We start from the raw sequence: 124,486 nt of genomic DNA on the forward strand, positions 1-124,486 counted from the left end.
GAATTAAAAACCTCCTGTGCACACTATGTGAATATACTTAAGGCTAGTGAACTGTATAATTAAAAATAGTTAAAATGGTAAATTTTATGTTAAATATATTTTAACACACACCTAATATAATGAAGTGGGCAAGTAAAGAATCCTGAAGATACATATTACATGTGAAGTGTTGCAAATGTGATAGAATTTCGAATATGGTGTTAGGTGAATAAATGGTAAATTGACATACAGCCATCACAGCTGAGCTATAATGAGTAGAAACATTTATGGTGTTTTATAAGATTTTGTGCTGGGCGCTTTACATAAAATTATTTACTTCCCAGTGAAGAAACATTCACACGTCTTACCTCCTGTCCTAGTTCCAGAGCCTGTAAAGCTAAACCCACTGGGGCTGGCTGGGAGAAAAGAGGAAAGCTTGTTCCAGAAGGAACTGTCCGAGGGATCATAAGAATTTCTAAACATAGGAAAGGGAAGAATAAATCACTTATTTTAAAAATCATTTGTATAACTTTTTTCAGGACTGAAGAAAGAAAGATCAAAGCGCATAAAATGGAATCCAGCTCTTGGAGGACATTGGAAAGGGAATTTTCAAGTTGTTTCTTGTAGAACCTAGCTATTCAAATTGGTATATAAAACATTTCAGCGTTTCTAAATAAAAAGTTTTTTTAACAAAAATAATAATAATAAAATTATTTACTATCAGGGCAATCCTAAGACGTTGGAATTATTATCCAGATTCTAAGATGTGAAACAGGCCCAGAGCAATGGTTGTCAAAGTGTAGTTGGCATATCCCAGGATCCCTGAGGCTCTTTTGGGGGGTCCATGAGGTCAAAACTTTTTCATAATAATATGTATTAGACTTAGATTTTGCCTTTTTCACTGTGTTGACTCTGTAATGATCTTGTAAAATGAAATTGTGGGTAAAACTGCTGGTGCCTTAGTATATTTCAAGGCCCTGTCACCAAACTGTACTGGCAATCATTGTGTTCTTCATCATCACAAATTTACAGTTCAAAAAAAGTCAGTTTCACCTAAGAATGTCCTTGATGAAGAAGCAAAAATCATTACCTTTTTTTTTTTTTTTTTTGCTTGAGGAATATTAGCCCGAGCTAACATCTGTGCCAGCCTTCCTCTATTTTGTATGTGGGTCCCTGCCTCAGCATGGCTGATGAGGGGTGTAGGTCTGTGCCCAGGATCCAAACCTGCGAACCCTAAGTGCCGAAGTGGGGTGCCCTGAACTTAACCACTATGCCACAGGGCCAGCCCCCCAAATCATTAATTTTATTAATTCCAAACTTTTGAGTATTCATCTTTTTAACATTCTGTGTGATAAAGTGAGAAGTACACATAAAACACTTGCTGCATACAAAAGTACAGTGGTTGTCTCCAGAAAAAGTACTTACGGCCATAGTTGGAGCTGAAACAAGCAAATTTTTTCATGGAACATCATTTTACTTCAAAGAATGGCTCACATCTTTACCAACTTTATACCTGTGTGACACTGGACTTTCTTCATTTACTTAAACTAAAACAGCATATAGTAAGACTAAATGCAGAAGCAGATATGAGAATTGAACTGTCTTCTGTATTAAACCAGACATTAAAGAGATTTACAAAAAAATGTAAAAAATACCACTCGTCTAATTATTTTTGGAAAATAGTTATTCTTCATAAAGCTGTGTTATTGTTAACGTGTACTAATTGGTTATTTGCAATGTATTATAAATAGTTTTTAAATTTCTGTTTTTAGTACAATAAATATCACCAGATATCACCCACAGATACAAAAGTCCTTTGGGAGTCTGAGTAATTTTAAAAATTGTAAAAAGGTCACAAAACCAAAATGTTTGCGAACCAGTAGTTTAGTGGAAGACAAATAATTCTGCTGCTTCTCTGGCGATATTACCAATATTCAGGTACCTTTCAATCGCTCATTCAACATTTACTTAGGGGATATGACTTACTTGCTAGGCATTGTGCTAGATACTGGGGATTCTGAGATGAAAGACTTTTTCTGTCCTTGAGAGCTCACAGTGGGGGAAAGAGACACGTCAGCAAATTATACTACTGCATGATGAGTGCTGTATGGCATGGATAAAGTATTTTGAGAACACAGAGGACAGAGCAATTAAACAATCTGCTAAAGGCTCAGAAGGTTTTCCTGGGGAGTTAAAATTTGAGCTAAAACTTGAAGGAATAGCAAAGGAGTGGGGTGGGGATGATGATAGCATTCCAGACTGAGGAACTAGCAGTCCTATAGTCTCCCAGGAAGGGTAGGAAGTCAGTTTAATGAGGAATATTAAAGGGAGAACTGCCTGGACTTATGAGACTGGAAAGTAGGAAGGAGCTGAATTACAAACTATCTTGTAGCACAGGCCGAGTTTAAATTTTATCTTGCAGGTAACTAGGCGCCAATAAGTTTTTAAAGGATTGCTGTGATTATGTTTGCATTTTAGAAAGGTAACTCTAGTGGCAATATTGGAGGATAGACTGGAGAGACCAGGGCTTATAAAATGCCATTAAATTATGTTGACTTTGAACTGGGATGGTAGACAAAGTGAGAGGAGATAAAGGAATCAAGAGACATTTCTGAGGTAGAGAATGCACGGAATTTATACTCCACTGGACCTACAAATTAAGAGAGGAGCTTGCAGATAATACCAAAATTTCAGGCTTGGGAGCCTGAACATACGTGGTCTCTAACTCTGATAACTGAGAAAGTAGGCTGTGGGAGTAGAGAGTAAGGGCCACACTGGAAGTTCATATAAATTACCTCGGGAACATTTGGATGTGTATGTGTCCAAAGGGCAACTGGATTTAGGATTGGACTCCAGCAAGAAATGTGAGTTGTAGATAAAGATTTAGAAGTTGTCAGATAAGAGTGGTGGCTGAAGTCACCTTGGGAGAACAGAGAGAGTGATGAGAGGACATGAAAACCCAAAATTTAAATGGTGATCAGGGAAGAAGCCAGCAGACAGAGAAAGCATGATCAGAGAACCAGGAGACAGTGGTGTCTGAAAAGCCAAGGAAGTTTTGAGGACATGGCCCAAAGCATCAAATGCTGCAGAGCAGTCAAATACGGTAAGAGCTGAGGACAGGCTTTGGATGTAGCAGTTAACTGAGAAGGCACTAGTAACCTCAGGGCACGCCATCTTATTGTGGATTTAGTTCAGATTTTAGTGACTTGAGTGAACTTGGCTTTAGAAATGGAAAACTGTGTACAGACCAGAGGTCGTAAACCCACGTCAAGAAGCCTGTTCAGTTTACATTTCCATCGCTTCCTTTTCCTCTACCTGTCACTCATTTAGCTCAACTGCTTGGACTGTACAGGAATTTAAGTTGTTTAAGTATTAGATTATGTGAAGGGAGTGTAGGAAAGACAGGAGATAGGGCAATAGGTATAGGAGAAAATAGGGTCAAGGGAAGATTTCTTTTTGGAGGAGAGTAGGAAGGAGATAAACATTAAACAAATAAATGAGTGAATGAATAGTGCCTCCTCCGTACCAGAAGGAGGGAAATTGAGGGTGTTTTTCCCGTCAGATGACTTTTATGCTTTGTGAAGGAGGCAGACATTCTTGGGGGAAGAAATTAATGGTATCCACAGAAGAGACAGAGGGAGCAAGTGGCCCAGGTTGCTGGTGGTTCCTGCTTTTCCTCTCATGCTTCCTAACGCTGGAACTGAAACAGTGGTTTAGGCTGTGTTTTGGTTTTAGGGCTTGGCTTTTCCTTGTTACAGATTCTCGTATTTTTAAGTATACTTCCCATCCCATCCCCTCCCATTCAGTATCCACTGGACTTGCCCTTTCTGATAATGGTTTTCCAAACTTCTCACTCTCCAACTAGTCTTTCCTCTCCTGGGGTACAGTAATCTAAACCCACAAGCACTCTAAATTCATTGTTTCAGCAAACACTTGGCAATGTGCACCTTCAAAACATCCTCCTGGAGACAATGCTCAATCTCAAAAGGGCAATGACAATTTGAGGCCTCTTTGGAAGACTAGCAGAAGGAAAATCTGGGAGCAGGTGGAACCCAATGACATGAACAATTCTGACTCATGGTTTCTTTTAATCTTTGGTAAAGGGTGGTATGCTAATCAAGGCGAGTCTCTGAAGCGACAAGCAGAAAGTGAGTCACTGGTGAGGCCACCTGGATTGAAACTGGGCTGCTCGCCAGAGGGGAGTACATGAGGTATGAACTGCTCTATTGCGACGTCAGACTGAGGCCCAATTATATGTGGTCCATTCACACAAAATCCTTGTAGACACAACTGATTGGGATGCAACTGCTTGTCCCCGAATACATGCAAAGAGTGACTACATAATTTGCTTTGATCTTGGGGAAGCAACTTCACCTCTCAGGTTCTTCACTGGTAAAATGAGTATATTTCCATTTACCTCCCAGAATAGGGGTAGGTGAATAGCAGAAAGGGGCTAGTGCCGAACCCAATGCATAGTATGGAGATCACAGTTGCTTTCCTCTCTGCAGCCTATTCTTTTTCCATGTGTGTACAGACAGACACAAATGTGACTGACTCTCATCTCTGGCTACATTTAAAGTTCTTACTATTATCTCCCCCCCCACCCCATCTGTTTCTTATTTAGGGTGTCTAGCAATATTTTAGGTATCATTTTTAAGCTGGCTTGAATCTTTTGGAATAAGGTGGAACATAAAAAAATAAACACTTCACACCAGGATAGTATAGTTTGTTTTTTTTTTAAATTCTAAAATACTTTAATAATTAATATTGATAGGAAGACTGATATACAATGCAATTATTTATTTTACAAGGAGATTCTGTACATCAGGGTGAAGTACAATACACTGGGCTTTTATTTCTTTACATTATGATTGTGAATTGTTACTTACATGGGAAGGGAACACAAAATCATTTATATATATATATATATATATATATAAACACCTGAAAAGACTTGACCCCCAAAGTATCCTGTTTCAAAAGAACACGAATGAGATGAAAGATGAACTAGATTCCTTGGTGGCACATCGAAAGCAGACAGGTCACTCAGGAAATCAAATCCTGTTTCAAGCTTGGCACATGAAGGCAAAGAAAGGCAGTCTAGGAAGGGATGGAAATGTCATCTCAAGCCACAGAGAATACTGACATAAGCCGAGCAGTCTCCAAACCAACAAGACAGAACGGTCAGAAGAAGTCAAGTTAGCAGGCAATGTGGGGCCACCTTATATATAGACCTCTGAAATTTGGTAGAACTGTCACTTATTTTCCCTTAGTTGTACCAAATGTTAATGAGCTCTAAGGAGACATGGACTCAGTCTATCTTCCCAACCGTAAAGCATCTGACAGTCACTGAGAAATCCAAATACCTGCCTATTCCCCATACAGAGAAGACACTGCCTTTTAAGGTCACTTTAGCTTTTTTGCTTTGACCTGATATTCTGATTTTTCAGTAAATCTTACATGGACATGAAAGGAGAGGAAGAGAAAAATCTACCGAAAGATTGCATATAGAACAGTGACTGTGGAAGAAATCAGACAAATCTATGAAATAGCCATAATTTTCTGAACATTAAAATAAAGGGAAAAAGCCACATTCATTAGTTAAATAGAAACTATTATTTTTCTTCCACTTAGTGTAGATAGGAATTAGAGGGAAATAGTGAGGCTGGATAGTTTTCAATAAAAAAGAAAGCAACTGAATCTTCTGTTTTAGGAAATCATATTAATATATATTACAAATACAAAAAGGGATGGGGCTGAGCCGATACCCAGGCACCAATTACTCTGGCTACAGCTTGGAAGAGGAGGGCTGAGTGAGGTGGAAGCTGCCAGAGAGGGTCAGCAGGAGGCCAAGTGTTTGGACTTAAGAGGGAAAGTGCAGCAGGAGAGGGCAAACAGCACTCAGGAGGAGAGGGGAGCAGTGGGTCAAGTGCTTCTCCAAATGCCTTTTCCTATCTAGCACCCCACAGTCCTAGGACCTTACTGTGATTCTGGCTGGAGGTGTGGGTGGTGACAGCACACACTCTGCTCCCACAGAGTTGCTACAACTCTGCTTTATGGAGAACACATTTATTGGTCCGAATGATCTAGAGTATCATTTGGTACCACAAAAGTACAACAGCCTATAAAATCTAAGCCATGAGTTAGTTTTCTGCCAAGGTGGCATTAACATAAAGGCCTTTTTTGGTTTTGGTTTTGACAGAGAAAAAACACATGCTTTTTCATTTTCCCAACTTGGAATCTGGTTGCCACTGACTGTTGAGCAGACAAGAAAAATCTAAGTTCCCATCACTTCTTCAGGATCCTTTTTTATTTTTCAAATAAAAATCAGGATGTCTTGTGCCAAAAAGGGAGAACATGTCAGATCCCGAGGTTCTCTCAGGCCGGACTGCCTGAAGAGGGCTCTATTGCTGTTATGAGAGGTGTGGTGCAACGCTTTCAACTGACATGCCAGCGTGGTGCGAAGGCTTCCCCCCGGAGGTGGGGCCCCTTTGCCAGAAGGCTGGGGGCCTCCAGAAGGTTTTCTCCACCATCAATTGGATGGGATAGCTGGAATTTAGCACCTACACAAGTGGGTCTCACAACCAGGACAGAGAGGGTAAGGCTAACGGTGCAAACTGTGCCATGGCACAGGCAGTCATCTTGGGACAAGGGGGCGGTGAAGCCAATCAAACTCAGAACCTGCACGTGGCCCAGAACGTTGGTGGCTGGTGAGGGAAGACGCCCTCAAGTATGCCGCAATATTAAAAGGTTCAAAAGCACTGACGAAGTGTTTCGCTTTGCCCAAGGCAGCACATGAGAATCCGTTCCAGTGAAATGCTACATTCATAGAAGTGCTGTTCATCCCAGAACTAAAGCCCAGAGGACTCAATTCTGGCTGTGCCGGAAGTGCTGAAGTTCCCTCCACGTCACTCTGGAGACCGAAGCAGCAAAGCAGCCCTGTTTCGGGGGGTTATTTAGCTCCTCTCTCAAACGTCAACATCATGGACGATGGTAGCTAAAACATGATTAAAAAAACATTAGCAGATACTATAGATTGCTTTGCTGCTATTATATTAATAGTAATTAAATGTTACGTTCTAATTTAAAAAAACAGCCTCTCCTCCACTCTGTCTGACTCTCCCGTAGCTTCGGATACTCCTGACCCTCTTCCTTCCTGAAACTCTCTTTTCTTAGCTTCTGTAACACTATCTTTGTCCTTGTTTTCCTTCTTCTTCAATTGCTTTTCTTCAATATGCTTTCCTGGTTCATCTTCTGCTGTCCACCCTTTAAATACTAAACAATTTCCTCTTAAGAACCACTATATTTTCCCATGAATTTGTATCTTTAGACCTTGCTTTCTCCCTGGACTCTAGGCTGAATACCCAACTGTCTTCTAGGCATCTCCACCTCAACTTCTCACCGGCTCGTCAAACTCAACATATATAATTTATTCTCCAGTTTGTTTATTGTGTGCCTTCCTCTTTTAGAATAAAAGCTCCTTGAGGACAGGGATTTACCCTTGCTCCCTGCTACATCCCAAGCACCTCACACTGTATCTATCATGTGGTATGTGCTCAATAAATATTTACTGAATAAATGGCCTAAACTGTTCACCTGAACTCCTTCTTGACTTCACAGACCTCAAAAACCACAAGTTAGAAATCTAAGAGTCATTCTGACTACTAGGAAGACTGACAAATCTTGTTGATTCTATGCTTGAAATGTCTTTCAAATCTCTTGTATTCTCACCATCACTTTCCTGATTTGAGCTACCAGTAGGCTCACTATGGCTACTTCAGTTACTTCCCGACAGGTTTCCTTGCTACTGCTAGTCTGTTCATCCTTCCACATCACCTTTCCCAGATAGCTCCACCAGAGCTCATTCTGAAATACACAGAACTCCAGTGGTTCCAATATCCTGGTATGACAGTCAAAGCTCTTCAAAGTGTGACCATAACCCATCTTGCTGGTCTCATCTTCACAATGCCCCCATATGTCCTCTGCTCCAGTTAAATTTTCTTCCGTTTTTTTTGGTAAGGAAGATTGTCGCCGAGCTAACATCTGTTGCCAATTTTCCTCTATTTTTTTTTTTTTTGTATGTGGGACACTGCCACAGCACAGCTTGATGAGCCATGTGTAGGTCTGTGCCCTGAATCTGAACCTGTGAACCCCAGGCTGCTGAAGTGGAGGACGCAAACTTAACCATTACACCACTGGGCCAGCCCCAAGCTACATTTTCTGTTATCCAGAAACAATATGCACTTTCCTACCTCCCTTTGCCTTGCTAAAGCTAGTCTTTCTGCTTACAATGTTCCTTCTCCTCCTCGTCCAAATAAATTCTTTTACATACTTTAAGATCCAGCCTAAATGTCACCTTCTCTATGACTGTTTCCTTTATTGTTGCTCACTATACTACTTTATTACTATTACTAATAACAATTAAAAAAGCTGACACTGACATAGCTAGGAGACGGTGGAGCTGGGATATGAAACCTGACAGAATCGGGGCTCAGAATGACTGAGGCATTCATCATACTGATTGTACTACATTTAGTAACACACAGGTCTTTTTCCAGATTAGACTACAATCTCCTTGCTGGTAAGTATGATTTGTTATTTGAGTTCATATTACAGCACCCTGAATGGTTTTTGCTGTTCAAAGAATTTGCCTTCTCTACTTTTGTCAGAATTCAGAACAACAAAATTCTGTAATTAAAATAACCATTTGTCTGTATTGTGGAAAAAAGTTTAACAATATTTTATTTTCCAACTTTGCTTGGTCCTTCTTTTTACAGCAAACTGTAAGTGGCATTACATCTTCTCTCATTTAGCCTCTTTTTATAAATGTTCTGAGAGTCCCTAGATACTTTCATTGATTCTATTTGTAGCTGGCTGATTCTTTAGGTACTGGGTGGGTCCTTAATCACAAGAGTAATTCCAAATCAAAATACTTCTTGGCTTGTTTCATGAAGACAACTAATTAAAATGAAGTTTATACACTAAATTGGTAAGATCAACTGTGCTAGCAAGAACTGAAACCAGAGAGGGCAAGATCTTGTCCAACTCAGCAACAACTTCCTCACACATAACCTGGGACAGTGCGGTATAGGGAAGAGGGCACCCAGTGGCTTTTTAGTCATTCATTCCTTTCTCCAAATCCTGGTTCGGCAACTTACCAGGAAGTCAAACAACTTACTTAACCCTTCTGAGCCTGTTTGTTCACGAATAAAACAGGGATCTTAACACACCTTGCAGGTTTATTGCGAGGATTAAATAAGATAATATACAAATAATGCCACTCAGTATAGGCATTTACTATTGCCTCTTAGCTCTCACCCCTTTCTCTTAATGTAGTCTTCTTGCAATCAACATTGAGTGTCTTCCTTTTAACAATGTCATTAGAGTCCTTCCTATCGGAACAACTCTGATATGTTTGTTTTTTGTTTTTTTTTTTTTAAAGATTTTATTTTTTCCTGTTTCTCCCCAAAGCCCCCCAGTACATAGTTGTATATTCTTCGTTGTGGGTCCTTCTAGTTGTGGCATGTGGGACGCTGCCTCAGCGTGGTTTGATGAGCAGTGCCATGTCCGCGCCCAGGATTCGAACCAACGAAACACTGGGCCGCCTGCAGCGGAGCGCGCGAACTTAACCACTCGGCCAAGGGACCAGCCCCCTGATATGTTTGTTTTTTTGTGGAGCTCTACTTAGCTCACAGTATTTGGGTCTTACCGTGTAAAATGTTTGCTCTCTTCATGAACCTCCATCTCTGAACTTTTAAATTCATTTAACTCTTTTCTTATGGCAGCCTATGGAACAGAAATAAAAATGTTTCAGCATCGTCTGTCTGCTATAGTATAGCAATGAGATCTGCCATCTATTCTCTATTGTGCTTAACTTTGTGAGTCACTGCAACCCACAGTGGGCAACCCAGAGGGAAGAAAGAAGCTGGGTCAACATACTGGGCGAAGCTCTGAGCCTGATGCACAGCACCTTCCCTGATACCATTCATCTTACAATAAACCCAAGGTCTCCAGTTAAATCAAAACACTTGAAGACCTTAAAAGAGATGTTGTGGCTTATAGTTTCCACAGCATGTAAAAATGCTTTTCCTCTTATAAAAGTGAAACATGGGTAATTACTAATATATACCACCCAAACATAATTACTGTTAAAAATATGTTTTATTTCCTTCCAGATTTTTGTACTCTGTGATGTAGTATGGATTTCCATTTTTTTTCAGTTTTGGTGGGAGAGTCATTAGTATAAAGTTTTCGTTTGTATGTCTTGGCATTTTGTATCTTGATTAGAAATTTAACATTATATCAAAAGCAGAAATTTTGTTATGGTTTCCCCTTCTAGTTAGTGTCTTGCATCCTTCAAATAAAGACAGACAGACAACAGAGAGAAACCTTGTCAGCAGGGGTCAGTTTGGTCCAAGGCTTGTCGGCTCGTCGGTCGTAATCTTGAGCATCTGTTACCTCCACATATTCGTTAAACCTCAGAATCTTCCTGGCAAGCAGTTCAGCCACAGTTGGCCTTTGACTGAGCTGAAAGAAATGGAGTCTCTTAGTTCACAAGGCCAGGGATTAGGCATCAATCACGTGTTCAAACTGCTTCTAACCCAGGGCTTCAACTTTTGCTGCACAGTGGAATCACCTGGGGACCCTTAAACACCAGCAATCCCTGAGTCCAACTCCTGAGATTCTGGGGGTCAGGATTTTCCCCCCAGTTTTATTGAGATATAACTGACATACAGTACTGTGTAAGTTTAAGATGTACAGCATAATGATTTGACTTACATATACTGTGAAATGAATACCACAATAAAGTTTAGTTAACATTCGTCATCTCATATAGATACAAAAAGAAAAAGGTTTTTTTTAAGTGCCTTAATGCATAGCTAAGATTGAGAACCACTGCTACAGACCAGTATAACCAGTATGACCAGAGTTTCTCAAATTTTAACATGCATGCAAATCATTCGAGGATCTGGTTAAAATGCAGATTCTGATTAAGCAGGTCTGGGGTGGGGCCTGAGATTCTGCATCTCTTACAAGTTCCCAGGTGATGCCAATGCTGTTGGTCTGTGGACCACATTTTGAGTAGCCAAAGGGTTAGGGCTATAAATTCATATATAATACATTAGAAAGTGAATGCATTTAATACGAAAGCAGTATCTATTAGTGGGTAATACTAAGGGTGAATTTCAATATCAATCAATGCCCAAGACGGCGGATTCTGTAACAAATGATGACTTAAGGTTGCACAATCAGGTCACCTGCTGAACCTGAAGGCACTAAGTCCAGCCATGGCCTCTAGCTACCCTCAATCCATCAAAGATAATCCCTCTGTTCCTAGGGAAGAGGAAGAGTGGGAGAAATCACGAAGAAGATGTCTAGATGCTTCACTCTCCTGGGGATTCTTATAAGTTTTAAGAAATGTCTAGAGAACTCAGAGGCAATTACAGCACAAACCACTATGGTCAGAAGGAAAGGAAAAAGGATTAATCCCAGAGTTTAAAAGCTAACAAAGGTCTGGTACAGAAAAGAGTCTACCCTAACTGATCTGGGACCAAGGAGAAAATCCAAGTTGGTTTTTCGTATTCTTCAGGTATTATTGAGGGTCAGTTCAGTTCTTTCCCTGATTAGAAAACAACCAGTTTGCTTTGCAAAATTGAACGCCACACACTTCTCCTGTTACTGTCTCTATACTTCAACAGATTTTGGAGCCTACGGCAAAATCCCTGGTCTACCAAATAAAAGGTCAAAATTTATCTAGTCAAACATTTACTGAGAATCTTCTTGTGCCAGGCTTTCTTTAAATAGGATAAATGAAAAAAGAATGCTTTTCATAATGCAGTGTTGTTTTCTATATTTGTATTATGTATTATATTTTCATAGCAAGCTATGGCAATTCAAATCAAATTCATTTCTTTCCAAACAGGTTATTCAAATATAAGACATGTAGCCAGTAGATGGACTGAAACCAAACACTTGCACAGCGTACCTTCCTGGTGAGCCGACGTTTAATCTCTCGTTTTTCTGCTTGACGATCAGCTTCATTTTTAGCTACAGTACAAAGTCAGAAAAAGTATCAAACTTTACAGTTATTATACCTAGACATTTCTTACAGGCCACAAGTCAGAATAAAATACTAACTTTGGGGATGGCTAATCAAGACAATTTTCTTCTCAACTGCTGTAGTCAAATACGTAGAGTAAGGGTCAGCAAACTATGGTACCAAATCTGGCCGCCGCCTGCATTTGTGCTGCCCGTGAGCTAAGAGTGCTCTTCACATTTTTAAGTGGTTACATTCTGAATGCTCAGGAGTAACCACTAAGAAGGGAGATCACACTAGGTTTCCTGTGATGTGCCTGAAAAGGTTCCCACACTTTAAAATTCACTAAGTGACAAAGTTGTATATACTCAAATAGTGATGAGAGAACAGACGGATTGGTCAAACTGCGCATGCTCGCAAGTAACCTTACAAAGCCTAATCCTCTACAGTGTGGAGGTTTTCAAGGCCAATTTTTCACCCTGTAATCTGGAAAAAATCAAATCAAATCTGTACTAGATTAGAGTGCTATTTCAGGGAGTTAATTATGTACACAGAAAGCAAATTAAATACACAGTCCTATTTTGTGACTTTAGAGGTATAAAAGTCTTAAAAGATGCAAAAGAGGGGAAGTAAGCTGCACTTGGGATTTGCTTTGGGCCCAAGCCCTCAGATTCCACTAGAACAGGCAGGTCCCCTCCAACTGCACAGCCACCGTCCTACTTCCCTGAAGACAGAGGAAAGTTGGGCAGCAACTACCACCCACTGTCCAATCCCCTCAAATGCCCACGGTAATCTCGGGACACTGAGAGAACATCAGAACAAAACTTGTGGACTGTCCAGCACACTAAACAATGTCATGATATCTCGGAAAGCAAGCTTGGGGGATCTCTGTTCCTTCAGGAGAGAAAATACGAATAGTCCTTCCTTGGCTGGAACACTCTCTCCTTGGCTCCTGTAGAAAATGCTTCTCTTCTCTGTTATGCATATTAAAGTCAGAAATATACACAGAAAATCTGTACAACTTTATTTCCATAGCTGGACTCACGTTGTAGTATATTTCGTTGTTCTAATTCCTCTGGTGTTGGTCTTTGACTCAATCGTCTGAAAAGGAGATTTAAAAATAAGAGTACTTTCTATATTAAACCTCCCAATCCTGTTCATAAAGATTTGTTTTGGTCTTAGTTGATATTAGCCCCTACACTAGTAAGACATCAATAAATTTTAAGACTGTTTTGACATTTCATTTGTGTATATGATTCACTGTTTATGAAACAATTTTCACATTGAAAGTGTTAATAAAGATATTAACAATATAAAAAGGAATCATACATGCAAACAGGACGATTGTATTCTAGTTGTAGCTCTGATGTCAACAAGCCCTATTTCCACAAAAAAGGTCAGTTAGACCCTGAGTGTACTCATCTGTAAAAGGACAAGTGGGTCCAAAACAGGTTTGCTCCTTAAGCAAATCTGTTAAAAACACAGATCCTCAAGGCAGGTTAACAGAAATTCTGATTCAGGAAGCCATGATGAGGAGTAAGATTTTATACATATATTTTCACAGTGCTTCCCATAAGACTCTGAAGTCCTTCCTTTGTTTTTTAAGCCAGTGGTTTAGGAACTACTGGAATTTAAAGTTGTCTCTTTTGGAGTAATATTCTGTAACTTTATGATTTTAATTTCTGTCCTCTCTCTGAAATATGTGATGAAGTTTCTCCCCTCATCCACAGTTCTGAGATGTTTGTCACCAACCACAGCTTGTCATTTCTGGAATCAGAAAGTTATTCACTTCTTGCCTGTAATTTATATTCTCAGACAGTATTTGAAGTACATGAACTACAACTCTTTAGTTGTTTGCAAAGAGGACTCCAAGCCCCATTTTATACAAAACTTACAACTTTATGTATTTCAAAGTTTTTTTGTTCCTCTGAACAAGACATTCCTTTTAAAATGTTTATTAAAAAAGAAAACAGCTTTAGTAAGGTATAAATAAGCTGCATGATTTGATGTTCTGACACATATATACGCCCATGAACCCACCCCCACAATCACGATAATCAACATGTGCGTTGCCTTGTGCTGGCTTCCTAGGGCTGCTAGAACAAATTATCACAAACTGGGGGGCTTAAAGCAACACGAACTTATTCCATCACAGTTCTGGGGCCAGAAGTCCAAAATCGAGGTGTTGGCAAGGCTGCTGATTTGTGAAGGCTCTAAGAGAGAATTCATTCCATGTGTCTCTCCTACCTTCTGGTGGTGGCCAGCAATCCTTGGTGTCCTTTGGCTTGTAGATGCAGCACTCCAACCTTTGCCTCCCTTGTCACATAGTGTTCTGTGTCTGTGAGTCTGTGTCCAAATTTCCCTCCTCTTACCAGGACACCAGTCATTGGATTAGAGCCTACCCTAATCCAGTATGACCTCGTCTTAACTTGATTATATCTGCCCAGACCCTCCTTCCAGTCAGGTCATATTCATAGGTACCAGAGGTTAAGACTATTTTTTGGGGACACAACTCTACCCACTACACCCTCCTCCACAAAATCTCCTCATTTCCTTTTGTAATTTCAACCTCCCTGCCCCTAGGCAAACACTGATCTGTTTTATGTATCCATAAATTAGTTTTCAATTTCTAAAATTTTATATAAAAATCATACAGTATGTACTCTTTTTGTCTAGCTTCTTTCACTCAACATAATTATTGAGATCCACCCAAGTTGTGGCACTATAAATAGTTCATTATTTTTTATTGCTATGTAGTATTCCATTGCATAACTATACCATGATTTGTTCATCCATTTGCCTTTGGATGGATCTTTGGGTTGCTTCTATTTTCTTTGGCTATTACAAATAATGGCTAATGGAATAGCTGGATCATATGTTTGATTTATTTTAAGAAACTTACAAGTTGTTTTCCAAAGTAGTTCTACTATTTCACATTACCACCACCAGTGTACGAGGATCCAGCTGATCCTCATCCTCAGCAACTCTTGGTGTTACCAGTCTTTTAAATTGTGTATCCTAGTGGTATGTCATTGGGTTTTAATTTGCATTTCCATAATGATTAATGATGTTGAGCATTTTTCCATATGCTTATTTGCTATCTGTGTATCTTCTCTGGTGGTGTGTCTATTGAAATTTTGTGCTTTCTTCCCTTTAAAATTGGGGTGTCTGTTCTCTTACTTAGTTTGGACAGTTTTTCATATACGCTAGATATAAGCCCTTTAACAGATACACGATTTGCAAGTATTTTCTCCCAGTTTATGGCTTGTTTTTGCATTCTCTTCAGTGTCTTTCAAAGAGCAAAAATTTTAAATTTTGATGAAGTGCAATTTATCAATATTTTTCTCTTAAGAATCACGCTTTTGAAATTGTATCTGAGAAATCTTTGTCAAACCATATTCTTCCAGAAGTTTTAGCTCTCATATATAAGTCTATGATCCACTTTGAGTTAATTTTTGCATATGATGCAAAGCATGGACTGAAGTCATTTTCACACCAGCACCATTTGTTGAAGAGACTATCCTTTCTCCATGAAACTGTCTATACACCTTTGTCAAAAATAAGTTGTACATATATGGAAAGTCTACCTCTGGGCTCTCTTCTGTTTCATTGATTGATTTATCCATCTTTATGTCAATATCATACTGTTTAGGTTACTTCAGATTTATAATATGTCTTAAAGTAAGACTGTGTTAGTCCTCCAACCCTGTTCTTTTTCAAAATTCCTTTGTTTATTTTCTAAGTACTCTGTATTTCCATAAGAATTTCAGAATCAGTTTTCAATTAAGAAAAAAAGCCTACTGGGACGTATTTTGATTGGAATTGCATTGAATCTATTGATATCTTAATAATACTGAGACTCCTGACCCATGAATACCATATTTCTCTCCATTTATTTAGGTCTTCTTTACTTTCTCCAGCAGTATTTTTTTTTTTTAAGGATTTTATTTTTCCTTTTTCTCCCCAAAGCGCCCCTGGTACCTAGTTGTAAATTTTTAGTTATGGGTCCTTCTAGTTCTTGCATGTGGGATGCTGCCTCAGCATGGCTTGATGAGTGGTGCCATGTCTGCACCCAGGATCTGAACCAGCCAAACCCTGGGCTGCCGAAGTGGAGCGTGTGAACTTAACCACTCGGCCATGGGGCCCTTCCCTCTCCAGCAGCATTTTATACTTTTCACTGTATAGGTCTTACACAATCTTTTGTCAGATTTATCCATAAACATTTACAGAATTTTTTATGGTATTGTAAATTGCTATTGTAAATGTTAATCTCTTGTATTTTTAGATTTCAATTTCAGATTGTTCATTGCTGGCATCCAAAAAGCTTTGCTAAGACTAGGACCTTTGGAACAACACTCAAAGATAAGCAACTAGCTCTGCAGTAAAGGAAAAAGAAACCTATTACCAGGGTGGCCCTGTGGCCTAGTGGTTAAGTTTGGCATGCTCTGCTTTAGGAGCCAAGGTTTGGTTCCCTGGCATGGAACTACACCACTTGTCAGTGGACATGCTGTGGCAGCAACTCACATACAAAATGAAGAAGACTGGCAAAGATGTTAGCTCAGGGCGAATCTTCCTCAGCAAAAAAAAAAAAAAAGAAAGAAAGAAAAAAGAAAAAAAGAAAAAAGAAAAAGAAAGAAACCTATTATCAAAGATCCCCATTCTTAGCTAATTCCTAATCCCATTTTTTCCCCCTTTTTCTCCCCAAAGCCCCCCAGTACATAGCTGTATATTCTAGTTGTAGGTCCTTCTAGTTCTGCTATGTGGGACGCTGCCTCAGCATGGCTTGATGAGCAGTACTAGGTCTGTGCCCAAGATCCAAACCAGTGAAACCCTGAGCTGCCGAAGCAGAGTGTTCAAACTTAATGACTCAGCCACGGGGCTGGCCCCACTAATTCCTAATCTTGATAGTCTCTTGCTGACACTCAGAAGGCCACAGTTCTGCGTTAAGACTGCCATCTTGCCAAGCCAGCCCTGATGGCCTAGAGGTTAAAGTTTGGTATCCTCAGTGGTTTGGCAGCCCAGGTTCAGTTCCCGGTCTTGGAACCACACCACTTGTCTGTCAGTTGCCAGGCTGTGGTGGAGGCTCACATAGAAGAACCAGAAGGACCAACAACTAGAATATACAACCATCCACTGGGGCTTTGGGGAAGAAAAGAGCAAGATTGGCAACAGATGTTAGCTCAGGGCGAATCTTTCCCAGCAAAAAAAAAAAGGATTGCCAACTTGCCAATAACAAAGCCAGGTGTCTGAGAGAGAAGAGGAGAATATATTTTAATTAAAGGACATCCTTAGTTAATTATTTTGTCAGGAATATACCAGGAGTTCCACCTCCTTTTCCTCACTCCACCAAGAGAAAGATATGATTTGGGCAAACATCTGTGTATATACCTGGACTCTATGTATATTATGTGCAGGAAGCTGGCCTGCATTCAGTTCTATGCTTTTGGTTCCAGCTGACTTGAAAAATATACTAGCACTTTGAAAGGAGGCAGTTATATGGAACATGTGAAACAAATCTAATGAAAAATATGGGTTTAATCTTTAATTGGGTTGGCACCTCATGGTTGAGCAACCAGATAAATGACAGAGAAGTCTTGTCCTGGGAACCACCTGGATTCTCCAGAAACTTTTAAAAAACCAGATTTATGTCCATCTTATGGTATAAAGCTGTGAGAGATGTCTATCTCATGCTTTAAAGCTCTCAGAGCCATCTAGTTTCTTAATTTCCAAATTCCTATAAGATACTCAACTGTGTAGAATATGTATTTTTAAAAATTATGCTATTTCTGGGGCTGGCCCAGTGGTATAGTGGTTAAGTTCGTGCGTTCCGCTTTGGTGGCCTGGGGTTCGCTGGTTCAGATCCTGGGCGTGGACCTATGCACCACCTGTCAAGCCATGCTGTAGCAGGCATCCCACATGTAAAGGAGAAGAAGATGGGCACGGATATTAGCTCAGGGCCACTCTTCCTTAGCAAAAAGAGGATTGGTGGCAGATGCTAGCCTAGGGCTAATCTTCCTCAAAATAACCCAAAAAACAAAAAAATCATGCTATTTCTAAAATTAGGAAAAAAAAAGATAAATGAATGCTCCACCACAAAGTAAGACTCTAACACACATAGTGGCATCATCAAATCAAATCAATCTATTCTAAGCAAAGGCCTACCTGATCAGTGTGTTCCCAATCTGGTGTCGTATTTCATTCCACTCCTCTTTGCTTTTTCGAGGCCAAGAATTCATGTTCAACTCTGGTTCACTGGGTCTGTGGTTCAACTTCATTGCCAATGTGTCCTTCCTCTTCACTTTGTTGGCCAGAGCACCTTTGCCCAAGGGAAAGAAAAAAACGTAGAAGCTTAAGGCTCAACCTCACCTGGAGCTAGGCAAGAGTCTGAACAAACAGTATCATAATTCCCAGCTTTCTACTTGGCCTCCAATGATCCAGCTAACATACAGGTGGTGGTACAGCTGAACACATCTAAAACTCCTTTCAGCCAGATGGACTCGGATGGGCTAAACATCTTTTCCCTTCTACCAGTCCTCTACATTTTTCTCCTTAGTAAGAGCTGCTTGAGGAGAGAGAAGTTAAGTACGGACAGTCTCTGGTTTACAATGTAAAGGCAGTCACACTAACACCCCTCATAAGATTCCTATTCTTTTTTTTTTTGAGGAAGACAGGCCCTGAGCTATCATCAGTGCTCATCTTCCTCTACTTTATATATGGGACGCCTGCCACAGCAAGGCTTGACAAGCAGTTAGTAGGTCCGCAACTGGGATCTGAACCAGTGAACCCTGGGCCACCGAAGCGGAGCACACAAACTTAACCGCCATGCCACTGGGCCGGCCCCAAGATTCCTATCCTTAAAGTGGCTTTCCCACTTCTGGGAACCACGATTCCATTCTTTGCAGATTTGTGTACATGAACATGGTTTTCTTCTTTGCCCCACGAACACAAGACATTCATTAGACTGAAGGAGAGCATCACTTTTGTCTTTTCAACATCGCCCAAATATCAACTGTCCTCTACTCCACATTCTTTAATACCATCAAAGTAAATAATTTTTTAAATCAAAACAAACAGATAAAAACCTGAATGACTCAACCAACTTGGCTCCCTCTCACTGGCTTGTTCTAACAGCGGGAATAGCAAGGACAAGAGTCCTTCACGGTGGCTTCCAACATCAGTTAGCCAGAGGACTCGATGGGAGAGGGCGCCTACTTCCATGCATCTTACACTAGCTAAAGCCAGCAAGCAGCTGTATCTGTAAGGGAACTTTCTCCTCTGCTTTTCCTCCCTTTCTTACTATGATGGCTTTCATCTTCATCCTCTTCATCTCGGTACTGAATAGGACCTTCTGAATCAGAATCACTCTCCTTCTCTTCCTCCTCCTGCAGACACTGCGGTAGCTTCGGGACCACTGAGGTAGATGCAGTGTCTTCACTGAACGCGGGTGGGTGGGTCTGCTCCTCCTCTTCTTCATCGTCTGGACTAACAAATTAACAGAATTATATTTTCCTTCTAGAAACTTAAAGGATAAATCATTCGCAAGGCACAGTACTGAATAACTTGGAAAATTCCATGAATGAAATAATTTATCATTTCTTCCCTTAACTTTTAACAACCTTGCCAAGAAACTTTTTAGCAGCTATTAGTCTAAAGGGCTCTGGGTTCAAAACCCAGCCCTACAAACTTATTTACTAGCTTGTGAGTTAGTTAACTTTTCTGTAAGTGGGAATGATACCTACCTCATTGGCTTGTTGGGAGAATGAAATAGACAAATTCTAGAATGCACTAGTGTCTGGCACACAGGGCCCTGATGATCTACATGTGAAATGCAAGTTTGCTTTGGTCTGATTAAAGAAGACTACACAGCATTTAACACTGTACTTGGCTCAAGGAAGATATTAAATAAAAAAATTTAAGGCAGGGCTGGCCCCATGGCCAAGTGGTTGAGTTTGCACATTCCGCTTTGGCAGCCCAGGGTTTCACAGGTTTGGATCCTGGGCGTGGACATGGAACCGTTCATCAGGCCATTTTGAGGCGGTGTCCCACATGCCACAACTAGAAGGACCCACACCTAAGAATATACAACTACATACTGGGGGGATTTGGGGAGAAAAAGCCATTTTCCTTTGGTTTAACAATGGAGTAGGACAAAATGATAATCTAATCCAAGGAAGCAAAAATGAAAACTAACGTTCCCTGTTTATTCTCCAGAGGCATAAAACTATGACTTAGTCTACTTCAAATTCCTAACCTGTCTTCTTTCAGGATGTGAAAGCAACAATACCAGTGAGTGCAAAGATTATGGCAAAACAACAAGTAGGATGCTGCAACAACTCTCTAACAATTGTTTTAGTCAGCAAGGCAAATCTCCAACTTGCCAAAAAGTGTTAATCTTCAGTCACAATTTGTCTGAATTTTTAAAAGACAGACAAAGTAGGTATAAGTACCAACGCTGGTGTGAACAGTTTCAGTGTCTGGGGACAGAGGAGGGAGAGAACAAGAGGACCGGTTCCAGTCTGGGGGACTGAAATATTGAGCTCTCTTTCAGAGCTCCCTTCTTTTTCTCTAGACTTCCCTCTGTCCCTCCTTACCAAGGTTATGTGCCAGGAACTAGTGCTTTCAGATTTGTCTAATTTCATTCTCACAAGCCTATGAGGTAGGTGTTATTCCTTTTTACAGATCAGACAACTAAAGAGCAGAAAAGGATAAGTAACATACACTGCTACAAGCTGGTAAATAAGAGGGAGAGCTGGGATTTGAACCCAGAGCTATCTTACTCCAAGGTCAATGCTCTTAAGCACCATGTTTACACTGCTTCCCTTGTATTACATAAAAAAAATAGTGGTTTTAAGTTTCAAGTACAAAAAATTAAAGTTTTGTATCATCATGGAAATTTCTGCCATGAAAACAATGTTAGAGAAATCGGGAGGGTAAACAAAGTCTAAATTCTAGAACATGTCCTATTTGTTGAGTATTCTTCTTACTTTAAATTTCTTCACATTTTCTTTATATAAGTAGTTTTTTCCAAGAAGGGCTACCAAGAGTAAAGATGAGGAAAAAAGAGGCAAGCTTTAAAGGCACTCACACTTTCAGCATTTCAATAGTGACAGGAAGTGACCTCGTCCGACCCAGGGTACTGTTGTCCTCAGAAAAGCTGTCACTGTTCTCGAAGAGCAAGGAGTGAGCTCTATGAGAGCCCTCCAAGGGAGGACTCATGGGAAGTGGGCTGGTGAGGGCCTGCTGGATTCGAATATGCAGTGGGACTGGGGGCAGTCTGGGGGGTACATGGGGCTCCCCAAAGCTGTGGTCCAACATCCTCTTAGGTACTTCCTTTTTCTGATCTTCCTGCTGGGGGACCTCTTGGGGTAGGTCCAAGGAAGGTGGAAACTCAATTTCTGGCACAACTTGAAAAGTCTTAGCAGGGAAGGGAGGGGACCGTGGGGGTTCTGGAGGTACATGAGTAGGCAGTGGGGGGGATGGAGAGGGAGGTGGGATCATCAGCAGTGGTTCGGAGCCCACAGAGCACGTGCTCTTCTCTCTCTGATCACTTGGTGCTTTTGTAGTGGCAGCAACAGCAGCAGACTCCGAGGTGGGTACCAAGGTTGATGGGATACCTCTCTTAGGTGGTAAGGGTGGGGATGGTTTGGATAACAATGTACCACTGTTTATTGCTTGGGACAGTTCAGCTGGAAAAGAGAGAGCGACATCTCAATTTAAGATGGTTTTACAATGCTTTGAGGGACCGGCCCATGGCCTAGAATTAGAGCTGGGCTCAATCTGAATCTTTCAGGCAAATTATACCATTTCACGGCTTTGCCATTTCCTAGATATCTTGTCCTGAAACAAAATTTATACTTAAATATCTAGAATGCCTAATAAATGTAGAGGTGTAGAAACACCACTACCTTAATACTCTGATGAGAAATTTCTTATTTGCTGTGATAATAGATATGACAACTTTTTATGACTTGATCTTGGTCTAGATAAAGTTAATATGAATAAAGACAGAAAAAATGCAAATTTGTTCTTCTGTCTAACAGTACTCCATTAAAATTTAAATATGCAGCTAGCAATAAAAAAACAAACACTATCAGGCACTGCTACCATATGTTGACAAATATGATATCTAGATATCTGAACTCTGTATTATGAAACGATTAATAATGACATCTTGGCTTTTAACAGCAAATGTAAAGGCCTTTGAAGAAATCAAAGTGCATTTCTATCCCTGACTTCATATTCTCCTTACTTAAGAGATTATCTTTATTATTTCTTTAGGAGATTAGCCCTGAGATAATATCTGCTGCCAATCCTCCCCTATTTGCCGAGGAAGATTGGCCCTGAGCTAACATCCGTGCCCACCTTCCTCTATTTTTTATATATGGGACACCTGCCACAGCATGCCTTGATAAGCAGTGCGTAGGTCTGCACCCAGGATCCGAACCAGTGAACCCCTGGCCACTGAAGCAGAGTGCATGAACTCAACCACTACGCCACCGGGCTGGACCCTATCTTTACTATTTTACAGAAGGAAAAACTGAGGCCACAAAAGTTAGGTGACTTTCCTAAGATCAGACTACAAACTGACAAGGGCTCAGCTAGGTCCCAGGTCTCATTATTAGGCTCTACTCTCTGGATCCCACTGTCATTGATTTTTATTAGTGTTCACACCACTTGTTGTCCCTTATGCCCAACCCCCCATTCGCCACTCCCCACCTACACTGTGGGCTCCCTGATGATGTGGCAACTCTTGCCTTGATCAGCACAGCCAGAGTTGGGCACAGTGCCTGGGACATAGTGGGTCTTCGATACACGTTTATTAGATGAAAGGCCCCTATTCTATACCATGACAGTATATATCCCTATGTGATTCCTTAAAGCCCACAATGACTCAGGTGTTGATTCAGCAAAGTCCCTTTGGAGGGCTCCAAATGGCCTTTAAGAAGTGGATCATCACATCACGCAGGGGCCAACCTTGCAAAATAATTAAATACCAGTTCTCTTGATCACCAGCCTCTAACCCTCTACCCAAACCCCTTATTTTGGTCCCACCATTTTCAAATGGTTCCATATCTCTTACCTAGAGAGCAGAACCTCAAGGTTCTCTGAAATGAAATTTATTTGCCCTAAATCCCATTCCACTGACAGCAAAGTAAAAGGTTAGTTAGTCTGATAATGTTTTAATGTCACTCATCATTAGTAAATTTTTAAAAAGACTTTCTAGAAAAACACAGCATACACATACAAAAAAGATTTAAAAAATGTGAATTTGGGACCAATGAAAGAGATATTCTGGGGTAGACTGGACTTTTGCTGCCTCTCTAAAAATTGCAGTTAGCTATCTCATCTATAACAAAACCCACCCTTGACATGACCAAATTTGAGTATTTTAATGTTTGAAGTGATTTGGTAATTTAAGGAAAACATACCCCTGAAGATGTCAAGGACGTGAACTCTAGGACGTCTACCCTGACAATGGCGTCTGGCTGTAGTTCTACGGTAAAGATGGCAGAATGTTCGCGGGAGGGGTTACAAATTCCCTTCTTCTGTTTGGCTATTTATAATGCTCCTTCCTTAGTCCTAATATTCCTAATTAGTCCTTAGTCCCAATACTGTTATGGCTGTTAGCAGACATAGCAATGTCTAAAGCAGTGATTTTCAGAGTCTGGATTTCATGGACCAATATGACTATAAAGAAATTCTCAACCAACCTCAGGTAGTCAATTTTTTTTTTATCTTTTTTTTTTTTTTGAGGAAGATTAGCCATGAGCTAACATCCGTGCCCATCTTCCTCTACTTTATATGTGGGATGCCTACCACAGCATGGCGTGCCAAGCGGTGCCATGACTGCACCTGGGATCCGAACTGGCGAACCCCAGGCCGCTGAAGCAGAACGTGTGCACTTAACCGCTGCGCCACCGGGCCAGCCCCTCTGGTTGTCAATTTTTAATATTTCCAAGTAAGGATTGATATTTAGTAAACTATTTATGAACATAATCCTTTCATGAAAGAAACAGCCTTTTAACACCAAAGAATTAGGAAGTTCATAATTTCAGAATAAGAGATAGTCCTTTAAATCAAATCTATTTAATTTTAATGAAAACTCTGTGAATGGTCCTATTTTTCTCCTTCTGCTAAGGACCTCTCATGGACTGATGGTGATCCCTCAGTCACAGGGCCTACTGCTTTGGGCTATTTACCTTAGGCCCTCTGTGGTTCAGCCCAGGGTGTAGTACACATATTACCATTTTTTATGTTGTCTTACCCTGAAAAGGGTGGAGTACAACTGGTTTAGAGCAGTGGTTCTCAATGTGTGGTCCCCACATATGCAGCATCAGCATCATCTGGGAACTTACTAGAAATGCAAATTCCCAGGCCCAACTCCAGACTTAGTGAATCGGAAACTCTAAGGGCAGGGCCCAGCAATCTGTATTTTAACAACCCTCCAGGTGATCGTGATGAGAACACTTTCAGACAACAGTGTGAGAACACAGATGTACAGGACAGAGGTCTGCACTTGAGAGTTGAAAAGCCGATGTGCAGTTTCTCTCTCTCACGAACTACCACCTGAGTGAGTCACAACTTCTTCACGTTCTAATTGCCCTCACTATATAACAGATAAAATCAGTTTCCTGCTTCACTAGGTGGCATTGAAAATAAGTATATGAAAGCTTCTGAAGTTCCTCAAGGTGAAGTCAACACGGCCACTAACCATCCAAGGGGGTGATAATAAGAACCTTCATCCTGTTTTTATCAAGCTACTCTAAGCTGTCACGCTCACAATGAATTCTCAGCCTGCTCTTCCAGGTTCTAGTCGCCCCTCACGACTTGGTGGTATTAGCCATTTAACAAGCATATTTTATTCCTCCATTCAATCATTAACAAGAACTTTAAGCAGTACTAAGCCTAGTATCATTTTTTCCTGAAAAACTACCTTCCTTTCTCTCCTCCCCTTCTTGAAAATTCTCTAAGAAGGTATGTATCTATGTGAAGAAAATAGACCTAAATAGGACTTGAGGTAAATATGAAAATTTACTAAACCAATACAATGCACTGGTTATCTTCCCTGCTTTCCCTCTTCCACCACTTATTTTATTAAGAGTAGCATTCTTAACACCTGAGATAAAACACGATTTTATCAGGACAATTTAATATCTTTTGCAGTTCCCGATGAAGATATTATGCCAGACACTGAATCACAAGTTACTCTGGCATCTATTCAATCATCTTTTTATCTATTGGGCTTATGCTGAAGGAAGGCACTGGCAGTTTAAAGTAGGTTTAAAAAAAACACAAAGCTTTCCTCCATGCAGGTCAAACCTGTTGTGGTCTTTACATGTCTAATCGCCTAACTATAAATAGTATCTTAGAAATATTGTATTTCAAATATTAATCCCCCCAAACTTGAACCTAACTTTCGTGATATCTGATCCCAGCCTGTTTCCATTCCTAGCCATATGCCTCATTTTCAAGACTTTTCTCTATATTGAGGGCATTCAAAGGGATGAGATATGACCTCGCTCACAGACCAAATCAATATTGTACCAGTTATCCAATAACACAACCATCCAAAACCAAACCAAACCAAACCAAATCCAATGGAAACCTAAAGACTTACTTACCAATGACAGGGTTGCTATTTCTGTGAGCTGGTTTAGGGGGAGGGATAGGGGGCTGCTTGGCAGGGACCGTATGAGTGAGGCTCGGGGTAGCAGTAGTGTTAGTGCTGGCAGGAGCAGCAGGCAGCGTCCTGGGTGCTGGGGAAGGGGGGACAGAGGAATGAACAGTTTTTGCTAGGTTTGAGGCAGCAGTGGTGGCAGCAGGTGCTGTGGTGGTGGCGGCGGTAGAGGTGGAGGAGATGGACCTTGACGTGCTGCCAGAGGAAGTGGCATCCTTTGCTTGTCCTTCATTTGCTTCGTGAGAAGAGGACAAGGGTCTTTTAGGGGGAAGTAAAGGCTGTTTGGGTGCATTTTCAGGACCGGACTCTGCTTCAGAATTAGGTTGGCTTCCAGTTGAGCCTGTGTAATAACAGATGTGATTGAAAAGGGAAGAGAATAACCAGATAGACTGAAAAAGCTAACACATCTACAGATTTACGGTCAACTTCATCAATTATTTAATTTATAGATTAGTTTACAGGCAAAAGTTCCCCAGTCTCAACATACTTAAGGTATACGACACTTCCTCAATCAGTAAGAGAGGCTCGCTATGGTAGTGATTCTTCATACAAGAGCCAGGCAACTGGAGGAGGCACATCAGAACCCCTTGAGTGGAGGAGGGGGAATGGGTACCTTGAAAAAGTCCTACAGGTATCACATATTTAACATCTTCTGTCCTTAAGAATCACAAATTTAGGTATTTTCTGAATGCAAGAATGAGAGGGCGGAGATTCCACTTAAAGTTGCCACTAGCTGAAAAAGTGCTAGAGGAGAAGAGAATTCCCTCTGAATTTTATTTCTCCCCTGAATCTCTTGCAAATCCTCGAGGTAAATGAGAATGTCTGATCCATGGCTCTTAAACTAAAAAATCCAGAGTTTCTTACCTAGTCGCTTCTTTGGGTCCTCTTCTGGAATTGGTTTCCTAAGACTTGTTATTCTTCCTGGCTCTTCCTCTCCTTCGTCTGGACTAGAAGATCTGGCACTCCCTATGGGGGTGGTATGGCCATTCTTTAACATGGCATGGCTCAACTTCCCTGGATCCTCACCACCTGCAGGATCACAATGGAAAGAGAAACTGATGGAACTGGCGCAGTCAGACAGGGAGAAGAGTTGGTGATTTCTAACCTCTTTCATCCCTTTCCCAATCTTCCTGTTTTAGCTTATTACTTATATTTAGATTATTTAGATCTTTATAGTAGTAATGGAAATAAGTAATTCCTTTTTCCAATAAACATTTGATTGCCTACTATTTGCCAGGTACCTTGTTACATGAATAAGAGAGCTTTATTATACATAAATAATTACAATGCTAAATGTTAAGAGCTAATGGATGAAGTGATGCAGCAGGAATAAAAAAGAAACAATTCTCTTGGGGTGGGAATGAAGTTAGGAAAGCCGTACAGAAAGTGGTAGCTAAACTGGGTCTTAAAGAATGAGTGAGAGCCTACCACACCGATGACAAGATGAGGAAAGACAGTCTATCTGGGAAGGCAGAATAGCATGTGTGAAGGCGTGCGATTATTCTACATGTTTGGGAACTACCAACTAGTTTGGTCTGGCAGGAGAATAAATGCACATAAGAAATAGTTATGGATAGGACTGGAAAGGCAAGCAAGAGCGAGGCTATGAAGGATACCAAACACCACGTGAAACAGCCTGGACTGAATCCTGTAGGTAACAGGAGCCAATGAATTAAAGTAGAAGAGAGAGCTGATCTGATCTGTCTTTTAGAAGGTTAACTCTGAGAGCTGTGAGGAGGATGGATTGTTGATGGGCAGTGATTGGAACAGGAAAACTAATAACGAGCTATTGTTAGAATAGAGGTGAGGAATTGCAGTGTGTGCCTGAAGAGCAAGGGGTAGAACTCATAGACAGATCAGAGATAAACATGATATACACGACAAATGCCCACAAACTAAGCTGCAGGAACGATCACCAGGCTGGAGGCTTTGGGAAGACCACTCATCGCTATGAAGATTGTAGGTAAGATTCCTTCTTGGAGCAACTGGACAAACATTCCCCTTTACTGCTCTTTGGAGGAGAGGACTGAAACACTGAGGTTAGAGACTAAAAGCTCTGTCTCACCTCCTAGTGTCATGGGGACCGGAACCAGTTGTTCTCTAGATGGTGTCCTTCTTTGCTTTCCATAGTGAGACACAGTGGGTGGGGTCATTCTAGTGTCTTGAGTTAGTCCCTCCAGTTCTCACAGACCAGCGTCCCTCACCCCACCACTTCCTACTAGGAGATCAGACAGTATCATTCTTCCTGCAGTCTCAGTAAGAGCTGGAGCTAAAAGCAGCGAAGAATCTAACGCAAAGGAGCACTAAGGGAAAGAGTACTTCTAAAGTGAAAGGATTCTGACAACGACTTTTTTATTTTAAAACAGGGGAGGGGGCAGGAAGACAACAACTACGCAATCATAGTAAGTTACTGCTTATGTTAACACGTCCAGTTTAACAAAAACAGGACTTTGTAGAACATAAAGCAATGAATCATTTCAAAGCCAACAAAGACTGCTGCTTTTGAAAACTATATAGTGAAAGGTTAAGACACATTATTAACTGGTTTTTACTCAGCACATACTAGTAAAATATACGCAAAAATGATCAGTTTTCTCTCAAGTCACTTAATCAGGATTGTCTACTTTGAAGTACCATTTCTTATATTTAATGCAAAGGGTTTCTGCAATGCTAAGAGTGGAGGAGAAGTAGTATCTGGCTTTAAAATCTATGAATGGCCCCCCAAAACTCAGAAAATCTATTAGATATTTTATAATACAGTCAAGTTAGAACCATAATCAAGCCAAAAGCGGTATGAAAAGGACTTCAAATCTCAAACACTGCTTTTGGCCTAAACTGGAGATATACAAACCAGGCCCTAAGGCCCATCTCTGAGTTTCTTCTTACAGAATAAAGCTTAGGTCAATTCTCTGGTTGGCAGAGTGGCATCTTGTCAAATGGCTATAGGTCCTTTATTAATCATGCCTTTGAGCTCGCAGGCTAAAAACAACTTGGATCAAGAGCCAACAGGAAGCACAAAGCAAAAGAGACTGAACAAAGGTGAAAAACAAGAAAGTAGTAATGTATGGGGTTTGTGGTGTGTGAGCAAGAAAGGTGAGAGGCAGGAGAGGGCGTGGGGTGAGGAATGGCTATACCAAAAACGCAAGGGCCAGAGGTGCCGCAGCAGAGGCGTTATAATTGTAGTTAACCACCTAAATACCTAGAAGATTTTTTTTTTTTTTTTAAAGATTGGAACCTGAGCTAACATCTGTTCCCAATCTTCTTCTTCTTCTTTTGCTTCTTCTTCTCCCCAAAGTGCCCCAGTACACAGTTGTATATTCTAGCTGTAGGTCTTTCTGGTTGTGCTATGTGGGAAGCAGCCTCAGCATGGCCTGATGAACAGTGCCATGTCCATGCCGAGGATGCGAACCAGCAACACCCTGGCCTGCCAAAGCGAAGAGCTTGAACTTAACCACTTGGCCATGGTGCTGGCCCCCTAGAAGGTTTTGTGTCCTACAGTACAAAACAGACTTACAAAAAAACAAAAGTTATATGTGCTCATAACTAATTATATAGAAAATTCAGAAAAATAGAAAGAAACCTTCCCCCATATTCCCATCCCAACATCCAGAGGTAACCAATGGTAATAATGTTTTAGTATTTTTCCTTCAAGTTTGTTTTCTGTGCTTAGTTTTTATACAGGTAAGATAATAAAGCTTCAATATACATAATTAAATTTTGCAAATAGACAATACATTCACATGATTCAAAATCTAAAAAGTATAACACTCCATTAGTTTGATTCCTTTCTCCCACTGTCCAAAGGATATGATGCATTTTCAAACCCTGGCTTTCAGATTTTGTCTCACACAAAAGTAACACTAATGGAGAGAAACAAAATATAACCGATATACTATAGTCTTACTCTTCTGATAAGCTGCTTCATAAAAGTCACACAGTGGAGAAAGTCCTGACATTACTAAACTGACAATGAATGTTGAAATACCAAAACATGATCTTTAGGACAGACAGACAGAAGATTAGGGCAGGAACATGGGCATGGAGACAAATTTGGTCAAAAAGGAGGAAATGATACACAGCACTGCAGCCAGCACAAAGCTGAGGACATACAGAGGGGTTGAGAATGTCTGCCCCATGGATCCTTCACCAACCACTCAATTTCAGAGTTAAAGACCACAGCCAGATACAGCAGACACTTGGAAGGAAGGGTAAATAGCTTTTCCCCCTCAGCAAGAAAATGGACTTTAATACAGGAAATTATTAGAAGAAATAAAATCGCTTCATATTTATACCCCTAAGTTTGAGATTCCTTAACAAAACAGTGATTTTCACTTATGTTTTAATATTTTTCCTTCATTAGATATTTTCAGTCCCACAAAAATATTTGCCTTCCTTAAATAAATCAAATATAGATGGTATGGCATTGAATTCCGTAAAAACATCTTATTATTACTTAGTTTTTTCATTGTCAAGTGCAACACAAGTAGAGAAAAATGTTCAAAACATAAATGTAAATTTCACTGAACTATTACAAGAACACTTGTGTGATCACGATGGACATTAAGAAATAAAAGGTTTCCAGACCCCAGAGGCTTCCCTCTCTCCTTAGTAACATACCTCTCCTTCCCCAACAAAGCAATTATTTTCCTAGCTCTTGTAATAGTTCTTTCTTTGTTTAATTACAGTTTAACCACTTAAGCATGCAGCTCCAAACACTGTAGTTTATTACTGCCTGTTTTTCCTTTACGTTTATAGAAATGATACAATATAATTCTTTCATGACTGACTTAAATTGCTTAATATTACTTATGAGATTCATATCATAGCAGGTAGGTGTAGTTTGTTTTCATTGCTGTATAATATTTCATTTTAGAAATGTATCACTAGGTATTTATATATTTTACTACTGAAGAACATCTGGGCTATTTCCAGTTTTGCTCTATTGTTAGTAAATACTGCTGCTAGGAGTGTACTTGTACGTGTCTCTTGATACACATCTTTGTCAGGTATATACCAAGGATCGGACATACTTACAGCTAAGTTTCCATATCTCCAGCTTTCATAGATTATGATAAACTTTTTTCAAGAAGATGACTCCACTTTAACATTTTCACTAACAGTTTTATGTGAATTCCACTTATTTCACACCCTCACTAACTCTTGTTCTTGGTTGGTTGATTAATTTTAGTCTTTCTAGCTTGTATGTAGGGTTATCTTATCTTGGTTTTAATTTGTATTCCTTAATTACTAATTAAGTAAAAAACCCCACTTTTTAAATTTGTTGGGTATTTGTACTCTTTAGTGAACTGTCTGTTCAACGCTTTTGCAGACTTTTCTATTGAGCTGTCTTTGTCTTTTAAAAATATATCCTAGATGCATGAACAGTTTTTTTAAAGCCCCGCCACCAAACAACAGCAATAAGAAAAGCAAGAAAGAAAATTCAAATACCTAGTCAGAACCAAAGACCAAGTGTACAGAGACAGGCATATGCTACTTATTTGCGAACTCACCCTGCTCAGGGTCTTCCAACAGAAGCCCTCTTTTAACCAGCTCTTCTCTCGGTTTTCGCATGGATATTTTTCGCTCTAAAACTAACATTAAATTGGAAAACAGCACTTAGAAATGTGGCAGTTAAAGGTCAACTTTAAGCATTCTAATTCCACAGGTAAAAAAATAAAGTGGTTCAATTTTCTATTCTGAGGAAAGAAAGAACAGGAAAATTAACTTCAAATTAAAACAATTTCTTTTATATCCTGTGCTATTGGGAAAGTATATTTTCCAAAAGGACCTAACCTTATAAATTTAGCTTTTTCTCTTTCCTTTTTTTATTTTGCTGAGGAAGATTAGCCCTGAGTTCACATCTGTGCCAATCTTCCTTCACTTTACATGTGGGTCGCTGCCACAGCATGGCTGACGAGTGGTATAGGTCTGCACCTGGAACCTGAACCCGTGAACCTGGGCCCCCGAAGTGTAGCACACCAAACTTAACCACTACGCCAAGGGGCTGGCCCCCAGCTGTTTCTTTTTTAACTGAAATTTCAATAATAAGGTATTTATGGATGAACTTCTCCTGGAAGTAAGTGGCCAGAGTAGAAAAAAAGAAGCATCTTAGATTTACTACAGTTCAGGAACTCCATTCACCTCTCAATAACTAAACTTTAATCCCATCAAAATACCAACCTAGAAATGAGGCTACACAATATAAGGCTTAGTGAGCGACCACTTGGTTTTGTAATTCTAAAAGATTCAATTCCCTCTTCAAATAGGGGGTTATAGAAACTTGGGAAGAGAATGAAACAGGTACTTCAAAAATAGGGAACTCTTTAACTCAGAACATATATTTAAATCTTAATATCCCACCTTCTGATGTCTCTTTGAATTTATCACTACTTTTTTTTTTCCGCCATTTCCAGGGCTTAAAGATCTTGCCAAAGCCTGAGAACTTGCTCTTCCTTTTGGTGGGAGGTGTCGTGTCTCCTGCTTCCACACTGTCCATGACCATGCCTGGGTCTGCAGTGGGCTGGCCTGCTTCTTCTGTTGCTTGGTGAGAGAGATAGAGGGAAGAGAACAGCCAATTTACTATTTCAGCATAATCTCGAAAAGGTCCCTTCCCCTCTCTTCCTGTGGTAGTTGGAAAGGATCAGAGCAATGATAAACGATCATGCAGACAGTCAGACTCCTTGACATCACATGGACACACCAAACATCGAAATCTATAACAGATAAACTACAAAGAGGAAAAGGAACCAAACCAAGCCAATATGATTTTAGGATAAAAATTCAACAAGATGATAATACCCAGCTCAAAATCTCTTAAAGGTACACACACACACAAATGTGGATGTTTTCCCAATGTGCATGAGATCTTGCCTCAATGTAGGTTCCTGCTGTTGCCATTTCCATCCTCTTGGCATGGGGGCAGGTCTTTCACAGCTAACACTACCATCTCCCGTGGCACTGAAGCAGGGAATTCCACCGTGAGTGAGTGAAGCACTATTCTTTGTTAAACATTGCCTTCTCCTTGCCCTCCTCTTTCAGGACATAAATAATTTCAGGGAGGGGTAACACTTTAAGTGTTAATACCTTACTTGTATCTGTTTATCAATTATTTTCTCCCTTCACAAAAAAGACCCTAGGTAGTTTTGGAGCACTGGAGGGAGCTTGGGGTGGGGGTAATGGACTTTTGGAAAGGGAGTGCTTTAAAATGGAGGGAAATTTTTTTGGAAAGTAGAGGTGAGATTCCAGTGCCTATCATAATATTGCTTTAAGGACAATACTGATTTTAAGGATCTGACAAGAAACATAAGTGACATCATGATAAATGTGCAGGATTGGAATGAAAGGCCATGAGTCCTTCACAATGACCCAACATGCAGGGTTTAGTTAGCTTTAGTGGTAAAGAAAGGAGCAGCCAAGACTGGGCCAAGAATAATAACAATAAAAAAAAAGCAGGAAGGCAACAAAAAAAGCAGGAAGGCAACACAATACAGCTTTGCACTCCACCTACTGTCCCAGGGTTCTCTGGAGAAGTCTAGAGGAGAAGAAAAAAAGAGTCATGTGGAGTAACAGTCCTGGAATTAAAGTGGAACCCTTACTTTACAGAAATACATCAAGGACCACATACTGTATAATCACATGTAATAAGTTAACATGTTAATTGTAACAATTCTTTTTTTTTGTTTTGGGGGGGAAGATCAGCCCTGAGCTAACATCTACCAATCCTCCTCTTTTTGCTGAGGAAGACTAGCCCTGAGCTAACATCCGTGCCCATCTTCCTCTACATTATATGTGGGACGCCTGCCACAGCATGGCTTGACAAGTGGTGCCATGTCCGCACCCGGGATCCGAATCAGCAGACCCCAGGCCAACAAAGCGGAACGTGCGCACTTAACCACTGCGCTACCGGGCCGGCCCTAACATGTTAATTGTAAACGATTCGCATCTGAAGCAAATAATGTCTTTTGGGGGCGTGGATAAAAGGGTATAACATATTCATTCAAAAAGTCTCCTTTTGCTATGGTGGATATTTTTCCATAAGAGAAAATATACAATCAACAAGCGTTTTCTTTTTTTTTCTTTTTTTGGGAAACACTTGCCAAATTCAATCTTTTTCCAGTTTACAGACGTGAGTCTAGGAAGTCCGTTGATAAAGGTCAGATTTATACAATCGAAATTATCAGAGTGACTGCAGCAATGAATGCTGATGCATTATTTTGCTGGGCCCTGATGACTTGGGCAAAACAGGTTCCTGGTTACCCAAGTGCAACACATCGAGATGACAGAGGACAGTGACTCTTTTCTTTCTGGTTGCATGATTTACTTGTGGGCATCCTGGGTCTCAAGTGCTTTGATTCTTTACATGAAATGCACCAGAATCTGCCAACACTGGATCGTATTTGTAAAAGTTCAGTTGCCAGAAACATTAGAAGAACTCCTGTCATAACAATTTCCCCTCAGTGGTACCCTGGGATAGATCTCCAAGATGGCACTAAAGTGAATACATGGTATTGCTTTTAAGAGTTAGTGCTGTAAGACAGTATTCTCCCAATTATAGACTGTCAATGAGACCTGAAGACATTTCAGAGCATTTATAATATCCTAATATTTAACATGTGTTAGTGATAATGCTTTCAGAAATGGAGCTAAGTAACATAAGCTGTTCATTCTCCAATAGCAGCCTTACTTGCAGAGGCGGGGAGGGACTGAAACTTTAAATCTTCTGCTAACCCACCCACTGAGTGAACCTCATTCAGTTCCAAAAGAAACACAGGAAAATGCCTGTTTGGTTAAAAGGAATAGGGAAGATAATATCCAAAGAAAAAAAGAAAGAAAACCCAATGAAAAACAAAACCAGACTAACAATATGAAAGAAGAGGTGTTAGTGCTATGTGAAGCTTTTAAAGAAAAATAGCCAAAAAGCTTTAGGAATATCAGATGTTAACATATTCTCAGAAAAGTTCCTGTCTGTAAAGTTCTTAAATGAATAGCCAATCAAGGCTGCTTCCACTATCTTCTTGGATATCTAATCACTTTATAAAGTAGGACTTAGTTCATCTCTTTTAATTCTTCATTATATTGAAAAACACATTTATATGTGCCCCTTTTTCTTATACATTTAAAATAACAAAATCTTGATATCTTTTCAAACATTTACGCCTGCCAGCATATGAACTCAAAACAAGTTCAGTTTATACTAAAAAGTTGTGATAGATCACATTAACAAAATGAAGGATAAAAATCATATGATCATCTGAGTAGATGCAGATAAAGCATTTGACAAAATTCAACATCCATTTATGGTAAAAACTCTCGACAAAGTGCATATAGAGGGAATGTACCTCAACACAATAAAGGTCATATATGACAAGCCCAAAGCTAACATCATACTCAATGGTGAAAAGCTGAAAGCTTTTCCTCTAAGATCAAGAACAAGACAAGAATGCCCACTCTTGCCACTTGTATTCAACACAGTATTGGAAGTCCTACCCAGAACAATTAGGCAAGAAAAAGAAATAAGAGACATCCAAATTAGAAAGGAAGAAGTAAAACTGTCACTATTTGCAGATGACATGATATTATACACAGAAAACCCTAAAGACTCCATCAAAAAACTGTTAGAACTAGTAAAAAAATTCAGCAATGTTGCAGGATACAAAATCAATACACAAAAATCTGCTGTGCTTCTATACATAATAATCAACTGTCAGAAAGACAAATTAAGAAAATAATCCCATTTACAATTACATCAAAAAGAATAAAACACCTAGGAATAAATTTAACCAATGAGGTGAAAGATTTGTATATTGAAAACTATAAGACATTAAGGAAGGAAATTAAGAAGATACAAATAAATGGAAACATATTCTGTGCTCATGGATTGGAAGAATCAATATTGTTAAAATGTTCATACTACCCAAAGCAATCTACAGATTCAATGCAATCCCTATCAAAATTTCAATGGCATTTTTCACAGAAATAGAACAAACAATTCTAAAGCTTGTATGGAACCACAAAAGACCCCGAATAGCCAAAGCAATCTTGAGAAAGAACAAAGCTGGAGGCATCATGCTCCCTGACTTCAAACTATACTACAAAGCTATGGTAATTAAAACAGTATGATATTGGCATAAAAACAGACACATAGATCAATGGAACAGAATAGAAAGCCCAGAATAAACCCATTCATATATGGTCAATTAATTTATGACAAAGAAGCCAAGAATATACAGTGGGGAAAGGACAGTCTCTTCAATGAATGGTGCTGGGAAAACTGGACATGCAAAAGAATGAAACCAGACCACTATCTTACACCATACACAAAACTTAACTCAAAATAGATTAAAGACTTGAACGTAAGACCTAAAACCATAAAACTCTTAGAAGAAAACATAAGCGATAAGCTCACTGACATAGGTCTTGGCAATGATTTTTTGAATCTGACACCGAAAGTAAAAGGAACAAAAGCAAATATAAACAAGGTGGACTACATCAAACTAAAAAGCTTCTGCACAGCAAAGGAAACCACCAGCAAAATAAACAGGCAATCTACCGAATAGGAGAAAATATCTGCAAATCACATATCTGATAAGGGGTTAATATCCAAAATATATAAAGAACTCAAACAACTCAATAGCAAAAAAACAATCTGATTAAAAATGGGCAGAAGATCTGAATAGACATTTTTCCAAAGAAGACATATAGATGCCCAACAGGTATATGAAAAGATGCTCAACATCATTAACCATCAGGGAAATGCAAATCAAAACCACAATGAGATAGAATCTCACATCTGTTAGAATGGCTATTATCAAAAATACATGAAATAACAAGTGTTGGCAAGGATGTGGAGAAAAGGGAACCCTTGTGCATGGCTGGTGGGAATGTAAATTGGTGCAGCCACTATGGAAAACATGGAGGTTCCTCAAAAAATTAAAAATAGAGGGGCTGGCCCCGTGGCCGAGTGGTTAAGTTCGCGCGCTCCGCTGCAGGCGGCCCAGTGTTTTGTTGGTTCGAATCCTGGGCGCAGACATGGCACTGCTCATCAGACCACGCTGAGGCAGCATCCCACATGCCACAACTAGAAGAACCCACAACGAAGAATACACAACTATGTACCCGGGGGCGTTGGGGAGAAAAAGGAAAAAATAAAAAATCTTTAAAAAAAAAAATTAAAAATAGATCTACCATAAGATCCAGCAATTCCATTTCTGGGCATTTATCTGAGGAAAACAAAAACACTAACTTGAAAAAATATATGCACACCCATGTTCACTGAGGCATTGTTTACAATAGCCAAGATACAGAAACAATCCAAGTGTCCATCCGTAAATGAATGGATACAGAAATTGTGGTATACATATATACACAATGGAATATTATTCAGCCATAAAAGAAACGAAATCTTGCCATTTGTGACAACATGGATGGACTCGGGGGCATTATGCTAACTGAAATAATTCAGACAGAGAAAGACAAATACCAAACAATCTTCCTTATATGTGGAATCTTAAAAAAACAAAAAAATAATAACCAAGCTCATAAATACAGAGAAGACTGGTAATTGCCAGAGGAAGGGGGTGGGGAGTGGGAGAAATGGGTGAAGGGGGTCAAAAGGTGAAAAAAAATTTTTTTTAAAAGATAACATGTGAATCATTTATTAAAAAAAAAAAGTTACCGCACATGTGGAAAATACCAAGAGCTTATGATAAAAATGAATGCGTCTGCTGTCACATTTATTGCTAAGAATAGCCCTCCTCTTTCCTTATGTAAAGAAAGTAACTGAATACAAAAAGTAAACAGAGCAGCAATTTTTTTCTTTGATGCTTTATGCAAATGTGCTTAATTTTCATGTTTATAAAACTTTTAGAAGTGGATATGCCTCTTTCCTCAGGCAGTGGGGTTCAGCCACACCCAGCCCTGACCCAGTTATTATCCCAAATTTACTCATTCATATTCTTACATTCTCATATTCTCCCTCCCTCTGCCACCTCCCCTCCTCGCCTTCCATGACAAATAGAACATTATTTCAGTGACTCCCAAATCTGTTCATATTCTTGGAATCAGCCCAGTTGCCTTTTCAAAATACAGAATCTCCAGGAGGTGGGATGTAGGAATATATTTTCAAAAATCTTCCCAGGTGATTGTTATGGTCAGGTTTGTTAAACTCGATCCCAGATTATTATCTGGAAATTTTATGCATGTTAAAAGACACAGAGGCAGACATTCTCTGCCTGTAACCTAATTCTTTGTTGAAGAAAGATAAGCTAGAAAATCTTGGCATCATTCCAGTGTTTCCTACTCAAGCAAAGTATTCCTAGAGAAGAACTGTGAGGATCTTGTCTGTGTCTCCTAACCTCAAATATAGCTTAAATTAAAAATAAACAATAAAAAAGCTTGCAGTTATGTTTTTCAGATTTGTAACATATTATGTTCCATTTGCACTTGGAAAGAAAGTGTATTGTGCAGTTATTGAGTGTAGTGTTCTATACATACTAATTAGGACGAGTTGGTTAATCAAGGTGCACAAATCATTAACATCCTTTCTGATTTGTTGTCCGCTTCTTCTATCAGTTACTGAGAGAGGTATGTTAACATCTGTACCCGTGAAAGTGGATTTGTCTCTTTCTCTTCTTAGTTCTATTAATTTTTACTTTATATACTCTGAAGCTATGTTATTAAGTCTATACAAATCTAGTTACTGTAGCTTCCTGTTAAACTGATCCTTTTATTATAAAATTCCCTCTTATCACTCTAGTAACACTTCAGCCTTAATTTTGTTTTTCTATCTACTTTGACAATTGTTATAACTAGAATGTTTAGTCCATTTATATTTAATGTTTTTATTGACACAGTTGGGTTTAAGTCTACCACTTTGCTATTTATTTTTTATTGGTCTCATTTGTTCCGTGCATCCTCATCTTGCTACAATCTACTTTAGTACTTTTACTACTTTCTGAATACTGAACAATGCAAGAATCTTACAACATTTTAACTCTATCTACTCTTTGAGTTATTGTCATATTTTCTTCTACATACATATAACAATAAACCAAAGAAAACACTATTGTTGTCAATATTTTTTTCTATTTCCTACATATTTATTTTTTCAAGTATTCTTCATTTCTTCCTGCAATCCTGCACTTCCAACTAGGATAATTTTATTTCATCATTTTTGAAGGATATTTTCACTGGGTATTGTATTTTGTTTGCAGGTGAGTTTGTTTATTTAATTTCAGCACTTTATAAATATGATTTCATTGCTTTTATTTGTATGTTTCATTCTTTGGGTGCTATCTACTGGCCTGAAGCATAAGTGATATAACGGATTCAAATCCAAGTCTCGCCAACTTCAAAATCTGTGATCCTTTTCACCATGCTGCCTTCAGAATAAAGATTGAGCTGAAATCTTACAATATCCGGTTTCATTCACTAACAGGTTTTTAGAATGTAATTTATGAACCTGGCACATTATATGATTTAATTCTTACAACAACCTAGGTGATTGGTATTAATCTCTATATAATTTAACAGTTTGGTATTTATCTCAAATGCTCGTCAATATCAAAATTTATAAACAGTACCAATTCCAAAGTTAGGTTTCTTATTAAAGCCTCATTATAAACTAATTTTCCACCCAGTTATAATTACTTCAAATTTCAACACATACTTTATCAATCTTTTGTTCACTTCTCTTAGAAGTTATTACTTTGTATTTAAACTGGATGTAGCAATTAACTTTTATGATTTAGATCATTATTGTGAATAATTTTTGCATCAGATTATTAATTTTTCTTTAACTCGTTAAGTCATATCCTGTATTTGGAATCTTTCTTCTCTGACTGCTGTGCCCCTTATTTCTTTAGATCGGGCTTCAAGCTGAGCCAGACGCTTCACGCTGTTCATAAGATACATGGAAGAGACACATCGGACTCCAAAGTCATTACTCTTGGGCTCTTCTGGTGGAGACTAGACTGAGATTGCTCTGGAAACTCAACTTTTAGCCATTATTCAAGAGCAACACCTATAACTGATTAAAATAAAGTGTTGATACAGTTCTTCCCATATATTCTTTGCTCAGGTGCCTGCTGAAACAAAGAAATTCTGAATCAAGAGAGTGTTCTCATGGATGAAGATATCAGAAAAAGAAGAAAGAGGAAGCTGATTAATCATTCCTAATGAAAAGGGAAAAAAGTAAATCACTTCTCTTTTCCCCCCAAACCGATGATTTGATATCACAGGGAAATCAGAAAAACCTGATTCCATCAAATGTCCTACATATGAAGGGTGGAATCTTCAAGTAATTAAATGATAGTGGCGAGGCAGCCAGTCAAGCCTTTCCTGTTTAACTCCAAGAGTATTTTCAGGAAGGGAAGGTGGCCCACTGAAGACCTACTCTCAGCATAATCCAACTTCAAGGAGTCTATGAAACAGGAACTGGTCTCCCATTATCAAATTTCATTTGTGCATATATTCTTTTATTATCTAACTAGGAATTATGTATAACTAGAATAGTGGCCAGGGCCATGCATATATTTTTTTCAAATTTTAATTCCAACTTTGCATAAGTTATATAAGACCATTTTCTCTAATAAAAGCATAACATTTACACAAAAGACTAGAAAACTCAGCTTGAAAAGAAGTAAGCTCCTCAAAGACGTTATTTCTGATATGTTATTTAGCATGGTAAATAATCAGGAATGTCTTACATGTACAACAATAGGTATACGAAAAAAAACCCTGAAAAATTTATATAAAACTCGTACAATCATTAGAATTAAGTTTCTAGAGTAATTAATAATCCTAGGTTAAAAAGAGAATAAAATTTATATGTAAGTTATGCATATCACATTATCTAAACTATGCTAAAATATTTTAAGAAAAATAGAAGGAACTAAATCAAAATGTAAACATATTTTGATGGTAGGATTATGGGAAACTTGTGTTTCTTCTTTCTAGCTTCCTGTATTTTTTTTTTAGATTTTAAAATTTTTCCTTCTTCTCTCCAAAGCCCCCCCAAGTACATAGTTGTACATTTTAGTTGTGGGTCCTTCTCGTTGTGGCATGTGGGACGCTGCCTCGGCACAGCCCAATGAGTGCTGCTAGGTCCATGCCCAGGATCCGAACCTGTGAAACCCCGGGCCACTGAAGCAGAGTGTGGGAACCCAACCACTCGGCCAGGGGGATGGCCCCCTACTTTTTTTTTTTTTTTTAACAATGAACATGTCTGGCTTTTACAGTTGGAAAAAACCCAAATTTACCGTTTATAATGGAAAGTGGGAGCTTTCAAATCATGACAGTTAATAAATGAGGTCCAGCATATACATAAATGCACAAAAGAAAATAATTCGTCCTAAACATTAAATGAATTGAATAGCATAAATTGAATTGAAATAAATGAATTGAATAAAATGAATTGAAACATAAAAATGAATTATTCTCCACATGAAAACCATAGTTTGAAATATTAAGCAAATTAAACCACTCAAGGATAGTTACTTTGGATCTGGAGTAGTAACACGAGTTGAAGTGAGGAGATCTGGATTACCCAAACATTTTCTACTCCTACACTATTTTGAAGTATATCACCCTTGTTTGCCATGAGTACAATCTTGTGCTGAAGGAGCTAGAGACCAAACTTAATGGTGATCTATATTCACCAGGTATAAACTTTTCAGTTGTAGAATGAAGGATTTCGAAGTATGCATAAATCCTTGACAGCAGCAGCTGACTAGATCTAATTGAAGCCACTACTCTCTGTAGCATTCTTGGATCCATTAAAACTGGTACACTACTTCAGGCTTCCTACTATGAATTATTGTCTGATAGGAAGAAAATTCAATTGCATCACGTAGAAAACTGCAATAGAAAGAAAGAGAAACAGACAGACAGACAAATTATATGACAAAAAGTATATTCAGGCATCTAGAAATCATCCATCTTTTTCATTTTTAATGATACAATTACACCTCAAATTCATTCTATACTCATAAATAAAGGGCTGAAAGAGGTGAGCTTGAAACTGTTCACAGGCAAATTTGCACATCAAACATTTGTTCTCAATAATTCTGATTTTATAACCATCTCCCTTCCTTTTCCAATTTGACAGAAGAAATACAGGCTTGGAGTCACATTTGGATATCCCTTTGTTTCTGTTTAAACTAGTTACGGAATTTACAATGACTTTATGGGCCCATTCTGTTTTCCATGAGTGCCAAAACAAGGTAGTTTCCGTCCTTGTTTCCCTTTGTTTGCCAGAAAACAGGGTGTAGGACGCTGGCTATAGTTTTACAATTGTGTGTTCCAGAGAAAACACCTTTTTCTTTGAGTCATGCAGCTGCAGGCCACTAGGAAAGCACGTCACAGAGCTGGAGGTCTTGGTGTTTTTTGGAGGGAGCGGAGTTTGGGAGAGGAAGATAAGTAACCAAATTACAGTTTGGAGTTTCTGGTTTGAGTGGTACCCTGAAACTATGCCCTGATTTTTGAACTCCTTACTTCCTCATTCAAGTTGTAGCACCTCAAATTTCATAGGCTTGTTTCTTATATCATGTATTATGCAGAGTTCTAGTAGTTTCTTTCTTTTTCCTGGTCAACATTTAATTCAAGTTCTTTAGTTCAAGTTTAGTTGTTTCAGATGAATTTCTGGAGTGATTTTTAAATAAATGTATAGTATTATTAAAAGATTACTTAGCATTTTTCATCTTTCAGAAAAAGTACTCATCAACTATTTGCTGTAGATACACATTATACCTACATTACTTGCTAGAGATAAGGGATAAAACAGGGTTTAACAATAAGCCCCAGGTCAAAGACAGAGTTTATTTTAGAATCCAATTTACAAGCAACTCTTAATCATCCATGTTGGAAAGCAACATAAGACAGACAATAGGAGTCAATAGAAAACTTAGTTTTCAACACAGCCTTCACTGCTCTCTCCCCTTCACTAGGTTTGGTAATAAGCAACAAAATTATTGGGTCTTTCTTAGTTCTAATTTTATTTCTTATATCTTATTGGGTTTTAAAAAATGTTTAGATTTAAAGTGTATAAAGTTCTCCCATTTTACCCATAAAATTTTTATAATAATCAGTTATTTGACCAAAAATTAAAATCCATCGTTTTGTATAACAAGATACACACTCCATTATCAAGAGGTGACAATTTTGTTTAAGTTTAAGGTGTACAGCATAACGACTTGACTTACATATCCTGTGACCAATCATCTTTATAACCTAATGGCTCTCTGCATCCTTTATGCCCATCTAGCTTGAAACAGATCTTGCTTGTATACAAGGATTCTAACAGCATCAGAACTTCATAAATGGAGAACATTAATTTATGGTACTTACACTATTGTACTTACTCATTTTTGCCTTCCAAAGGAGGATTATTACGGGATTTAAAGAACTGTTTTAGAACTGCAACAAAATTACAGAAAGCAAAACTTGCCACTAATGAACAAAGCAGGCTTTGTCTAGAGCAGGCCCATAATTTCCCTTGGAAATATTGCATAGTTCTGACCTTTGGGAAATAGAAAGAATTGGGCAAAGCACTTAAGAAGATAGAGAGAAGTTTGTCTACTTCCTTCTAAGAAGAGAGAGGTTTGTCTCTACGTGCAGATACAAGTGAGGTCTGAGCTTCTAACTTTGGGAAAATATAGTTTTCTGACCATGACTACATCAACAAGTGATGCTGCTTTACCCTTGGAAACTTGATGTGTACACTTTTTTGACAAAAACTTCAAGTTGAGAGTAAGTTTTTATAGTGAGGTACCAGAATATAATATATTCTCTCATGGGGAAAAAACCTTGAACTCTTCCAAGTATACCTTCAAGTAGAAAGAGAGGATACACTGTTGTGACAACAGGCTATTCAGAAAATCCACTGGAGCAGAGAGAGGGGACAATAATTTTTGAAAAGGGGAGTATTCTGCATTCAATAACAACCGAAAATCTTTTAAGAGGCCCACGACAGACCCCTATATCGTCACTTCCTCCTGATTCCTGGATTACATGTAAGAAAGTATGCCTTCCTTCTTTCTCTGAAGAAAGCATTTGTTGTGAGACCTAGACAGGTTTGAGAAATGTCTCTGATAATTCTGATGACCAAATAATGCCATGTGCTTTTCCTCAAAGTCCCATGAAGTAATTTATTTTTAATTAACCCATCTATTACTTATTCCTGTGTTAATACCATCATATAGCTACAATAAATTTTATTCATCTAGTAGTCTCCTTACTGATTTTGCCTCCAAATGATGATTTATTTCTAAATCGCCTTTCCCAAAACCACTCCCATTATCACGTGCATGAATGAGAACCCATAACTACAAATTTCAGAGCAAAATGAATCAAATGGTGATGGAAAAGGAATGTAAGAAAGAGGAAATACGACAATACAGTATCTTTTAAAGCAATATATGGCTATGCAAAGGAAAAGTGGATAAAAAGAGGCTAATTAGTGAATGAAAGGTATATGAAGGGGCAAAAAAGAAAAGAAAAAGCTAGAGTTGGAGAACAGAAAAGCAGAGAGAAGGAAAGTTCCACACTAAATGGCTGGGTGGAGTTTATTAAAATTCTTTGGTCTCATGCCTAATTTAAGGACACGCACTAATTAGCTGGTTGTTTTACTATGACACATAGTACAGGATTCTAGTGAACACAGGAACAGCTTTCATGTTGATCAAGAACTACAAAGTATTATTTGAAAGTTTTATCTGAGTAAACCTACAGGCCTCTCCTACAGACACATTTCACTTAAGGATAAGTTTTTTTAATATTAACTCCTGAGGATAATTGCTTATTTCCTTGAATGGACACCACAGCATAAATTCCTACTCTGCACTCAAATATTCGATTAGTTTACCAGTTGTTAGAAAGATCCTCTGGTAAAAACAATAGTTAGATACTGACACATCTCATAAATTTGCATATGTGTTCACACAAAGGTTATTTATTTGAAAGCAGACTCTTCTTGGTTAACAGCTGTGGACTTCCATCACAAGCCAAGGGAGTCAAAAACCTTAAAAAAAGAAATACAGTGGCCCTCTGTATCCGCAATTCAACCAACTATGGATCAACAGGCTTAAGGTGGTTGTGTCTGCATTTTTTTCTCGTCATTATTCTCTAAACAATACAGTATAACAACTACTTATATAGCATTTACATTTTATTAGGTATTACAAGTAATGTAGAGACAATTTAAAGTATCTAAGACGACATCCCTTCGTTATGTGCAAACACTACACCATTTTATACAGGGACTTGAGCATCCACAGATTTTGGTATCTGCTGAGGTCCTGGGATCAATCCCCTGGGAATACCAAAGGAGAACTGTATGTCTTTTTTTAAACAAATTTATAAATATTATGGATTTTTTCCTTTTAATATTTTAAATTTTCAACTAGAAAGTAAACTTCTTAAGGGCACAGACAGAATTATATCCATACAGGGTCTGCCAGGATATTCACAGTGCCTTGAAAAGAATAAGAAATCAATTCAATATATTCACTCATTCATTTTGTACCACTTGGCTTGCCAAACCTAGTACCATTAATTTTAAAGATTTTATTTTTCCTTTTTCTCCCCAAAGCCCCCCGATACACAGTTGTATATTTTTAGTTGTGGGTCCTTCTAGTTGTGGCATGTGGGATGCCGCCTGAGCATGGCTTGATGAGTGGTGCTAGGTCCGCGCCCAGGATCTGAACTGGTGAAACCCTGGGCCGCTGAAGCAGAGCGCGCAAACTTAACCACTTGGCCACAGGGCCAGCCCCTACCATTAATTTTAAAGCTCAAAACTAACCACTATACTACAGGTTTAGAACTGTAAACAAATGATATGTCTTATTTTACTTCATACATTTATCCTTCCAAACAATCTGGTAAGACATTCTAGATACCTACTCATTGAAATGCTTTTTAAATGTCATTAAGAAACTTATGTCTGGGGCTGGACCCGTGGCCGAGTGGTTAAGTTTGCGCACTCGGCTGCAGGAGGCCCAGGGTTTTGTTGGTTCGAATCCTGGGCACGGACATGGCACTGCTCATCAAACCACGCTGAGGCAGTGTCCCACATGCCACAACTAGAAGGACCCACAACGAAGAACATACAACTATGTACTGGGGGGCTTTGGGGAGAAAAAGGAAAAAAAAAAAAACAACTTATGTCTGGTAAAAGCCTTTAAAGTAACGGTATTAGTCCTCAAAGTTGTCAACGTTAAGCCTTCATGACCTGGTCCTGATTTGCTCAAAGAGAATACGTCCTGAATTATAAATAACATAATGGAGTTTGTCCATTAAAATAGCTGATAGTAACGTATGAATTATCTAGGTAATAGGAACTAAAACCCAAAAATTAAATCCAGAGAGAACATAACAATCTTAGTTAGGCACCTAAGTGACTTCTCTTTCTTTTTTCATAGGTTTATTATTAGGGTAACTAGTAGGCAGAATAACTGATGAGTTTGATTCTCACTTCTTTTTTAGAAGTATAAAAAACATCATTAAACTTTATCTACTAAGATGAAATTTTTTGTATAGTCTACAGATGTTAGATGTTCTTCATAAATATTACCACCGATCAGTAAATTGTACCTGCTTATCCATTTCTTGCTTTTCAAGTAGCCTTCATTCTGATCTCATAGAGAAATGCCTAGCATGATTTACATCCTTATTATACTTGTTAACAAATAACTACTCTTTGGAGGAGAAACCACAGGAGAATTTAGTGGCCCAAAGGAGAATTTACCAAATTCAGGAGTGGTTACCTCTGGGAGTAAAGCAGCAGAATATCATCAGAAGGGAATGTGGGCATAGAGAGAGGGTTGGGGTGGGATATATCTGGTTTTCTTGGGGGGAAGATTAGCCGTGAGCTAACATCTGCCAATCCTCCTCATTTTTGCTAAGACTGGCCCTGAGCTAACATCCGTGCCCCTCTTTCTCCATTTGATACATGGGACGCCTGCTACAGCACGGCTTGCCAAGTGGTGCATAGGTCTGTACCCGGGGTTCCGAACTGGTGAACTGGGCTGCTAAAGCGGAATGTGTGAAAACTTAACTGCTGTGCCACTGGGCTGGCCCCAGGATATATCTGTTTTTAATTTCATTTCTTAAGCTGGGTAGTGGCCCCAGAGAGTCCTTAATATTTTTCTCTATAACTTTTTCTATTTAGAAAGCATTTCATTAAAAAACAGTGAGTTACTGAATTGATATGGACCTAGCACTGGTGATCAAGGTAAAGTGAGTAAAGTCCTGACTTCAGACCTAAAAATCTGCTGCTGAATGACTCACTTTGCAACTCCTGTGCCTCACTTTCAGTAAAACATGAAAAATACTTGGTAAGAATTTCATTTGAGAAGTTCTCAGGGGAAAACATACTTTTAGAAACTAAATCATATTAAATCATGAGAGACAGCTGGGAGTGTTACCTATGTTCCCAGGCTTTTATACTTCTTTTAAAAAAGTCACCAACATTTTTCATTTCTGAAAAAAAAGCAGCCTAGGACTGAACATGTTTTCTGCTGCTTCATAAATCAAAGAGAAGGTACAAACCTTCTTTATTTTTAATAGTATCATGTCAAGAAATGATTCACAGGCTTTCCCCCACTTTACTCATATTTAGCAACCCTTTAATGAACATCCACTTAAAACAATTTTTCCCACCTTTCCATCTTCATCATATACAAAACCCCACAAGGTCGGGGAAAGCGAGTCTTCAGTGACAATGGACTTCCATTTCACTTACAAGCTCTGAAACCCTAAGCTACACTTAGAGTTACCAGCTTGGTCTTCAGCTATCTCTGAGACAATAACACTTCAAACGTAGCGTATGGACTCCAGAAGTATTTATACCAAACTGTGGCTTTAAGAGAAACGGAAACAACAGTACAATGGAAGAAGCTTGAGACTTATCTGGAAAATGTACAACTGAGTCTAAAAGATTAAGTCAAATCTTAAAAATGGTCCTGTTTATAGAAGTCAACAGTACTAGTTCTATACGACATATATATATTAACTGCCCAAGTCCTGCAAAACACTATTAAAACACCACTGAATTCTAAATATGACCTCCCGTAGCACGCACTTATCTTCGGCAATGGCAAGAAATTAACAGATAGTTTCCTAGCACTATTATACAAGAAAAACTCCAAAGGAATCAAGTAAAACAAAACTATGAGTAGTAAATTAATATAACTGAATGAAAGATAACTTAGATGTTTTCATTCATTCTTCACAAAGGTATACACCTCCCAAAGTTATAAACATCAAAATCCTCATGTTCAAATTATTGTAAAATATTCGCCTTCACCTGTAGATCTGCCTTGCCCCTGTCAAGATTTTGTTTCTTTGCCTTCTATTACTCACCAACTGCATCTGGATTTACCGGTCTGGAGACGTCAGCTTGCCCCATGATTATATTGTCTGATGTGTCTCACAACAAGAAACTGTCCTGGACCAAACAAAATTTTCTTAAAAGATAAATCCACATAAGGAGGGAACCCGCACTCCTCTCTCGGTGGCACTGCCAAACATCAGGAAATGGCATGAGGTCAGGCAATCTACTCGACTTTCTGTTTCCCTGTATCCCGGCCTGGGCACTTGTGGTTCTTACAAATATGTCTTCACGCTGGCTCTCTTCACATAGGAATGCCTGTCATTCCAGAGTGCACACTGTGAAGAGCTGAAATGCAGGAAGGGGAGGAGACTGCCAACCACATTCTAGCTGCTGAGAGGCACAGCCCTAAGAGTCCACACCCACTTTTCCTGACAGGGAGCTTGGTTCAACTTTCCAGACTCAGAGCCACAGAAGAAACGGAGCCTGCTCAAGAGTCTACCAAAGAACTTAGAAATGTAACCACACAAAAAACATCAGGGCTCTGCAGAGCAGGCTAATAGGAGCAGAAGTCCACTCAAAGGTATGTTTTAGACACAGGCTTGCCTCAAAAGTATCAGACTGTTCTGGCATTTCACTGCTTGCTCTAAATTGTGTTTCCTACCTGTGACTGGCGCACGCAAAGCAGGATGAAATCTATGTACTGGGAATTAATAACATTAGGAACAACATTTTAGGACTGAATATACTTTTTCTAAAAATAGAAAATTTTCTGAAATTTTTACTTACTAAAATAGTAAACTTGAAATAAATATTTGGAAGGTATTATACAATATTTCTCTTTCTGTTGAAGCTTAATAACCACCATATGATCTTGGGGAATACAAAATTATAGGGAGTAGCCCTACATGCTGGGTATAATACACATGGAAATATTAGCTAACCACATGCAGCTTGTATACTAATTTTTCTTTTTTATTGAGACATAACTACTTCACATATAGCCAAACACATAAATTTAAGGATACAGCTTGAACAACTTTTATTTAATACATACCTGTGTATGCAAACACGATATTTTCTAAATGTAAAAAAGCCACACTTAACACAAACTTACCACAGTGTCCAGCCACATACTCTGGATTATTTAACTAACACCTGAAGGTAAAATGGGGAACTAACATTTTTTTTTTTTTTTTTGGTGAGGAAGATTGGCCCTGAGCTAACATCTGTGCCCATCTTCCTCTATTTTGTATATGGGATGGCGCCACAGCATGGCCTGATGAGTGGTGTGTAGGTCCATGCCTGGGATCCGAACCCACAAAATCTGGGCCGCCAAAGCAGAGAGCATGAACTTAACCACTGTGCCACTGGGCCAACCTCAGGAACTAACAATTCTGAGCACTCTGGTAAGGAGTTTTACACACCAGTTATTTCATTTAATCATCACCACAACCAACTATGCATTGTGAAGGATATGCATATTATTTACCCTATTATTAGATAAGACAACTAAGGCCAGTGAGGTCAAATCCTGTGTCTTATATCACCAAGTCTGTAAGTACCAAAGCCCTAATAGTCCTTCAACAAATGACAGCTACCAAAAAAACCACCAGAACTTTCAGTGTCAATCTTTGTTCTCCAAACTGAGATCACAGAAAGATTTTTAGTATCTGGACTTTCCCTCTGTCTCTCCTGAGCACCTTCTCCTTTGTCCCCATTATCTGTTTTTGATATAGAAAAAAAAAGTGGTAAAGGTAACAAGAAAATGACAACGCTAAAGTGTCAGTAAGAAAAAAAAAGTGTAGAAATACTCAGGCAACATTTAACTGTTAATACTGGCAGCAGTCAGAAAAACACTATGATGTTGACCATTAAAATATGAAAGAGAGTAAAAGGGAAAATTCATTGAAAGAATAAGCCAATGTAAGAATGTCCAACACCTTCAAACCCTGGCATTTATATTTATTAGCCTAAAAGCAGAATACGTGTGATGGCAGTTTCCACTACTGTAAAATGTAGAGGCAAAAGGTGGCAAATGCATGGCCTAGCACCTAGTAGGTGCGCAACATATTGTAGTTATCATCATGATCACCATGATCATCATGGAGATAACACAGAGTATTGCTTAAGAGGATGAGCTTTGCAGGCAACTGAAATTTTAATTGCAGATCTATCACTAGGTGTTAATAGGCAAGTTACTTCACCTCTCTGAGCCTTGGTTTTCTAATTTGTACAATGGGCACAACAATGCTTACCAGTACACAGCACTTGTAAGAATTAAATGACATGAACGTAAATGAAGACCTTTGCAGTCCTTGGCACATAGAAAGCTCTCAATAAACGCAAGCAACACTTAATGACAGTTGTTATAGTAAAAAAATGAGTCAAGAAAGGAGAGGCCAGGTCAGGAGCAGCCGGACAATAGTACATGGCAAAAAACTCAGTCATTACAAAGAGGTGAGTCAGAAACGGAAGAGGATGACATTTCTCTATCATGAATCCAGAGAGTAAATTGGAAGAAGCAGGCCAAGGAGGAAGTCTGTACACAATCAGGTTGGTGTACAGAAACATCAAGGAGACAGAAGACCGCAGACAAAAGTATTACTGTGCATAAGTTTAAACGAGGCACATTAAACACACACACGGCCCAGAAACAGTACCGCAGAATCTAGCTTATGACGACAGGACCATTCCAGAGTAGAAGAGATATGGTTCCTGGGATAGCTGCTGTTTACCATCCACCAAATGGCCCATCGTGGCTTGGCGTACTGCTGATTCTAGGGGACTGTGAAGGTGGCAATAAAACTTAAAGGTAAAGGAATGACAGGATTCTAGGGATCATCTGGCTCAATCTCTTACTCCCCAGAAAAAGGAAACTGAGGGTCAAAGAGGTTAAATGCCTTGCTTAGGGCCAGGACTAAACCCCAAGTCTCTTGATTCTAACTCCAGGACTCACTTTGGCTCTTGTATAAATGCTCAAGGAAATATTTATTTTGTAACAATACCGTATTCATTTCCCAAGGAAATCCATTCTCTACAACAACAAATCTCTCAGAAATGCTAATTCTGTTGCCTATGTTCCAAGCCAATACATGTTTCCTGACCAGCATGTTTCAGTTTCATTCTAACAATCAGTATTTACTTTATGCCAACCGGTAACCTGACAAGCAGAGAGAGCGGAAGATACTGGCCCATTTATGCCTTTAAAATTTAAGAGTCAGAGCCTTGAGTTAATTCTAGTTTACTATGCATTTTATTTTAGAAACGCAAGGGGAAGTCTCACTTTAACTTTATAAGAAGTAGACAACTATCTCTTAACTGTCACCTAATAAAAGATACTCTTTGTACAGTACTTTTCCTTCATAGCTTACTGCCTCAAGGAATGGGGGAAGTAACAGATTAAAATTTGTGAATCCCTTCTTATTTTATTTAGGGAAAGAGCAAGCAAGGCCTTATAAAAATAAAGTTTAATTAATAGGCAAAGGAATCTAAGCCACAGCTTAGATTCAGACAGCACTTGAAGCCCTCTAACCAGGGCTTTGTTTCATCAAAGAAATGTTTCTAAACACTGCATGTAATCTACAAAGAGCTGAGCATTCAAAACCTTTAGTGATATTTACAATTCCAAAACTTTTTGCTGGCAAGCATATCATACCATACACTAACATGAGAACATGCTTTATATTTTCAATAAACAGTTTACAAGATCAATCACGAGAGTATAATGTTTTCATTTAAATGTACTTTTATGCCTTATGCCAAAGTATAATATAAACTGGATTACCTAGGAGAGTAAGCTCCTGGCTCTTTTAATTACACCTCCCTCAGCTTAATTCAGCATACTACTTTCTTATGGCCTGAGATATCTCAAGGAGGTGAACCCTAGTGAGAGGTTAGGAAGAAAGTCACTTTCCTCTAGGAAATGTTGACCAAATGAAATTATTAATAGGTCACATAAATATACATTCAAGTAAAAGCCTAATTTTCAACTCCGGTTATATAATTGGGGGAGGGAGAGGCTTCCTATTCTTTACCCCATGATCTCTGATCTACTCTAGCCGGATCTGAATAGTTACAGGAGATAACATCCTACAACTAATAACCTGTGCCTCAAACTCCATGTGGAAATTAGAAAGCCTTGCTAGTCACTTGTAAACTCTTCATTGTCTAACCTATTTGTACAAACTGTTCCCTTGGCCTAGAATTTCTTTCTCAGATACATCTAGGGAACTCCTACTCATCCTTCAAAAACTGGCTCAAGGGGCCAGCCCCATGGCCGAATGGTTAAGTCTGCATGCTCCGCTTCAGTGGCCCAGGGTTTCACCAGTTCAAATCCTGGGCGCGGACATGGCACCGTTCATCAGGCCATGATGAGGTGGTGTCCCACATGCCACAACTAGAAGGACCCACAACTAAAAGTACACACCTACCTACTGGGGGGCTTTGGGGAGAAAAAGGAAAAATTTAAAAATCTTAAAAAAAAAATCTTTCTTAAAAAAACTGGCTCAACTGTTGCTTCCACTATTAGCAGCCTTTCCTTAGTCACTCAAGCAGAATTCCAATAAAGACTTACTGATCACTGATCATGTGCCCAGCAGTGTGTTGGTACTAAAAACAAGCTTTTGCCCTTAAGGTGCTTATAGTTCAAGTAAATAGGATCTACAATAGAGGACGATGAGCATTTGGGTACCACACAAACACATATTGGTGAGGGGGGATTGTCTAGCTTTGTCCTAAAATATCAGAGAAAATCTCTTGAAAAAAGTGACATCTAAAATCTGAAAGTCATAGAAAGGATGACAGAGCTAAGAAAAAGGTACAAGCATCAAGAGATAAGCTTGGAGAGGTAAAGAGCTGATCATGACTGATTGTGCTGGACATATCACCCTAAATTGCAACCATCTTCAGACTTCTCTAATAGGCTAGAAACTTCTTCTGGGCAGGGACCATGAGGTATTTATCCTTAAACCCTCAACTCTCGGCACAACTTCGCACACAGTGGACATGCAACAAGTATTTATTAACTTTGAGTACAAGGGAAGAAACAGCATTCTTCAATTTTAAGCTTTGCTCACAGAATCTAGTAACAAGACGCAATTAAGGCGAAAAGTGATACAGACGGAGGCTGGCAGAAACATAGACACCACGGACTATTTTGTCATTCCAAACAATTCCTGAGAATTGCTGTGAAACTTTTGCTTTTGTGATAAAAAATGGCATGTTCGTGACGGTTTTTGAGAATTTACTGCTTTGCAAGTAGTACCAACTTTCAAAGGAGACTGATCTGGGGACCAGCCCCGTGGCACAGGGGTGAAGTGCGCACGTTCTGCTTTTCGGTGGCCCAGGGTTCACTGGTTCGGATCCCGGTTGCGGACATGGCACTACTTTGCAAAAGCCATGCTGTGGTAGGCATCCCATGTATAAAGTAGAGGAAGATGGGCATGGATGTTAGCTCGGGGCCAGTCTTCCTCAGCAAAAAGAGGAGGATTGGCAGTAGTTAGCTCAGAGCTAATCTTCCTCAAGAAAAAAAAAAAAAGAGAGAGAGACCAATCTGTCAGGTGAATGTTCACATAAAACCTCATATAATCACTACTGTTAGGATCGAGATCCTCAGCAGGAAGCATCTGTACTTCCTGTGAACTAGCCTGAAGAACAGGCTGAAAGAGATGGAGAAGGCTAAAGGTAAGGCAGGGCCACTAGTATCACCAGTTACTCATCCCATTTGCCCCAAATAAACCTGGTTTCTCGCTGTGGCTGGCTCACTGGATGTAAAAATCAAACACACCAGCCTTCTACTCTATACCAAATACTCTAACTCTTGTTCCCTGCCTACCCCCACTTCCAGAAGGCAGCACGGCTCACCAGGGAAGAAAGCAGAGGGTTTGGAATCACATATAACTAGGTAAAATTTCAGCTGCCCCATTTACTCACTAGGTTACTTAACTTATATGAGCCTCAGTTACCACATCCGTAAATAGGAGACAATTATTCACAGGGTTGTTGTGAAGATTAAATAAAAGAATCTCTAAAGAGTCTGACGACTGAAGGTGCTTAATCTATTTGACTCTCTTTCCCCAACTTAGATTCTTTATATAAATGACACCCTCCCCCCATGTTTAAATTTAAACACCATCATTCTTTAGGAAAAACTGAGGCGATTCTGATATGCTTTTATGTCACAGCAGCCATTACTTCACGGCAGACATGAAGTAATGTATATGTTTACAAGCCTACAACATGTTGGACTATGTTTATGGGAGAAAGAAACAAATTATGCCAGCAGGACAGCTTTCCACTCCATGGAATGAAAGACCTCAGGATAGGAAACTGGCATTACAGAGATTCTTTTTTGCTTCCACTTGAAGATTTTGTTTTAAAGACAATAAGTTCTCAAGGATGCCCTAGGGGTCAAGAGATGCTTCTAGAACTGAAGAGGAAAGTTATAAGAAATTATAGTAAACAGGAAAGTTTCAATTAAGAAAGATGAAAGAGTTTTTCTCTGGTTGGGTTAGGATTTGCGGAGTTCCTTAAGAGTACATTAGAGTCAGTGGGAAAGGTGGGCCCGGATAAAAGTGAGAGTTAGCTGAATGGAGATGAGAGGATGTGGAAAAAAATAACTGAGCAAAAAAGATTCATAGGTTGTGGAGATGAGGGAAAAAGGGAGGTGAGAGGAGGATATAAATGACATTGATGGAACTTTAAAACACTATGTGACACTGGCAGTTGAATCAGATTATTGCCAACTTCCCTCCCAGTTCTGAAATTCTGCAGCACAGACAAACCAAGGATTTAAACAATTCAATGTTCTGGTCAAATAATGGCTCAAAGAAACATTTTATTATCAAAAAGAGCAGTGGCCATGGTGCGCTTTATATAACTAATCTAACTCAAGGCTTGCCATGTGATGCAAAATAGATGTTTAATGAATTGGATTATTATTATTGGGAAACCAGAAGCCTCATTTATTCACTCCACAAATATTTCCTAAGCACCTCTAAAGCATCAGGTATTGTTCCAGGTGTTGGGGACACAGTACTGAATACAATGGGGGAAAAAATTCATGCCTCTTTCTAGTATGTTACACGGTGATAAGCGCTATAGAGTAAAATTATTCAGGAAAGGGAAAGAGGGTGGGCTGAGAGAGAGTGCTAAACTATACACTATGTGAGCAGACTATGTAAACTACGTAAACTTCCCTCCTTGGGAAGATGACATATAAAGACCTAAAGTAAATTTAACTCCTCAATTAACTCTCTCTGTCATTCCTAATACTATAGTTCCTTCAGTTCTAACAGAAGCAAAGTAAAGGTGAGATTTCCAAATGTGCTAAAAATAAATATTAGTTACAGTATATTTTAGTGACTGGTCACTGAAGTAATGGTTATCGAATGTGCTGCTCAGTTCTCAAATATCCAAAGATGCGCTCTCAAATACTGTAGTCACTAGCTACCGATGGTTATTTATATTTATATTAATATTTAATGTTTATATGCAATTCAGTTTCTCAGCTGTGCTAGCCACATTTCAGGTACTCAACAGGCACACAGGGCTACTACCCCGGACAGTATAGACACAGAACATTTCCATCAGTGCAGAAAGTCCCATTGGACACGCTGAACCTAAAGGACTTTCAAAGCACCCTTCGGAATCTTCCAGCAATAACAAACAGGGGAAACATAACTCCATGTTTCATCAGCATGTGGTGTCTATTTTCCATGGCACCAAGAACTAAACACCAACTACTAAAGGCGGTATACACAGTATACTCTGAAGGAACCTTGACAGTTAAAAAAAAAAAATGCTTCCTTTTATTCAGTACAAACTACTGAGCTATTTATACTCTTTCTTTAGCAACTGAATTACTACTTCTTTTTCTAGTAACACTGTTAAGTCTTTGACTATTAATAACAATTCAAAGCCTAAGGAAGAAGAATGGTTTTATTTCCATTTAAAGACCTAGTGAGAATTATATCCATTTGTTATCAATCGAAAATAAACAACCTCCATCTTACTAACCACCCACTTAATATTTCTTCTACTCCAAACAGTACTTTTCCATGAGCTGAAGGTAGATTTTATGTAGTTACAGTGAAAGTGATTGAGGAGTCTTACTCTTAAAGAAAAAAGTACATAATAAAACCACATGATGTTCATAAGAGTTCCAACTAGCCTCTATTAAAGAACTAGAAGGTATCAATGATGTATAAAAACTAACCAGTCAGAAATCAAGAAGCTGCCCATCACAGGATTTTGAAACATGTGAAATGTTCCCCAGTAAAGTGGCATTCATTGCTAGAGACTCAGAGAGATGACTATTAGCTTCTGCCACTTCCCTACTTGCTTCTCTCTCTTTCGTAACTCTTTAACTCATCTGGCCCTCAATTTCACTTTGAGTGAGAAAGAAATCTAAATATTATCCACACTCAGCCACAAATCCAGTGCGAATACAATATATGTCTGATGATAGCTATAATGTTTGTAAAAGTTATTCAGAAATTTCTAACAAGGAATTTCCTTAAACATTCTTTGCCAGTATATGTATGGGAGAGCACGTATAGCCTTCATCTTCTACTAAATAAAAATTCTGAGTAATGAACACCTGGTTACATTATGAGTCAACAGTAATTCCCGCCAAAAAAAAAAAAAAAGGATGACTATGTAAATGGTGTTTCTATCAAACTTGCTCCAGTCAGTGATTCAAATGCACTTTATTCTTTGTTTTCCATGTATGGGAAAAGAAACAACAACATAAAGGGCTGAAATGATTCTTCTGGGATGTATTCACTTGGGGCAAAAAGTCTTCTGTATCTTTTTTTTTTTTGAGGAAGATTAGCCCTAAGCTAATACCCACCACCAATCTTCCTCTTTTTGCTGAGGAAGACTGGCCCTGAGCTAACAACTGTGCCCATCTTCCTCTAGTTTACATGCGGGATGCCGCCACAGCATGGCTTGATAAGCGGTGCGGAGGTCTGCACTCAGGATCCAAACCAGTGAACCTGGGCCGCTGAAATGGAGCACTCGAACTTAACCACTACACCACTGGGCCGGCCCCATCTTCTGTATCTTTAAACAAGTTTATAAATCTTCCCAGTCTGACAGAATGTTTGTGGAACCCAGCTTTCAAATTTGATATCCTCCTATATGTGTTTGAGGCAGTAATAATTTCTCCTTACCTGCCTCCAGCTTTGTCTCTTTCTAATCTATTCTCAACAGTGGTGCCACGGTGATCTTTATAACAACATAAATTTAATAGTGTTCCTCAAAGCTTACAAAAAATCCTTCAAGACCTGAGGCAATGCCTATCTTTCTATCTAGCCGCTTCTCTTGCCACTCTCCCATACCTGTTCGTCTTCAGTCCTATCGAACCACTTGGAGCTCCTAAACTATGACGTATTCTCCCAGGTCTGTCTACCCTTACATTCGCCATTCTAGCTGCCTGAATGCCCTCTCTCTCTCCACGTTCCCTACTCTGGTTAACTCCTGCTCCTTCAAAATTCAGTTTATGTGTCACTTCCTTTGGGAAGCCTTCCTTGAACATCTTCCTTTCTACACTTAAGACTGAGTTAGGCACCCCTCTTCTGTGCTCCAAAGTCACCTTAAATATACTTCCATTTATAGGGGTACATATCACTTTTATTGTAATTATCTATTTACTTACTGTCTCTCCTACATTCTTTGAAAACAGAATATCCTCAGCAATTAACATACTGCTCAGCACACAGTAGCCATTCAATAAATATTTGGAAAAAATGGAGAGAGGCAAAAGGAGAATAGGATTTTTCACTAGTTTAGCTTCTGTGTGTCCCTCTCAGGTCATGGTGTATTTATGTTGGGAAACATGCCAGGCCTGCAGGTAATGAACATATAATAAATCACTGAACAGTTTCATGACAAAAAGGAGAGAAAAAGACAGACATAACTGAAATTACTTTGCAAGTTATGGGTTACACGTTATTATAAACTCACTTCCATGGATGCTTACAGCAAACACAATCCTTTAATTATAGTTCCTTTTAGATTTATAAAAAAGTGCTTTAAAAAAATAGCTCTGCTTTTTCTGCTAGTTCTTAAGAGGGACCCTTACAAGGACTAAAGTAGCGTCACTAGTTTTTAATCACTCAAAGCTGATTTCTGGTCTCTGTCTGTTCTCCCCTTCATTCCTGTTTCCTGGTTTCTGATCATTTCACTAAATGGGGAAAGTTTACATCAGCAAAATCAGAACATAAAGAAGTAAAATAATACTAAATTCAAAATGATCTACTCTGTTACATATGAACATCTCTAACAAAAAATGTGATGAAAAAGTTAAAATTTAGAAAAAATAAACTCAGTTAAATTTCCCTTGTATTCCTTCTCCCCATTCTCTATGAATAATAATAGCTAACATTAATTGAGCATGTATTATAACGCCAGGGACTACTCTAAGCATTTTACATATATTAACTTGTCTAATTCCTACAACAAGCCTCTAAGAAGGATACTATTTATCATGCCCATTTCACGGATGAGGAACCTGACTCGCACACAGGGGTAAACTTGCTCACGGAGTTCAGAGCTAGTAAATGGCAACGGTTGGCTCATACCTAAGTCACCTGGATGTGAACCTCCACTCCTAACTACCACCCTATAGATCCAAATATACTTTGAATTCACACAATACTTCCTAGATGTTTAAACAAGGACATTTATTTTCAACCTTATAAAAACTCTAGGAAGTATTTACTTTTAATAAAAGTAAAATTCAGGCACAGAGCAGTTATGTGAATTGCCCCAAATGACAATGTTATAATAAAAAAACAAAAATTTCTTCTCCTAGCTCATCCCTGATATTTCCAGTATGACTACCAACAACAACAATGATGTTTCTTATCTCAAAATAAATTCTAAAAGGAATTTCTTAGAAAATAAATGAAAGGTCTTTAGTCAAGAAAAGTTGGCTATTTGGGACAGAAACATTTCTACTACACCTCAAACTAAATTTACAACAAAAATATTCCAGCCCCAGTGTTTCATGAGAAAACCAAAGGACTGAAACACAGGTTTACCACATCTTTAACCCACATTTATGCTACTGGGGGCCTTATTATTAGCAACATACATGTATGTTTCATTGCTATGTTTTGTCAATCTATACTCTTTCAGGTAGATAGGAAGCTGCTAGTTTTCCCTATTTCCCCACGTTCACCAAATTCTCCTGTTAGAAACAAGACAAAAACAGTAAAACAAAAAACTCTCCTTAAAGAAATCACTATTAAACTGTTCAAAGACCACAGATTTAGAAAAGCAAAGACAGACGCTATGCAAGCAAGCTTTGTTGCAATAATTGTCTTAAGTACAAGTTATACTGAATAACATGGCGTGAAATTCCAATAACACAACTATTTTTAACCAAATAAAAACACTTATTCATTATAAGTGAATTAATAGTTCTTAATCTCCTTTTTTTTTTTTTTTTTTTGAGGAAGATTAGCCCTGAGCAAACATCTGCTGCTAATCCTTCTCTTTTTGCTGAGGAAGACTGGCCCTGAGCTAACATCCGTGCCCATCTTCCTCTACTTTATATGTGGGATGCCTACCACAGCATGGCTTGCCAAGCGGTGCCATGTCCACACCCGGGATCCGAACCAGCAAACCCCAGGCCGCCAAAGTGGAACCTGTGCATTTACCCGCTGAGCCACTGGGCTGGACCCTTAATCTCCTTTTTGAGAGCTGAAACTTTATCGTATTCATTTGTTTTCCTCATGGCAGGTAGGGCAGTATGTCAATAAAAATTTATTGAATGAATTAATGAATCAGTCAGCCAGCTGATCATCCATCTACCCACCTTTTCACATTTTGGTTGCAGTTAGGGTATGTAGAGATACGACAATAAATTATGAAGCAAAACTAACTGAACTTCATTGTAACCAATGTTAAGTCATCGGGCCTGGATACACTGGGAGATTATAACCAGAACTAAACAAGCACCCACTTTCAGTATTAAGCCAAGCTCCTCATCCTGGCAAGAATGTCTTTTTTTTTGGTGCCACTTTTTTCTTTCACTGTTTAAGACATAATTCCTAAGCATTCTTGCTATTCAAGCCCTTTGATTATTGAGCACTAAATTGAAGAGGGAAAAGACTGACCCCTGGGGGATCAGTGGACAAAATAAAGCAGCCAGACCCACCTGTTTACAGCATTTAAATTCTTTTGGGAACTCAAAGAAACAGAAGATATAAAAATAGAATCATCAAAAGAAATTTAAAAATGAAATTTTAAAATGTCCTAACAGTCAGGTCAAATGTAGTATTTAATCTTTCTATGCAGTGGTAAAAAGGAAAGCTGTGCTTACAGACTACAATCTGATCTGATGTCCTTCTGGCTACCAACAGATAAACACTTTTAATGAGGAAAAAAACCCCACCAATCTTAAGCGAGGAACTGAAGGCCATCAGTATCATTCAACAGGTTGGTCCATTATACTACTATCACCTTCCTTTAATGGAAACCTCCATTAGGGGGGAGGGGTGGAAGTGCACATGCCTGCCTGTATTTTGGACTCCAGTGATGTTTCAAATTGCACTCTTGTAAAAACTATCCTGCCTTTGAGTCAAGTCAAAGCTCTATCATGAAAGGCCATTTTTTTTTTTTAAGATTTTATTTTTTTCCTTTTTCTCCCCAAAGCCCCCCAGTACATAGTTGTATATTCTTCACTGTGGGTCCTTCTAGTTGTGGCACGTGGGATGCTGCCTCAGCGTGGTTTGATGAGCAGTGCCATGTCCGCGCCCAGGATTTGAACCAACGAAACACTGGGCCGCCTGCAGCGGAGCGCGCGAACTTAACCACTCGGCCACGGGGCCAGCCCCAAGAAAGGTCATTTTTAACATGAGAGAACCCTGAGCAGGCACAAGAAGTTAACCAGTGACATTGTTTTTAAACAAATGGTTCCCTGCCGAAGGGAAACGTTCCTACTAGTTTCATTACCAATTTTTAAATTCCATTGACTATATTTAACTTGAATTTTGAAACAAAGTTGAGGAAAAACATTTTTTAATTAAAGAAACTTACTTTTCACTTAATATTAAAAAATAAAAATTTTAAGAACTTCGAAGTTTTTTTAAATAAAAATAATACACGCTTTTAAATGGGAATATGCCATAATCACTGTCCTGTCCACACTGCTCTTTATCAAGGTTATTTTTTTAGGTAAGTAGCCAAGAAAAGTTTGAAAAAGTAGAATAATGAAGGGATGTTATTTTAGATCTTAAAATATGACTATAATAACAAACAGTGTAGAACTGGTGCAAAAATCGACAGATGTTTCCAGAGAACAGAATACACAGACCAAAAACACACTTGAGACCTTATGAAACTAGCTTGACCAAAATGGCATCGGAAATCCACAAAAAAGGGCAGTCTGTTAACTACTTAACTTTAATTTTTTTCTAAGTTATATTTTATAATAATTTTGTCAAATATCAAAAGCAAATATAAACTCATTTGAATTATTAAAACTGTATTAAATCTATACAGTAAATTTAGTAATAAATGACACTAATAATTTTTCCCATTTCTTGACACATCTACTTACTCATCCACAGCAAATTTCTAGTTTTATCATCATTCCTAGGTATTTTATAATTTTGGTTCTTATTGTAAATGACTTTTAATCCCTTTAGCTTTTCGATAATTTATTATACTTGTATATATACATTTTTAATGATTGATTTTTGAACATTTACTTTGCATCTACTCAGTCATTTTATTGAACTCTTTCCAGTTAATTCTCTTGGCAGTATTTTTCCGAAGAGAGACTAATACTGGCCAACAAATATAAAATTGTCTTGTTCTTTATTGGAACCATACTTCTAATTAGCGTTTGTCTTATTGCACTAAGAAAACTCCCAAAATAACGTTAAATAAGGGTAACAGTGGGCATTCTTGTCTTGTTCTTGCTCTACTGGACATTTCTTCTGATATTCCACTGTATTTCTTCTGTATTTCACTGATAAGAGTGGCAGTGTCTGTTGGTTTCAGAAAGCTATTCTTTATCAAATTAAGGAGCATACAAGCATGTTGTAAAAGAAAAAAAATGAACTAAAAGGATATACGCAACATTCATGCTATGAGTTGTCAACAGGCAGTGGTTGACAAAGAAGACTGTATCTAACTTTTACAAAATAAGTCAGTGTTACCAATTTTTAAATCAATTTAGTAGAAATGTAGGTGCCTGATATTATTTAAAAATAAAAATGAATTATCTTACTCTTAGTATAATAAATGCTTGTAGCTTGAACAGTTGAATTTTATCAAAAATATCTGTCATCTACAGAGACTAGCATATCATTTTCCTACTTTTTGATTTATTGATGTATTAACCTGTTATTATTTATAGATTCCTTAATATAATATCCTTAGATCCTGAAAGAAATCCTCTTGGTCATATTCTTTTAATATACTCAGAGATTTGACATATCAAATGGGGAAAAAAGCAGTTCTAAATCAGCATGTTAAAAATGTGTAACTACATGTATAGGCAACCGCTCTGGAAAAAATCATGGAAGTAGATATGTCAAAATGTTATCAGCACCATGGGTAGAAAGATCAAGTGTGGACTTAAAAGTTTCTTCTTTATACCATTTTATATTTTCTAATTTTTCTGGAAGAAATATGTATGGTTTTTGTAATCAGAAAAAATATACTAACGATCTGTTGGATTTAATCTGCAAGTACTTTATATAGGTTTTTTACAACTATATTAATTGAGATACAACAAATGTCAATTTTATTTTTGAACTATCCTTCCAGCTTTTAGTCATCAAGATTTTGCTAATTTTATAAAACAGATGGATATACTTTCTTTTTCTCTACTCTATTTCTTTTCTCTGTGGTTGACACAGCACAATTATCTAGTTCTTCAAACCATGAATGAAATTACCCATAAAACCCACTAGGCTGAGACATATTTTAACATTTCTTCTATGACTATTAGTCTATATGGGATTTTCATTTCTTGAGTCACTTTGGTAAATTGTACTTTCCTATAAAATTACCCATTTCATCAGGAATTCAACAAAGGTGCCAAAGTAATTCAGGGGACAACAGAGAATATTTTCAACTTCATACCACATCCAAAAATTAACTCAAAAAGAATCACTGACCTAAATGGAAAATCTAAAACTATAAAAAATCCTGAAGAAAAAACAGAGAAAAATCTTTGTGACCTTGGGTTAAGTAGATTTCTTAGAAGACAAAGAGCATTAACCATAAAAGAAAAAATAGGATTTCATCAAACTAAAAACTATGTGAATGAAAAATGCCACAAGCTGGGAGAAAATATTTGCATAACACACATCTCATAAAGAACTTATATGTAGACTATGTAAAGAATTTTCATAACTCAATAAGAAAATAAGCCAATTTTTATTTTTTTAATTTTATTTATTTATTCTTTTTGAGGAAGATTAGCCCTGAACTAACATCTGCTGCCAATCCTCCTTTTTTTTTTGCTGAGGAAGGCTGGCCCTGAGCTAACACCCGTGCCCATCTTCCTCTACTTTATATGTGAAACACCTACCACAGCACAGCTTGTCAAGTGGTGCCATGTCTGCACTGGGATCCAAACTGGTGGACCCCAGGCCACCGAAGTGGAATGTGTGCACTTAACCATCGTGCCACCGGGCCAACCTCTAAGCCAATTTTTAAAAACAGCAAAAGATTTGAACAGACATTTCATCAAAGAAAAGATATGGATGGCACATAAACACATGAAAAGTTACTCAACATTGTTAGTCATGAGGGAACTGCACATTAAAACCACAATGAGATACCACCACATACCTATTAGAATGGCCAAAATCCAAAACACTGACAACACCAAATGCTAGTGAGGATATGGAGGAACAGGAACTCTCATTCATTGCTGGTGGGAACGCAAATTGGTATACCCACTTTGGAAGATAATCTGGAAGTTTCTTACAAAACTAAATACAGTCTTACCATACGTTCCAACAACTGCACTCCTTAGTATTTACCCAAATAATTGGAAATTTATGTCCACACAAAAACCTGCACATACACGTATATAGCAGCTTTATTCATAATTGCCATAACTTGGAAACAACCAAGATGCCCTTCAGTAGGTGAATGAATAAATAAACTGCAGTACATCCAAACAATGGAATATTATTCAGCACTAAAAAGGAGCTATCAAGTCATGAAAAGACAGGAGGAACCTTAAATGCATATTACTAAGTGCAAGAAGCCAATCTCAAAAGGCTACATACTGTATAATTCCAACTCTGTGACATCTGGAAAAGCCATGAAAGGAATGAACTACTAATACAGGCAACAACATGAATGAATCTCAAGAGCATTATACTAAGTGAAAAGCCAGACACAAAAGGCTACCTAACGCACTATTCTGTTTATAAACATTATGGAAAAAGGGACAGAACTCAGATCTGAGTAACTGCCAAAGGCTGGGGGAGGAGGGAGGAGACTGATTATAAAAGGTAAGCAGGGAACTTTTTAGCGTAAAGGAAACACTCTTCATTTGATTGTAGCGGTGGTTACATGACCTTATATGTTTGTCAAAAAACAGAATTATATACTTAGGATAAGTTTCATTGTATACAAATCGTATCTCATTTAACCTGACTTATTAAAAAAAAAAAAACAAACGAATCCTAGGGAGCACCTTGTAATCCAGACCAAAAGCTCCATAAGAACAGGGATCATGTCTTATTCATGTTTATACCCTTAGTGCCTAGGATATTACAGCTGTTATGTTTACTATGTGCTTGGCACCAGGCTAAGCACATAACAAGCATTAATTCATTTAGTTCTTATAGAAATCTTGTGGGAAAGGCAAAATTCATATCCTTATTTTACAAATAAAGTGAAGATCAGAGAGTAACTGTCTTGCCCAAAAGGACATAGCCAAGAAATGGCAGAAGTGGGATCTGAACTCGTTAGTCTGACTCCAGAGCCTGCGAGCTTAACTGTTATGATATGCTGCCTTACTGACTTCGCTTAGTGTTTATTGAACAAACGAATGGATGAGGAACGAGAAAACTGTGCTGGAGTTTGGAAGGGTTGGCTGAATCTAGCTCCTAAGAAAAATAAAATGTGTTATATGTTAAAAGGCCACATCATGTAGAGACGTAATGTGGTTATTCTAGGTATAACAGTTAAGCTGTGCATGTAGAATGACCATTATTTAATTCCTTTAACAATGGTTTTTAATTTTCTTTGGCCTCTTTTAAGAAATTAGTTTTACATATTTTATTTTTAACAGTGAGAAATATAAAGAAAAAACAAAAATGTCCTTAACCCTACAACCCAGATAAAATCCCCGTTTACATTTTGAAAAGTAAAAGTAATACATGTACACACTTAGAAAACGCAAACTATACAGGCAGATATAAAATGATACGTGAAAGCCATCTATCCCTCCATTTCTCCCCTTTAATTTTCATTTTTATAATTTTATAAGTTTCATTGATGATGAAGTGATTCATGACACTGATAAGGGCTCAGTAGGCAGAAATAAATTTAGATGGAAACCCTTCCACAGATTTAGTCAACTTATCACACTTGCTGTGATTTTCTAGGGAGTCAGCAGTAGTGAGGAGTGATGAGAAGTGGCGAGTGGACATGGGAGATAATCCAGAACGGCAGCATTACTACATTTCGGTCTTACATTGCTACTACGGCTCACCTTTTTCTATTGACAAAAAAAATAATTACATGGCATCCGTGTTATCAAAGTTTACAGAAACTAGTATTCTGGGTACTCTCTTTTCCTTAAGATTGGTAATTCTATCCTATGCAGAAAATTTTAAACCACTGTAAGAAACACATACGAGTGTGAATTGTGTGCTTACTATTGGGCAGTGGGATATAACAGTAAACAGATCTTGCCCTCCATAAGGTTATAGTCTTACCAAGAAATAAGACGATAGGGGCTGGCCCCGGGGTGTGGTGGTTAAGGTTGTGTGCTCCACTTTGGTGGCCTGGGGTTCACAAGTTTGGATCCCGAGCACAGATCTACACACCATTTATCAAGCCATGCTGTGGCAGCATCCCACATGCAAAATAGAGGGAGACTGGCACAGACGTTAGCTCAGCAAAAATCTTCTTCAAGCAAAAAGAGGAAGATTGGCAACAGACGTTAGCTCAGGGCCAATCTTACACACACACACACACACACACACACACACACACACACACAAGATAGAAGATATTTAATATATATTTCTAATAAAGCCATGTTACATTTCTACTCAAAATCCAGGAAAAAAACAGAACTAATAGCATTTTTGGCATTGTTTAATTCCAGAGGAATTTATCTCCTATACACTAAGGATCTCAAAACTAATTAAGTTCATATTCTGTCCTTCATTCTTAAAGAGGAAGGAGGGAAGGGCTATGCTATTAGCACATTTTGAGCTTTGAGTGGTAACAACATAAGAAAACATCACAAAATTTTTTCCCATGAACTTGGAAGTGCATTAGCTTTGAGCATGGCTCCTTAAGAAATGTCCCTGAACAGCTTGGGAAAATCCCTTAAGAACATAGTAATGGTTTACAAATTCAGATACAGAGTAGGAAGAAAATAATTGATTTTGTTTAGGATACAGCTTCAGTTTTCTACTTCAACAAACTGCTTCTCATATTTCCTATATGATACAAATTATAATCTAAAGGAGATACTACCTTGTAAATTTGTTGCCAGAATACCATGCATCTGAATAAAGCCTTTGCCACTAGCTTCAAATTCAGGATGCACACTAATAATCTATCTCATTAAACAACTATTTCATCAAATACACGCCAAAAAATATTTTTCAACAAATTATGTTTACTTCTGTAGAAGGGAGGGTATACAGACTCTTAATCAAGTAGTGAGAAGATTTAAAACATTTTGGGAAGGCAATTTAGTATTCAGATTGTCTCCTACACCCCAACAAACCTGAAGAAGTTTCATAGGCCAGGGTCTCAGTCCCTTAAAGCAGGGGTACGCAGCATCGCAGCAGCATAAACTGTGCACACATCTTCTCTGCACCCTTCCTTTCCCAGCACTTGTGTAAGTGTAGCAACTACTTTTTTTAAACTGGTAGCATACACCAATGTAGATTACTAATACTTGCGCTGTATTCTACCAGGTCCCTTTGAAACGGGGGGGTGAAAGGAAAAGGAATAAAATAAGGAAAAGCAAGGTAAAAGCTGTTTGATTACTTTATCACTTTCCCCACTCCATGACCTTGAATGTCTGTCCCACACCAATCCCAGCAGAATTCTGGAGGTCTGTTTTCTGGAAAGGATAAAACAAATGGTCTCTGGTCTGGGGGACACAAAAGGCAGTTGATTGTGGGAATATAGTACTAAAAAGTGAGGGGAATTAAGTGAACATATGCACAATTAAGGCTGAATGCAGCCCCCCTCCCCCCAGCCCTCTCCACCCCTCACCATCTAAACAATGATGGGAAGACTCTGCTCCCTAGACCCTGAGACTGACACGGGGATGCTCCTCACGAATAGGGACAGGAAGCTCAGCCTACAAGAAGACCCAAAGGCAACCCGCTTATGCATTTACAGCTTCCCGCGCTTCATCACGAGCAGACAGCTAACTATTACTAGACATCGGAGGAATATTCTAACATAAAAGAGATCTAGACAAACAGAAAAAAACAACTTCAGGGGAACAGAGACTATGCAGGGCAAAGAAAATTTGTTGCAGCAATAAAAGAATATTATGAAAGAAACATTCAGAGAATAAAAAAGACCTCCTAGAAACTAAAAACCTAATAGTAGAAAAGAAAATTATAATTGAAGATAAAGATGAAAAAATGTTCTGGGAAGTAGAGCTAAAGGAAAAAAGGTAAAAATTAAAGAACTATCCAAGGAGGCCCAACATTAAGAAGCTACTGGCAGTCAAGAAAGAGGAAGACATGGGATTTCGGAAATAAACAGTCACCATGGAGAGAAGCAGAGTCCCCAGGAGAACAGCAATATCCCAGGACAACAGCAGTGTACCACACATAGACATCTGTCCAGACTGGAGCAGTGTGACTCCAGAAACATGCTGAAGGCTGTCATCACCAAGGTCTCTGCTACGGTTTATCCTCTTTTTAAAGATAAGAACACAGCGCCCAGGTGAGCCTGGCCCTCAGCTTGTCTTGACTAAATGCTGATGAATTTCTTCTCAAAATACTCAGCTGCTTAATGAACTCAGAACACTCAGTTCACCCCAAAGAAGTGTTCTTTAATCTGCTCCTTACTCCTTCTAACCATATTTCTGCCAGATGTCTAAGACCTGGTCCACGCTGGAGCTCTGCCCAACACAATTTCCAGGACTAAGGCCTGACTCTGCCCAAAGTTGCTTCTCTTCCATAGAAGAGACTGTGAACCTCAGGAAACTGAAGCAAGTATGGTCCAGCAGTCCCTGGGGATTGCTGAGATCCTTTCAGGAGTCCAAGAGGTGCAACTATATACTTAGTAATACTAAGGAATTGTCTTTTTTTTTTTTGTGAGGAAGATTAGCCCTGAGCTAACATCTGCTGCCAATCCTCCTCTTTTTGCTGAGGAAGGCTGGCCCTGAGCTAACATCCATGTCCATCTTCCTCTACTTTATATGTGGGATGCCTACCACAGCATGGCTTGCCAAGCAGTGCCATGTCCGCACCTGGGATCCGAACTGGCGAAGCCCAGGCCTCCAAAGTGGAACATGGGCCCTTAACCGCTGTGCCACGGGGCCGGCCCTGAATTATTTGTCTTTTTCACTGTGTTGACACTTGTGTTGATGGTACAAAAGCAATGGTGAGCAAAACTGCTGGTTCCCTAACATAAATCAAGGCAGTGGCACAGAACTGTAATAGGACTCATGTTCTTCACCACTACATAACTGTAGTTAAAAACAATGCCAGTTTTAATTTAAGAATGTCCTTGATAAAGCAGTAAAAATAACTAGTTTACTAAATCTCAACCCTTTGGTACTTGTCTTTTATTATTCTGTGTGAGGAAATGATAAGTAGGCATAAAACATATACTTAAACACAATGATTACCTTCAGGAAAGGCACTTGTGTGATTGAGTTGCAAGCTGAATTAGCCAGATTTTTTTCATGAAATATCATTTTCACTTGAAAGACTGAATGACAAACTATGTTATTCAAGCTTAGATAGCTGACAGATAATTTTCTCAGAATTGAATGAAGTAAGCCTGTCACTAGAAAGAAAACCGAGGGGCCAGTGGGGCGTAGCAGTTAAGTTCCCGCGCTCTGCTTCAGCAGCCTGGGGTTCGCCGGTTCTGATCCCTACGCACTGCTTATCAAGCCATGCTGTGGCAGGCATTCCACATATAAAATAGAAAAAGATGGGTACAGATGTTAGCTCAGGGCTAATCTTCCTCAAAAAAGAAAAGAAAACTGATAGTACTTATTGCTAGTGCTATAAGTTAGGCTTTCAAGAGAAAATGAGAATTTTGGAAAAGATATCAACCAGAGTGAGCTTGACAGCTTCTCAATATTTAAAGACTTTTCTGATAAGACCACTGGTAGTATTAACAAATATGATTTTTAAATACTAGACAATGAAACGTGTAAACATCTGTCTATGTAGGAAAGGTCCTAAAGGCCTTATGTCTGTCCCACTAGAATTTGATGGGTAAAAATCTCTCACTTTTATTTTCAGGATGAAACAAATAATTTTTTTTCAACATATCTACATAACTGTTAGCTAACCTAATTGTAATAAAATCCTCACCCCATCTTATAGGAGTTCTATCTTCTTAGAAACAAACTCACCTTACATTTAGAATTCTTTTGTCAAATGACACGGAGCGGACCATAATTCAGTAAACCAAAGTCTTATCATATGTATGTTTTGTAAGCAATTAAGGAAAAAATCAGAAAAACATTTAAAAGAAAGAATGCAGGAGACAGAGAAGGACGCTAGTGGTTAAATATATAACTATGAATCATTTCCATTTTTCTCTAAAATCCATATTATGATATAAATGTTAATCAGGTTAAAAATTCCAAGATCTAAAGTATAAGAGGAAAAAATTCTCACTAGCACAGAACCTGAACTTTTTCTCATACTAGTGATAAAAAGCTCATTTCAATTTATGTTTCAATTGACTACTGGCCAACTATAACTTCCATAACAACTATTCCTTTGGTATTCTCTAGTAAATTGAAAATACATTTACATTTAAGTTAAATGTAATTAGTTTAATGATAAATTTAATCAGATTAAATTTAAAGACGCTTCAGTTAGGTGAGGCAAGGAAGTCGGTCAGAGAGAAAAAATGGGTTCCCAGTAAAAACCTTTGGAGTTGTCACATGTTACTCTAGTTTGTCATAGGAACATGTTCTTTAGGATTTGTCACCAGGCAACCAAAACCAACTCGATTTACCAAATTGTTCATAAATAATCTCCTCAAGAATTAACTTGGTAATGAAACCACAAGTTTATGAATAAAGTACTGACTGCCCCCTAGTGTTCAAACTAAAGATTTCACTGATGAACTGGATGTAAAGCACCTTTCAGGGAAAAAAAGCCAGGTCCTAAAGGTCGCTAAAATCAGAGGAGAAATTCGGATCTTGCAAGGTTTTCAACAGCAGTCTTCTCAAAGCGAGACAACAGCTATTAATCTGAGCTTTCTGGTTACTTGTACCAGTAGCCCCAAGAGCCTAACTTAGTCATCTATGATAACTGGGCATGAGTAGATTATAACCTTGGTGACATTTCTACTTCCTCAAGTTATGCTGGCATAAAACAAGATTCAGACTTCTCATTTGGTAAAGAATCACAAAATGCTTGAATTGAAATCTTCCTCCAGCACACTGAGGTTAAACAAGGAAAACTGTTTCTGGTTCCTTTTTTTGCTGAGGCATATTTTAAATGGTAAGTTACTTCCTAACTAGTCTTCCTAATCTATAATATAGTTTTGTTTTTTTAAATTGGCTATCCTAGACTGTATTTCATTTTGAACCTAGAGTCAATAGGAAAATAGGGTTCAATACACTGTAACCAACTTTTCTTCCTCTTTTTGCTTGAGGAAGGTCATTTCTGAGCTAACATCTGTACCAATCTTCCTCTATTTTGTATGTGGGATGCTGCCACAGCACGGCTTGATGAGAGGTGTGTAGGTGCACGCCCAGGATCTGAACCAGCAAACCCCGCGACGCCAAAGCAGAGCATGCGAACTTAACCACTACACCACCCAGTGGTCCCAGTGACCAACTTTTTAGTCAAAAAGGTAGACACTAATCTTCTGTGTCTCTCGATTTCTATTCCCTTAACCACGTTGTTAGATAAAATATGAGAGACAGGCAAACTTCGCTGGAAACAGTGTACGTCCCTGCTATGTTTACTTCTACGGTACCTTTCATTAGCCAAGTACTAATGAAGCACCACAAAACACAATTGTTTGGGAAATATTAGAAAAACTAAATTTCCAATCAAATAGAAGTATACAAAAATTGCTAAGCGTTCAAGATAGAGAATTTAAAATTTCTTATTTTAACTTGCCAAGTGATTCTCTGTTTTATTTGAAGTAATTAACATTCTAGAGGAGCAAGCAGGCGTCAAAGAGCGGTCTGGGACCACTGGGGATCCCTAAATAGCAAGGTTAGGGTTATTTTTTACAATAATACAAAGATGTTTTTTGCCTTATTACAGTCAATTTTCCAGCGATTACACGATATGTGATAACAACAGATTGAGTGCAGAGGGACATATACAAATCCAGCTGTCTTCTATTAAACCAGATACTAAAGAGATTTGCAAAAAACGTAAATGCCATTCTTCTAAATTTTTTTATTTAGGGATTTATTTTTCATTAAAAATGTTATTTATAGGGGCTGGCCCCGTGGCCGAGTGGTTAAGTTCGCGCGCTCCGCTGCAGGCGGCCCAGTGTTTCGTTGGTTCGAATCCTGGGCGCGGACATGGCACTGCTCATCAAACCACGCTGAGGCAGCGTCCCACATACCACAACTAGAAGGACCCACAACGAAGAATATACAACTATGTACCAGAGGGGCTTTGGGGAGAAAAAGGAAAAAATAAAATCTTTAAAAAAAAAAAAATGTTATTTATATAACATAACGGGTTTATTGTTATTTTTAAATGAATATTTTATAAAATTTCTCAGTTTTAATTTGTAATACAGTAAATATCAATAGATATAAGTCATACAAACAAAGCTCTTTGGGGCCCTCAATTATACTTAAGAGTATAAAGGGATTCTGAGAACAAAAAGTTTGAGAACCACTAACCTAGAGAGTGGCATACTGAACATGAAAAAAATTAATTTACCCTCAAAGCTTTAACGGAGGTGAGGATAAAACAAATTATCATTTACTAAGAAAAACGTAGGTGATACTCACCAAATGGATCTTCCATGCCACTATGAACCAGTTTAGGGAGGTGGGGTATAGTTTCTAAAAAGAGAAAAAGGTAAATGATATACTTAAAACATAAAATCCATCACCTTTTATGTTTTTTAAAAAATAAACCCAATTCAGTAACAGTGATTATACTTTAAACTGGAACATTATAGAAATGTACAACTTATTAAGTGAGAATATTGCCAACTGGGATTTATTTTAAGGGGGTTAAGATATAGAAATATAAATGTAATTTATAAATAGATAGTAATTTATAGTAATTTATAAATAAATAGAAAGTATAAATGTAATTTTTATTTCTTCTCCTATCTAATTTAAAAGACAATGCATAAAGCAATAATTATAAAACCATGTTAATAGGCTTACAATATATAAATACATATTTATATGAGAATAACAGCACCAACAAGGGGAGAAGGAATAGAGCCATACTGGAGAAAAGTCTTTGTACATGTACTACTGAAATTAAGTTGGTATTAATCTGAACTGGCTTGTTTTAAGGTAAAATGTGAATTGTAATCCCCAGGGCAACCACTAAAAAAACAGACTAGCTGACAAGTCAAATCAGTCGAGAGTCAACCTTCCAAGAAAAAGTATAAAAGGAATTAGAGAAAATAAGGAATTAACATGGGCTATGGTCATTAGAAGCCTAAATGCAATGTGTTCATTTGTGTAAACAAAGCTCCATGCCATCTCTCATGCTAACAGATCTGAGGTCAGCACTTTGTTTCACACACAAGTGGCACTGAATAAATGTCTGGCAAGTAAGTGAAATGGCAATAATCATTAACGAAGAATTGAAAACCTGAAAATGGTTAATAAAAATAACAGGATTTACTGGCAGATTGAGGCAAAATCAAGAGTACCTCAAATGTTAATCACATTATCAGTAGATAATCAGGGTGATGATCTTGGGTTAGCTGAGGAAAGTTTCAATTAAAACACTTCTGTCCTTAGGGAATCACAAACAGAAGGGTATCTTGCTTAAAGAATCCTCTGTAGTCTTTGCAGAAAAGGAGACTGCTTTGTGGCTCTACATAACTGAATGCCTGTACGGGACAGAAATACTCCCATGGCTTCCATGACCACCTATGTGCAGAAGATGTCCAAACCTACATTGAGTCCAAACCAAACATACATTGAGTCCAGATCCCTCTCAGAAGCCCAGGGTAGAAGCCAAAGTACGTTCACAAAATAGTGCCGTCTTGCAACAACATGGATGTGAACTGAGGGTATTATGCTAAGCAAGATAAGTCAGACAGAGAAAGACAAACACCGTATGATTTCATTCATGTTGAAGATAAACAAATGGATAAGGAGAACAGATTAGTGGTTACCACAGGGGAAGGGGGTGGGGAGGAAAGTGACAGGGGTAAAGGGGCACATATGAATGGTGACGGATAAAAACTAGACTACTGGTGGTGAACACGACACAGCCTATACAGAAACTGATATACAACAACGTACACTTGAAATTACATAATGTTATAAGCCAATATGACCTCAATAAAATAATTACACAATAATTTTAAAAAGCCAACGTACTTTCAACAGCTTACAAGGCCCTATGACCATGCTCACATACCCCCATTACATTCAGCTACTCTCCTTTGCCTTCCCTAACCTTCAGCAGGTCAGCCTCCTTGCCGTTCCTTGAAGCCGCCAGGCATTCTCAGGACCTTTGCTATTTACTCGCCTGGAATGCTCATCTTCCAGATATTCATTTCTCACTTTCTCCAGTCTTTGCTCAAATGTTGTCTTTTCAGTGAAGACTTCTTTCATCACCCTACTTTAAACTGCTATCACCAGCACCACCCCATCCCACCCCTGCTTTAGCTCTTTTCCCAGCTTTATATTTCAAACAACACTTATCTTCTACCATACTACACAAATTTACTTTTTAAATTGGGTTTATCATCTTCTCTTACTAGAATATAAACTCTTTCAGGACAAGCATTTTGCCTATTTTTGCTCACTGCTATATCTCCAATATCTAGACTGGTGCCTGGAAAATAGCAAGTGCTCGGTAACAAATATTTTTTGAATGAATGAGCTCTAAGTTCACATGTCCAACTCACTAAACATCTCCGCTTAGATAGCCAAAACCTCCATTCAACACGCACACAACGATTCATTATCCACCTCCCCTTCATCCTTATTCCTTCCTCTTCCTGCAATTTCCTAGCTTACCACCATCCACCTAGTTGTCAAACCATAAATTTCATCCTCCACATCATATGAGTTATGTACAAAACATATCTCACATCTGTCTCTTCATCTTCGTTGCCTAAAGACACAACAGAATCCAAAATATTCTACTGCCTCTGGACTTATTTCCCTCTAATCTATGTACCATGGCCCCGTAACTGTTCAGTGTTCCCTAAACTGCGGTCTATGGGACTCTTAAGTCTTTGTTCTCCTCCTCCTTCAACTGAAGTAGTCTCTTGCAGGAACATCCTCTTCTTCTTGACCTCTGAATGTGGTAAAGCCCCAGGACGTGGCCCTTGAATCTTGTCTCTTCACTCTTTGCATTCCCTCCCTCCCTCTAACATCACAGGCATCTTGGCTGGGACAATTCTTTATTGAGTATGTCCTGTACACTGCAGGACATTTAGCAACCCTCACTTAGTATGCCTCACCTCAGCCCATTAAATGCCGCAGCCTCCCCAGTTATTATGACATCCAAAATCAGCCCCTTACGTCTCTAAAGCCTCCTAGAGAAGCAGTAAATATGAACCCTAACTAGCCATCTCATCCAGTTCGATAGCTATAAATACCATGTATACACTGATGACTCTCAAATTTTTATTTCCAGACTGAATCTCTCCCTTGAACTTCAGACTGGTATATCCACAGTCTACACAATACCTTTACTTGAATCTAGTAAGTTTCTCAAACATACTATGTTTTAAAAAACAAACTCTTGATTCCCTCCTCCAACCTGTTCCTCTCCCAGCCTTCTCTATTTAATAATTAGGGCAATAGTGTGCCCGCCCCATGGCTGAATGGCTAGGTTCATGCACACTGCTTCAGTGGCCAGGGGTTCACTGGTTCGGATCTTGGGAGCAAACCCACATACTGCGCATCAAGCCATGATGTGGCAGCATCCCACATAAAAGAACTAGAATGATTTACAACTAAGATATACAACTATTTACTGGGGCTTTGGGGAGAAAAAAAAAGAGGAAGATTGGCAACAGATGTTAGATCAGGCCAATCATCCTCACTAAAAAGCAAAAAAAAAAAAAAATTGAGGGCAATAGGTGTAGCAAACTTAACAAAAAGAGCTAATGTATGTTAGTTGCTATTTTGCATCATCATCACTTCAGTAAAATAGCATCTTAAGTTTTCCAGTTGCTTAGGACAAAAACCTTGGTGTCATCCCTGACTCCTCTTTCTCTCACACCCACATCTAAATTATTACCAAACTTTATTGCCTCTGCCTCCCAAATATATCCATAATCTAACCACTTCTCCCCACCCTACCACTACATCTGGCCTAGACTCGCACAATCGACTTCCTAATTGGCCTCCCTTTTCCACTCAGGCTCCTGAGTGTTATCCTCAGAGCGGCCTGAGCGATCCTTCTAAAAAGTAAAGCAGATTGTGTCTCCCTATTACATCTGAAATTAATTCCAAATTTCTTACCACAGGCTATGAGATCCTACAGGATCTGGCCCTGTCTCCATACTAACTTTCTTTCCTACCACTCTTGCTCTTGCTCACTCTGTGCCTGCCACACTGACCCTACTGCTGTTCCTGTAACTCAACAAGCCCATTTTTATACCAGGGCTTTGCAGTTGCTATTCAGTCAGGCTGCAATGCTCTTTTCCCAAAAACTGCATGATGTGCTCCTTCATTTCAGATGACAGCTGAAATGTGATTCTGTCAGAGAAGCCTTTCCCTGACTACCCTGTCTAAAACGGCACACTCCATTCCATCACATTCTATCCCTTTACTCTATTTTTATTTTTAACTTATCACCACTTATAACTTATTACCTATATCTATAGATATATTTATCTAATTTTATATTCTTTCCCAATGTCAAAAGTATCATTAGAGTAGTGATTTTGTCTGTTTTGTTCAACACTGTATCCCTGTGCTCAAAAAATACTTAATGAATAAATGAACACTAGCACTAAATTGTACGACTCTGCCAGGACCAACTAGAAATGAACAGAGGAGCTGGCCCCATGGCTGAGTGGTTAAGTTCGTGTGCTCCACTTGGGTGGCCGAGGGTTTCACTGGTTCAGATCCTGGGCACAGACACGGCACCGCTCATCAAGCCATGCTGAGGCAGTGTCCCACATAGCACAACCAGAGGCGCTCACAACTAGAACACACAACTATGTAGAGGGGGGCTTTGAGGAGAAGAAGAAGAAAAAAAGGAAGATTAGCAACAGATGTAAGCTCAGGTGCCAATCTTTAAAGAAAAAAAATGATGGTTATTCAAAGAAAAGAAAAGAAATGAATAGAAATGGACTTAGGTAAGTATCCATGATGCATCTGAGCTAAGAGAAAACCATATGACCTCAAAGGACTAAAAGTCCCTGGGCAATGTGAATATTGCAAAGTGGTGGAAGAAATAAATCATCTCATATCACTTCATAGTAGAGAAGCGCTAAGCTCAAAAGGAATTACACACGGCAGAAATTTCATTTCAACACAAAATTATCCATCCTATTAGGTTAACAGTAATAATCTTAATAGCTTTTACTCATCGTATTTAAATTGGAAACTTTCTTAGTTTTATAGTCAAAAGCTGCAAGTTGATACCTACTTTTACGTTTGTAATATTAATTTAACAATGAAAAAATTTTAAGTCAATATTAGGGATTAACAATAAAACATTTCCTTGTAAAAGCATTACTTGAGTTTAGGAACTGTCCTAGAACAAAAAGCTTATCACAACATTGCCCTGCTTTATAACCTTTCATTGCCAAGATAAAGTCCAAACTCCCTAACTTGACTGACATGATCCTGTGTGACCTAGCCTGTTCACTTTCCTGATCTCAGCCCCTCCTGTTCCTTTCCTTTGCCTAGTATATTTTACCCAAACCAAACTATGTTCCATTTCCTGAATAAATCATACTCCCTCTCACCTGAAGCTTTGCACACACGGTTCCCTCTACCTTAAAAACTCTTTCTCTTATCTCTTTATATAGCTAGTTTTAATACATCCTTCTGGTCTCAAGCTTACCTAATACATCCTCCAGGATATCTCCTATAATAGTCAGAGTTCTTCAGAGAAACAACCAGTAGGATAGATGCAAATATACCTACATGGATATATGTATATAAAAAGACTGGGGCCGGCCTGGTGGCGCAGCGGTTAAGTTCGCACGTTCTGCTTTGGCGGCCCGGGGTTCGCCGGTTCGGATCCCGGGTGCGGACATGGCACTGCGTGGCACACCATGATGTGGCAGGCAACCCGCATATAAAGTAGAGGAAGATGGGCACGGATGTTAGCTCAGGGCCAGCCTTCCTCAGCAAAAAGAGGAGGATTGGCAGTAGTTAGCTCAGGGCTAATCTTCCTCAAAAAAAACCAAAAACAACAACTTATTTCAAGGAATTGGCTTATGTGATTGTGCGGACAGGCAGATCAGAAACCTGAAGGGCAGGCCACCAGCCTGGAAACTCTCAGGTAGGAACTAATATTGTGGTTTTCAGGCAGGGAAGACTTCTACCCCAGGGAAACCTCAGTTTTGCTTTTAAAGCCTTTAAACTGATTGGATGAGGCCCACTCAGATCATTAAAGATAATCTCCTTTACTTAAAAGTCAACTGACTGTAGAGGTTAACCACACTTACAAAATACCTTCACAGCAACACTCGGTATTTGACTGAATAACTGGGTACCATAGCAGAGCCAATCTGACACATTAAACTAACCATCATACCTTTACTGTACAAATAAATACAATCACTAGGCAGATCCCTTGAAGCTGCACCAAAGATCTATAATTTGTGGTTAATGCCACGGAGTCGACTCTGACTCCAGGCACCCTGTGTACAGCAGAGCTGAACTCTGCACAGTCTTTTGCGTTATCCTCTCACCTTCTGGCGCTATGCTCCATTGCTATTCATAGGGTTTTCACAGCCAATTTTTTCAGAAGTGGGTGGCCAGGTCCTTCTTCCTAGTCTGTCTTAGTCTGCAAGCTCCAGTGAAACCTGTCCCCTGCTGGTATTTGAAATCCTGATGGCATAGCTTTCAGTATCTCAGCAACATGCAGACACCCCAGTATGACAACGAACAGATGGGTGGTGTGGTTCCCTGACATGGAAACGAACCTGGGCAGCAGTGGTGAGAGCACAGAATCTTAACCACTAGAACAGGGCTAGCTTAATGCTGCACCAAAGAGCTATAAAGCGGCACCTAAAAAGAATCCCTTTTGAAGCAAAAGTTTTATCATCCCAGCAAATGCAAAAATAAATTCTATGTTTCTAATTAGAAGAAAATGGCAACCTTTCTAACTCTCATACTCCTTGTATGCCCAGTAAAGTCAAACACTATAAAGTCGGAAATGCTTCTCAAATCTATCCCTTCCTATCCAGACCCCCAGCCATTCTGCCTTCATCCAGACCCTTACCGCATCTCATCATTTGGAGCCCTTGCTACTAACGTGATAACGGCTAACCCTTATTTAGTGCTTACTACACAACAGGTACTGTTTTTAATATAACTCATTTGATCTTTTAAAAAATAATTTCATGAAGCAGGTACTATTCTTATCCTCATTCACGGACAAGGTATCTGAAGCAGAGGGATAGTAAATAATTCGACCACTATACTCACATTACCTCTATCCCGGAGCCACTGCAATCTGCCTCACACGGGCTTGGATTATACAACAGAATGATGCAGATCACGAATGGAACATTGTGCTTGGCTTATCGTGCATCTGATAAATGTTTACTGAATCAATGATACACACTTACTTCTTCACCCCTTGAGAGCAAGAACTGAACTAAAGAAACAAACAGCTTCACATTCACAGTTTCATTAGTGTTGTTAGTTCCAAGACATGATAAAGACATTTGTTAAAAAACTTAAAACGTGTCACTATTTTGTGCAGATGCAAATACTGCAGAGAACCCTGAGAGAACAGGGCAGATTCTATTACTTTTAATATCATAAATGAAACTTGACATAAAACAAGGGCCTTTGGGGATTGTCTGAGGAAGTTATCTAACCACATCCGTCTAAGCCAGACAAGGTATCTGTTTCAGTAACTCCTGACTTTTTAACTTCTGATCCCAACATCAGAGTCTCACCTACTCCTTTGCTCTTACTGATGGTGTTCTCTCCATGTGTTTCTATTAAATCTACCTGAAGCCACAGATATCCTTTACCAATCTGAAGAGGACCTTGTATTTATCACTTCTGAAACACTTTGCATTTAAAACTCCTGATATGAATAAATAAAGGCTAAATACTATACAACAGTAAAAATGAACTACAGACACCCACATTAACATGGATGAACACACCAATACAACGTTGAGTAAATTATGTAGAATTCATGTAGCATGAGATCATTTATATCAAGTTTGAAACATGCAAAACAACATACAGTGTTCAGGGATACATACATATGTAAAAAAAGTAGAAAGACATACACTTGAATGATAAACATCAATTTTAGGAGTGTGATTTAATCTGGTCAGGGGAAAGGAAATGCAATCATCGACGAGAACAGGCAGCTTCAACTCTACTGGTAATGTTTTTAGTCTTACTCTGAGTGCTTGGAACACAAGTTACTTGTTTCAGTACTGTTTTTTGTTTAGATCTTAGAAATTTAATAAAAGAGTACATCTAGGGCTGGCCAGGTGGTGCAGTGGTCAGGTGCACACAGTCCGCTTCGGTGGCCCAGGGTTCGCCTGGGTGCAGACAGGGCACTGCTTGGCAAGCCATGCTGTGGCAGGCATCCTACATGTAAAGTGGAGGAAGATGGGTGAGGATGTTGGCTCAGGGCCAGTCTTCCTCAGCCAAAAAAAAAAAAAAAAAAGAGGAGGCGGACTGGTAGCAGTTAGCGCAGGGCTAATCTTCCTCAAAAAAAGTTAAAAAAAAAGAGATCTAAAACGTGTGTATAGTCTAAAAAATAAAAATTAAATCAAAATTCATTAAATAAAAATTGTTTAACTTAGTCAAAATTTCCAATCTTTTCCTTTGAAGTCTAGCTTTTTCTGTTTCAAAAACTCTTTACAAAACCTGAGATAAGACAGATATTTTCTTCTAAAGATTTTAAAGTTTTTCCTTTCACATTTAGGTCATTAATGCAACTGGAATTGACTTTTGTGTATTAGATAGTGATCTTTTTTTTTTGATGAAAATTAGCCCTGAGCTAACACCCACCGCCAATCCTCCTCTTTTTTTGCTGAGGAAGACTGGCCCTGAGCTACCATCCATGCCCATCTTCCTCTATTTTATATGTGGGATGCCTACCACAGCATGGCTTGACAAGCAGTGTGTAGGTCTGCACCCGGGATCCGAACTAGCGAACTCCAGGCCAAAGCGGAATGTGTGAACTTAATTGCTGTGCCACCGGATTGGCCTCTCCATTTTTTTCTTATGGCTAACAAATGATTCCAGTCCATTACTGAATAATTTATCCTTTCTCCACTGACATATAATGCCAACTTTGTCACGTATCCAAGTTTTCCCATATTCACAGGTCTCTTTCCCAGAGCTCTATACTATTCTACAGGTCTATTTCTCAATCCTGGGGCCAAAACCACTGTCTAATAATTACAATTTTACAGTAAGTCTTATCAGGTAGGACAAGTTTTCCCATCTTGTCTTCAGAAGTGTCTTGGCTGCTTCATATACCTTTCAGAATCAACTTGTCAAGTTCCACGAAAACAACGTTGGAATTTTGATTAGAATTACATTCACTCTGAAACTCAAACCTGCAGAGAACCGCCATCTTTATGATGCTGAGTCTTGCCGCCACGAAGACCGCGTGGCTGTCTGTTTAGGTGGTCCTTACTACTTCTCTACTTAGACCATCTTGGTCTTTCAAATAGAGTTTTTGGGGAAAACCTGATCTAACGTATTTTTATTGTAATTAAGAGATATTTGTATTCATTTCTACCATCTTATTTTCCATTTTTTATTTCTTCCACTTTTCAGTTTTTTTCTTTTTTGCCTTGTTAGACATTTTTTTCTCATTCCTTCTTCTACTGATTTCTATTTACCTTATTTTTATTCTTTCTATCCTTTTATTTTTACTCTTGAAAGCTAACGTGAATATTTTACCTAAAGTCTAAAGTTAATCCCTTTACTCTCTTTAATTATACAAGAACTCCTGGAATGCTTTTATTTCAAACCCCTTCCCTATTTATACTTGTTTGAGTACTTTCCATTTTTACATCTGCAAATAAGACATTGCCTTATTAAGTCGATCCTTTGGAAGATTTTCCCCAACGTACACTACGTATGTTCTTTGAGCATCATTCCTCTTTGTATCTCAGATCTTGTTTCCAAGAAGCATTTTCCTTCTTCCTGAAATACATCCTTTAGAAGTTCTTCTGGTGAGGTTCTGTGGGAATATATTCTCTGTTTCTTTGTTTGAAATTTTCTTTCTTTTAGACTTATTTTTGAAAGGTGGTTTTACTGGGTATACAATTCTAGGTTCGCAGGTACTTTCTTTTAGCATTTTGAAAATATTGTTCCAGTGTCTTGTTGCTTCCAGTACTGACTTAACTGGAACACCAAACAGTCTCTCAAAAAGTATATATCCAGGGCTGGCCCCATGGCCAAGCGGTTAAGCTCACACGCTCTGCTTCAGTGGCCCAGGGTTTTGCTGGTTCGGATCCTGGGCACGGACATGGCACTGCTCCTCAGGCCATGTTGAGGCAGCATCCCACGTGCCACAACTAGAAGGACCCACAACCATAGATATACAACTATGTACCAGGGGGCTTTGGGGAAAAAAACGAAAAATAAAATCTTTAAAAAAAAAAAAAGTATATATCCTGCCAGGAGAAATTATGTACTCTTGGTACCCATTACAAGACTTTATTCCCGATAATCTGTTGTTCAAAGAAAAAAAAGGAAATAAAGAGAAGCAGTACAGTCTAACAACCTGGAAAAAGCATTTTAAAGTCAAACTGAAGTGGCTCTCAGACCTTGAATAAGTGACTTGCCTGCTCTTTAATCTTCAAAACAAACATAAGGTAGGTATTATTATCCACATCTTATGATGAATTTAGGGTATATGAGAGGTTAAGTAGCCTATCCAAGGTCAATCACCTAATAAATAGTGGAACCAGGATTTCTTAATCCAGGCAGCCTGACTTCTGAGTTTGCATTTAAACCACAATACTATGTTGCCTGATACTAAATCGAGGAATTTTAACTGCTTTAAGATTTGTAAGAGGTTCATCCCTCTGTTTAATCAAAGAACTAAGGAATTCCCTTGTTCAAGAGATTCACATGTTCTAAGCACTGATAATATAGGTTTCCTCTACCTAAAATTATAAGATAATTAGAATTATTTAAAGCAACAAAAAAAGTAGAGCCACTAGTCTAATATGTTCTTAGAAGATTCTCCACCAGCTAAATTGTCAAGTGGTTTTTAAGACCACACAAAAATTCACTTAGGAAATTACAAACAAATGGATGCTGACTGCAGGATATTTTTTTTAAAGTGGCAACCTGCTAGATGAAAGGGTACATCTCAGTTTGCAAAAACTAGAAAGTTGCTGCCACCATAAAAAGTGGCAGGACAAGGGCTGGCCCCGTGGCAATAGTTGTTAAGTCTGGTGCACTCCGCTTCAGCAGCCTGGGTTCACAGGTTCGGATCCTGGGTGCAGACCTACACCACTTGTGAAGCCATGCTGTGGCAGCAGCCCACATACAAAGTGGAGGAAGACTGGCACAGACATTAGCTCAGAGCGAATCTTCCTCATGAAAAAAAAAAAGGCAAGACAAGAAAGGAGAAAAGGCAGTCAAGACACCACCCCTCTTTCCACTAATTCTTGTACGCTCTGCAGCCTATTCCCAATACTGCTCCATGCTCCACCACCACCACTTCCAAATTCTTCTAACAAATCCCTCCAAAATTCCCTTCTGGCTCTGTAAATTCAGAAAACAGAAAGGAAATATATTGGTGATTTTCTTATTCCATGAAAGCACTAATTACAAATGAAACCAGCCAAACAACAAATCAGCTAAGTTACCTATCAAATGCTAAAAGTCTTGTTTTGCATAAAAATTGCTTTTTTTCCCCCCTGCTTCTTCTCCCCAAATCCCCCCAGTACCTAGTTGTATATTTCAGTTGTGGGTCTCCTCCTAGCTGTGGCATGTGGGACGCCGCCTCAGCATGGCCTACTGAGCGATGCCATGTCCACACCCAGGATTCGAACCCGCAAAACCCTGGGCCACTGAAGCAGGGTGCGCAAACTTAACCACTAGGCCATGGGGCCGGCCCCTAAAAAAATTGCTTTTAACTAGACATCAGACATTCATCAATAAAAGGATGTGCTGGGCCACACAACATAAACAAAAGTGGATTGACAAAGCACAACTGACTATAATGTTTCTACTTCCTAACCAAAAGCATCTGTTTGTCTGTTTTTTTAATATCAAGTAGATAAGTAGATTTAAAAATAAAATTTTAGAGGCATATGAAACATTTGCCAGTCTGGTTCATATTTAACTGGTAGCTCTGACAATGTCCATAAAATCTACGGCAAACAATAAGGAAAATCACTTCAGTTTTATTTTATATGTACAATACTAAAAGCCCTGGTCTACAGCTTACCTAACACACATTTAATGTTGCTGATGGCAGCCATAGTCCTGGTGGTATTAATATTAGTGTATGAGAAGTGTGAAACGTATCTATCCCCTTCCCAGCTTTAGCAAAATCCTTCAGATGTATCAGTTCCTCAACTTTAATAACAGTGGTTAGATCAATCCAGTGAAAGAAATGCCGAAGCATACACTACAGGCTAGTAACTTCTGATATGAAAAGCAAAAAGGGTTCTTTTGTCTCGACCATCCTAGTAATAGCCTTCATTTTTTGTTTCACTTTGAGTGAAATACAGATGTAAATGAATCTACCAAGATGTAAACCATCAAGAATGAAAAGATTATCCATCTGCCTTTTATATTCCTTTCTATGCTCCTTCTATAACACTGGACCTGTGTTCTTCAAAGTAACCTTCTCTCCTGAGAAAACTCAACAAGTGAATATATTTACTCAGGCAAAAACTAAAGAACAAAAAATTTACCAGTAGATGATTAAGAGAACTCAGATTATCTTTCATCGGACAAATCAACACAAGTTAGTTTCAAATATCAATCACTCACAGAAAACTGGTTAGTCATTTTGGTCACAAAAGATAATCTTGCAGAATAATTCAATCTCCTTATCCTTGTGGCTTCAAGTGGGATTAATAATATCCACCCTCAAAGAGTTCTGAGAATGTCATGAAATAATATGTTAAAAAATAATATAGTAAAAAACGGGCTGTGCCTGCACATATTTAATAACCGTTCAGCTAAGCAAGTAGTTATTAACAGCCAATTACATGTCAAACACCATGTTAGGTGGCACACAAAGATGAGTAAGTTTACGGTCTTCACCCTTAAGAAGCAATACTTGTAGAGAAGAGAGGATCATGTTAATGAATAGGCATTAATACAATATGATATGTGCAATAATGGCAACACAGGTATCAAAGGGAAGGGTTCTCCTTTCCTTTTTAACCACATGAGAAGTTGGGCTGGACTTCTAGGTAATGCTAAAACTCACCCAACTCCTTCTTGATTTTAGCTCCGAAACAAAACTCAAAGTGGATATTGGCCCTTTCATGATTCTAAGCTTGATCAAAATACATATTGTCTAAAAACATTATCAAGATAATGAGACCTATTACATTGGCAAAGAGGGGACAATTAAAGTATTATTTCGTGGCCAGCCCGGTGGCACAGTGGTTAAGTTTGCACACTCTGCTTCGGATCCCCGGCACATACCTAGCACTGCTTGTCCAGCTACGCTGTGGCAGCATCCCATATAAAGTAGAGGAAGATTGGCACAGATGTTAGCTCAGCAACCATCTTCCTCAAGCAAAAAGAGGAAGACTGACAACAGATGTTAGCTCAGGAGCAATCTTCCTCATCAAAAAGAAGAATTACTTCCATTTACTCCCTGGACTTAACTTAAAAACACATCATGACAGAAACAAACAAAATTAAGAAACAAAGAGTATATCTTCTGCTCTTCTAGAGTGACCTCCAATTGTTCAGACAGATGCTACTAGCTTAATGTAAGGAGTGAACACTGTAATCTACATGTATCTTTATTATCTGTCACTAGGGAATCTACTCTTTTGACTGGAAATTGGAAAGCCTTAGAAAACCTCTACAGTTCCCTAAAATAACTTTTTTTGCTATTTATGAACTACTTTTGTTAATACTCTGCACAGAAATTTGGTAGCTACAAGCAATCAGTTCATTAAGAACTTGATTTGTTTTTGCCTTATCACAAAGAAAATAAAATTCAAAAAGATATATAATCATGCTCTCAGTAAAGATGGCGTTTTACAAATGTCTTTTAAAAGTCTGTTCGAAAAAGTTACACTTAAGAAAAGTTTACTTTCAGGCACAAATAATCAACAATCTAACATATTACTTAAGGGCAAAGACATAAAAACAGGACTAATGTCCCCTTTCAAGAAAAATTGTGACCTCCTCCTCCTAGTTAAACATGGTCCTGTTACCACTAACAGGCATGAATCAGCTCTTTAAAACAGAGGTGTGGCTCAGTGATAAGCAAAAGGACTCAAGAAACATCATTAGTGAGTTATAAAGGACATTACTTTCAGTGAAAATACTTAGAGAACTTAGCAACGGCAATTCACAATCACAGAGCACGACAAAATCTACACTGAGAAAAATGGAGCACTGTTTCTTTCTGGCATTATATACATCACATTTTGAGAGAAAAACCCCCAAACAAAACATACTTTTTTTTTTTTGAGGAAGATTAGCCCTGAGCTAACTGCTACCAATCCTCCTCTTTTTGCTGAGGAAGACTGGCCCTGAGCTAACATCCATGCCCATCTTCCTCTACTTTATATGTGGGACGCCTACCACAGCATGGCTTTTGCCAAGCGATGCCATGTCCGCATCTGGGATCCGAACCAGCAAACCCCAGGCCGCTGAAGAGCAACATGCACACTTGACCGCTGTACCACCAGGCTGGCCCCAAAACATACTTTTAAAAGCTACAGGATGCAGTGATATCACATATGAAATCTTTTTTAAAAAAATTTTGGCAACAAACATTAACTATGTTTGAGCTGAGAATAGCTGAGAGTCTTTTTTATAAAATCTCCAAATATAATTCTATTCCAAAATTTAAAATGTAAAGAAATGAAATTCATATTTGTTGTCAACTTGACCTTTTACAATAATTATGTGATGAAGACACACGAACTGATAAATGGGAATGATAACAGGGAATTCACTGAAGAAATAGAAATGGCTAATAAACAAGAAAATATGTTCAATCTGATTACTAATAAGGAAAATGCCAAAGTAAAACAAGTTTTGTTTTGACTTTTCTTGCCTATTAGAACGGCCAGAAATTTGAAGATTTAAAATATCTAGTATGGAGGGAGAGGCAGGGTAAAAGGAGAGATATTGATCAAAGGTTATAAGATGAATAAGTTCTAGAGACCTGATGCACAGCACAGTGACTATAGTTAATAACAACGTATTACATACTTGAAATTTGCTAAGAGTAGACCTCAAGTGATCTCACCATACACACACACACAAATGGTAACTGTGAGGTGATGGATATGTTCATCAGCTTGATTGTGGTAATCATTTCACAATGTACACATACATCAAAACATCACATTGTACAACTTAAATACATACAATTTTTATTTGTTAAGCATATCTCAATAAAGCTGGGAAAAAAATATCCAGTATTGGTGGTATTCAATAGATGAATAAATGATGCTAATGCACGGAAAAGTACACTCTCATGAAGTGAGTCCAAAGGTAATTTGGTAGACCTTTTTGGAGGGCATTTTCGCAGTACGAATCAAATGGAAAATCTGTAAGCCTTCAACCCAGCAATTCCACTTCTAAACTAGATCTACTCGCAAAGATATTGTGGGAGTATTATTTATAATGACAAAAATTGGACATACCTGAAATGTCTGTCAATAGGAAAATGGTTAAATATGAAACCTTCATACACAGAATACTATGCAGACATTAAAAAGAATGAAGGATATCTACTTTGTTCTGATGAAAACTATATACTCAACCTAGTGTCAAATAAAAAATGAAACAAGTTGCATAACAAAAGGTAGGAATAGAAGGATACTAACCAAAATTGTTAATCAGTGGTAACTCTGTGGAAGTCTGGAAGGGACAGGAGTGGGAATAAGAGAGAGTACGGTGACAGAAAGGACTTTAGGTTTTTATTATTTCTATGCTACCTGAATTTCTTACTGTACATTTCCTTTACAGTTAAAAACTATTTTCAATAATTGCAGATCAGAATTAATTATCATATTTCTCTCCTGGAACACTTGAAACTAAAGTTGGACTTCAGGTAAGAAAAGTTTCTTTTTAGTAGATGGAAATTTGGTTACAAATATTTACATGATGTTAGAAATCCAGTAAAAATGATCAGTGGAAAGACTGACTTAGACTTTGAAAAAAAACAGTTTCATGTACGCCTAGATCATACTGATAGCAAGCATAAAGATTTCTTCATGAAATGATACTTAGGTTCATTCTTTACAGGAATTTAATATGGCATAATTGATGTTTGGGAGGTTAACCCTTTTGATCTCTTTTAGTTAAAAGAAGGAAGTTGCTCAAAAATTGCTCTTTAATATTTTCTTTTCTGTTGTGCCCTCCAAAACACTAGCACATACTAAAATACTTTATTTACCAAATCCTCTAAACCTTTTGTTATTAACTGCTTAACATAAGTGCCCTGAAGAGAGGCAAATGCTTGCTTTTCTACCTCATTAAAATGGTGCCTTTCCTCCGGAGAGTGAAGACACTTGAAGGGAGCTTCTGATTTTCTACAAAATAAAACAAATGTAAGCACAAAGAGGAGACAGTTTAAAAAACATAAAGAAATAAGCCAGACACAAAACGACAAATATTATATGACTGATTCCACTTATAGGAGGCACCTAGAAAGGCAAATTCACAGACAGAAAGCAGAACAGAGGTTACCAGAGGTTGAGAGGGGAGGGCAATGGGAGTTGTCATTTAGTGGGTACAGAGTTTCTGTTTGAGATGACAAAAAGGTTATGGAAATGGATAGTGATGATGGTTGTACAACGTTGTAAATGTACTTAATGTCACTGAATTGTACACTTAAAAAAGGTTAAAATGGTAAATATTACTACAATTAAAAAACAGTGTGCAATGTTTAATGCAGTTGCAAAGAAACAGACTGCTCATTCATCTCATGCCACAGTATGCAGAGATATATTCACTTAACAGAACGGTCCTCAGTGGTCTGTGGCTACAGCGGAAGGATGAAGCCCCTCTCCCAATTACACAAAGATGCTGTCCCAGAAGCCAGTTCTCTCTTACCTAATTGTATGTAAGCATGTAGAATACGTAAAAGACTGTGAGTAAAATTTCCAGTCTTACTGGCATCACCAATAGGTAACAGGTATTGTGTCATCTTTTAACACATCCAGGAAACATGCATCCATATCCTAAACTGTAATGCTCTCCCTCAAATGTAAATTCAGAGGAGAGAACAGGAAGCAAAGTTGGGCAAGTGCAAGTAAAGGGAACTCGAAAGTATTCTTCACACCTTAGGACTGGTTCTATTTGGTTCCTCCTTGGTATCTACTGGCAGTATTTTTAACAGGGATTTATCCATGACAGAGGGGAAGAAGAGGTGAGGCTATTCTCCCTTAGGAATCTTCTCCCTTTCTACTTGTCACTCACTGGAGGGGGCGGGGAATCGCTTCAGGGCTCCACTTTCTTACCTTGTTTAAAAAACAACCGACCCACCCAAGCTTTCCCAAAGGACAAACATTTCTCTAAGAACAGTATGCTGAGGTAAAGAAGAATGAAATACATCAACACTAGCATGAGAAAGATACTTTTCTTTTTTTAATATTCTTGATCCCTTATAGGGAGGATTTTTAAATTTTTTTTTTTGAGGAAGATTAGCCCTGAGCTAACTACTGCCAATCCTCCTCTTTTTGCTGAGGAAGACTGGCCCTGAGTTAACATCCATGCCCATCTTCCTCTACTTTATATGTGGGATGCCTACCACAGCATGGCTTTTTGCCAAGCGGTGCCATGTCTGCACCCAGGATCCGAACCGGCGAACCCTGGGCCGCCAAGAATTGGAACGTGCACACTTAACCGCTGTGCCACCGGGCCAGCCGTGGATTTTTAATTTCTAATGACCTAGGTGGATATCAGTATCTCAAGATGAATAAGAACACTTTAATATAGTGTCTTCCAAAGCTCAAAATGTCTTCACAAAACAATGGCCACTAGGAATACTGGGTAGCATTCTGAAAAAAATTAATTCAGAATAACATTTTTATCCCACATATCACAATTAATTTTTCCAAAAGTTAAAAAAAAATTATAGAAACAGAAGTTGAGAAATTAACAAAGTACTCCTCTTATGGAGAAATAATTTTCTAATGACGGAAGAAATACAAGAAATTACAGAGGAAACAGTGAATAGCTATGGCATGACATATGTAGGTTTCTGTACAAAACAAAATTAAAATAAAAATAAACACCACGGACTGGGGAAAATCTTTCAATAAACTTGAAAATAAATTAATATCCACAATAAAAGGCTTACAAAAGTATCTAAGATCACAGAGAGCTAAATAGATAATAAGCAAGAGACAAGAACAGAATTTGCAGTCATATGAAAAAATGTTTGACTTTCTTAATAATTAAAATGTTAAAACAATAATTATGTACCATTTATAACTATTAAACTGGAAATATATTTATTTTATCCTTTATTTTTTTATTGAAGTAACACTGGTTTATAGCATTATATAAGTTTCAGGTGTTCATCACTATATTTCAACTTCTGTAGAGACTATATCACGTTCACCACCGAAAGTCTAGCTGCCGTTCATCACCGTACAAATGTTCCCCTTTACCTCTTTTGCAACCCCCCCCCACCACCCTGCCTGGGTAACCACCAAGCTATTTTCTGTATCTATGTGTTTGTTGTTTGTTGGTGTTGTTTTAAATTCCTCGTATGAGTGAAATCATATGGTATTTGGCTTTCTCCATCTGACTTATTTCACTTAGCATAATACTCTCAAGGTCCATCCACATTGTCACAAACAGCAAGATCTCCTCTTTTTTTATGGTTGAGTAGTATTCCATTATATATATATATATATATATATAATATATATATATGTATACATACACACACACACACACGCCCCATATCTTCTTTATCCATTCATCCGTTGATGAGCACTTAGATTTAGACTGTTTCCGAGTTTTGGCTACTTGAATAATGTTGCAATGAACATAGGGGTGCACATATCTTTTCAAATTAGTGTTTTCAGGTTTTTGGATAAATAAACCAAAAGTGGAATAGCTGGATGATATAGTAGTTCTATTTTTAATTTTCTGAGAAATCTCCATGCTGTTTTCCATAGTGGCTGCACCAGTTTACATTCCTACCAGGAATGTACGAGGGTTCCCTTTTCTCCACATGCTCTCCAACACCTGTTACTTCCTTTCTTTTTAATAGCCATTCTGACAGGCATGAGGTGGTGTCTCATTGTGGTTTTGATTTGTTTGATTTGCATAGAAATATATTTATTTTAAAATATTAAAATCCATTATTAGTAAGATTGGTTGTGAATAAACAAGCACCGTAAACTGTTAGTAATGCTGCAAATTAGAACACTGATGTTGGCAAACAATTTGGTAATACCAATAAACACTATACAAATGTTCATACCTACTGATTCAGTAATCTCATTTTAAAAGAAAAAAGTTACACATACAAAAACCTATGTGGCAACATTATTTGTAATGGTTCGATCAAGTGAAACCAACAACACAGGAATTCTTAATTCAGTTTATTTTCACAAACAGGTACTGTGGTGGGGAGAAAGAATGAGGAGGTATACACACTGCAAGAGGGAAAGGTGCCCTGCAGAGAGGCGGACAAATGTCCGACCCTTGGGATCACTCAAGGTAAGGATGAATCATTAATCTTTTTTGTCAACTTTTGACACTGTATTTCCAACCAAAGTGCAAAGGGAGAGTAAGCTGCTGGGTAGGGAGAATCAAGTACCCTGGTTATCAACTCGATGGCATATGCAGGGCAAGGCAGGGTGAGAGAGTTCTCTGTAACAGATTAAATATCTTGAGTTCCATCAGAACCAGCCACCCATAAGGGAAATAAACCAAGCAACGCACTCAAGTTCTGTGAGACAATCATAAAATTGTTATCTAGGGGTCAGCCCCGTGGCCGAGTGGTTAAGTTTACGCGCTCCGCTTCGGCAGCCCAGGATTTCACCGGTTCAAATCCTGGGCGCAGACATGGCACTGCTCACCAGGCCATGCATCCCACATGCCACAACTACAAGGACCCACAACTACAAATACACAACTATGTACTGGGGGGCTTTGGAGAGAAAAAGGAAAAATAAGATCTTTAAAAAAAAAAATTATCTACCCTTACATAAAATACAGTCAACATCTACCTAAAAAATACTCCTAGGAATTTGGCTAACAAGTCCACCACATTTGAGAGAATAAATGTAGAGAATCTTTAACAATGAAGTTTTTTTAAGTCACAGATTTGATTCAAGATTAGATTTTATTTTTATTTTTTTAATTTTTTTTTGAGGAAGATTAGCCGTGAGCTAACATCTGCTGCCAATCCTCCTCTTTTTGCTGAGGAAGGCTGGCCCTGAGCTAACATCCATGTCCATCTTCCTCTACTTTATATGTGGGATGCCTACCACAGCATGGCGTGCCAAGTGGTGCCATGTCCGCACCCAGGATCTGAACTGGCAAACCCTGGGCCGCCAAAGCGGAACGTGCGAACTTAACCACTGTGCCACCGGGCAGGTCCCTAGATTTGATTTTAAATGTATACCTGAAAGAACACCTAGCAACACCATATACTACAAATAAATTTCTAAATTCAAAGCACTGACAGTTCACACCCTGAGAGGCTTCCCTTACCACTCAGTACTCCAGAATTGAAGGATCTATTTTAAACCAGTGCTCCCTCCCTCGTACAGCACTGATCACAGTACTACCCCCCTTTCCTTTGCCAGATATAACAGTATCTTTTCTCATATTTATTAAACATTATACAGTTTACAAAGACTTCTCACATACATTATCTCATCTGATACCTCTGAAGAAATGGTTACTACCTCTTTTTTATAAATGAAGAAACTAAAGTTTAACAAGGTTAGCTGACTTGGATAGTCACAGCTAGTAAGTGACAGAACTGGAACTAGAACCCAGGTCTTCAGACTCCAAAGGCAGTAAATGCACTACATTAAGCAAATATGTCAGAACTTTCAGATGGTCAAAACAAACAACTGGTGCTTTCAACATAAAAGAGAAGTTAAACTGAAAACCAAGCTTGAATCTGGAAGCTGTATAGTTTCAACCATCTCTTCCCTAAAAATCAAACAGCCACTAAACACACTTCCTCTCCTAAAACCCCTTGGAATGTTTTTGGTTATAAATCATAAAATCCTAGAATTTGAGAGATCAACTAATCCACACCCTTTGAGAGATGAGAAAATTGAAGCACAAGCTTTGTGACTTGCTCAGAGACAGTGGCACCAGCTCCTACCATTACAATATAGTGTGTCTCCCTCTAAGGCCCACGTCAACAGTATTCAAAAAATGTTATCTAACTGAGAATGTAGGAGATAGAATGGATGGACTATCGCATAATGTGTGTCTGACTCGGCCGGGGCCTAACTGCTGTTCAGCAGTCCTTTTGCTCATCTCTGGTTGGCTCCCTTACCTGTTCCATGACAGCTATTCCAAACTTTAACACTCTCTCGAGTGGGCTGGCCCACTCCATCCTTTTATCATTATGCAGATAACTTATCCGATTCCTTCAGAAAGGAAGATTTAAAAAAAGAGGTCGTCAGATATTAACAGACCCTCTAAGGCAGAAATTACGATCCTGAGCTTTGGAGTTGAAATATATTTGGGTCCCAGATCTCTTCCCTAATTTACATGGTGCCTTTGGGAAATTTAGTTAATCTCTCTGAGCTATAATTTCTTCAACTGTCAAATAAGAATGCTCATCCATTCTATACAATTTTTGTAAAGTGAAATCACACATTTAAAAGTACCTAGATCAAAGTGTGGGTACAGAATAAGCAGCTGGTAACTACTCCAATTTCAACTTCCATCTCCATCACTTCCAAAAATGTCTTCTCCCATCCTTCCTTCATGTTTCCTTTTCAGGGCTCCCCTCTCTATGAGCTGTAGATTTAATCTCCTCCCAAGCCTTCTCTATCATCTCCCTTTTCTCTCGTGCAGATCTTCAATATCTGCCTCTCTGCTAGCTTCTTTTCCTCTTCCTTTCAACATGTCAAACCTATTCCATCCTTTAAAATCAGAACAAAAAAAGGCCCTCTATCCTGCCTCTTTTTAGCACGTGCTCTAAATCTCTCTCCTAGACCCTCTAACCTCCCCTGAAGACAGCAAGCAATTACGTTTCAACACAGATTAGATTATATCAACTACCTGCTTGAAATCCTGAGATGGTTTAGCATTTCCCCAATCGTAATCTTTAGCAAAGCATTTTGAATGCTCAGCACCCAGCCATCAATCTTTCCTTTCACCAGCCATTGTACTCTTCAATTCCTCAACCCCAGGGGTCCAGAGACCCCCTAAGTATTCCACAACTTTCTAAAACTATATGCATATGTTTGCTTATGTGCAGTTTTCTGGAGTGAAAATCTTCTGCTCTTCTCAAATTTTCTAGAGGGGGTATCTGAACCAAAAAACGTTAAAAACCAACTGCAATACCCTCTAGCCATACCAGACTACTCACTCCTTCCCAGACACACACCTTATACTTTCCCATCTCCATTCCTATGCTCAAGCTGCCCCATCTGGCTGGAATAACCTTAATTGTAACTGGTCTCCCTGGTGAATTCTTATTTATCCCTCAAGAACAAGCTCCAAAATCACTTCCTCTATAATGCCATCCTTCACTGTCTACCAAAACAGCCATTCAGTCCCTTACCTATATTATAACATGCCTCTATTTAACACTCACCATGCTGTTAGGTGTTGTAATGTAAGCTTTTCAAGGCAGAGACTATACACCTTCACATCTTTGTGCTGCCAGAACACAACCCAGATCCTAGCACACAATGGGCAAAACAGAAAATCTGCTGACGAAAAGAACTATTTTGGCTTTGCATTTGTGTTCTGGTATTCTCTACAATCGTCCCTGCACACTTTGTTATTCATTCACTCATTCAACAAACATTTACAAAGTTCCAATGAAATACCTGGAGCCGTGTGCTGCGCAGTAAGGATGTAGACTAGGACCTAGTCCCTGCCATTAAGACAGTCAACTGTGACAAGGTAGAACAAATAATAATGGTCTTATTTGACAAGTGCCATAAAAGCGGTCCACATAAAAGGTTACAGTAGCCCATGTAAGGATGCGACTAACAGTCACAGAGGCGCTGGCCTGGCGGCGCAGTGGTTAAGTTCCTACATTCCACTGCAGCGGCCCAGCGTTCGCCAGATCGGATCCCAGCTGTGGATCTACACACAGCTTGTCAAGCCATGCTGTGGCAGGAGTCCCACATATAAAGTAGAGGAAGATGGGCACAGATGTTAGCTCAGGGCCAGTCTTCCTCAGCAAAAAGAGGGGGACTGGCAGCAGATGTTAGCTCAGGGCTAATCCTCCTCAAAAAAAAAAAAAAGTCACAGAAGTTAACATCAGACTCTCTTAGACCAGAGAATCCATCCATTCTCTTTGTCTCTTTCTAAACAATCTTCTTCCAGTGGTCCTTTTCCTTTTCTAATAGTAGGAACAATCATTTACTACAGGAATTTGAAGGGTATAATGCAACCAAATTCTTACCCTACTCGCTTCTGGAAACAATTCCACAAGCTAGGTAGAACAGGAATCATTACCCTCAAGTTAAAGGTGAGAAAACTAAAGTTCAAAGAGGTTACTGCTCAAGGTTGCACAGGAAATAAGGGGATTTTATTTATTTAGTACTTGCTTACTCTACGACTCCTCCCTCCACTCCTCTCCCCCGCATCCCCAATCAGTCTGTAAGCCCCAAGAGGGAAAAGACTTGTTCTCATTGTTTTGTCCTCAGAGTCTACAACAGTGCTCAGAACACAACAGCCTTTCAATAAACATGTGTTGATTGAACGAATGGATGTATTTGAAAATAAAGTAGACCAACAGCAAAATGCACAAAAGAAAAAAGTTCCTTCCCATTACGGCGGCATAATAAGAGATTTCTAACAGGCTTCTACTAGTTAGAAAGGCTAGACTAATTGTATTGACTCAATTCCATTGGCATGTTATGCATTTTACCTAAGAAGAATTTAAGTAAGGGAAGTGAAGTGGGTTTCTATTTCTGATGTTATATTCTTGGCATGTACTGACATAAATCCAAGACTTAAACTGCAGGTTTGAAACTGATTAAAAGTTTTTATTAAAAGCAAAAACTAAAGAAAGCATTTTCTTGATGAATCTTGACTCTGGCTAGGAAAGCATCTGAATTTCAGTTCTTTCTTCAATGTTAGCTGAAGCAACCAAAGCTATTGTATGTATATATGTTCTCCAACATATTTCTTAATAAAACTTTAAGCAAAGATTAGTCAAAACCTTTTAGTAAAAACCTTTTACTAATGATTAGTCAAAACCACAGCACAGGGGGCTGGCTCGGTGGCACAGCGGTTAAATGCACACGTTCTGCTTCAGCGGCCCAGGGTTTGCTGGTTGGAATCCCCGGTGTGGACACGGCACCACTTGTCAACCCATGCTGTGGCAGGCGTCCCACATATAAAGTAGAGGAAGATGGGCACGGATGTTAGCTCAGGGCCAGTCTTCCTCAGCAAAAAGAGGAGGATTGGCAGCAGTTAGCTCAGGGCTAATCCTCCTCAAAAAAAAAAAAAAAACCCACAGCACAGTAATTCACCACCCTTCCACCCCAGGGCTTCATACCATTGCCATTCTGCCTAGGCACAAGCAGTCAGGGCAAACCATAACACAAGGTGATGAGACCAACGTTCAGTGTGACGTATGGTTCAGTATGACAGTGTTTATAGTTCTAGAAACTCCAGTTCCCTATAAATCAATTTGTGCTCTGATTGGAAAATATTTCCATTATTTTCCCCCAATATTTAAATTTTAGCAAGTCACAAACTGTGGGTAGTATAATAAGTAACTGCAATAGGTGTAAGGCAGTGGAAAGAGGACTGGACTTGAAGTATGGTTTACCCTACAATTCCCTATCTAGGTTAACTGTGTGACCTTGGGCAAGTCATTTAACATTTCCGAGGGTGTAAATTTAACATTTATCACCTGTAAAATGAGAGAACAATCACCTCACAGAAGTGTAGTGAGAATTAATTACATAATGTATATCAGCTATTTTCAAAAAATAACACTGATAGCATCCTCATGTTTGAACAAATAAGTAACAAATAAGTAAATTAGCAACTGCTGTTCCTTATTTTTAAAACGTCTACAGCAATTCTGTGGATGCTTCTTCAAAACACAGCGAGGAAAATACAAATAATCCTCGCTCGCTGCTGGATTAAAAACTGAAGAACAACTGCTTTGAAGACCTCCATCCCTATAAAATATCACCAACAATCTGGGATTCTCAGAGTAAATCACTTCCATTGTGAGATCTCTAATCAAGTACAAAAGCCTTTATTTGCCTCCCTATTAACCTATATAACTTCAATAACCTTTCCTGATTCAGGTAAAGGGGCCCTGGTTGTCTTGAAACACTAATGAATCTTTTTTTCAAAAGAAGTATCTGCAATGGCCCTCAGAAAGCTTTATCTTAAGCCGAATCTAGCAATGCACTCGTCCACCGGGACATGAAGTTACCCCTATCTAACAGAATGTGATCAAATTCACACGATTCATCGGTTGCAATAAGTAGCAACTAGGTCTTTTCCCTCAAACTGGCTTCGTTTCTTTTAACTTCGAGTGCTTTCTAGAAGCCACTAGGTTTCTGGTTTCTCTACAAAGTAGATCTTTCTATTAAGGGAGGTTTGCTTTCAACTTTTTGTTTTAAGCAGAGGAAATAGGAAAGGGATCGGGGGGTTCGGGGACGAGGAACCGGGGGGCTGGATGAAGTACTGTAGTCCTTTTCTGCATGCAATGAATGGAAAGGCTGCTCGCTGCCCTATAAATCACTTTCTCTCCTCGGAGATCCGAGAGGTGTGTGAACTACCATTATGCCCATCCGCATTGGTTCTTCGGTTCCCCGATCACAGCTGCGACCTACACAGACAACGCAGCAAATTCGGTCCCCTCCCAGTTTCCCCGAGAGGGGGTCTCACTTCTTTTCCACAGGCTCATTCCCCTACCGAGAAGAACGCCTGCAGGAGATCCGTGCCCCGACGCCGCGGGGCTGACGTTTAGGAGTTGGACAATAACCTCGAGGTGTTCAACAGAAACTCCGTCTGCCTAGAGCCTCCGTTCTGCCCAGCCGGGATGCGGAGGTCTAAGAGAGCTCGGTTTTGAAAAATGGACTTTGACCCGATCCAGTTACTGTAACCGGATCCCCAGGGATCGGTCCCCGTCTGGGACTGGATGGGCGGGCTCCTCCGAGGAGGCGACTCCACGCACGGGCACAAAGGGGCACAAAGCAGCCCAGACAAAAGGGCCCCGCCAAGTCGCGGGGGCGGAGAGGGCGAGCCTGCTCTGGGCGCGCCGCGGGCGGAGAAGCCACGGCGGGACCGGAGTGGGAGGGCGGCGGCAGAGGAGGAGGCGGCGGCCCGGTCCGTCCCGCCCTGGCCCGACGCGACCGCGGCCCGGGCCGTTACCCTCGCTGGACCGAGACCCCCTCGCGGAGCCAAGAACGCGGTCCGAGCCTATGAGACGCCCGAAGCCCGACTCCGCGCACTTCCCGCTCACTCTCTCTAGCTAGCTGAACTCACCTGGGTCGCCGCCGCCGCCGCCTCCTCAGACTCCACTGTAGTTTCCCCCGGAAATCCTACCTGGCCCGCTGGCCGCCAGAGCCTTCGGCCCCCAGGACGGGGGGGAACAGGGAGCGGGCCGGACAGTGAGGGGGTAGGAAGTGCCGCTGCGGGGGCTCACGGGACTTGTAGTCTCCAGCAGAGGCCAGTTGTATCGCCGGCTGGACAAAATGGCGGGAACCCCTCGCTCTTTGCTCTCCGGGCGGTCGGCCCCACATGGCCTCTCTGGGCATGCGCCACCCGCTGCCGGCGTCCTGCGTGGAAAAAAACTTCGGCGTCTTTCCTGGTACCGAGGAGAGCAAAGGTCTCTGGACTTTGAGAGAACAAAGTTCAGTACTGGGCTCCAGGCGGTGCCTAAGGAGGGAGCTGATGTAAGTGTGTTGTTTTAGAAAACTGTGTCCAGTCCCTGTCTGGCTAAATTTCAATTATAATCTCCCCAAAAGGAAAACTATTGAGGGCCAATCTGAAGTGCAAAAAACTTAGAAGCAAGTTACCCTCAATTTTGTGCATAAGGAAGAAACTCAGGAATCGTTCTTGACACCTCTTTCAGCCGATTAAGTCCAGTTATTCTGCATCTCAAATATCTCAGTTCTTTCCACTTTCTCCACTACTATAGCTGTGAGGAAGCTACTGTCACCTCTCTCAGTCTGGCTAGTTTCAGGCCTCCAGGCTATCAGCCTCTAAACACCTTCCTTGATGCTGCCGAGGATCTTTCTAAATGCCAAACCATTGTGTCACAACCTAAATTAGACCTAAGTGTACAACCTAAAGCTACAAAACTTCTAGAGGAAAGCACAAAAGAAAAATCTATGTGACCTTTAGAAACACAATCCATAAAAGAAGAAAACTGATCAATTGCACATCATCAAAATTAAAACTTTTGCTGTTTAGGACCCTTATGAAATGAAAAGGCAAGCCACAGACTTGGATGAAACAGCAGCAAAACCTATATCCAACAAAGGACTAGTATCTAGAATATACAAAGAACTCTTTCAACTCAATAAGACAAACAAATAAGACAAGTTTAAAAAATGATTTAAACAGACACTTTTCCAAAGGAGATAAACAGATGGCAAATAAAAACATGAAAGATGTTAGGGAAATGCCAGTTAAAACCACAATGAGATAACACTGCACACCACAGCTGGCACTATCAAGTGTTAGCAAGAAAGCAGAGCGACAAGAATTCTCATTCACTGCTGGTAGGATTATAAAATGATACAACCACTTTGGAAAACAGTTTGATAGTTTTTTTAAAACTTAAATATACACCTACTGTATGTCACAACCATTACACTATACCTATTTACCCAAGACAAATGAAAGCATACATTTACACAAAGACTTGAACATGAATGTTCATAGCAGCTTTATTGGTAATAGCCGAAGTCTAGAAACAAATGTCCTTCAAGAGGTGAATGAATATTTATGAAATGGAATACTCTTCAGTAATAAAAGGAATGGGCTGTTGATAGACACAACAACATGATGAATCTTAACTATGCTGAGTGAAAGAAGCCAGACATAAAAAGAGTACTTTCTGTATGACTCCATTTGAATAAAATTCTAGAAATGCAAACTATAGTGACAGAAAGCAGATTGGTGGTTACCTGGGGACCAAGGAGGCAGAGGCATGGCCGGGAGGGATGGTAAAAGGGAGGAGGAAACTTTTGGGGGTGATGGGTATGTTAGTTATCTTGGCTATGGTTATGGTTTCAAGGGTGTATGATGAGTTTTAAATATATCAAAACTCATCAAACTGCACACTTTAAATATGTGCAGTTTATCGTTTGTTAATCATACTTTACTAAACCTAAAAAATAATATATTTGAAAAACTGGTTTAAAAAAAGAAAGAAAATCCTTCAATGGTTTCCCAGTACTCTTAGGACCAAAACAGAAATGATTGCCATGGATGCTCTAATTGTGGAGCTTCGCTATCTTCCATTGGGAAGGGGACTGAAAGAGATGGCAATTGTGAAACCCCAGGTCACTAATACTGATGGTAACAGTAGCAGTGGTAGTAATAATAAAACTGCTACTTTTTCTTGAGTATCTATCATGTACCAGATATTTTACATATGTCTTAATTAGTATTCCCCCCAGAAAGCAGAACCCGAGACAAGTACTAGTTGCAGGTAATTTACTTGGAAGATGATCCCAGGGATTTAAAGTGAAAGACCAGAGTGAAATAGGAAAGGAGGAGAAGCCAAAACAAGGATGCATTACCAAGGTGATCACTGCTGTAGGCACCTGGGTCCAGATCCTACCAAAACCATCTGAGGATTATCTAGAATGTGTCTCAGCATGGTCCACCTAAGGACTGCCATGGAGAAGCATTTATCCATGGGCTTCCATCCACCAGTGGTTAGGATTACCCCAGGGAGCATCACCTCCTCTTGCACGTCTGAGCAGGTTCCCACCAGTGTCTTATATCCTGGTTTAGGAAAAGCTCCAGGACAGAACGCAGAAAGACTCGAGGAGAATGGAAGCCCTCATTGAACTGTTTTCTGCAGCTTCAACTAGAATCTAAGGTAAGGCTGAGAGGCTGTGAGGTAAGGCAGCAGAGGTCCCAGGCCATCCCTTGCAATGCTCAGATTCACGCATGCTGTACATTAGATCCAATCTATCACCTAGTCGTCAATGTAATTGCTGGCAATAATCTTGACAAAAGACTCAGGGGCATTCATAATTCTTTGCAAAATGTATGTTGTCCCATATGTCCTTTGTGCCCTATAACACACTATACTCAACCATATGGATGACTCTCACAAATAATATTAAGTGAAAGAAGCCAGGAAAAGAGTATATACTGTATGATTTCACATATATAAACTAAAAACAGGCAAAAATATTCTGTTGAAAGCTAGGATTGCAGCTAACCTTCAGAGTGGAAGAGTGGTGTCTGGAAGAAGGTGAGAGGAGGTTTGCTGGGTGCTGGTAATGTTCTGTTTTTGAGCTGGATCTGGGTGCTGGCTATTGGTTATCTTCAATTTGTAAAAATTCATCCATTGGGATAGATATACTTTTTGGCATATTTATCATTCTCCCAATATAATTGTTTTAATGAGAAGTGGCCTGGGCAGGTCTCTCATCTTCTGAGAGACCAATTAACAATAAAGACTATTTCTAACCATGAATATTTCTGGATTTGGAGCTTATGGGCATTATTGGAGCATAATGTTAAGAGCGTGGGCTTTGATACTAAAGAACTGTTCTTCCACTTCCTGTGTGCCATTGGCTAAGTTATTTAAAGTCAAGATTCAGTTTCTTCATTGTGCAATGGGAAGCATAAAAGTACCTAATATATAGGTTGGTGTGAGAAGTAAATAAAGTAACATACATAAAGTGCCCAGCGCTGTACCTGATATATGTTAAATGCTCAATAAACAATAACCGTTTGGGTGGGTAATATTAGTTTATGTCTTTCTATTTTTCTTAAGTTTCTGAGTTTTCAACAATGAACATGGACACAGGCTGCAGGTGCAAGAATGTTCATTGTAGCACTGTTTGAAATTGCAAACAAACAAAAAATTGGGGACAGTCTAAAAATCTGTCTACTGGAGAATGGGCAAATCAGCTGTAATATATTCATAACATAGAATATTACAAAATAGAGTGAATAAAACTGTGGAGATCAACATGGATAAAGCAAAATGTTGGGGCCAGCCCAGTGGCATAGCGGTTAAGTTCACGGACTCTGCTTTGGCGGCCCAGGGTTTGCCCGTTTGGATCCCAGGCATGGACCTACACACTGCTTTCAAGCCATGCTATGGTGGCATCCCACATACAAAATAGAGGAAGATGGGCACGGATGTTAGCTCAAGGCTAATATTCCTCAAATTATTATAATATTATATAATATTCCTTTAATTATAGAATTAAATGAAAAATTAGATCAGATGGACCTAATAGATATATATAGGACACTTCATCCAAAAACAGCAGGTTACACATTCTTCTCAAGCACACATGGAACAGTCTCAAGGATAGACCATATCTTGGGAAACAAAGCAAGCATCAATCAGTTCAAGAGAGTTGAAATAATATCAAGCATCTTTTCTGATCATAATGCTATGAAACTAGAAATCAACTACAAGAATAAAGCTGGGAAAGGGCCAAAAATGTGGAGACTAAACAACATGCTACTGAACAAACAATGGATTATTGAAGAAATTAAAGAATAAATCAAATATCATCTGGAGACAAATGAAAATGAAAACACACCATACCAAATTATTTGGGACGCAGCAAAGGCAGTCCTAAGAGGGAAATTCATTGCAATACAGGCTCACCTCAATAAGCAAGAAAAATCTTACATAAACGAACTCAAACAACACCTAACAGAATTAGAAAAAGAAGAACAAACAAAGCCCAAAGTCAGTAGAAGAAGGGAAATAATAGAAATAAGAGCAGAAATAAATGATATTGAAACAAAAAAGACAGTAGAAAGGATCAATGAAACAAAGAGTTGGTTCTTTGAAAAAATTAACAAAATCGACAAACCCTTAGCCAGACTCACTGAAAAAAAAAAAGAGAGAAGTCTCAAATAAATAAAATTAGAAACGAGAGAGGAGAAATCACAACAGATACTGAAGAAATACAAAGGATCATAAGAGAATACTATGAAAAACTATATGCCAACAAATTGAACAACCTAGAAGAAATGGATAAATTCCTAGACTCATACAACCTACCCAAACTGAATCAGGAAGAAATAGAGAATCTGAATAGACCAATCACAAGTAAAGAAATAGAAACAGTAATCAAAAACTTCCCCAAAAATAAGAGTCCAGGACCAGACGGCTTCTCTGGAGAATGCTACCAAACATTCAAAGAAGATTTAATACGTATCCTTCTCAAACTATTCCAGAAAATAGAGGAAGATGGAACGAACACTCCCTAATACATTCTATGAAGCCAACATCACCCTGATCCCCAAACCTGACAAGGACAACACAAAGAAGGAGAACTACAGGCCGATATCACTGATGAACATAGATGCAAAAATCCTCAACAAAATTTTGGCAAACCGAATACAGCAATACATCAAAAAGATTATACACCATGACCAAGTGGGATTTATACCAGGGACACAGGGATGGTTCAACATCTGCAAGTCAATCAACGTGATTCACTACATTAACAAAATGAGAAACAAAAACCACATGATCATCTCAATAGATGCAGAGAAAGCATTTGACAAGATCCAACATCCATTTATGATAAAAACCCTCAATAAAATAGGTATAGAAGGTAAGTACCTCAACATAATAAAGGCCATATATGACAAACCTACAGCCAACATCATACTCAATGGACAAAAACTGAAACCCATCCCTCTCAGAACAGGAACAAGACAAGGGTGCCCACTTTCACCACTCTTATTCAACATAGTACTGGAGGTTTTGGCTAGAGCAATTTGGCAGGAAAAAGAAATAAAAGGAATCCAAATAGGCAACGAAGAAGTAAAACTCTCATTGTTTGCAGACGACATGATCTTATATATAGAAAACCCCAAAGAATCCATAGAAAAACTATTAGAAACAATCAACAACTACAGCAAAGTTGCAGGGTATAAAATCAACATACATAAATCAGTAGCATTTCTATATGCTAACAATGAACTAACAGAAAAAGATCTCAAAAACTCAATCCCATTCACGATCACAACAAAAAGAATAAAATACCTTGGGATAAATTTAACCAAGGAAGTGAAAGAACTATACAACGAAAACTACAAGACCTTCTTGAAAGAAATCGACGACAACATAAAGAGATGGAAAGACATTCCATGCACATGAGTTGGAAGAATAAACATAGTTAAAATGTCCATACTACCTAAAGCAATCTACAGATTCAACGCTACCCCAATCAGAATTCCAATGTCATTCTTTACAGAAATTGAACAAAGAATCCTAAAATTCATATGGGGCAACAAAAGACCCCGAATTGCTAAAGCAATCCTGAGAAAGAAGAACAAAGCTGGAGGCATCACAATCCCTGACTTCAAAGCATACTACAAAGCTACAGTAAACAAAACAGCATGGTACTGGTACAAAAACAGATGCACAGATCAATGGAACAGAATTGAAAGCCCAGAAATAAAACCATACATCAATGGACAGCTAATCTTTGACAAAGGAGCTGAGGGCCTACAATGGAGGAAAGAAAGTCTCTTCAACAAATGGTGTTGGGAAAACTGGACAGCCACATGTAAAAGAATGAAAATAAACCATTCTTTTTCACCATTTACTAAAATAAACTCAAAATGAATCAAAGACCTAAAGATTAGGCCTGAAACAATAAGTCTTCTAGAAGAAAATATCAGCAGTACACTCTTTGACATCAGCTTCAAAAGAATCTTTTCGGACACCATAACCCCTCACATGAGGGAAACAATAGACAGAATAAACAAATGGGACTTCATCAGACTAAAGAGCTTCTTTAAGGCAAGGGAAAACAGGATTGAAACAAAAAAACGGCCCACTAATTGGGAAAAAATATTTACAAGTTATTTATCTGACAAAGGGTTAATCTCCATAATATACAAAGAACTCACACAACTCAACAATAAAAAATCAAACAACCCAATTACAAAATGGGCAGGGGACATGAACAGACATTTATCCAAAGAAGATATACGGATGGCCAATAGACACATGAAAAGATGCTCATCATCACTAATCATCAGGGAAATGCAAATCAAAACTACACTAAGATATCACCTTATGCCTGTTAGAATGGCAAAAATATCCAAAACCAAGAGTGACAAATGTTGGAGAGGCTGTGGAGAAAAAGGAACCCTCATACACTGCTGGTGGGAACCAAACTGGTGCAGCCACTATGGAAAACAGTATGGAGATTCCTCAAAAAGTTAAGAATAGAAATACCTTATGACCCAGCCATCCCACTACTGGGTATCTATCCCAAGAACCTGAAATCAGCATTTCCAAAAGTCCCATGCACCCCTATGTTCATCGCAGCATTATTCACAATAGCCAAGTCATGGAACCAACCTAAGTGCCCAGCAACTGGTGATTGGATAAAGAAGATATGGTATATATATACAATGGAATACTACTCAGCCATAAGAAAGGACAAAGTTGTCCCATTCACAACAACATGGATAGACCTTGAGGGTATTATGCTGAGTGAAATAAGCCAGACAGAGAAAGACGAACTCTGTATGACTCCACTCATAGGTGGTAGTTAACATATGGACAAAGAGAACTGATCGGTGGTTACCAGGGGAAAGGGGGGTTGGGGGAGGACACTAGGGGTGAAGTGGTGTACCTACAACATGACTAATAATGATGTACATCTGTAATTTCACAAGGTTGTTAACTATCATAACCTTAACAAAAAATTAAAAATAAATAAATAAATAAATAATTAAATAAAAATGTTGAGGGAAAAAAACAAGTTGCAGAAGGTTAAATATATAGCTTGATACCATGTATATAAAACTTTAAAACATGCCAAACAATACTACATCCTGTTTAAGAATTCATATATGTGTAGTAAAAATATAAAATCATGTGTGGAAATAAAATATTCAGGCAAGTGATTACATCTTGAGGAGAGAGGAAAGGAATGGGTGAAAGGAGGGATGCATTGGGGCTTAAAACATATCTCTGGGGGCCAGCCCCGTGGCCGAGTGGTTAAGTTCCCATGCTCTGCTTCGGCAGCCCAGGGTTTCGCCAGTTTGAATCCTGGGTGAGGACATGGCACCACTCATCAAGCCATGCTGAGGCGGTGTCCCACATGCCACAACTAGAAGAACCCACAACTAAAAGTACACAACTATGGGGCTGGCCCGGTGGTGCAGCGGTTAAGTGTGCATGTTCTGCTTTGGCGGCCTAGGGTTTGCCGGTTCGGATCCCGGCTGCGGACATGGCACCACTTGGTAAGCCATGCTGTGGTAGGCGTCCCACATATAAAGTGGAGAAAGATGGGCACAGATGTTAGCTCAGGGCCAGTATTCCTCAGCAAAAAAGAGGAGGATTAGCAGATGTTAGCTCAGGGCTAGTCTTCCTAAAAAAAAATTAAAAATTCACAACTATGTACCTGAGGGCTTTGGGAGAAAAAGGAAAAATGAAATCTTTCAAAAAAAAAAATCTCTGATATTTTCTTTCTTGAAAAAAATTGTAAGAAAATAAGGCAAAACGTTAGGATTTGACAAAGTTGGTGAAAGGTACTTAGGTGTTTATCATATAAACCTCTCTATTTTTCGATATGCTTGAAAAATGGTTTTCTATTTTTTTGAAAAGCATGGAGCAGAGCAGTTTGCAAAATATTCTGCCTTTTTTTTTTTTTGGAAGGAAAAACTGTAATTTATTTATATCAACAACTCTTGTTATACCAACCTGAAATCAATGGCTTTGGTGGTGGTGGCCAGGTGGAAGTATTGGGTTTTGTTTTGTAAACAATTTTTTTTTACATATAGTAAATTTCATTCTTTTTGGTGTTCAGTTCTATGAGTCAAATGCATACACCTGTATAACCACCACCGTGATTCTAGGTAAGAACTGTTCCATCAGCCCAAAATAGTCCCTCGTGCTTTTTGGTTGTCAGTCACTCTCCCCACGTCCAGCCCATGGCATCCACTGATCTGTTTTCTGTTCCTATAATTTGGCTTATTCCAGAAAGTCATATAAGTGGAATAAAAAACTATGTAGCTTTTCGAGTCTGACTACTTTCATTTAGAATATCCATATGGGATACATCCATGTTGTTGCATGTATCAGTAGTTTGTTTCTTCTTATTGCTGAGAAATATTCCATTGTATCGATATACCATAGTTTGTTTCTCCAGTCACCAGTTTTAGGACATTGGGATTGTTTCCACTTTTTTCAACTGTGAATGAAGCTACTATAAACATTCATGTACAGATTTTTGTGTAAACAAAAGTTTTATTTATCTTGGGTGAATACCTAGGAATGGGATTGCCAAGTTATGTGGTAAGTGTACAATCCAACATTATTTGTTTAAAAAAACCAAACTCTTTCCCAAAATAGCTGCACTGTTTTGCATTTCCACCAGCAAGAATGAGAGCTCCAATCCAGTTGCTCTGCCTGCTTATCAGCATTTGGTATTGTCAGTTTTTTTAAAATTAGTTGTTTTTAGCCATTCCAATATGTGTGTAGCGGTATCTCAATGAAATCTGCATTTCCCTCATGACTGATGATATTCAGACTCTTCTCACGTGCTGATTTGCCATCTGTCTATCTTCTTTAGTGAAGTATCTACACTCGTGTTATGCCCATTCTTTTACTGGATTGTTTGTTTTCTTTATTATTGAGTTGTGAGAGTTCTTTACATATTCTGGGTACAAGACCTTTATCAGATATGTAATTTGCAAATGTTTTCTCTTAGTCTGTGGTTTATCTTTCATTCTCTGAACAGAATCTTTCACAAAGGAAAATTTTAAAATTTTTATTTAAGTCCAATTTGTCTATTTTTTTCTCCTGTGAATCATGTTATATCTAAGAAACCTCTGCCTAACCAAAGATCACAAAAATTTCTCCCTAAGTTTTCTTCTAGAAGTTTATAGTTTTAGGTTATCATTTTTTTAAAGGATATATGCATGTCAATTATACCTCAGTAAACCTGGGGGAAGGGAGGTTATATGCATCTACTTTTATATCCGTGGTCTATACCTGGAAGGATACATAAGCTTTCCTCTAGGGTGGGAATATAGTCGGGCTTGGGGTAAGCGTAATAGAGACTAACTTTACATTATGTATCCTTTTGTGCTATTGAATTTTTCCTTAAATGTATACATTATGCTACCTTAAAAACAACAACAACAAAAAGCAATAGGAATTTTTTTCTTAAAAGCTAAGAACTCAGAAAGTGTCAGGGGACTACTGAAACACAGGTCCACCGAATAGTTTAAAATCACGTCAATGGTTGTACTGGATGACTTCTCTGTAGTTTCAAACCCTGATGGCTCTCTCTTTTCGCACCTGTGAAGGGCTCTACAAGCCTGGCAATTCTCACTGGGCTGAGAACCAACTCCAGTTAATTCGCAAAGAATTAATTGGGCCAATCAAAGAACAATATGCAAATGAGTGAATCTGACTGTATAAAATTTCCTTACTATAGCTTTGAACATTGCAGAATTGAGAGACTGTTCATGTTGCTGCCACCTGCAGGTCACATCTCTCAATAGCAGGTTCATGGAACTAACGTAGGGGAATTCCTCTCTCAGTTGAGTCCTCTGTAGGGCTCTGGATTGGAGAAAGAGTGACTTGTAAATTTTTCCCTTTCCCCTTCAGCCCACTACTCTGCCACAAACCCAAATGGGTGTTAGGAGTTACTAAGAGTGGGGACTGTGGCATCAGACCGTCTTGGTTTGAATCCTGACTTGACTTTGGTAAATCAGATATCTGTTCTATACCTCAGTTTCCTCATCTATAAAATGGGGATGATACCAGTAGCTCCTTTACATAGATGTTGTGAGGACTAAGTCAGATCACGTAAAGTGCTTAGTACAATGCCTGGCACATAGTGAGCACACAACAAATATTAATAGTTGTTGTTAGGCAGAACTTCAGAAGCTTCTCCCTTCTCCCATTCTAAACCGACAAATTGTACCTTGACACACAGTAGTCCAGTGGAGAGACTGTTAGCACCTGGCTCGACCACTTATGGCTTGTGACCTTGGGCAAGTGTCTTAACCTCTCTGAACCTTACTTGACCTCACAGGTGGTTTTGGATAGTACATGAAATCATCTACGTAAAGCACCAACCACAGTGCCTGGCATGGAGTAGACAGTTAATAAATGGAGTGATGATTAACACAGAAATAGTTACCAAGTATAGCCAAAGGTTGAACAGCTCAGGCTGCAAATAGGCAGGTCACAAGTGGTCACTAACCTACAGTGTTTTGTTTCGGCCCTCAGTATTTTACAATTTTTAAATCACTTGCCAGCATTAAAAACAGAAATTTCACATTTAAGTCCAGATTCTTCTCTTTTAAAATGTGAAGCTATGACAATGTATCACATCCAATCTACAAGGAAGATGACATGCAATAGGGAAACCTAATTTCTTCCAAGGGAGCCAATTAATGCTCCCTGAAGAAGAGATGTTAAAGCTGACACTTGAAGGTTGAGTAGGGGTTAGTCTCATAAAGAGAGTGGGGACAATACTCCAAGCAGGGAGACTGGCAGGTCCAAAGGCCTTGAATCAAGGAGATTAGGGCCTCCAGGAACTTCAGAAAAGCCCAGTGGCTAGAGAACAGTGAGCAAGGGGAAGGTGGGAAGAAGATGAGGCTTCAGCTGGCACTTTAAGGATTTTGGACTTTATTGTGAGGATGAGTGTAGTTCAAGGTTGGAAGCTGGGAGGTAGCCAATTGGTGTTACAAACTGAGGGGCTAGACAGGGTCAGAATGGAGAAGGGTCAGGGGTCAACAACTAGCAGCTGAGAAAGCAGAGGAGTACAGCTATAGGATCTCTATCAGGAAACTCTGGGCATCCGCGGGGATAGCCTGTCAGGTGTGGTCTGGCAAAGGGCAGACCCTACAAGATCCAAGCTAAGTTGGACACCAGGGTGAATGTCTTGTGTTCCTTTTAATAGCGGAAAAATGAAAAGAATAAGGTGTTGCCCAAGGACATATAACAAATGAAGACACAGAGCTAGGTTCACAATACCTCTCTCTGATTTGTTGCTCCTCTCACCATATTGGTTTTCTCAAGGTGAATAAACTCAGCACCAATACTATGTTGTTAATAATAATATATCCCATTTATTGAGAGCTTGCTAAAGGTTACGCTCTGTGTATATTTGCCTTATTATCTCATTATTTCACTCAGGGAAAAAATATAGTCCACCCCAAATATGTGCCATGAGACTGTTAGGCACTGGGGACACAGGAATGAATGAGACAGACATCATCCCTATCCTGTGGGAGTTCACAATCCAGAAAGGAAGTGAGTAGTTGAAGAAGTAATTACAAAGGGTAACTGGCAGGTAATATAGGGAGAATATAACAGTGAACCCACCATGGGTGGCAGGGGAGGCGTTCTGGAAGAAGTGACAGTCAAGCTGAAAAAAGCAGCAGTGAAACATGGGGAAGACTGTTCTGGGAAAAGAGAACAGCGTATGGAAGGCACTATTCTCACCATAACCTGGTGACATTTTCACAGGTGGGAAAACTGAGGTTCTCAGAGAGATTAAGTAACTGACCCACTGACAGTGGTGGAGCCAGGATGTAAGCCTGGAACTACCTGGACCCAAGCTCATTCTCCTAGCTGCTAAGCTAGATGTTTCTATTAATTTGTCCTTTCTTTCTAAGGGTCATGTGAGTGGAATGGAATATTAACCGAGATGTCTGTAATGCAGGAAGTTGAAATCATGGCTTACAGACAGTGCAAGCATGTCTGTGTCAGGGTTGGCTGTCAGTTTTGGAATGACAGCTATTTAGTGACACAGCTTTTGTGCTAATGTCTGAATGATGTTTAGTTCAGTTGAATATGATTCAACAACTATGTACTGAGTGCCTACTATGTGCCAGGAATGGTGCCAGGCACAGTCAGAGTTACAGAGACGATGGGACAAATTCCTAAGGACTAGGCCAAAGATCATGTTAATTGCTAACAAATTAAAAAATTGAATAACAAAGCCATAATCCTGGCAGTTAGGAACTGTAGGTAATTTATGGTAATGGCTACCAGGTTTTGAGCATCAGCCATGTGCCAAGCACTGCATGAGGCACCTTAATGAAAATAAAAATGATCATGATCATGACTGAAAATTAAGAGCATGTACCGTGAGACTGTGTTGAGCTATTTACATGTATTATCTCTTTCAACCCCATTCTTTTAACCCATGTTCATTCTATAATGCTAATATCATAGTATTAATGATACTAATATTGTCCATGTTGGGCAGATGAGGAAACGGAGCTTCAGAGATTTTTGCCTGAGATTCCAGAGCTGGTAAACAGAAGAGCTAGAATTCAAACTCAAGACTGCTTGATGCCAAAACTTGGGCTCTAGGCTACTGCACCACGCTGTCTCTACAAGGAGAATCAACTTGTAAAAACCCAGGGGAATGTGGTATGATCTGCAGAGCCAGGCACACATCCAGACAGCAGAAATAAATATCAGTGCTTTTAAAACCCTCCAGGGAAGTAAATAAACAGAGGGGAAAGAAATGTGTCCAGTAATTAGACACTAGTTAATCCCTAAAATAGAGAGCTCATCCCAAATATTTATACGATTCTTTTCTTTTTGTTTTTGGTGAGGAAGATTGGCACTGGGCTAACATCTGTGGCAGTCTTCCTCTATTTTGTATGTGGGATAACACCACAGCATGGCTTGATGAGTGGTGTGTAGGTCCACACCTGGGATCCAAACAGGTGAACCCCAGGCCACCAAAGTGGAACATGCCAACTTAACCACTATGCCGTGGGGCCAGCCCTATACTATTCTTTTTATCACTTAATTCTGCTTACATTTGCCTCTAGAATTATCTTTAAACTTAATTAGTAACTAAAGCTCAGAATTTTTGGTATCAAAGTACACTTCCTTTAATTCTTGTTTTTATATCCATGTGGGAAAGAAAGAAAACTATTTCACAAGAGTCAATGTCAAGGAAATAAGTGACCCCATTAAGGATGGAGTGAAGGGGTGCTGAGTAAACTGGGAGAAAAAAAATCCCCTGCAGGAGGCAGCCATCAGCCCTGGGCCATATGAACATCCTGTCTCCATGATTACTTGTGGCTGTGGGCAGGTAGGTATGCAGCCTCATTCCAGATGTTCAGATACGGCCAGGGGTGAAATCTGTGTAGCTGAAGAAGTGCCCAGATTTGGCTCTGTGACCCACGGAACAGGAAGATTCCTACTGTGTTCAAACATATGGATGTTTTCATTTCCATCTGCTTATTCACCCTTTGTCTCAATATAAAAAGACAAGAAAAGAGCCTAATATTTATTGAGTGCCACTTGTATTTGCTGTCTTGTTATCTCAACAATTCCTTTGCTACTGTAGAGACGAGTGCAGAGAGGTGGAACTTCTATCACAGCAGCTACAGCGAACTGCTTGTTATGATTATCCTGTTACTGAAACAATAATGAGAGCTTCCATTTATTGAGTGCGTACTATGTGCCAGGCACTGTGCAGGGCACTTCTCAGACATTATTTCATTTCATATTCACGACAATCCTTTAGCATAAGGACTATTTCTCATTTTACAGAAAAATGAATCGACCTTCAGGAGGTGAAGCAACTTCCAAAAGTCACACAGTGAGCAACTGCCATCTGTTTACGTGTCTGTCTCCACACCAACTAGTGGCAATTTCTTGAGGGCAAGGACCCTTCTTATTCATCTTTGCTTTCCTAGTCTCTAACACTGGGCCTGGCACAGAGTAGGCAGAATTCAGTACATCTTTTTGAACAAATGAAAGCACAAACAGTGTCTTCCAAGATAAGTGAGAGAGTGACCACTGGGATTTGGGTCTTCTGTCTTCAAGTCTAGTGTGCTTTCCATAATTACATATTGTCTGCCTAAATCAGGATCCTGATTACTCATTCACACGCCTCTTTTAATCTGGAAATTTCTTTTAGACATTTTCCATATGAGTGTGATAGAGTGATTCCACTTCTCAGTCTTTATCTTACAGAAATATGAGCACAAGGGTATAAGGATGTATTATTACGGCATCCACTATTGGTATTTCAAAAAAGAAATGTAAAAATAAATATCCAACAGTGGAGGAATGACTAAATGGTACGTCTACTCTATAGAATATCATATAACTTTAACAAGAGTGAGGTAGATCTACTCATGTAGAATGAACACAGGGTTGTATTAACTAGAATCAGCAGGTTTCAGAACGTTCAGTATGGTTTAGCATGCATAAGAATAATCCTGTCTTCAATATTTATTGCACATCTTGTTTCGGGTGCTCTTCAAAGTGCGTTATATGTATTACCATATTTCACTAAACATGTGATGTTGTTTATTGAATGCTTACAACATACTTGGACATGTGCTAAACTTTCTGATTTCAGAGATAGAAAAATGTGGGAAAAAACTGTTCTTTAAAAACAATTAGGGGCCGGCTCCATGGCCGAGTGGTTAAGTTTGCGCGCTCTGCTGCAGCGGCCCAGGGTTCATCAGGCCACGTTGAGGCGGCGTCCCACATCCCACAACTAGAAGGATGTGCAACTAAGATATACAACTGTGTACAGGGGGGTTTGGGGAGATAAAGCAGAAAAAAAAATTGGCAACAGTTGTTAGCCCAGGTGCCAATCTTTGAAAACAAAAAACAATTAAATATGATACTTTGCTTAATCTTCACAATAGTATAAAGTTGGTACCATTGTTTCTCCCATTTTGCTGATGAGAAAGTTGAGGCACAGAGAAATCCAAGTAATTTGCCTGTCTGTAAGTAGTAGAATGTAGTGTGATCCCATAAAAAACAACTAAAGAGTTCTGGATAAAGACAATGACTGTAATTTCTCATTCGTCTAATTTTCCTATCCACTCCCTCCCCTCCCAATCTCCAGTAAAAGGATTGATTTAAAGCATAAGGAAAGGGGGAGGGGCAGTAGATACAACAGAATTTTGCAGGAGGGGAAGCAGATGAATGAGCAGTTACAGACCTGGCAGACCAAAGAATGCTGAATCCTGGACCAGAAACTGGAGAAAGCTGAGAAGCAGCCTGATATGTGCAGGAATGAACATACTCCTGGTATCCCTGGAAGTAGGGTGAAGAGCAGCTGAAACAAGAAGAACTGGTTGAAGGCATAGTTCCCTTCTCTCACTCTACCCTCTAGGTGACTGCCCCTCCTCCACCTCAGCAGAAGTATGGAGGTTTATTCTCTTGACAGAGTAAAACAGACAATCTCTGGAATAAGGGTCACTGAGCACAGTTACAGGCATTATACTGAAAAAACGGGAACCAGCAGACATTTCCCACACTGTTCCCAGAATACCAGGAGCCAAGCTTTACCCCCTGGGCAGATGAGTCTTTTTCTTTGAGGAAAATGAAGCCCAATATGAAAGATCTATAGATAACTGTATTGAGGTCTCCCAGCTGAGGGTTCCTCATGGTCTTTGGCTCAGGGGCAAATGATCTCATGGTCAATGGCTCTCATCTTCATGCACAGAGCTTCCAAACAGCTCTTAGTTCCCCACTTTTATTCATGAGCAGAAAGGCAAAGATTACCAGACACGAGGCTCTCCTCTCACAGGAAAGAAAGAGATCAAAACAAACTGAAGAAAGAAACTTGGACGAAATTGAGACAATGCAGAAAGAAGAAAACTTTAAAAACTATCATGCATATCCTCAAAGATAAGAAAAGATACCTGAATGTATGGAACAATAATTGAGAATATTCAGAAGGGACAAAAGTTCCCTGAAAGGAAAAAACGTGAAAGCAGGGCCAGCCCTGGTGGCCTGGTGGTTAAGTTCAGCGTGTTCCACTTCAGTGGCCTGGGTTCGGTTCCTGGACATGGACCTACACCACTTGTCTGTTGGTGGCCGTGCTGTGGAGGTGGCTCACATACAAAAAGAGGAAGATTGGCAACAGATGTTAGCTCAGGGTGAATCTTCCACAGCAAACCAAAAAAAAAAAAGAAAAAACATGAAAGCAGAAGTCATAGCCAATAGAAAGACTGGAAGATAAAGTTGAGGGATGTTGCTATACTCCTAGAAAGTACAGCAAAAAGACACAGATATGAAAAATAGGAGAAAAAAGATAAGAGAATTAAAGGGCCAAAGAAGTGCAACAGCTGAATAGAAGTTCCATAAAGAGACAATATATAAAAAAGAGTTGAGTAAATCATAAAATAATTCAAGAACATTTTCCATGAGTTTCCACATTGAAAAGGTCCATTGCGTGCCCAGCACAATGAATGAGCATGGACCCACATCAAGACTTAGCAGTGTGAAATGTCAGAACACTGAAGACAAAGACAAGATTCCATAAGCTTCTAAGGAGAAAAGAAACTGGTCCCATATAGAGGATCAGGGATCCAAATGGCTTCAGAATTCTCAACAGCAACATTACAAATAGAAAAGAAGAGAGGAATGCCTTTGAAATTCTGAAAGATGATGATTTTTCAACCTAGGATCTATACCCTGTTAAACCATCAACACCATCATTAAAACATGTGGAGGGGCCACCTGGTGGCATAGTGGTTAAGTTTGCACGCTCCACTTCGGCAGCTTGGGGTTTTCAGGTTCGGATCCTGGGTGTGGACCTAGCACCGCTCATCAAGCCACACTGTGGTGGCATGCCACATAAAACAGAGGAAGATTGGCACAGATGTTAGCTCAGTGACAATCTTCCTCACAAAAAACCCCCAAAAAACAAACAAACAAAAAAATATGTGGATAAGACATAATCAGAAATGCAAGTATACAAGGTGTTAAAAATTTTAGCTCTAATGCATCTTTTCATAAGACACTACTGGCAGATATGGTCCACCAAAACTAGAGGGCAACAAAGATAAAAAGTTATGTGGTAGATCTTAAAAGTTCTCATCACAAGGAAAAAAAATGTATAAGTTTGTGTGGTGAGGGATATTAACTAGAATTATTGTGGTGATCATTTTGCACAGTTTACATATATCAAATCATGATGTTGTACACCTCAAATTAATATAATGTTATATGTCAATTAAATCTAAATTTTTTTTAAAAGAGAGAAATAAAGATATGGGATTCAGGAAACAGGAGAGCCAAAACAGGAGAGATGCAAAAGGAATTCCCCAGAGGCTGGAAGGAACATTCTAGGATGACAACTGTGTTCCATACATGGCCACCTATCCAGATTGGAGCAGTATGACTCCAGAGAGAGACAGACTGAAGGCTGTTGCATTCAAGAACTTGGCTGTTGGGACTGGCCCCGTGGCTGAGTGGTTAAGTTTGCGCCCTCTGCTTCGGCGGCCCAGAGTTTCACCGGTTCGGATCCTGGGTGCAGACATGGCACTGCTCATCAAGCCATGCTGAGGCGGCATCCCACATGCCACAACTAGAAAGACCCACAACTAAAATATACAACTATGTACCAGGGGGCTTTGGGGAGAAAAAGGAAAAATAAAATCTTCAAAAAAAAAAAAAAAGAACTCAGCTGCTTTTGTATCCTCTTTTTAAAGTTAAGACTATAGACCCAGGTGAGCCTGGCCCTGATTGTTACCTTCCTTCAGGTTGTCTTGACCAGGTTTGTGATGAAGTTCCTGTTCTCCTTGAATTGGGAAATAGGGCAAGCAAAAAAGAGATAGTGACACCATAGCTTTGGGGCTAAAGCCACCATTGCCAGCCCCTGGCCACACCAGTGTCCTCCTGCCCCGAGGATCATCCTGAGACTAGGGTAGGTCAGGGTCTCCAAAAGGGGATGGGCTTCTTGGCGTCAATCATCAGAGACCTCAGACAGGAAACAGAGTCCAAAGGAACTGGGACTGGTTTACGTAACTGTCGAGGGAGTGGTAGTCACCTTTCAGGACTCCTTCTCTTAAGTTAGCTCTTTTCAGTTGAATCTGAAGGTCCTTGTGGAAGGTCCTGTGGGGTAGGAATTAACTAGCCCCTCTGCCACATGGAGGGATGATCAGAGTAGGCAGGGAGACCTCCCTGCTGAGGAGCACCAACTGGAGATGACTTGGCTGCATATTGTAAAGCAGATGATCTGGATTCTTGTGTTACTTGATAACCATGGCATGAAAAAAAAGGGAGGAGGGAAATGTTATAGAATAAAAAACTAAAAGACATAACAACCAGATGTAACATGTAGACCTTTTTTGGATCCTGACTCAAACACACCAACCATAAAAAGACATTTTTGAGACAATTAGGAAAATGTGAACAATAATTGCGTATCATGTGATATTAAGAAACTGTTGTTAATTCTGTTAGATATAATAATGGCATATTTTTGTTTAAATCTTTATAAGTTAGAGATGTATACCAAAGTATTTAAGCATGCAATGACATGATATCTGAGATCTGCTTTATTTATTTATTTATTTTTTGAGGAAGATTAGCCCTGAGCTAACTGCCAGTCCTCCTCTTTTTGCTGAGGAAGCCTGGCCCTGAGCTAACATCCATGCCCATCTTCCTCTACTTTATATGCGGGACGCCTACCACAGTATGGCGTGCCAAGCGGTTCCATGTCCGCACCCGGGATCCGAACAAGCGACCCCCGGGCCGCCGAGAAGCAGAACGTGCGAACTTAACCGCTGCGCCACCGGGCCGGCCCCTGAGATTTGTTTTAAAATACTCGAGAAAAAAAAAAGTGTGAAAGGGTAGAGAGATGAAACAACATTGGCAAAGTACCGGTAATTGTTGAAGCTGAGTGATGGGTATATGGGGGTTTATTATATGCTCCTTTCTACTTTTGGGTGTGTTTGAAAATTTCCATAATACCATGTTCAAAAAAAGGGGATCACAATCAGTGCAGAAAATTCATAAATACAGATAAGCAAAAAGGAAAACATATTATGTATAATCCTACCATCCAGTAACATTTTGTATCTCTTTCCAGTATACACATACGCACATACACACAAACATAAAGATTTTAAAATTGGGATCATACCAGATATATTGTTTTACATCCTTTTTTTCTTATTTTACATATCATGAACGGTTTCCATGCATTATTTTTTTCTGCAACAGCACTCTACATAGTTGCATGGTATTTCACCTTATAAATTGTTTTCTATCGTTACCATAGGATACGTTGATTCTTTTCTTTGTTTCATTTATTTGTGATTATGAATGATACAGCAAAGGGTATCAGCCTTAATAGTTTTCCTGGAATAAGTTCCTAAAAGAGGACTAGTTGTGTCAAATCTTAGTTTATTTCTGCAAACTAAAGTTGAATGATTCTCTGTCCTCTCAGCTGCCTTCTGCTTTCATTCATCCGTGTTCTTCATTCATCTCTTTCTTTGTTTTGAAATTGTACTTGTCTTTCAAGACCCACTTCCAACCCCGAAGTCCTTCTGAGATCTGTCCTCGACTTCTCTAATTAGATTGCCAGTTCCTAGAAAGTACTAAAGAGGGGTCCAGTTTTGCTTCCAACCATAAGATCTAATTTCTGAATGCCTCGAAATGATTTGCAGTTCTGGTGAACAGAGTTGCCTGAAACGATGATTCCTAAATCAAAGATCTTCACATTCACCTAGAGAGATTAAAAAGGGAAAAATACAGATCCCTGTCTCCACACTCCAAAGATTCTAACTGGGTTCGTTGGGGAGACTCTGATGATCATCAGATTTGGCCAATGCTGTTTTAGAAACACTTTCCCCGCTTAATGTTACTTCTACAGTCTCTTTATTGGATTATTATTTCTTCCCCTTTCTTCAAGTGCTATTTATTAGAGTTTCTCCAGTATTTACATTTCAGGTAACCCATGTCTATAAGGGTCTGCAAATGGTGCCCAAACCCTTTTTCTGTACAAAGCAGGACTGTAAATTCTCAGCACTTGAGTTTCCTCAGGACTAAGGGAATAAATTATTCCTTTGCTCCTACCTGCCAAGTCTTATCTGCTTAATTGATAGAGTTCTTGGAGGTATTTCATAAGACTCCAGATATAGACGAAGAGTATCCATCACACTCATCTGTTCCCTCTTTGGCTGCGAATGTCACTGCCCAATGAGCCTCTTGGGATTCCTGGCCTGAGCTGGAACTCACCAACACTGATGTTCTTGCCAGCTTACGTTCACCTCAAAGTAACAGAGCAATTCCTCAAAAGCCATGTTGTAGCAAAGTGGAGCATACCTCAAAAAAGGGTGGAAGAGACCCTTCTCCTATTTTGTTGTTAGTGCCATTGAGTCAATTCCAACTCCTAGAGCTGAACCCTGCCTGGTGTTTTTTGTGCCATCCTCTCATCTTCCAGCACTTTATCAGACAATGCTCCACTGCTACTCACAGGGTTTTCATGGCCAATTTTTTCGGAAGTGGGTGGTCAGGTCCTTCTCCCTACCTTCTCCTCTACCTTATCACATTTTGTCACCTGGGTCCCAGAGTAACTCTGCTTGAAACTTGGAATGAAACAGGAAAACAGCTTTAACCTGCAGTACCTCTCTCTACAAGACTCAGCCACAGACTGGTCCTCAAGGCTGGGCAGTAGGACGTGAGGCTGTCTTCCCATGAAAGCTTTTCTCTTCTTCCTCATCAATATAAGCCCTGCACATAAACTTATGCAAATAGCAAGAGCAGTACAGCACAGCAGTTGAGTCTTGAGAGGACCTGTCTCAAGTCAGCCTACGTTAAAAACCAGTTCTGCCTCTCACAGCTGTGACATTGGCCACGTTTCTCCAAGAGCCTCAGTTTCCTTACCAGTAAAATGAGGATGATAATATCAGTCTCAAAAGATTGTTGTAAGAGTTGAAAATGTAATAGTTTTTGCAAAGTTTTTTTAGCACAGTGCCCAGAGGATAGTAAGTGCTTAATAAATATAACAGTGATTATTACCTGTACTGTACCTCATCAGGCACACCTAATAAGGACTGAATTTCAGGAGTGGGCCCAATTTAAGGCCAGTCTGGGGCCCACAACAATATGATGACTGATTCTTTAAAAACAGGACACATTTTATACATACAAATAAATATTGTTTACTTCAAGTTGTCATCACCTTGGAAGCAATGCATTTAGTCCAGGGATGTTTCCACTTTCCAAAACATTTTTGGGATACCCAATTCAGAAATGTCTACAGGGTCTGTGATACATTCTTTTGAATATCCTCATAGGTAGCAAATCTTCATCTTCTATAAAGATAAATTCAATTTTTGAAATAATCAGAAGTTGGTGATGAATAAGGTACAGGGGAAAATGAGATGGGGCTTTTTTTTCCCCCCTTGAGGAAGATTTGCCTGAGCTAACATCTGTTGACAATCTTCTTCTTTTTGTATGTGGGTTGCCACCACAGCATTGCCACTGACAGATGAGTGGTGTCAGTCCACACCTGGGAACTGAACCCAGGTCGCCAAAGTGGAGCACACCAAATTTAACCACTAGGCCACCAGGCCAAGGACTGATTTTCTTTTATGGCTCCACATAGATTTTATCCTTTTAAAATAAATTAATTTTTAAAGATAAAAACAAAATCTGTTTAAATTAAAAGAAAAAAGAAAGTTACCCATAAGCCTACCTCTTTAATACAACCACTATTGTTTTGGTGTCTTTTTGCTTATCTTTTTTTAATATACAGTTTTAAAAATAGTAGTAATAATGTACAAATAATTTGTAACATGCTAACTTAATTTAACATTATATCATCAGCATATTTTCGTTTTGCTGTAGAGTCCTCATAATAGTAATTTTAATGGCTGCATAATATTTCATTAGATGGATGTGCCAGAATTTACTTAACTGCTTCTCTTTTGCTGAACATTTAGATTGTTTCAACATTTTTATTATTATGAAATATATGTAGCTTTTTCCATACTTTTGCTTATTTCCTCAGCATGGATTACCAGAAATGGGAGTATTGGATCAAAGGGTATGAGGATTTGGTGGGGGTTTTTTTCTTTTTTTTTTTTTTTGAGGAAGATTAGCCCTGAGCTGACTACTGCCAATCCTCCTCTTTTTGCTGAGGAAGACTGGCCCGGAGCTAACATCCATGCCCATCTTCCTCTACTTTATATGTGGGACACCTACCACAGCATGGCTTTTGCCAATCGTTGCCATGTCCACGCCTGAGATCCGAACCAGTGAACCCTGGGCCACTGAGAAGCAGAACGTGCAAACTTAACCACTGCGCCACCAGGCCGGCCCCAATTTGGTGGTTCTTGATATTCACTTTCAAATTGTTTTCCAGTAGGTTTTCACTAATTTATAATGCCACTAAAAACATTAGAATCCATTTCACTACATCTAAAAAAAGCACTTGGTATCACAATTTTAATATATTAGGAACTAGAAAAATATTTTACATAAACCAATTTTTTTAATTGCAAGTTACAAAGGCAATCTGACCTCAATTTAGCTGTTCTCATTCACCACAAACTTTGCCTTTTAAGTACTATGAAATCCTTGAAAGAAAAAGGGTCCCATTTTTCCTTCTTTTAATAAGTTTGGAGCTCTTTTTATTTATTTATTTTTTTTGCTGAGGAAGATTCGCCCTGAGCTAACATCCACTTCCAACCTTCCTCTCTTTTTGTATATGAACCGCCACCACAGCATGGCCACTGACAGACGAGTGGTGTCGGTCCGCACCAGGAACTGAACCAGGTGGCCAAAGCAGAGCGCTCCAAACTTAACCACTAGGCCCCTGGGGCTGGTCTTGGAGCTCTTTTTATCCAAACCAATTTTGAAGTCAATCAGTTTGACGTCCCCTTCCACCCAAAAAATCCAGAAAATTATTTGAACAATGGGGAAAATTTGTAAATAAGTGTGTGATTTCTCAAAATGAGTATTTTGAAGGGAGTCACTTATTTAGATGTTTATCTTCTGATATATATATATATATTAATTAATCTCATCACTTCAAGGACACCTCCAAGGAAAAACATAGAAACAATCAGAGTCAATTTGACAGAACGCCAGTGTGATGACTCACATCCTGTCCACCTCTAGGGTTCAGTGTCGCTTCTCTGTCGTTGGGCCCCAGCTGCTCAGATCCTGCCACTGCCTAAGGGCATCCTGGGTGTGGGCTCCTCTCTCTTTTGAGAAGAGAGGAGATCACCTTTTAAAGTAACCTCAATAAAATAAGAAAAAAAAATTTCTTTTTGCTAAAAAATGCTAAAAAAAAAAATAAATAAAGTGAATGGGGAAGACTGACCCCTCCTTCACACTCTCGAACTAGCCACACCAGCTAAGAAGCAGACAGGTGGAAATTCCTGACACCCTTACTCTCTTACTAACGCAATGATCTTCTTCTGTTATGTTTTGTTTTTAATTGTTGTTTTTAAGTGACACAAGAAATACACACTCATCATAAAAAGAAAGATAAGTAAAAACAATAAAAAGTACAGCACATTTCCAACACCAAATCATAACTGTTAACATTTTGAATTATTTACTTTCATATCATTTTCTCTATGTACATGTCTTATAAAAAATATCATAGCATACATGCTTTTAAACTTTTTTTCACATAATAATAATTACTGCTTATATCTATAAATGTTTACTATGGGACAGGTATGATTCCAACTATTCTTACATGTAACTCATTTAATCCTCATTATAATTCCATCACGAAGGCAATATTCATATTCCCATTTAATGATAAGGAGACTGAGGCAGAGAAGTTAAGTAATTTGCCTAAGGTCACAAAGTTAATAACTATCTGGAATATTTTTCCACGTCATTAAATTCATTTCTACAAAATTTTTTGAATGGCTGCAAGATATGTCATTGCACGGATGAAGAATCATTTAATTATTCCATTTCCTTTTAGGAGACCTCTAGATTACTTCCATTTCTTGCTTTTATATATATCACTAAGATAACCAGCCTTCTCCTACATCCTTCTTGTACATATCCTTAATTATTTCCTTAGGCTACATGCCCTCAAGAACAGTTGCACTGGTTTTTATTTTCTCCAAAAATGTGTTCCTTTTTCCATGACAATACATGTTGTAAATTTTAACACTTTCACCTACAGCAACTTTTTAAAATTCATTTTACCAGTTCTGAGAAATAAATTAGAGCACTAAAGGATGAGTGATTTCTCTAGAGTAAAAAAGCCAGGATCTCAAAGTCCCCCTTTCCATAAACTCCTACTGCTTTTGACAGATGCTGAACCTCATGGCTTACACGCTAACTCATCGCAGAGGAATGAGGAGTGTTAACCTAGGACAAGCCAGCTTACACAGGCAAGACTCTTGTGGTCTACAACTCAGCATTCACTAATTCACTCATTCATTCAATAAATATTTGAAAGGTTATTATATGAGTAGTACTAAGCTAGGCACAGGGGTTATAGAGTTCACAGAAATAAAATAAGATAAAATAAAATAGAATAATGCTAAATAAAACAGCACATTACCTGGCACATAATAATTGATCAATAAGTCAATATTTATGCCAGGCACTGTGCTAAATGAGAGGATTATCTCATTTAACCCCTACAACAACCTCAACGAACTAGGTTCTATTATCATCCCCATTGTGTGGATAAGAAAACTAAGGCCTAGGGAGGTTTACCCAGGTTGAACAACATACTTGTGGCTGAGTTCACATTTGAACTCAAGATTCCAGAGTCTGTGCTCTTAACCATCACGCTATACAACAAAACACAATTCCTCCCTTTAAGAAGCATACAGTCTCAGGGGCCGGCCTGGTGGTATAGTGGTTAAGTTCACATGCTCCACTTCGGCATCCCAGGGTTTGCAAGTTCAGATCCTGGGCACAGACCTACACACCGCTCGTCAAGCCCTGCTGTGGTGGCATCCCACATAGAAGAACTAGAATGACTTATAAGTAGGATCTACAACTATCTACTGGGGCTTTGGGGAGAAATTTAAAAAAAAGAGAGGAAGATTGGCAATAGATGTTAGCTCAAGGCCAATCTTCCTCACACATACTCACACAAATAATAATAATAATAAAATTTAAAAAAAGAAACAGTCTTGTTAATAACACTAAAGTTGAAGACAGCTAACAAGTATTAAGCACTTATGTGCCAGACTTCTGCTAGGTCTTTATGCATATTCATCATTTAATTCATAGGACAAGTCTATGAAGTAGGTATTATAATTATGCTTGTTTTACAGATGAGAAAATAGACATTCTGAGAGTTTAAATAACTTGCCCAAGACATAAAAAGCTATTAAATGGTAGCACTAGAGGGGCCAGCTGGGTGGCGCAGCAGTTAAGTGCGCACGTTCCGCTTCGGTGGCCCAGGGTTCGCCATTTCGGATCCTGGGTGCAGACATGGCCCTGCTGGG

The 124,486-nt window shown here is 39.0% G+C and overlaps 1 protein-coding gene and 1 non-coding gene across 17 annotated transcripts; one reads left to right on the forward strand and one right to left on the reverse strand.

Moving 5' to 3' along the window:
- Nucleotides 1–317: 317 nt before the first annotated feature.
- On the forward strand, nucleotides 318–443 carry LOC124240527 (small nucleolar RNA SNORD22). The gene has a single exon (XR_006888916.1). It is a non-coding gene; the product is annotated as a small nucleolar RNA SNORD22 (small nucleolar RNA).
- Nucleotides 444–4,711: 4,268 nt separating this feature from the next.
- On the reverse strand, nucleotides 4,712–98,710 carry PHACTR4 (phosphatase and actin regulator 4). 16 transcript variants are annotated; one of them, XM_046660796.1, is made up of 15 exons: nucleotides 98,591–98,710; nucleotides 72,398–72,451; nucleotides 33,202–33,225; nucleotides 32,055–32,228; nucleotides 31,205–31,285; nucleotides 26,559–26,723; nucleotides 25,639–26,034; nucleotides 21,102–21,702; nucleotides 19,314–19,498; nucleotides 18,179–18,332; nucleotides 13,062–13,117; nucleotides 11,966–12,027; nucleotides 10,369–10,506; nucleotides 9,689–9,765; nucleotides 4,712–6,976 (listed from the first exon to the last, which is right to left on the reverse strand). In XM_046660796.1, exons 2-15 carry the CDS (start codon nucleotides 72,411–72,413, stop codon nucleotides 6,961–6,963), a joined length of 2,145 nt encoding a protein of 714 aa, XP_046516752.1. In that variant the 5' UTR covers nucleotides 72,414–72,451; nucleotides 98,591–98,710; the 3' UTR covers nucleotides 4,712–6,960. The 16 variants fall into 16 exon arrangements, with proteins under 16 accessions (XP_046516752.1, XP_046516750.1, XP_046516758.1 ...); XM_046660794.1 differs by having other exon boundaries at nucleotides 32,055–32,234; XM_046660802.1 differs by having other exon boundaries at nucleotides 33,198–33,225; nucleotides 98,591–98,701.
- Between the last annotated feature and the right edge of the window lie 25,776 nt (nucleotides 98,711–124,486).

The sequence above is a fragment of the Equus quagga genome, chromosome 5 (assembly GCF_021613505.1).
Source record: "Equus quagga isolate Etosha38 chromosome 5, UCLA_HA_Equagga_1.0, whole genome shotgun sequence".
Lineage (NCBI taxonomy): Eukaryota > Metazoa > Chordata > Mammalia > Perissodactyla > Equidae > Equus > Equus quagga.

What these genes read in the sequence shown, in the direction of transcription:
- PHACTR4 (XM_046660786.1), bottom strand. Translation starts at nt 41,468, where the DNA reads ATGGATCCAAGAATGCTACAGAGAGTAGTGGCTTCAATTAGATCTAGT. An exon ending in ATTCAAAGAGACATCAGAAG is followed by an intron (nt 31,286 to 32,054) that starts GTGGGATATTAA and finishes ATTTAATGTTAG; the next exon opens with TTTTAGAGCGAAAAATATCC. An exon ending in ACTATTGAAATGCTGAAAGT is followed by an intron (nt 19,499 to 21,101) that starts GTGAGTGCCTTT and finishes TTAATTTGTTAG; the next exon opens with TCCAGACGATGAAGAAGAGG.